Genomic DNA, 144,179 nt, shown 5'->3' on the forward strand with positions numbered 1-144,179 from the left:
ATTTTTATGCTGCTCATCCTTCTGCTGATGGCAAGTTCTTCTAACTTTTACCTTAAAAATAATTGAATTATGTGATTTTTAAAAAGCAACAACCTATTTCCAGTATTTTTACCTTCACCTACTACATGCTAAAGACTTAGAAGAAAAAGCAAAGCAAAACAAAACCCACCCCAAATTGAAACTATATGACAATTTCCACTCTTTTGTTTTTTGTGTATAACCTTTTTATTAAATAAATAACAATTTCCATCTAGCTGCCAATGGCTCTAATGAAGACAGGGGAGAAGTTGCAGATGAAGATAAGAGAATTATCACCGATGATGAGATAATAAGCTTATCCATTGAATTTTTTGACCAGAACAGGTAAGTTCCACTGGTGGGAAATCTGTTTTTGCTAGTTTGTTTCTTATTAGCTATATTATTTTAATTATCCTTATCTAATTTCCTTTCCTTAGATTGGATCGGAAAATAAACAAGGACAAAGAGAAATCTAAGGAGGAGGTATAATCTATGTTATATAAAAACTTGTGCAGAAGAAAAATTGTGACTTTTCTTAGACTTCATATGAGAGAGTCTGATTATTTTATCTTTGGATATTTTCAGTAGCATGTAATATCAAATAGAAAATTATTACTAATTGCAATTAATTACTTGAGGTTGATAATTAAGATTTATAATCTATTTTAGAGATAGTTTATGGATTTACAGAATTCTGTAACTCGTTTGATACATGCATGATCAAATAATTATAATTTGAGTTTCACTGACATTCTAAATACTGCAGTATTTCATACAAGGTTACCTATCAAGAAATTATTAAAAATTTGAATTGCATAATATTATTTGTTGCTACCTTTTTCTGTCTACATGCTCCAAATTAAACATTTTTAAAAGGTTATAGTCCTGGAAATGAAAAAAGTAACTTTCCTACATATACTCTCAGGTGAATGATAAAAGATATTTACGCTGCCCAGCAGCAATGACAGTGATGCATCTAAGAAAGTTTCTCAGAAGTAAAATGGACATACCTAATACTTTCCAGGTACTGATTTTCTTTACAACCTTTGTGTGCTTCATCTTCTGTTAACTTAAAGTCTGTTGGTGCCTTTTTTTTTTAGCTTGAATTCTGAACCAAGAGTAGAAACAGCTAAACATTCATAGTGCTTTAAATTTTTGATTATTGAGGTACTTTATAATACAAAATCAAAGATGCTCCTCCTAAATTTGTGACTAGCATGAAATCCTCATGAAAAAACCTTATTCTCCTTTTAAAAAGAAATATTTTCCCATGATATAAAGTTAGAAAAAAAATTCATGGTTCATTTTCAGAATAAATGTTCTTTGAAGTACTAATATTAGTTTGAGAATTTTTCTTGTGTGAAGAAAAATATATTTTCATTTTGTTATTATTTATTATAGTATTAACTGAATAATTTCTGTCTCAGATTGATGTAATGTATGAAGAGGAGCCTTTAAAGGATTATTATACACTAATGGATATTGCCTACATTTACACTTGGAGAAGGGTAAATATCTAATCAAATAATAAGAGACTGTGGTTGGCAATAATATTTAAAAGATTTATGGCTAACTTAATCTGTTTACTTTGTAGAATGGACCTCTTCCTTTGAAATACAGAGTTCGCCCTACTTGTAAAAGAATGAAGATCAGCCACCGGAGAGATGGCTTAAATAATAGTGGAGAACTGGAAAGTGACTCTGGGAGTGATAAGGCCAACAGCCCAGCAGGAGGTATTCCCTCCACCTCTTCATGTTTGCCTAGTCCCAGTACCCCAGTTCAGTCTCCTCATCCTCAGTTTCCACATATCTCCAGTACTATGAACGGAACCAGCAGCAGTCCTAGCAGTAACCACCAATCTTCTTTTGCTAACAGACCTCGGAAAACATCAGTAAATGGCTCTTCGGCAACTTCGTCTGGCTGACCCCTCGGACTGTCCAAAAAAAAAAAATGAAACCCTGATTTATATAGATATCTTCATGCCATTACAGCTTTATAGATGCTAATACATGTGACTATCGTCCAATTTGCTTTCTTTTGTAGTGACATCGAATTTGGCTATAAAAGATGGACTAGATGTGACATTCATATGGACGTTAATTGCAATGAAAGATTGTTCCTGTAAAGAATTGATTTCTGAGGAGGCAGGCAAGATTTTTTTTCTCTGTGCTAGGAAAGTTGTGAAATGGTTTTTTACAGCCTGTTGTGGGGACTTGGGAATCTTCTGCATTGGATGTAAGGATTGGGACATAGTTTGTTAATCTCCACTAACGCCTACATCACATTTTCTTCAATTGTTCTTGTTATGCTGTTTTGTGAATCTGTAGAAAACAAGTGCTTTTCATCTTGAAAATCAACAAAACGGAAAGAATATGCATAGAATGTTGCATTCTATGTAGCCATGTCACTGTGAATAACAATTTCTTACATATTAGCCATTTGGATTCTTATGTTTCATTTCTACTTCTCCATTGCTTTGCAGAACCGATCAAAGGAAAGTAAACTTCAGTTTTACAATCTGTATGCCTAAAGCGGGTACTACCGTTTATTTTACTGACTTGTTTAAATGATTCGCTTTTGTAAGAATCAGATGGCATTATGCTTGTTGTACAATGCCATATTGGTATATGACATAACAGGAAACAGTATTGTATGATATATTTATAAATACTATAAAGAAAATATTGTGTTTCATGCACTCAAATATGATTGTTAAATTTTCCAAACTGGTTCGACCCTTGCAGATATCCTATGTTTGAGCCTTGCTTATCAGCAGAGAACATTTTTAGTGTGGATATCAAATTCCAAATTCAGCTACTTTGAAAGCAATTGGCAAACTATTATGATGTTTGTTTTTCCAATAATATCAATTTTTACTTTTCAAACTATTGCAGTGAAGGAAAAAGAACTCAATAACCAAGGAATATGAAAATAATTTGTTCATTTTATTTCAATTTTATCATTGGGTGTGATGGAATTATCGTGTTTTTAAAGAAGCACATTGAATCAGTATAGATATAAACACATAGTAGAAATGTTAAGGAATTGACCAATTGCTGGATGAAGGCATTATACCTAAATTCATTTTAATATATGGTACAGTAGTAATTTCAAATTTAACAGGTACGTCACTTCCAAACAAAGACAAATGCCTTCTCTTTAAATATCTGTACATAGGAGTGACTTTTAAGCTCCTGAAGGTATTAATTTTAAGTAGAAAGAGCATGTTAAATTTAAAGTATGAACTGCCCCAATTGTTTTCAGTTTGTGCTTTGCTTTGGTCGAACTTTGTGTGTGTTCATCACCCATCAGTTACACATTTGTGAGGGTGTTTATTCTATATGGATATTGTTTCATGTTTGTATGGGAAAATTGTAGCTAAACATTTCATTGTCTCCAGTCTGCAAAAGAAGCACAATTCTATTGCTTTGTCTTGCTTATAGTCATTAAATCATTACTTTTGCATATAAATAGTTATTTTTGCTGCCTTCTTTAAAGTTTCAGTGACTAAAGAACTTCCAGGAAGTCACTAACTATATAGATTTTATTTTCACCTAACTTTATAATATGACTGATAATGATTACATTTCTGGTTGTAGAAATAGAAATGTCTTTCATTTATAACTGATTGGCAAAAAGAAGCCAATAAACAGATTATTCATTGAGAAACTAACAAAGTACTTCATTTAATAACACAATACATAAAAATAACGAACTGGTTCCTTTTCTGGAAACTTTGCAATGGATGAGAAGTGATTCAAAAACAAAATAGAGTGACTTTGTCTCTTGAAAAGTGGAACTTACAAGCAATGATTTTTTAAAAAGCAATTTTTTTAACCTAATCCATAGAATGTATGTGTCTATTCCACACGTAATTCTTGAGTTAAATTAACATTTTTATCCAGTTCTGATAGGAGCAGTTTTTTTTCTTGTCTCCCTTTGCTCTCCAAACTTTGTATGTTAACTATAACAACTAAAAAAAAGAGATGATAAATGTAGGTTTCAGTGATTTTTATGTTTCGGGTATTGATATTGTTAAAGAAACAAAAAATATATATTTTTTTCAAGAATCTAAATAGTGCCAGTTAATTACTGTCTTGACACAACTTCATTTGGTGTATATGAATCTGAATTAATATAAAAGACAGATTGGAACCCTAAACTTCAATTTACACATTAATGTACTAATTAAGATAGGTTTGGTAATTCTCTTCAGCATTTTTTGTTTGGAAGTCAGTTTAGAAATATAAAATCTAACTTTACTAATATTAATATTTACCCCATCTATGTGAATAACAAGAATGATGGAGAGAAATCTTCTATTCCTCCCTCTCCAAAATCCATGCTTAGTTACCCCTGAATCATGAAATTTGCTGAAATTTCAAAGGGCAATTTCAGTTAAACTTTCCATATTCTCAGTTACTTAATAAAATGAGGATAATATCCCTATGACTTGCCCTCCCCTAGAACCACGGGATTCTGGTTATGACTATTGTGATGTAAAACTTTTGATAAACTAGCTCAAAACAAAACAAAAAAGCCCCATGGAGATCCACATCAAAGATGATGCTAATTTCACATGGTGATCTTTGCAGACAAAATAGAAGATCCCTGAAAGGTTAGCTGGAAGGCTTGAGAGTTTTTCTTCTGAAAATATTCTAGCAATTCCATACCATAAAGCAAAATGTCGATTAAATTATTGGGTAGAAGGAGCCTATTTATGTTTACCTCATAGAAAAGGATTGAATGAAAGAAATGAGTTATTTTATAAACAATGAGACATCTAATCAGTTATACATTGGCATAGCACTTTACAAGTATTTTTAAAAATATTGACTATCCTACTACATAAAGTGAACTGTGTAGGGAGAAAAAACCCATTGATTTATCAGACCTGCCAATCTAGTGTTTGGGTCCATGTGGGTGCTTGAGAAAGTAAGAGGCTAGATTTACAAAAACAACAAAAAAAAAGAACAAGAAGGAAACCTAGTTTCAATGATGTCTTGAACATTCTTTCCCAGTGCCTGGAATTTTGGTAAATCAGCTACAACTTTCAATACACATCAATGTTTCCCATTTTTTTGGTACAGGCTAGGAAAAGTCATTTTTGATGTCTTTGAACCTTTTCTGTATGAAAGTGTCCATGGAAGTTGCCCCTGGCATCCTGGGGATCTGAAAAAAGTTTGATCTTTAAATTGGATTACCATAACTATTTGAGAGAATGTTTTTATTTTTAGAATGTATCTCAATATGGTAGCCAACCTTTGTTTTATTGAAATTTTAAGAAGAAAAAAAATATTGGACTTCATTAGAGGGCAGATTTTCTCTTCATACATTTAAAGAATGAACAATCCAATATTACATCTTTTTCCTTCCCCTGAATCTGAAATGAGAGGTGGGGAGTTTACTTTGGCTCATTAATTACAAGGAACAAAACTGCATTGCTCCGTAGTTTTGGTTGCCAAGGGTTGTTTTGGGTGAAAAATGCTATTAAAAGATAATTTTCCTGTCAAGGACTTTGAAATTTCACAAAACAGCTCATTTTCTTAGGATCGAGATTTTCCAGCATTTCACTATTCGCTCTCAAAAAAAAAAAATCACATGGAAGATGAAACAAGGTAAAGTGGAAAGCACACCTGTACTAAGAAACTTGAACCTTTAAATATTCTAGTCCAGATTTTCCCACTAACTACTTGTGTCACCTTTAACAAGAGTTTTAAACCTCTCTCTGCCTTGGTTTCTCACCTTAGCAGCTTGGACCAAATGATCTCTACAATCCTTACCAGTTATAAAACTTATTTGAATTCCTCTGACAAAATAAACTTTTGCAATTCCGAATTTTACCACTATAGATCCCAGTACAATTCTTGGATAGTCAGAAAGATGGGATTCTTTACAAAGAATGTAAGTTATCTCCATTTTCTCATGTTGAATGACATCCTGGGAAGATGAAAAGGAACATTTTAAGTAGACAATGACTCGTGCTCCACGCAATAACTTAATAACATCGCCTAGTTTTGACGATGAAATTCTCAGAAAAGGTTCACTCATTGAGTGTTTCCTGTTTCCGTTGCTAATATTTTAACGTTTTTTCTTCTACTTTTGGTTCTTGAAACGGATTTCCTTTTATTTTACTTGTACCAAATTTCCTTTCTTTAGTGTGCATTTTCAAGAGTATCCATGTGAGCGACTTCCCTGTCATTTTCTCCCTTCCTCGGGTCCTCCTCAGTCGCTGGAAGTCAAGAAAACCCAACAACCTCTGAATGGGTGGCAAAGAAGTACTCTGGAAGTTTTATGAAGAGGTCGAAATACAATTGGAGAATTGCTCCCCCCTCCGCCCCCCAGCACTCCCATAGTCCCTTCCCCTTTTTCTTGTGCTCTTCCAACTGCTTCACCCTCTGTTCCAGAGAAGAATCTATCAGTAATGAAAGCCCAAGCCTCAAGTGTCTCCTTGATCCTATTGACTATCAAGATCCAGTCTTTTGATAAAAAGTGATTTCGAAGACAATCCAAACTCTGTACTCTGGCAGGGAAAACGATTCTTCTATACCATTCTTCCTTGTAAAGTTGGGCAATGGTCCGACCAAGGAAGCCTTGACCCCCTAGCTGGTGAAGAGCCGCGGAGAGATAGGAAATACTTGCTGGGATGGAGCCTTATGGTGCTTAGGGAACCAAACGCACATTGAAACCAGGATTTCTTTCTGTACTTGACATTTCCAAAGGAGCGTGCCCGGCAGTGTACTTCAGATATCCAACTGTTTTCAAAAGTTGGAAAACACCTCAGTCCGTCCCTTGGGGGGCAGAGGAGGATTTAAGCAGTGTGGACTGGGGGGAATTAATTCGCTACGTGCACGAGAAGGAAGCCAGGGTCGGAGTGTCGAGAGCCTGGGGAAAGAAAAGAGCCCCGGGTGCGGTGGAAACGTTCCCATCTCCTGGGGGGTGGGGGCCGCGGAGCCGGGGAAGAGTGGAGGGAGGGAGCGAGGCAGGGGGTGCTCGTGGGCAGAAGAAATCTGGAAAGTGGACAGCGTCTGCCTTCTGGCCGAGGGCTCCTTGCCTAGCGAGGACCCTTGGGGCGAAAGCAGCCCCCCTTTGCCCTTGTCCTTCTGCCTTTCCTTTTCAAACTAGAGATCGTCCGCAGGAGCGCAGATGGAGGTTCGCTAGGGCCGCGCTGGCGGCCGCCTTGGGTTTCCGCTTGGGCTTCGCGGGGCTCTCGCTGCCCAGCGTTCAAGGCTGGGGGCTGAGCCTGCACAGACGTGCAGGAGGAGGCAGCAGCAGAGGCCATTTTGCGCGTGCGCTGCTCTACTCCCTGGTAGCCTTCGGAACTTCCGATTCGGGTCCCGCCAAATTTGAAAGGGAATCTACAAGGCTGCATCTGCTGCTGGAAGGTGGGAAAGCGAAGTCCTCCGGAAAAAGCCGGCGCTGGGACCAGCCCGAGACGCGGGGCACGAGGTTCTCCAAGGTGGAGGGCTTCGGCAAAGCGCTTCCCTCCGCCCGGCCTGGGAGCGCTCGCGACGTCGAAGGGGAGCTCAAGAAGAGCGCCCAGAAGAGCGCCCCTCCACACCCCTTCCCCTTGTTCCGTGCTGCTGCAGTCTTCTGGGTTTCCACGCGAAGATCTGCTCGCCGAGATGCACAGAAAAGAAAGAGCCCCGCTCGGGGAGCCCAGTGGGGCTGGCGGACCTCCTTCTTCCTAACCCCCAAAGGGCAGCGTGGGTTTGCAGGAGGTCCGGGCTGGGCGGGGACGGAAGGAGAAGGAAGGTCTTGTTATGGAAATAAGACTGCAAAATCTTGAGGGAAAGGAGGTTTGGACTGGCACCAGTGGTGCCACTGTCCCACCGCCCCAGTACATCATGTCGGAGCTCGTCAGAAAAAAACATCTTGCCTTTTTCCCGCAAAAGCAGGCTTTTCCTAGTTAAGAACTGAGAGTCTGACGATTTTTTCTGGAGCAGTGTAGAGGTGTAGATGATCAAGCTGGACCATTGTTATATTTCATCCTCTCCCTTCCCAATTCTCATATCTTCCCAATTCCCATCCCCTCCAATAACTATCTCCAGTCCTGATCTCTCATAACCTTTTTGCTAATTTTTTTTTTTTGTTGCCTCGATAGTTGGGCATTTGGAGTTTAGTTTCTTTCCTTCTTTTTTCTTTTTTGCTTGTTGGCGGTGTAAATGTGGAATAGTTGTTTATTTTTTTAAATGTTAACTGCCTTCCTGGTCCTTTTGTGGGACGGTGATGGGGGTAGTAGGAGAAGCAGTCTGCCCGAGGGCATGTTTCATTTAGCTGAGACTACTTGCCTGGAAACTGGCTCCTTAGGAGGGGAATGAGAGGCACTCAGAAGACGGATTCCCGAGGTTATGATAGGTGTGAGAAAGGTGCGAAGGGAGTGGGGAAGGGTATATTTAAACAGTTGGAATTTTAAATCTGGGGAAGACAAATGCTGGATTTATATCCTGGGCAAATGCAAATTGGCACTTCGAATAGGAAGATACTATATATCTCAAGTCTCAATCTCCCAAATTTTCCTTTTAATCTTCTATTTACCTCGGGTAGGAATTCCACTTCACAGCAAGTACTAGAAGCTCTGGATTTTCCTATGTCCGGATATACAGACGGAATTGGGGACGGGTGGAGATATAGAGAGGTCGAGGGAGGGAGAGACATCTTCAAAATTAACGTCGTCAAGTTCACGTTCAGACTAGACGACCAGATTAGATTGTAGGACGCTTGGGATGACCAGGTTCCCAAGAGCAGCAAGTCATCAACCTCACACCTACCTTGAAATCGCGAGCAGAAAGACTGGAAGGAGACAGAGGACAAAGGGAGAGGGAAAGCGGCCTAGAGTCTGCAAATGCTCAAAGGCTGCACACTTCTTTTTCCATGGCGCAGGCTACAGAAGCCGCCATTTGGTGGCTGATAGTTGGGCTGTTCATTATCACGCAGCTCAATGTCACATCTCATACACCGACGCACTGTTGTCTATTTTTTTAATGCTGTTTTTAAAAAAAATCAGATTTTCCTTTAACTTCTCTCTTCTGCAAACCCCGGTTCACCATAATTAATACGCAGCCACCGAGAGATGCTCCTTTTCCTTCCAGCCCCGCCCACCCTTGCCTACCTAGAGACTCCAGGGTCTGCAGCAGGATTTCACCTCTGGACTCAATAGTTCTGATAGAGAAACTAACGAATCAAACAGGACCTAATTGGTTACGAATGGGAGGGTGAAAGGGACGACCCCCGTTCTAGCCCCCATTCTCTAGTAGATGGATGCCAATTTTGGACCATAATTGGAATCACACGCTTCCAAAGAGCTATGTATTCTTTTACTTTTCCTCTGCTGGGAGGCACCAGAACTTACCTCTTTTCTGGTATCTCCCAACACTTCATTTCCTTAGGAGGGTCTATTGCTGCCTGTTATCTTTCCAAGAAATATTAAGAAATCAATCTCTCTCTCTCTCTCTCTCTCTCTCTCTCTCTCTCTCTCTCTCTCTCTCTCTCTCTCTCTCTCCCTCTCCCTACCCTTACTACTCTCACTTTGACCCTCCCTTCTAGTTCACCCCCCTCCAAACACCCCTTAATATTCTCCCCACAATTCTACCCTAGATTCGCGAAAAGAGCAACATAGCCAAAGAATCTCAAAGGAATTGTCAAAGAACAAGGCGTGAGCTTGCTGATTTGAGGGCTTTCATTTCTGCCCTGATGCAACCAAGATACTGGAGACCCGGATGGACCCCTTTCTGCACGGGGGTCGGGGGCCCTTCCCGTCTCTTCTCGTCTTTTTTGGGTTCCTTCCCTGACAGCACTTCCGGAGGTTCCCAACAAAATTCCTAAATGGTGAGAGTGAGGTGGGGGCAGGAAGCGGTGTGGAACCAAGAGCCGGGTCGGGACCTAAGTGAGTAATGCATTTGTTTCCAAAAGGTCTCAATCGAGGAGGATGAGGGTGGTAGAAGCTCAACCCAGGGGAGGAGGTTGGTTCTCTGGACGGGAGCAACTGGAGTGAGGCCTGAGAAGCAAATCCTTCCTTGGGCACGCAGAGCGGCCATGTTGCAGAGGCCGCCGACACCCATTATTTGACGCCTGAGGTGCATCTCACACCCCAGACCTTGGCCATTTTCTCTCCTCTGCAGCCGGAGGATCCTGGAGAAGACCTAGCCTGGGCCGGGGTACGCGGCGGCCCCTCCCAAAGCCTGCAAAGTGGTCGAGGAGGCGGCAGCCGCGGAGGCGCAGATCGCTCGTGCTTCTTCTCTAGCTCTCGGCGCGGCCACCTTCACGCTAGGTGCTGCAGGGTTGCAGGCTCTTCTGCTGATTTGTTGCCAATAGCAACCATGCGACGGCGATTTGTAGCCCGGGCTGCAGCCACTGCCGCCTCCTCTTGCAACACCTCGCAGTCGAAGTCTCTGACGCTTTTGGTGATGCGCATCCCCTCCTCTTTCCCTTCTGCCCCCACCCTATCCCCTTGCCCCCTCATCTCTGCGCAAAACCCAGCCCTACCGGCTCAGGCAAGGGAAAAACAGCAGACAAAGGAGCGGGCGAAGAGCTCTTAGAGCTGCGGCGCTGTGTGCGCCAGGCGAAGGGGCTGCGAGGTCCGAGACCCAAGGGTAATTTAGTCATCGCCACACACAGGGGTCTTTGCCCTTGCTACTCTGCCAACCGCGTTTCCTTTATAATTACCTACTATAGAGAGCGCAGATTTGGATATTCAACATAAAAAGGACAGCGGGGAAATGAGTCAATCAAAACGCCAACTCCCTTTTCATGGAGCATCGACACAAAAGGCAGAGCGATGTGTCTTCGAGTGCTCTGGGGAGCTGGGGCTATCTCCTGGTTTGGTGGCACCGGGACCGCACTTACGTACCCTCTTTCTCATTAATGGGGCTTTTTTGGTCTTCTTTCCACCTCTTTCTTCTCTCTCTCTCTCTGTTTCTCTCTCTCTGTCTTTCTGTATCTGTCTCTGTCTCCCTGCCTCAACCACACATTTGACCCAAAATGGAGAAGAGGACCCGACTGCCAGCAAGTACTTGTTTTGTCCCAAGCAAGCTGATTTTGACAAATCTCATTCATACTGAGCCCCGTGAACCGAGTGATTATGCCTTGAGTACAATGACTAACATTAACACTTAGGGAACTTCTTGCCTTTTCTATATCCTATGATGCCTTGAGTCATATAAAGGAGAAAGGCTCTATCTCTGTCCTTGTGTCAGAGAGCCCTGGTAGTATTATCATTAATTTTAGAAAAACTGATTTAAGCTACAGTTACACCCAAAGTCGGTGGGGTTTTACGAATTATTGATTATGACATTCATGTTACCTGGAAAGCAATGAAATTGATTGTTATCAGGGTGTCAGAGAAAGAGCAATTTGATTCCATATGGTTTAACAATCATTGTGAATATTTTACTTAAGAAATAACAGAATGTTCCATAAATGACACATACACATGACTAATGCCCTCTTATGGAACGTTTTCTCTTCATTTTAGAGTAATGACTAATAAAAACAGACATTCATATAGACACTGGAGGCTTCCAAAGCATTTTACATGCATTATCTCATTTGTCCCTCAAAACCACTCTGAGGTAGTCACCCTGATATTATTATCCTCATTTTACAGAATGAAGCAACTGAGGCTAACACAAGGTTCCATGGCAAATGCCAGCAGTAGGATGAGAACTAAGTTTGCCTCTCACTCCAAGCCCACCATTTTTTCTAAGATGCCTGCAGATTCCACACACTATCAGTTAGTGATATCTGATAAAATGATTTTAAAATCAAGCAATATGGTGCTTTGAGATCTTCAAGACCCCAGTGTAACTTGGGCTAAATCACTTCTCCCTCAGTATCATCTATCACAAGTATCTTCCTCCATACATAATTTCCATAAGTTTACATTTAAACTCAGTGTCTATGTTCAGTGTAACTGAAGCATGTCTGACAGATGACAGATGCTTTCAGAATCCTGAGTACAGAAATAAATGTTACAGAAAGACCAGCAACTTAGCAAAATTACCCTGCCTTTCCACAAAATAAGTGAACAAAGAGTTAAATCCTGGGCAATGATTTAAAATTTTAAGGTTATTTTTAGATTTCTATGAAACCCAACTATGAAGCAAACTGATTTGAAGTTTAATTAACAGGAGGAGTCTAGTCCTTAGTGCAGGACATTGCAAATCCATCACTTAGGAGTCACATGATACACTTTAAACATATTTTTAAAAATGTAATGAATCTTTAAAACTGGTTGAGAATGACTACTGTGGCTCTGTCATAGGTGGTGATGCATCCAAATGAACAATGACTCTTTAAATGGTCTGTTAATATAAAAAGTAAAGATCATACAATAAAGCACAATTTACTTCAAAGAAGAAAGTTATTACTATTGGCTTTATCTTACAGGGATACATAAACACCTTGTTGCATTATATCTCCCATGGACACATATAACAAGCAAAGCTTAAAAAATGGTTAGTTTTCTTCTCCCTTTTAGGAAAGAAAAAGAGAAAGAAAGTCTAAGAAGGAGAGAAATCTTAAACAACTTGTTTGTGACTGAGTTTAAAGGATTTTCTGACTGTCTTTCAAGGAATTGAAGATCAAAGTAGACTCATGTTCTAGTAAAGTATTACCATTGACTTGAATAATGGTTGATTGCATTGTTTTATTTTAAACTCTACAGCTTTTGAATCTACAGCCCTAAGGCTACAGATTTTCTATTCTATTTTGAGGACTCAAAAGCTAAGGAATTAGGTGTGACAAGCACTCCATATCTGTAGGTGAGTTTTTATTCCCTCAACTTTTATCAGAATCAGTTACATTTCTCTAGGTTCATATCATGATTTTTAAAAATCTCCCCTCAAGCCCCATCTTGGAATATCCTCTCTAAAATAAAACCTACCCTAGATTTAGACAACAGATTTTCAAAATATAGACAAATGAATTTTTCCAGTCAGGCTTGGTGACATTGAGAAAGCATTTTGGCCATTAATGAGCCAGGCTAACTTAGGTTGTGAGTAATTAGCTGATGAGGTATGTTTTTCTTTTAAGATGATTCATCACAGTGTGTTTTCTAAGGTAACTGAAGAACTCAGAGTAAGCTTGGGAAAATGTGTTTACCAGCTGCTTCTAGGTGGTAACTAGAATCTTGATAATTTTACCAAAATATTTTTCTTTAACAAGGATTCTCCTTCTCCACCTGGCTTGATGACTCCCATGGTTTTCTAAAGAGAAGATGCCACCAGCTTAAACATCTCTCTTCCTTAATTTAGCATTCATTTAACTTTAGATAGTCGACTTTTGGAGATGCTCAGTCATTTATGTGGTCCATCTTACTACTAAGAGAAGTATTACTATAAGCACAAGTTAAACTTATGAAGATTATGAAGATCAGTTAAATTTAGGCAAACTTTCAAACTTATGATTGAAGAAGTACATTTAATGAACTTTGAAGTTTTCTGTGAGCAACTGACGTTACTTATTCACTGAAGCCTGAACTTTAATGGTGTTCTAAGATAAATTTGTAAAATATCCTCTAATAAGAGCAAGGAATTTACTCTTAATTTCAATAGCCTGGTGCTATCTCTCCCTTGTCATACATTCATATCATGCTTAGTAATTATTAAATCAATTGAACAACATAAGGTTCCCTGAAAATGAAAAAGGTTCAAATTTGCATACTGCTATTATGTATCTTTAGTATTTTTGTTATACTCCTTCAGCACAAGCATGTATTCACTAGTCAATTTGTTTAGGATTAATAGCAAAAAGAAATGTTTCTTGCTATTAAGAAAATGCATTTCAGGGACTTCACTATTAAAACACATCTTAAGACCTTTAACCTTGGTTTCCCATTTTAAGCTACTATCTAACTAGAGCAAAGCATCCTTTGGTAGACGACAACTTCTAGACCCACAGTCCTTTCCTTCCACAAGAGCAAGCCAAAATCTGTGAAGTCAGTCATCACATTGACCTCTGAAAGCCTTTGTGCCATACAGTTATCAGTCTTTTCTTATATATTGTCCCAAAGAGAGATTACACATCTTCATTCTTTTTTAATACCTGGAATAACATTTTAAAAATTGAATTCCAGTTACAGGGCCGGGGGAAGTGTGGAGCAGTAATTAATCCACACATCATTTCTTTATCCAGTTTCCTTCCCTGTAGTGGCTAGAAATAAGAATAGTCGAGGAAGGAATTCATGTTTTGGAGATATCACAGCTTACCCAGTTAAGCATTACTTCTGCAAAAAAAAAATATTTAGAAAGAGACATGTCTGTTCTAGTAGACCTTAGTTTATCTTTAGAAATACTTGAACCGTGCCTATTTCGCGGAGGCAGGAGTGAAGGAAACGGCTGGTGTGGAAGGGAGGGAGAGGCGGAGAGTCATTGGTACCTGATGGTTTTTTTGACATTTTTGAAGATAGAATTAAGTAGAAAGCTCAGAAGTTTTCCCTTTGCACACTGGAGATAAGTTCTCCAGGAGACAGAGGAGGTAATCGATTATTCTTCACTAAGTAATAAAGTTTTCACTTGGGGCTCAACGTAGCAACGCACGTCCAAAAAAAAATTAAATATTGAAGATCCGCACATGCGCACTGAACAGCACTAGAATGCTCTTTCTTTCTTTTTCTTTACGAGCTGGCTCCTAGGCTCACCTCCCTTCCTCCCTCCCTCGGCCGCAGGCTCGAAGCTGTGAGCTATGTCCTTTGGAGAAGGACTGGGACTCCTCTCAAACAACTGGCTGGTTTTAAACAAGTGCACCTCTTGTTTTTCTAAGAGCAAGACACCCCGCAGCACCCCTTCTCTCCCCGCCCCCCGCCCCCCGGTCCCAAACCGAGATTTCTTCAGCTTTTGGGACAAGGTGCTTGAGGGGAAGGGGAGGGGGAGAGTAAGGGGAAGGGAAATCGGGCAGCAGGAGGGGCCGCTCGGGCTGGCACCTCGGTCAGCCTCCGGGGCAGCAAGCAGTGGCGGCTTCTGCTGGGTCCGCTCCTCGGGACCTCGGCTTCCGTTCGCCCAAACACTTCGGGAACACCCATCAGGGTCTGACTCGGAGTTTCCCGGGCCCGGGGAGGCACCTGCCCCGCGGGGAGCCTCCACCCCTCCCCTTTCCCCCGAGCGGCCCGGGGCTTTCCGGAGGCCGCCTTCGGAAGTGCCACGCTCAAGGTCTTTCTCCGCCCCAGGAGGGCGGCCTGAGCCTGAAGCGGAGGCCCGGGGTGGGGAAGCCGGGCCCTGGGCAAAGCTGTTTTCTCTTCCCCAATCCCCGCCTCCTCCAAAGGTTCGAAATAAAAGACGGCACATCCGGAGGGAAGGGGACCCCAAAGACCCCTCATCTCCCTGGACGGATGCCGCGTAACTCTTGTGCTTCTTTTTGGTCCTGGCCCGGTTCCCTCCTCCCCTCCCCTCAGTTCCGTGGGCCCCGCTAGACCTGCAGAGTTAGGAGGAAAGAGGAAAGTCACAGCTCCTCCCCAGCACGAACCCCCCAGAGCTGGGGGAGCTGCTGCCTCCCGGAGCCCAGCCAGCTGACAGCGGCCGGGCAGATCAAGCGGGAGCTGGCACTGACGCTGCCTGGCGGCCGCGGCCCGAACCCAGCCAGGTTGGCTTTCCCCCACGCCATCTAATCCATGCAGTTTTTTCCTTGGATGACCGCGATTTCCCTGCGCTGGGGAGCGGAGCCCTCTCCTCCCCACCCCCTACCTGGGCCCTACTTTGCTGCCCTTCCTGAAGGAGCCAAAGTCAGTCTCCAACAACGTAATCCTGGTCCTTCCTGCCCTTCGCCCTCCTTTCTCCGCTCGATTTTCTCCCTTCCCAGTCCTCGAAAAAATTTTCGTCTCTAGGGGAAAGTTAAGGACAGCGCAGAGGGAAAATAAGGTCTTCCTCCTCTTCCCCTGTTCTCCAAAGGACTAAGGGCCCGGGAGTAGAGTGTGAGGGAAAAGCTGGTCCGGGAAACTGCCCTCCTACAGCAAGAACTGCCCCAGCTGGCTGCCCCTGGGCTCGCAGAGCCGCCATCTACAAGGCTCCCCTCCTGCCCACTCCTGCCCAGAAGCACACGCATTCCCTTAGGTGGCCCCCTCCTTCTCCGGTGCGGGAAGTCCCCATCCCCAGCTGCCAGCGCACCCTCCCCAGGACGCAACTGGTTCTGCAGAGTGACCCTCTCTGGCCTCCAGCTAGGCGTGCAGCTACTGAAGTCTGGAGCCTCGGGGTTGGAAGGGGGTGGGGGGGTACGTGTGTGTGTGGAGAACGCTGTGTGGAGTGAGAAATTCTTACATAACTCTAGGCATAGACCAAAGCGCTTAGGAAAGCATTTGGAGATGGGCAAAAGAGGCCCGAACTGATTCTCTTTACTTGCAGGGAATCTGTTAGGGACTTCAGAACAATGGGGACTTGATGGGCTAGTAGCAGGGGTGGGGAACCTGCGGCCTCGAGGCCGCCTGTGGCCTTCTAGGTCCTCAAGTACGGCCCTTTAACGGAACCCCAACATCACATGAAGTCATAGGGTCGCACTTGAGGACCTAGAAGGCTACAGGCGGCCTCGAGGCCGCAGGTTCCTAGCCTCTGAGCTAGAGTTATATCAAATGCCCTGAGACATTTTTTGATCTGGTAATCTTCAGCTTTGGCTGTCTTTCTCTGTGCAGATAAACAGGTGGAAAAGGAAAGTGCCTACCAAGGAAGACATATTGAAACTTTTTGGAAAATTTTCCAACAGTCCCGAGGTTTTAAAGCTAGGCTTCTCCTCTGCTCTCCTCTCCTCTCGTCTCGCCTCCCCTCCCTTCTCTTCCTTCCTCTTCCCTTCCTTTTCTTCTCTTCCCTTCTTTCTTCTCTCTCTTCCCTGCTCACTCCCTAGCTAGCTCCGACACCCCCCTCACACACACACACACGCACACACACAGTCTTTCAGACACTCTTTATCTGTGCGTGTGTGTGCGTGTGTGTGTATATGTGTGTGTGTGTGTGTCTTCGAGGAAAGAGGCTGGAGTAGTGGTGGGATGAAGTTGGGGCAGGATGGAATGGTGTACAAGGGACCTCTTTTGGAAAGAAGTTTAAGATGACCTCAGTGTTTTCCGACCTGGTGATGCAAGGTTTGGGTTTAAGTTTTAACAGGAAGTTAAAACACTTTTTTGGAGGGCGACATTCGCATAAATACACGCTCGCATTTCGGAACACACTTTGGAAAAAATGAAACACGTGAGTTTTGGTAGTGTTTGCCTTTGTAGGGTGCAGAGCAAAGTTTCTGTTCCCTTTAGATATCACCACGTTTCATGCCGTCATCTGTGAATACACCTCAAGTACATTTCCACCAGTGATTAGTGCTAGAGAATGACTTTTGCAAGCGAAATCATTCGGGTTGGAGATAAATGTGAGAATAGACTTTTTTGGAGGTTGAAAAGAATGACTTCAATCCCGAGAGCCTGAAAGAAAAATCTGTACAGGTATATTCCTCTATCTGTTCATCCCTAGTTAGCTACATTTTTCCCCATCTAATGATCTGTTAACTGGGATTATTACACCTAACAAAAGAAAGTAAGCTTTATATTTTCAGTTTCTGCTTCTGTGTAAGAACTTTTGAACGATAAAGGACTAGGTCAAAAAAAAAGTCATTGACAAATCCACAGTTTGGGTGCCTGGAATCTTCTCAGATGAAATGTCTGAGCACCTTGACGTTTTAGGCTGCTGCTAAACTTCTATTACATCCAGTTTGGATCATGTTTAAATCACATGTTCACTCATCACTAATTGTGGCTTCACCACAGATACATTTTTGGGACCATTAATTTGACTGTTATACATGTATATTCTTAATTTGCTGATAATCTCTGCTATGACTTATGTGGGTCTTATCTTAAAAAATATTTGCCCTTCTTGGGAGGCAAACTAAATATTTCCTTACCATGACTTTAAATATTTACACATAACTATCAATTGCATGTCCATCTAAAAACTAAGATATTGTTTTACTTAGCTTTGCTTATTTAAAAAAATTTTAACCTGTGGATTAAAATTTTCACAGGCTCGACTTCAACTCAATTGATTTTTTCCTAAGTTGATTAAATAATTTGATCTTTTGAGAAATGTCACTGCCAAAACAGTATACACCATTTAAAATGTCATTTAAATTATGCACAAAGCTACATTCAAACAGTTGTATTTTAAAAATTGAAACTTTTAGTATATCAAGGTCCTTAGGTAATAATCTTTCCTAAGAACCCTAAAGAAAAAAAATCCCTTAATGTTAAAGCTACTACAATTTTCAATGGGATATATGCAGCACATAAGACAATAAGCCCAAAGACTTTTTTTTGGAACTCATTTTGAGAGTAAGAGACAGATGATTTATAATTGCTTGCTAGTTAAGTGAATAAGATTTTATGCTTTTATTTCCATCCTTCTTTTGCAAATAAAGGCAAATGAATTAAATGGAATAAAACAAACATGCCTGGCATGTTACAGTAAAGATCAGAATCCTTCAAAATCAAGTTTTCATGAAAATATTCCTTTTTGGGGAAAATTGGTTATTTAGTGTATGACATGTAGTATTTATTCAATTCATATTTTACATATGTACAACCAGTTGAATTTTACTCCATATATGGTACACACATATGAAACTACACATATGGAATAAAAATCAATTGATATAACAAGAATCAACTCATCAACAAGCAATTTATTCAACACCACTCTGTGTTAGGCACAGTCCTAGGTCCTGTGTTACAGTTCTTCCTAAGTCTTATGCAGGTGATAAAATGTGTAAACTACATTTTACTGTCAAAACTTTTTTTCTTTGGTATTAAAGTATTCCTATATTTACTGGGGGCTAATTGCTTTCCCTTCATTGTTGACTAAACTGTCAGTTGACATATGTATGTAAAGATATGCACAACATATATTTTTAGACAATTAAATATAATGGAAAGTAGTCAATTGAAAATCAAGAGGGTATATAACTTTTAGCAGTTAACTGGTTGTTGAATACACAGTCTTTCCTGACCATAAAAGTTCTCTACGTAAAATAGCTTTGTTTTACCTTTGCATTTGCCAGCATTTAAACTTTTAAACACATGGAGATCAATTCATATTGTAAAGTTTTTTTTAAATTAAACTTCATATCCCTTTTTTAAAGGTCAGAATAAACAGAAAAATTTAAGTGTTTTTGTATTTCCAATTTAAGTTAGATAGCCCATTAACACTATAATGCATTTTCCCTAGGGAAATAGTTTAATACATTGACATTTTTAAGTGTCATGCTTATAGTCTATAATAGAAACTTTAAAATATTAACAAGCTTTACTGTTTTCAACTTGAAAGTTCCAACTTTGTAGGACTTTTCCACTTAATACAGCCTATTTTTTTGAGGTATGGTTGTAATAGGAAGCATTTTAATTCCCAGAGTTTTAAATAACTTCAGGGATTTTTTAAGCAGAAGCTGCATATTTTCCCAAGCAAGTATTAAAAACAAAATGATACATTGAGCTAGCATAGTATTGGTTTAAGATCTGAAACCAAAGATGGAAAGTTTTAGTTTTAAAGAGGATATTTTTTTCTCTTTCAGAATGCAACAAGGAACTGAAAATAGGATTACAATAATGGTTGTTTTGTAACCTCAATTATTTTATTCATTGCTGTGCTTGTTTCCCTCCTACATCTCTATATGGAACCAGGAGCAATTTGATTTTTTTAGGGGCCTGTTCCCTTAGGGATGTTAAGAGCTTCATTGTGAAACATAAGCCTGGGAGCTGTTTAAACTAGTTATGCAGTATACCACTCTATTCTAAACTGGGGAAGCTAAAGAGGAGAGGAGTGCACCTGCTCTGGGGGGTGGCAGGTGCACAGCTGAACACATTTACCCCCTTCCCTGTTTTCTATTGCCAGTCCACTTACTGTGGTCTCTTGAGGTCTGCATGTAATCTCAGTGTTTCTTCAGGTCGGAGAAGAGATAGCAAAGATCTTCAAGATAGACTTATCCCAAATATAAAAGGTGAAAGAAAAAAAAAAGAACACTCCCTTTTTATAGCAAGAGAAATCTCAAGACTTCCTATACCCCATTACTTAAAGAGAGCTAAGGCTACACACAGACTTCATAGCAAGTAGAATTATCATTGGGAATATATGGTTTCTATAAAAACTATTTGCTTTAAGAATTCACCTTTTCAATAGAATATTTGCTAGATTGTTTTGAGGGTTAAGGCAACCTACAGGTGGTTGGATTAAGATCTTTTTCTTGTTAAAAAAAAATAAGAATTGAGATGATTTGAACTAAGGAAGTCTTACATAAGAATAACTTGGCCAAAAAAATTCAAGACATTCTTTAAAAAGGGGTTTAGATCTTTTCCTTCTTCCCCAACCCCTTTTATTTTTTCTTTTACAAAAAGTTATACAAAGTGAGGATTTAAAAGAAATATTAAAAATGAGGAAATAGTAAATTTCAACGTTAGTAGGAGCAAGTCATGGAAATGCAGGTATTTATTGAACTCCATTTTCTGGTCTTGTCTTTATTTTCTCTTGGAACGTACAAACACTTCAAAAGAAAAAAAGAAAAACCTTCCATGCCGTTTATAAAAGAATATAGACTGATTGCTTTGACCTTCAAGGAACTGGGCTTATTAAACTTGCTATTTTGAAAGGGATTCTGAACATTAAATTAGCATTTAAATTAGGAGAGATAACTTGACTTAAGAAGCCGACCTCAGAGTTATAATGACGTGGGTTCAAGTCCTATCTCTGACATATTGGCTGTAGGCTCTGGAACAAGTCACTTAAATTCTCAGCACCTCTACTCAACTTTCTAGGACTCTAAATTGAAGAATAAGTGTCAACTTGCATTGGTAGATGGAACTCCAAATTCTTAAAAAGCAATTGTCAAATAGCTTAGTGGCGTGTGTGAAAATCCCCTTGGTTCAGAGTGGAAAGACGACTGCATTCGCTCTAACTTTTATATTGAGCATAGTTGCTGTAGGTCACTTGTCACCTGCCTTCATATGTGTTTTCGGAGGCACAGGGGGCTTCTCCTCCTCCCAACAGGTTGGTTTAATGTAGATGTAGCAGTCAGGAAATCACCGCTAAATCTGACTATTTTGCAGGAAACTCTCTAACTGTAAGCAATCTTCAGTATCCACGCCCTTTTCTCAGTGCAGGGTGGGACACCCCTCAGTGACTGATTTCCTTCGGTCACTCTTTTGCCTAACTCATTCTAGCAGATTTGGGGGAAGTCCTTGTCTTTTAAGACGTGACTTGCTACGTAAAGGGTAGAGAGTGGAATTCCCCCTTGAATGAAGCTGATTTTCTTCCTAGTGACCAGGGTGGGGGGAGCAGATGCTTCTAGGATACTGAAATGGACGGAAGCTTCACTCCGAAAGTGGGTGGGCGAGCTCCTCACCTGTCACTTGCCGTGGGCGTGGTGGAGAACCAATGAAGGTCTCCGCTGTGACGCCAGAGCCCACACTGGCCCCGATTTGCCCTAGGACTCAACTCATTCCGTTTCCGGCGGGTTGCCCCGGAGACTGGGGTACACAAACTTGTCCACACAGTCTGGAGCTGAGTGGACAGAGCCTGGGGTCTCCGAGAAGAGGAGGTTGGCAGCCGTTGAACCCGAGGTTCCAGGCAGTGAAGAGAAGGAAAAGGCACCATGAGCCAGAGGCAGGTGCTCCAAGGTATGCCCCACCCTAGGGGGCTTCTATTTGGGGGACAGAAAAGAGCAGAGTCGGACACTGAGCGGGCGCGGGGGTGATGTTTCCTGGCATTCATGGCCTGTGCAATGCGTTCAGAGAAAAATAAGGGGTAAAGAAGGGGTGAGAGAAACAGAATGGAGAGGAGTTCGGGAGTAGGGCAAGAAAAAGTTTGGGGTTTTTTTCTTCGGGGAGAGACAGGGGAGGGAAAGTGTGAAGGGAGGGACTGATTGTACAGGAGAAAAAAAAGTTGAGGGAGAGACTCTGGAGATGGCAATAGGAAAAAGATTGGGGGGATGGAATTGGAGTGGAGATAGGGAAAATTTGAGGGAACGGACTGGAAACATGGATAATGTCGGGGAGGGGCTGGGACAGATATAGGGAAAAGTTGTGGTGAAGGACCGTGAGAGATTGAAAAAAGTTTGGAACGGCCTACGGAGGTATGGGGGAAAAGTAGAGGAGGTGGGGGAGGGGAGCTGGGGCAAGATACAAATCGGCGAAGAGGAAAAAGAGAGGGCTAGGCATCCCGTATTCAGGTACTCGTGTGCCCCTCTATGCTCAGCTCCTGGACTCTCTTCTCTTGCCCTCTTGCAGTGTTTGAACAGTACCAGAAAGCTCGGACTCAGTTCGTGCAGATGGTGGCAGAATTGGCGACCAGACCTCAAAACATCGAGACGCTGCAAAATGCGGGTCAGTTACTAACTATATCATAAAGTTCTCAAGCCTTCTCCCCTGATTACTATCTTGAGACTGGATCGGCCCCCATCTACCTGTTCTGCTTATTATCTCTACTTACTAATTACTGAATTTGCTCTCTCTCTCTCTCTGTCTCTGTCTCTGTGTCTCTGTCTGTCTGTCTGTCTGTCTGTCTCTCTCCCCCACCCCACCCCTCTCTCTCTCATCTCTCTTTCCCTCCCTCTTGCCTTCTGAACTCTGTGGTTGGAAAGTGGACTCTAACATTTCCCAATTCTTCTGCCCTACTAGGCTTAGGGAACTCCTAGTCCAAAAATCTGCACACACAGAGGCATTTGAGAGTTTTAAAATCGTTAGGTTGGGTAAAGGTGGAGAGGTGGAATTCACATTCAGACCTTCAAAATCACTTATTTCGGCCTTGGTGCATTAGGGAATTCTGCATGTTAATTCAAGGCCATAAGGACAGGGTGGAAGTCAATTTCAAGGAATAGCTGTTATCCAGATTAGATAGATACTTAGGACACATTTGGACTTATCAGTCTTTTTGCCTTTGATCATTTTTGACTTTCCACAGAAAAGATATTCCAAAGTACTTGACTTCTTGTTTATTTTCCTATTTTTATAGAAAAAAAAAGGGCACAGACAAGTGGACATTCACTCCAAAAAATTTCAAATATAAAAATGAATAAGTCTAGTGAGATTCTGGCTCTATTCCATCTTCCATTTCCTTACCCATATCCCCATTTTGAAACCCATATGCCCTCAATACTATAAACTATACAAGAGAATCTATAGGCTTCCCTTAAAAGTTTTGGTTATTGGGTATTGAAATTATGTGAGAACGTGGTGGTAGACAAGCTTGTCTTCTAGACTAAAGATAACCTCACTTGGCATTGCTTTGCTCTTCCAAAGTGAGGACTCTTCTAGTTTAAAAAAGATGCATATTTCTTGTAGGGATATTTCTAGTTAAAACACTCTCTTTTTTTCTGAAAAGAGGTTGAAGAAAAAATTGACAGTGTGAGAAGCTTTGGAAGTTTTATAGTCACCGTATATTTCTGAGGACAGGGATAATTACCATTCCCCTACCCTCTCTTAAATATCTTCCTTCTATCCCCAGGATTTTTGGGTTTTGTTCTCAATTGAGTTACCTGAAGGCAAGACTTGGAGAGTCCTGCATTAAAATCTTTTGTTCCCTGTCTTGTGTGTGTTCACTTTGTTTCTCCAACTATATTGTAAGCTGCTACGGGGTCTCAGGGCTGTGTGTGGGGAGTAACTTCTATTGCTTTTGTATCCTTCACTTTTCCAGGCTGCAAGTCTGAACAATAAATGATTGTTGACCTGATGGATTTAAATTTTTACAAGCACATGTTGCCTTATTTGAATGTAATTTAGTTTTCAGGCATTTTATTCAATGTTACCCCCAGAGCCCTTGGGTATGGCTACTTACTAATGAAGACTAATTTTGGAAATTGTAATATTCACTTCTTTTAGCATAATCTTATTTTGCAAACAACAAAGTGGTATCTAGTGGCTGAAGAAGAAAGTAATTGAACATTATGATTATAAATAAGGTTGGTAGTAATAAATACATAAACACCATTTGAGGTATGCTATAACTGCCTTTAAATGCTTCTCATATAGTAGAGGTAGATTGCCTTTGGCTATTACAGTCTCAAAAACATGTGAGGTAGGATGTCTAATAGCTTATTACAGAGTTTAATGAATCCAGATAGTTAGGCCAAGGAATTTACAGTGTATCTGTGACAAATATGACACCAAATAACTAAGTCAATTTTTACTTATTCAGGATGTTTATTGAATTTACTTATTCTGGTAGAGAAAAGGATAAAATTAATTTTAAAAATTACTGTTTAGAAATGAATGACTTGTGCTCTTCGTATTCCTTGAATGTACTCAGGTTTTCCTGAAATGTATCTTCTACAGATGGTTTTCAAGTGCCAAAGTTAATACTTTGAATTTAAAATTAGTGAAGAAAATATTCCATATTTATTTTCTTAATTAGTCTTTTTAAAAAAAAAACCCAAGCCTTTGTTATAGAAACTTTTATCATGATTAGTTGACAATGTTATTGAATTTATTACAATCTTTTTACTTAAGTAATATGGATTTAAACAATTTTCAAGTGTCACTTGAGTCTCAGAGTTATATAATTTTTTGGAGATACTAATAAAATTCATTTAAAACTATTTGAATGTTTTTAATTATTTTTACTAAATAGATCTACAGATTTGTTGAGATTTAAAAATAAAATTGATATAATTTAGAACTAAAATCTAAACAAGGAAAATAGTTATTAAATAATTCCTTACATATTTTCTACTGAGGTATCATGATAGAAGTGTTTTTTTCCTATTTTTTGACATTTTTCAATATGGCAGCTCTGATTGGAAATGCATAAAGAACATTGAACTTTCTGTAAGAGGCAATGGTATGTAGTAGAATACTTGCATACTACGCCAACTTCAAAACTTAATAAATGTATGACCTTGGGAAACCATTTCTCTAAGAAGGGGATAATGCTGTTTTCATGACCTTGAGAAACGCACTTTATAATCCAAAGTAATCATTATAATCATTATGCAAATATAAGAAGCTGCTATTAGTAATAAGTGTACTTTAATTGAGAAACATTGTGGAATATTGGAAAGTGTGATGGTTTAGGTATGAGGAAAATCTCGGTTCAAAGTTCTACTACTTTGTGTTTATTGGCTGTTTGACCCTGGGCAAGTCACTTGAGCTTTCTGAGGCTAGAAGTTTCAGAGAAGGTGTTGATCTACGTTGGTAGAGGAAATTTCCTCTATCAATGAAATAAAAAAATCTAGTCACTCTCCCTATAATTTAATTTAAATCCTTTATTGGATGACAATTAAATTGGAATTTTTGCTTTCTTTGTGACTTGGCTTTGTGCATGTAATGGGTCTCTTAATAATAATAATCCTGATAAGTCTGGAAGCCTTGATAATATATATTCAAAAATATTTGGATAAAGATAACTCCAGTGTCATTACTTAAAAGTTTGCAAAGCTGTCTTCCTTTATTACCATGTGAACAAACCTACTTTCTTAATTTTATATGTTTGTGAAGAATGAGTCTCTAGTATTTCTTTTACCATTTTTCTTTGAATTTTTTATTGTCATCTAATCCTAAAACTATTCCTCTCCAAATAATCGGTAACAGATAACCACTTCAGTCGAGATAACGTACTGTTATGTATGCGAGTTGTGGAATTTCTGAAACAAGGAGTAGTTAGTTGTTACAAAAAATGAAAAACAAGGCACGTGTTTCTTAGCATGTTGGCATACAAGGTGAATGTTTGGTGGTCCTTCCAGATTTGAACTTATAAAAACTTCAGGAGAATTCTTTTAAAACCACTTACTAACATGGAGTAAATGGTTGTGCACTTATTTATGGTCTTGTTAGAGGGAAAGTAAGGAATACCTTTAAAAATGATACTACACATTTTATGCATCAAACTTAACATAGTAAAATAATAAAGTGCATTGAAAACCAGATGTACACATTTTGTAGCAGAGGATGGGAATAAGGAAATATTATGACTTTTAAAGCTTGTGTTTACCTAAAGGTAACATGGTGCATTGAGGTAATACTTGGCTAATTCTGCCAAACAAACAAACAAACAAATGAATGAATGAATAAGTAAATAAAGGAAAATGAAGCTTGCTTTTAGGATAAAGTAATTTCATCCACCAGCCTAGTTTATATGGGTTGACTGTCCAAATAAATAAAACCAAATTAACAAATATTTATTAAATGTCTCTTTTGTATTCTAAGTACTGTAGGAGGAAGAAATAAAGAAATATCACAACTCTTCATTGTACTTGGCATAATAATTGTGAAACAGCTGATATTTATAGCATGCTTTTCTCATAACAGCCATGTGACATGGGATGTGCAAGGCTGTTACCCTCATTTTATAGATGAGAAAAATGAATCTTAGAGAGGAGGGACTTGTCTGAAGTCACAGAGATAATAAGTGATACCACAGTCAGAATCTGAACCTGAAATTCTGACTCTAAATAACTCAAATGCTAAAGAACTTTATTAGGATCTTAAAATTGGTTACTTTATTTGAACAGTAATGATGGAGCAGGACGTCATTCTTGGCTGTCCCTTGACTTTGAATCAATTACTTTTGAGTAAAAAATGAATAAAATAAAAATAATATGATTAAGAATATTGTGATGGGACAACTTTTTCCTAGTCATTTTCTTTCATACTCCTACCCTTTCTCACTTCCCTCAGTAAACTTTTATAGAGTGTTATTCAGATATACTGGCATCTGTTCTATATGGTATTAGCTACCTCAAAGACAATGAAACTTAAAAAAACCCCATTAATAAAGCAACGCCAGTAAAATCTAACCAATGTCATTTAATTTTTAATATTTATACTGATGAGTCCTGCAATTTGAAAATAACTAAGACAGTATTTTTACACGAAGTAGTAGGATTCTCAATCCTATAGTATCTTGAAAAAAAGCCAAGGAAAAGACATTAATATTTTGTGAAAACATGCAATACAAAACATTCCAAGTTGAATTGTTCAATCTGTGTCTTACTTTTTTCTGGGCCAAATTCACTTAACTTGGAAGGATTTCACTATTTGTCTATAAAGTATTTATTGGCTCTTGGAAAATGTTGTTTGCTTTATCAAAATAATGCAGTTTGATAGTCATCTAGATTGCCTACAGACTCTACAAAGCTATAGAAATGTATAAGCATAGATTAGAACTTTTCTTTACCTGGGTCAGGATTATTTATGGCAACAAATAGCATTTTAATTTTTGAACCTCATTTCCCCAGTTTAACATTCTATTCTTAGTGATGTTAGAAATATCACAAAAGTGTCTATCTTTTGCTTGCACGTTTGATCTTCTCTGTTTCACCAGGTCTTTAAAGGTTTGTTTTAAGCAGACCAGTCTTGCCTTGGTTTTACGTTAAACCTGATGTGGTCATTTGTTTTTGAAACTTTCAAACATTGAAATGTTCTTTAAAAAAATTCTCTCTCATACACACACCCTTGTCCAAACCTGTTTATTTAACAACCTATGATATTTTTACTGTTCAGAAAGTTTATTATTTTCTATGCAGTGATTTTTCCTATTTTGGAGAAAATTTTAAAAATATTTTAAGTCTTTTACATAAATAAAGGAAATAATTTTGATTATTCAAGTCATATTCTACAGATCTCCACAATACACAAAAAGGCCGACGAGGCAGAGGTATAGGGTGATGAAATTTTGTAAATAGATTAAGGAGGACAGAAAATTTGTAAATTGTGCTTTCAAAGTTCAACCGTTAATGGTTTTGGTTTTACTAAATATTTCAAGGAAATTGTACAACATATTGAATTTAATTTAATTGTATAAGATAAAGTTTTATAACATAATATATGAAATATATCAAACATTAAACAGTCCTTTTAGATGTTATAAATGTGGGGATGGGATAAAAAAGAAAGGTAATTGACATTTTTCTTTGTGATGGGGCTATTCAATAGGGATGTATTGAAAAGTGTTCCAGCATGATGTGCAGATTTTAGAATTCAATGTAATTTTGTTGAGTAGATATAATCTGTATTTGAATAAAATACAATATAAAACAAGAGGGTTTTATGGTTTTAAGTTCCAAACTTTTTTTAGAGTGGAAAGATCTTTAAAGAGTTCTATCACAAATGTTTGTCCTTTAATGCTGGCAGAACCATCACATTTAGATGCTGACATCATAGGCCACTTGTGAAACTTCATGAAGGAAAATAAATATGGCAAGAGCATCTGAACTAGATCAGTTATACAAAGAGGCAACACAATTTTGAAAGTGTTGAGGCTCAGTTTTCATAGTACCTGACAGTGGATATCAAAAGTTGGAAAAAAAAAACTCAGAAGTCAAAATTATGGAGAAAAGTTTACTAAAAAAATGCCAGTAACTACAAATCCGTATGCCTACTTTCCTATCTCTTATTTTTTTTTAAACAAGAGATGGCTGAAATTTGAGAAGGGAACAAAGGTTTTCAAAAAGGATATTTTACAGCAGACTAATCAGTCCACAGGGCAGCTAGATGGCGCCATAGTGCATAGAGTGCTAGGCCTGGAGTCTGGAAGACTTCCCTTTATGAGTTCAAATCTGACCTCAGACACTTTCTAGCTGTGAGACCTTGGGCAAATCACCTAACCCTGTTTGCCTCAGTTTCCTCATCTATAAAATGAGCTGAAGAAGGAAGTGGCAAACCAGTCTGGTATCTTTGCTAAGCAAACCTGAAATGGGGTTAAGAAGAGTCTTACAAGACTTAACAACAATGAATCAAGCTTACACACATTTATTGTTATATATATATGTATATATATATATACATATATATATATGTATATACATATATATATATATGCTCAGACTGCACATGCAAAAACAAAATAAATTAATCCTTTTTCTCAGTTATAGGAGTTATATACAGATACAGAGTAAATATAAGCGTATATGTAAATACAAAATATTTGCAAATAAAATACTAGATAATTTTGTTTTGTTGACTATCAAAAAGCAGGTGTTTTGGTAGAGCAAAATTCTATCTTGCATGCTCTCCTAAAAAGGGATCTTTCCTTATCTGTCAAAATCATACAAAGATGCAACAGTCACAGAGACAATATTTTCATTGACTCTGTTGTTAGTAATGTCAGGTGAAGTACAAAATAAGGAAATATATGGACACCAAATGTACTTGCACCCAGAGGGTGTCCTGTGTAGGTGGTGAACAGAAGAGGGAATCCCAATAAATGGTAAGGTCCTCCAGATGCTCCTCTTTCTGGGTATGCCATTCTGATCACATGTGAGGTCCAAGATGTTCCTGTTTGTGGGTGATATTGCATAATTGGCATCTAATCCAAAGATAGTGCAGAGCTTCCTAAGAGAGATTTATAATTACCCAAAAGAGTTTGACATAACTACATGGGGAAACCAAACAAAAAAAAACCCCAAGCAAATAAAAAAAATCCAGATTATGATTTGTAGTTTAATGGGCAACCTAAAGAATTGGCCCCATCAGTGAGCATATACTGCAAATAGACCATATTCTGGGACCCATAATTATACAGGAGGAAAGAGTACCGAGAGTTGCTTTCGGGAAATTGGACAGAACTTTCAGTGACCCTGAGCTTCTCCTTGAAAAACAAAGGCCCATATTTTAAATAAAAATATTACATATTGATGTTATTATATATTATTGTATAAAACATAATATTATATAGTGGTGCTACATGGTTGTGAATCATTGAATGCCATTATCTCAAAAAAATTAAAGTTGGAGATCCACCAGGTCAATGGAGAGACTTACTACGGACATGAGCGAGTAAATGACATTATCTTTATAGAATTTCACAGTAAGAGGAATGTAAAGTATTACCGCCACATAACAGATATGGGATGTGAGTCAGCTGGCTTAGGTTCAAGCTTAGGTGAGTTGGGAAATGATTATATTATTGGCAAAAATATGGTAGTTAAGGGGAGGAGCCAGAGTATGGGGTAAAACATGGCTTAGTTGTAGATGTGTTGAATTTGAGGCAACAGTTCCTGGATGAACTACATTAAAACCACCTTAGAAAGATAATTGACTTTTTGATTAAAGATTTCTAGAGCAGATCCTCCCTTGCTGTCAACATTAGGGTGACCTGTCAATAATAACACACGGGAAGGATTATTTCATTGTTTCCCAAACTCTAGAGTACCTAAGGACCATCTCCAGAGTTTGGATCAGCACTACCTAGGTGGGATAGGAAGAAGTCAGTTTAACTTCAGAAAACCTCTAAGCTGGCAGAAACCTTCTCTACCCAAGTCTATATATTCCTGACATTTGACTCATGGCATGGATCCAAATCAGACTGGGGATCTTCTAAAATGTCTTGTATGTATTGGTATATTGGGGGACATGTCAAAATGAGCCTATATTTTCAGGAATTTCTTGGACCCAAGGGCTGACTCTAAGAATGTCAGTTTTAGAGAGCACTTGGGAGACTTTAGAGTCATTTTTTAGCTACACTGGGTCTGAAGGCCTCACAGCTGTCTTGCAGTACCACTGGCCTTCTGAGACAGAACCAAGAGGCCTCAGTTACTGATCTGTCCTGTGGTTAAGAATCTCTTGCTGGCTTGGCCAGACACCTCCTGTGCTGGGCTGTGCTCCCCTTTTACTCAAGTGAGACGGACCTTTCTTGAAGTCCTCTGAAGTTATTTTGGGCTGGAAAATTGTTTCACCATGTTTTTGTGGGTTCTGTCACTCCAGAATTTGTTTAGAGGCTTAATTTAAAGTTGTTATGAGGGAAACAAGGGAGAGCTCAGACAACTTCCTGGCTTCTCTCTGCCATCTTGGCTCGATTCTTAGAGCCATTTTTTTTTTTTTTTTATCATCCACAGTGTGAAGTTCCTTTTCTCTATAAGGAGGATATAAACTCCTTGAAGGCAAGGTCTGCCATTCTTTTGTCTTGTCTCTAAAGGCTGGTACGGTGCCTTCCTTGCACATTTGCTAAGTTTAATAAATGTGAGTTGAATTGAAGTTAATGGGTCAGTGAGATGTTAGGACCTCTCAGGGGATGACATATTGACTTTTAAAAATTTAATATAGAATATCTTGCATATGAAAAGTGTTTGATGAATATTAATTGGTTGATTTGATATGGATACATTTATGTCTTCCTTATCTGTTTATTCTTTTTTCTGTTATTTAACCACACTTTAAAGATATCATTTTTTGAGCTGCTAGATCACCAAAATGTTTTTAGGGTATTTTAGACCATTCATATACATATTCCTTGTAGAATTCCTCAGATTTTTTAAATTCTCTTATTGTTGCCCTTTCATCCCAAGCCACGCTTGTTTAAGCAAAATTTTCTACTTCCCTCTGAGACCCCATCCCAGTGAGTGTTTGTTGCAGCAAATGTGTGTGTGTGTATGTGTGTGTGTGTGTGTGCTTGTGTACAATCAGGAGATCTATAGATCAATTGAGTTTTTGTACACTTCTTACACCCCTCCCCTCTGAACATTTGAATAAATTACAGGATGTAAGGGATCAAGTAATAGAGACAATGAGGTACTAAATTCTTAAAGAAAATGGCAAGCAGTATTTACATTAATTCAGGAGAAGTGACTACGTTCTTCAGTCAACTTTTTGCTGTCATTATAGGATAGAATGCCTAGTCACTGGTTGGCTGAAGGATCAACCAAGGCCATGGTGACCTTTAAAAAGCAAGATACTCTCTTAGGGAGTTAGCTGGGAGAAGACAGAAGGGAGGAAGAGAGAAAGAAGGAGAGAGAGACAGAGATCCAGAAAACGTGAGAATGTTCTGAGTTGACAATAGTCTATGGAAGATATGTTTTATTGATATCACATGTGTAATTTATACCAAATTGCCCACCATTTTAGGAAGAGGGGAGGGGAGGGGAGGGAGGGAGAAAAATTTGGAACTCAAAAATTTTGTTAAAAGGGATGCAAAAATTGTCTTGACATGCAATTGGGAAAAAATAAAATATTATTTTAAAAATAATCTATAGAAGAAGTACCCAGCTCTCAAAAAAGAATTATTCTATGACTTTTCCCTTGCATCAGCTCCAAGGCCTAGAAGGAGGAGATGATTTCTTTCTCTTCACCTGCAATGATGCCTTGTAAAGAAGTAAATTGTTTGGTAGGAGATGATGTGCCCGTCAGAATGCAGGACCAGAGAATCCACTGAGATTTCAGCTGGAGTTGAGAGTTAGCCTTGACAGTTAAGAGTTGAGTGGTGATGATTAGTAGGCCGGGGCAGTCCGTAGAGAGGATGCCCTCATAATGAAGGATGAAGAGGACATCATGAGAAAAGAAAGAACATCAGGACCCAGAAAGCACTGATGGTACGACTGGCGTTGGCTACCTATAGTTTCCCAAGTGTTTGCCTCTCTGCCATACTATACACAATGTGTCGTCCACTCTTTGCACTGATGGGTATATTGGGAAGAAATGCCCCTGGTTTATGATGTTTTGTTACTGTGATTCATGCTATGCATTTTGGTAACAATCTTTACTTTGAGCTAATTGTGCCAAATGATTGACAATTGAAGATAAGTCCACTGGTAGGAGCTTTTGGGTCACAGTTTTGGGAGTGTGGATCTATACAACAGAATAAACTTTAGGTTAGTCACCCACTATGGAACCTAACTTATAGGCTCAAACTATGGATATAGGTGCTGCTACATCAATAATAATATTATAAATAATATGGCTATTAATATTGATAATATGGGTATATTGCTACATCAGTACTAATATTATTAATAATTAACATTTATATAATTCTTTGAAGCTTGCTAAGGAATTTACAAATATTTTTCCATTTTGTGCAATATTTCACTGAGCCTAACCTGCTTTGTAGCAACTCTATAAGGTAGATGCTATTAATAATGAAAATAAAATAGTCGCAACAATAATGGCAGCCATCATTTCTACAGTTCTTTAAAGTCTGCAAAGTCTTTTGTGAATGTTGATCCTTCCAATGATCCTGTGAGATAGATAGGTACTATTATTATCCCCATTCTGCAGATGAGGAAATTAGGAAACAGAAATGAAGTGACTTGTTCAGAGACGCAGCTAGTTAAGTGTCTGAGACAAGATTCAAACCCAGGTCTTCAGGATTCCAAATCCCTATATCTATGAAATTTCACACCTGGCTGCCTCTTAGAGTGAACAAATTGAGGTTTTGTAGGCTTGGCTAGAGTCACACAGTTTGTTAGTATCTGAGTTAGGATTTGAAAATATTCCAGGTCTTTCAGACTCAAAGCCTAGTGTTCTACCCAATATACCACACTGCTTTCTGACCTAGGGATGCAGGACAGCTGTAAGATGGATTGGGTTTTTGCAGAGAGAGAAAAATAAGAAGTCAGCTGGGGCTAGACATTGACTCAAAAACTTCAAAAATAAAATACTACCAGTCATTTTTGCCACTCATTTGTGTTCTGGCCTATAGAAAAAGAAAATAAAAACCTAGATAATCTCTTTAGGTTAATAATTCTTAGAAAATAACAAGGGGGCTAGATATGCCTTCTATCTTAGAAGAAAAGCACTGTATATAGATAACTCATGTTATCAACTAAAAATTTAGATTGAAAAGGAAAGGATAAACTCTTTACCTATGTTAATTTTTTAAATTTTATTTTATTCAACTTTAAGAAACAGGACCATATGGACATTATTTCCATTAAAATCTAGTTTGATATTTTCCCCTATAATAATTACAAACATAATTTGTAGCCAGTTCTGGAGTGAAACATAACTTGAATGTCGAAATATCTCACTATTTAGCAAAGAAGTCCTATAACTACTGAAATATTTTTTGTAGTTATGAAAGTCTGCCCCTTACAAGACCATGTGGTTGAACTGACTTGTTCAAGAGATAGGGATAGAAGTAGATTTTAAAATTGTAATCTACCACAAAAAGAGCTGAAAATGATGATATCGAATAACTATATTAATAGTTACGGTGATGTGTAACACAGTTGACTATAGTAGATGCCAGAAACTTTTGGCACTAATGCTAAATATGTTGAGCTAATTTTCACTGGCAAGCAGGCAGTTGGCTACCCTCATGCTTTTCTCTCTCCTGCTTATGAGAACGTTTGACCATTCTCTGCAAGAGTTAACAACACTCTCCCAACCTATTCCCCAAGAAGAGTGTTTGGTGAATGCATGCCAAGTCTCTATCTACCACCGAATACGTTCTAACGATACTATTAACAAATGACATTTAGAAAGAACTTTATATCCATCATTTCACTTGCCTCTCTAAGCAGCTATCTAAGGCAAAAAGTAGAAGGATGATTAATGTGGTTTTGTAGATGAGGAAACAGAGGCACTTTGAGATGAGGTGACTTTCCCAAGGTCACACAGCCAGGTGGCAGAGTCAGTATTCAAGCCAGCCATCTAGCAACACATCCAGAGTTCTTGCCACTCTTCCACAATTCCCTCTTTGACCCGTTAGAAGGCAGAAAAATAAGATAGTTGGTGCATCTATTTTGAACCATTGCTGAGTTCTGGTCTATGGTACTATATCTCCTTGTCCTAAGACGAGTATAATACTTCATTATTCTTAATGTACATGATAACATATGGATTGCTCACATTTATATAGAATCCTACATTTTACAAAGTATACCTAAGCTTAATTCTCTAATGATATTAAATAACATCTAACTTGTGGCTTCTGAGAGAAATATAGAACATTGTCTATATACATAATAATTTTCTAGACTGTTGAAAAGCTGGAGAAGTCTTTGGCTTTTAATCGCTTTGTTATGCTGGACTTCAGGGCATCTATGTGACATCTCACAATCTCATCAGAACCCTGCGTGGTCCTACAAAGAACCTAAACTTTTGGGACCCTGTGAAATAAAGTCATTAGTGGACTGGACTTTTGGAACCCTGGAAGACTATAGGTCCATGGTTTTCTATATCCACCCTTATTGTAATACATTCTTACTGTAATTGTCGGCACCGTTAAACTGAGTTCTGAGATGGGGGGGGATGGGAACATCTACCGTCTGGCACTTCCCTGATTGGCTTGTATGTCTGATATAGAAATGCACCCAGTTTCCTGGAAATACTGTTAGCAGACTAAATGAATATTCAGTGATAGTTTGATTGAGTGATGCGTGACAGTGGAAATCACTTCCTGAACAGATGTCAAAGTAAGTGAAAACATATATTATTAAGGAATCTATTTTTAAGACAGGATTAAATAAATAACAAAAATAAGAAACAGAGAATGTTGTACATATGTGCTCGCAATGTCAACAGGCATATGTTTTTCAACAACCTGCTATATACAAAGGTACACTTTCTAAGTACTTATGTTAGGATGGTTAGTATGCTATCCCCAAATAGCTCCTACCATCCTACTATAATCATTTTAACCAGAAATTTATTAAATATTCCCATTATCTAGCATCTTGAAGTTTAGAGTTCTTTCTTTAATCCACTCCATGAGCATGGCAGTAGTGTTAAGTGATACTATATCCATTTTACAGATGAGGTTAACTATTATAAATTGCGATGAAAAATTGGAAGTAATTCTCACCTAAAACAAAACTCAAGAATACATATTATATTAATCCCATCAAATCAAGAAGAACAAAATTAATGGTTTGCTAAATTGGATTCATATGAGAATCTTGTGTAGAAAGGAGATGACTTGAAATTCTTTGCAGCTCTGATTTCAAACTATAAGATGATTCTCCTATATATGTAGGATAGAAACCATATGAGGCACTCTAGCAGCATGTGAGAGATTCATGTTGTAATTAGCACATCAGTGGGGAGTGGGAAATGGTTCCCTTTGAAAAAGGGGAAATATAACAAAAAGGTAATACTGGAATTTCTGATGACTTGAGCAAATGCAGCACTTGTAATCATAGTAATATCACCCCTGGGCACTGGAGAAAATCTGGCTATGGGCTAGAGGCTCTCTCCATCTGCTCTGAAAAAAAATCAAGAGAAGATACACAGTTCTGTAAAATGTCATCTTTTCACTTTAAAAAGGGAGCAGAAATAGTTCAGAAGGGTATATGGCTAAATTGTATCACTGTTACAAAACCATTTGCCATGTAATAAATGACATACATGGGCCACACAAACACAGGGGCAATGAGTTGCACTGACTTTGTCAGTATCTTCTCAAATAAATGACTTGACTTGGAATGACAGTTATTTAGTGACTGTTATGCACATACACCACACACATCTGGCGTGCTGGGTTATATTAATTAAATTTGAAGTAGAATAGATTTCCCTAGTCAAAGCATTTGTGTAAGTACTTAGTGTGTGTCCAACACTCGGCTAAGTTCTGTAGAGCTAAAGAGCATGGGATGTAATTAAATCTCTTCAGGACAATAAAATGTTATACGATTCTTATTTTCTTTTACTCAGTCCCTCAGTAGGAGCAGGGAAGTGGAGGGAGACTGTCCTTCTAGGATGAGAGTTTTTCAGTCTTCAAGACTATTTCAAGGATACATCATTTCATCTGTGTGGATGCTCCCTCTCCCTTTGCAGACTGCAGTTGTCTAAACTTTAGTAGATACACTATCATGGGCTTTAATCTTAGTATTTTTGTTGTCCTCAAGTCATTTCTCTGTTGTGTCTGATTCTTGGTGACCTCATTTGGAGTTTTCTTGACAGAGATACTGGAGTGGTTTGCCATTTCCTTCTCCAGCTCATTTTACAGATGAGGAAACTGAGGCAAATAGGGTGAAGTAACTTGCCCAGGGTCAAACAGCTAGAAAGTGTCAGAAGCCAAATTCAAACTCAGGGAAAATGAGTTTTGAGAGAGGGCAGTGCTCTATCCACTGCACCACCTGGATGCCTCTAGTATTTTAAGGGACCTCAACTAGAGGTCATTTAGGCCAACTCTTAACTTCAATAGGAATTCTCTTACCAAAAAAAAAAATGTAGGCAAGTGATTATTCAGCCTTTGTGAGAAGACTTCTAGGGACAGAAATTTATATTGTCTCAAGGCAGTATATTCCACTTTGGGGCAATTCTATAAGGAAATTTTTCCTTCCATAAAGCTAATGGCCGCCTAACTTTTCTTGTACCCATTGCTGCTGGCTCTTCCCTTTGGGGCAACACAGACCAGGTCTAATTCCTCTTGCTATGTCCTTTACCTAAGACTTCTCATCTCCAAATGAAATACGCCAGGTTCCTTCGATCAAATAAAAAAAAAAAGCACCTACTATGTACTAGAATGTGCTAGGTGCTGGGGCTAGCACCCAAAGATGCTAAAAATGAACGGTTCCTGCTCTCAAGGACCTTGATATTCTATTGTGCTCATATACTGTAGTTTCTAGAGAAACAGAGCAGAAAAAACACTGTACTCACATTCAGTAGACTTGTACTTATATTTTGTCACTAACATCATTTACTTTCTGTGGGAGCAGGGGTAAGCCAACCAGTCTTTGCAAGTTTCAGTTTCCTCAGCTTTATGATGGACATAATAATAGTTTCAGTGCCTACCTCCCTGGGTAGTGAGAAGAGTCCTTAAAGTACCAAATCCTTGCTTTGCATTTCATCACTTTGTCAATGTTCTTCTGAAAATAGGGCACTTGGACTGATGTGCTGATGCCCTGAAGGTGATGGTAGGCATCAAGACAGAATTATACAGAAGGCATAATACATAATAATCAGAAAATAAATAAACCTTGGGGGGAAAAACAGAAAACCACCTCAAAAGAATAGCTGAAGGAAGCCCTTATCAGCTAACACATTATTAGTAAACAACACCTTGACAGTCCTTATCAGCAAACATGTTATTAGCAAACAGCACCTTGCAGAAGATTAGTAGATAGCCAGCTGAGAACAAGAAAACAGAGGCTAGAAGATGTCTGGGGCTCTAGAGTGGGGTAAGGAGAACCTGGAAGGGAAAGGGGAGTGGTATTATCATCAGGAAGGAAAAGGAAGAAGGGGGTGTTTTTGTTAAGGGAGGTAGGAAAGTATGAAAGACAGATTTTCCCCTATTTTATAATTTTGTGTGAGGCTATGAACCTTTGGGGATAATGAACCCACAGCCCATGTAAACAGAGTGACACAGATTATAAATACTGTAAGGATTCAAAGAAGGGAATGGGTGTCAGCAGATATGAGAATAGAGGAGACCTTGACCAGCTGGACTTTGAAGGTTAGGGGTGGGGTTTGGATAGACGAGCAGATAAAGACAGACATTTCAGTCTGAGGGAACAGGCTTACAGGAGTTAATATCTGCTGTGTCTATGAATTCTTTGCAATGAGACAGAAATGAGGGAGTCAAGTGTTCAACTTAGGGAGGTTACAAGAATTGTGATGCCATTGAAATGAACAGAAAGAGGCAGGATGACTTAGTAGGGAAGGTCCAGGGGTTCAAATATCCCTTCCAAAACTTCTAGCTATTTGACCACCTCCCTCCCCAAGTCTCTTAATCTCTCTATATTTCTGTTTCCTTATCTGGAAAAGGAAGAAGTTGAACTCTGTGGTGTCCAGGTTCCTCTGAAATTGAGAAGGGAGACAGATTAGACACAATGAATAAAACACAGTGTCTCACAACAGGTCAATGTAGACAATTGGAAATGGAGAATTAGAGTGCAGGTGAATCCTCAGTTGTAGAAAAAGAGGAAATCATGAGGACCAAAGTAAGTAATTGAGTGATGGAGCTCAATTAGGATAAGGTTACTATAGAGGGAAGGCTATCAAAGGAAAGAAATGAGAGATGAAAAGAGTTCCAATCAGTAATATAAAATGTCAAAGAAAAGTAAGGAGCACGAGAACTAATAAGCTTTGGAAGGGGCTTGAGTTATTAGTGACCAAAAGAGTTTTGGAGGCAGAAATGGAATATTCTGCAGTAAGTTAAGAAGAAAGTGAATACAGAGAAATATTATGGATGTGTATTTGTTTAAGGAGTTTGAGTGAAAGCTGGGGGATAAATGAGAGGACAGGGATAGAGCACTGGGACTGGGAATCAGAATCTTCCTGAGTTCAAATCTCACCTCAGACACTTACTAGCTGTGTGACCTTAGGCAAGTCATGTAATGTTGCTTGCCTCAGCTTCCCCATATGTAAAAAGAGCTGGAGAAGGAAATGCAAACCACTCCAGTATCTTTGCCAAGAAAACCCCAAATGGGATCATGGAAAGTTATCAACAATGGTCAACAACAGTACAAAACCAAGGAGGACATGAGGTTAATGAAAATTTTGTCGTTTTTGAAGATAAGTGCAATAATCACATTTAAAAACAATGGAGAAGGAGAAATTTAAGATGTTGAAGAGAGGGGGGATAAGAGTGAAAGGGAGGTCTCTTTGGAAGCAGTGGGGTGTGGGAGTGGTTTCAAAACAAAAGAGAAAAAAAGTCTATTGGCTATGGATGGACAATTGAGTCAATAAGCATTTATTAAACACGTACTGTATGTCAGGCACTATGCTAGTGCTTGGGGATACAAGGAAAGGTACACACACATGCACACCCCCCCCCCCCCAAACCAGTGCCTTTTCTCTTAGACATCAAGGAATTACCTACAAGCTGCCACCTAAATTACCTTGGTGTGGTCCTTTTATGTCCCTGTAATGAGAACTGGGGAATAAAACCAAGAAAAACCTTCTATTTTAAAGTAGGATCAAGTGTTAGTTTAAGATAAATGGATGCAACTATGGGAGGCAGTGCAGGATAATGGAAAGGGTATAACATCTGGAAGTAGGAGTGACTGGATTTGGATCTGACCCCTAATACTTAATAGCTATATGATTTTATGTAGTCCATTTGAACTCTTTAACCTTCCATTTCCTCATCTGTATAATGGGTATAATAATATCTGACGTTATCAACCTCATAGAGTTGTTATGACAACTATGTGAGATCATGTATATAAATCTCAAAGTGCTTCATAAAGGTAGGCTATTATTGTTTATTTTTAAGTCTCTTTGTTATTGTTATTTTTAAATGTGTAATAAATGTGATAAATATGGTTAAAAATAGGGGCATTTTCAATAACCCTTGACTATGATCAAATCTATTAACTATTGACTATTAAATCTATAAATCTATTGGCAGTAAAACATTTCTTGAGCATCATTGAGCGTAGCATAAATGTTCATGGAATTGTTTTTGTCTGATAGAATTATTTTTAATTTTATGTCTTCATTAAGACATCAAATGAGTAGCCAGAGTTCTTGTCCTCCAGCAGGTTATAATATTTCCAAATGAGAAAAAGTAGCTAACTGATCAAAAGGAAAATAAGGTAAGAAATTTTATACTGTTGAATTGTCCATGTGTCTTCAATTTTTTCTTTTTGTCCTCTTTTGAGTGTAATAGATTCTTATTCACTGTGGGAGGCAGGCAGCTGTAGAATCTTACGAGAGTGAAAACCTCAGGCTGCTTGTGCTGATTAATCAGGTTAAAAGAATAATGCTATCTTCCTTCTATATAGAACTTTGAGTTTATGATGTACTTTCACATGCATTATCTCATTTGATCTTTATAAGGACACCATGGGCTAGGCAATGCAGGGATTATTATTACGGTCTTGTAAGAATAGTGTTTGTAGTGCTAAGTCTCAGAAGGAGGTGAGGCAGGAAAGGAAAACTAAGGATGATAGAGTTTTCTTTAACTGTTACAGAAAAAAGGAGAAGCAAAAAAGGAATAGGATCACTACCGAGGTGAATAGAAAAATGATACTTGACATCATAAGAAAGTTGCTCATGGGGATATTGCAATACAATTTACATAGATTTTAACTGAGCATTTGATAAAGTCTTTCATTCTCTTCCTGACCAAAGGGTGGCTAGAAATGGCCAAAATGAGTACAACAGGCTAGATTTAGAGCTAGTTGAGCAACTGGACCCAGGGAGGAATCATTAATTGTTCAAGGTCAACTTGGAAGAAAGTCTCCAATGAAGTGCCCCAAGAATCTCAGTTTGGCCCTCTTGGCTAGGCAACATAGTGGGAGAAAAAGAACCCAATTTAGCTTCAGAATACCTGAATCTGATTCTTTGTTATATTTGTGCTACCTTAGGCAAGTCATTTAATCTAGAGTTATTTAATGTTTCTAGGGCTTAATTACTTGTCTGTAAAATGAGAGCATTGGATTAGATGACCTCTAGGGTTCCTTCTAACTCTAGAACTATGATATTGTGATCTCATAGAGCCAAGATTCAAAAAGACCTTGACAATTCATATTGAACATCAGGCTAAACTGAACAAGATGAAAATTAAATGAGAAAAACATTAAAAGTCTTCCATTAAAAAAATAACTTTGTAAATTCAAAATGAGGAAGGTGTGGCTAGAAGGAGTTCATCTAAAAAAAGAGAAGAGCTCTGAGTTGTTTTTATTAAGTATAGTGGAAAACTCAATCTGAGTCAACAGTGTGACATTGGCAGTCAAAGAAACTGCAGTTATCCCTTCCACATCATGACTTTCCCCACTGAGATTTTGATATATCATGTGTTAATAAGAAGTTAAATAGGAATTTTGGGGGAGTTTTGCAGAATGACACAAAGGTCAGCAGATATAGAAAACATTTAGTAATTCAGAAATGCATAAAATATATGTGTAGTATTGTATAATATCAACATATTTTATCTCTTAATACCATAATAATTTGGACTTTTTCTCTTGTATGAAAGGAGGACCAAAACATTTTACTTAGATTTTCCAGATCAGGTGGGGGGGACACCATGCCCCTAATCCCCTCTATGTGGAATGGATAACTGTAATTCTACCCTAGGCTGAATTCTAAAAGCCAAAGCAACCAGCACAAAGGTGAGTACCTCGCTATTCTCTGCCATTGTCAGACCACCTCTGAAATATTCCAAAGTGTGTGTGTATGTGTGTGTGTGTATGTGTTCGTCCTTCATTGCTGAAGAAGACCATGCCATCAGAGAAGTGATGACATGACTTGCACTTGACTTTGTTTTGAGTGAGGGAGGGTTGTGCAGGTCTGAAATATTGTGTTCAGTTTGAAGCACCATATTTTAGGAAATAAATCAAGCCAGAGCATGGATAAGGGTCTCATGTTACATGAGAATCACTTGAAAGAACTAGGGATGTTAATTAAGCCTGCAGAAAAGCCATTTTGTGGTGGGGGTGGGATGGAGCATAATTGCTTTCTTCTAGTATTTGAAGGACCAAAGCCAGAAGAAAAAAAATTGAGTTCTGTTTAGACCCAGAGAGCAGAACTAGGAGCAATGAGTGGAAATTTCTTTTTTTTTTAAATTTTATTTATTTTTAATGTTCTACAATCAATGCCATAAAACTTAGATTTTTTTTCCCCTACCTATCCCACACCTCCCTCCTCCCTCCTCAAGATGGCGTACAATTTTATATAGGATCTACACATACATTCCTATTAAATACATTTTCACCATAGTCATGCCATGTAGAAGAACTAAAATGAATAAAATAAACATATAACAAACCCAAACATAAAACACACACACAAAAAAATGATCTGCTCCATTCTGTGATTGACTTCCATAGTTCTTTTTCTGAATGTGGAAGGCATTTGCCTTAGAAGACCATTGGGATTTTTTTTTTTAAGTCCTTGCATTGCTTTGAAGATCCAAGTCTACCAGAAAAACTCTCACACACTGTGGTCATTGCTGTGCACAAAGTTCTCCTGGTTCTGCTCTTTCTGCTGAGCATCAGATCATATAAGTCCTTCCAGACCTCTCTGAAGTCTTTCTGTTCATTTCTTATAGTGCAATAGCACTCTATTACATTCATATACCATAATTTACTCAGCCATTCCCCAAGTGATGGGCATCCCCTTGATTTCCAGTTTTTGGCCACCACAAAGAGAGCTGCTATACATATTTTTGTACATGTGGGACTCTCTCCCATTTTTATGATCTCTTGAGGATACAGTCCTAGAAGTGGTATTGCGGGGTCAAAGGGTATGCACATGTTTGTAGCCCTTTGGGCAGAGTTCCAAACTGCTCTCCAGAACGGTTGGATGAGCTCACAGCTCCAACAATGAATTAGTCGGAAATTTCATTGACACAAATTTAGGCTTGCTGTGTGGAAACATCTCCTAACAATTAGGGTTCTCCAAAAGTGGAAAAGGCTCCTTAGATAGTGGATTTCTTTTTATTGGAGGTCTTTGAGAAAGTATGGGTGACTGTTAGATTGTTGGAGAAGGAATTCATTTTAAGTCATGCCTTGGACTTGAGAGCCATAGCAACTCTGAAGTGCTATGAGATTTTTTAAAAAGTGATTCACCTAAATTATATAGGTATTAAGTGGCAGAGCCAGGATTAGAATTCAGGTCTAATGACTCCTCATTCCATGCCTTTTCTTCCATACCAGGGTTTTTGAACAGTAGAGGGTACATTGTTGGATTGGAAAAGGTAAGATGTTATAGAGCCTTGTGGGATGGCTTTTGGAAAGGTTCAGGGATGAGATCTATGAGCAGAGGCTGCTGCTGCTGCAAGGGGTTGCTTGGCTATTAAAAGAGACAAATAAATATGTAATAATAAAGTTTACTTCACATTTTGAGATCTTTGAATTTCTTTTTTTAAAAATAATTTTGTTGATGCTTTTTCCCCTTTAAATCATTAGCATTCATCTTCCCTTCGCCCATGCCCATTGAACCCTCCTCCATGACAAAGAATAGCAAATTAAAGAAAAATATCTGATACAAAAATCTTAGGTGACAGCATATACAATACTCCACTGCAAGGAAAGAAATATGTTTTCTTATTTCTTCTCCTGGACTTCATTGATTTTTCCATTACTTGGATTTCAGCTTTTTTCTTTTGGTGGTTCAGATAAACATCTTCATTTTATTATTATAAAACATTAGATGGAAATATCTGGATGTTATGTTTATTTCAAAGCTGTTTTATGATATGGAAATAGATGAAGACCAATCTTTTAGTTATTAAAAGAGCTGATTTGATCCTCTGCATAATAAGTTATTAAAAGTCATCTGATTCTAAATTTTTAAAAGCATTTCTGGAATAAGAAATAGAAAACAAAGGTGGGGGGGGGGGGAAGAAACATATTCAGTTGACATTCGGAGACTTTGCATACAAATCTTTCCATGATTTTTATTCTCTCCTATCTCTGCTTCTGATTTTTTGGACTATGCCTCAGGTACAATCTTATGCTAGAAATTCCCTCAACACCTGGGGCTTCCTCACCTTGGAACATCCTTCCACTATGCCAACCTCTTCTATTGGTGAGTTCTTTCTGGGGTCGTGGAGGGTCCCAGATCAGCTAACCTTAATTCCCTTCATGGTTCTGCTTCTGACTTTCTGGACTTTTTCACTAGGTCTCTATTGGTGGACTTTCCCTCCTACCTCCCACTTTTCAGCTCCCTTTTTTGTGTTATCTCCCACCTTTAGAATGTAAGCTCCTTGAGGGTAAGAATGATCTCTTTGCTTGTATTTGTATCCCCAGTGCTTAACATAATCAGTGCCTGGTACATATTAAGTGCTTAATAAATACTATTGCCTTGCAAATGCTTGTAGCCTTGCTTTCCCACTTCATTTTTATTTACGTCCAGTGCAATGGTATTCTACTACATTCATGAACTGAAGTTGGTGTAGCCATTCATGAATTGAGGGGCACCCGCTTTGTTTACATTTTTTGTTTGCCACCACACAAAATCTCACTTTTTTTTCCATTTAACCTAAAACTCATCAAACATAAATGCCTTGTATATGTAAGGAATTGGACTAGGTTCTAGGGATAAAAAGATTAAATAAGAAGTAGATTATGCCTTCAAAGAGTCTGCAATCTAGTAGGAGGGTTCAGATGTACAAAAATAACCTGATATGGCATAATATAGAAAATGTAAGAGAGAAGGACTGGTTAAGTGTAATAATAATAGTATTATGAGGGAGAGATCATTTTAGCAGAGAGGTGATCAGAGAAGGAAGGTTTCAATGGAAATGATGGCTCTGAAGAAAGGAAAGAGGAAGGGTTCTGACAGACAAAATAGTATGAAAAGATATAGACAGAAAGAAGTACCAAAAATGGGATATTGGAGAAAAATCAGGATATTTTAGGGAGTAGTGTAAAATAAGACTGGAAAAATTAGTTTTTGCTCTGGTGATTCATATTTTAAAATTGAAATAATGCAGAGCAGATTAGCATGGTTTCTCAGTAAGGATGTCAAGTTTTTGGAGTACCTCACACTTTTCTTTACAGAAATAATGGAAGACAGAAATAGTCATTGATTGTGCGTGGCCCATGCCAATATAAAAAAAATGATTGTACCTCCTGAAATAATTTACATATTTAATATTATATCAATCAAACTACTGGGCTTTTCCATACAGGATTAGACCAAAAAATAAGAAAATTTATCTTAAGATCAAAATATCTAGAATATCTAAAGAAATAATGAAAATGAGAGTAATACAAAATAACACCTTCAGATCTCAAATGATAAGATAGTAATCATCAAAGTTATTTAGCTTAAAAAGGAAAAGGAAAAGTAGATCAGTGAACAGACTAGGTAAGCAAGAGTCAGATATAAAATCTAAATCAGTAACAACAGTGTTCAATAAATCCGAGTGTTAACTCCTGGCAGAAAGCATTCCTTATTTGATAAGAATTAGAGCTTATTTTTGCAACAACAAAAAAATAGGCTTAGACCACAATATTACATCATTTACCACAATAAGTTCCAAGTGGAAAAATTATTTAAATAAGAAAGGTCATAGTATAAAACCAATTAGAGGAGCATAAGAAGAACTGTTCAGGAATTCTTAGCTAAATAATAGAGGTAATCATAACAGAGCAAATAGACAATTTTGACTATACAAAATTAAGACTTTTTTGCTTGAACAAAGTTAATGCAGCAAGTATAAAAAGAGAAATTTTCAAGTGAGAAAAATATTTGTACTGAATATATCTGATTAAAGTCTGGTATCCAAAATATATAGTGCATTAACACAAATATAGAGTGTTCCAGAAATCTTGGTGCAATTTTAATAATAACTAAGATTTTGGGGAATATCTGCAATATATAAGGGTAGAGATGAAAAACTCAATCAAAAGTATAAATGAAGTGGGAGTTTGTGTTTGATCATTGGATAAAATCAGATTATCTGACACAGGGGATTCTTTGAAATTCTTTGAATTCTTTGAAAACAAAAACAAAAGCAAAAACATATACACCTCTAGGCCTTTGTATATTCCAGTATTCTTCCAGGGCATGAATTGAGTGGTAGTGAAAGGAACCACCTTGGAATTGGGTTATCTCTCTCTCTCTCTCTCTCTCTCTCTCTCTCTCTCTCTCTCTCTCTCTCTCTCTCTCTCTCTCTCTCTCTCTCTCTCTCTCTCTCTCTCTCCTCTCTCACTAACAGTGTACCTTTAGCAGCATAACTGACAGCAGAGGCACATGCTGAGGACAAAAGGACAAAGTCAATCCACCTAGGGAAGGCAACTTAAGACATTGACTATCACGGCCCAGAAGAAAGCTACATCTAAGGGAAAAATGAGAGTTCCACAGGGGAAGAAAAGGATTTCTAATAAATGAGAACTGAGAGTCACCCCCTTGGACGTTTTCTTGTTATTCAGTCACATCCAAATATTCACTATCACATTTGGGATTTTCTTGTCAAAGATAATGGAGTGGTTTGCCATTTTCTTCTCCAGCTCATTTTACAGATGAGAAACTGATACAAACAAAGTTAAGTGACTTGCCCAGGGTCATCCAGCTCGTAAGTGTCTGAGGTCAGATTTTAACTCAGTAAGGTGAGTCTTCCAGACTTTATGGCCTGATACTCTATCCGCTGAGCCACCTAGCTGCCCAGTGTGGGTATAGGTGCTCTTTGAGCTTGAGTCTGCTTCCCCACCTGTGTGTAATTATTAGATAGTCTCCCAGACCTTAGAGAGATTGTTTTGTTCCAACTGTTTTTTTATTGCACCACTTTAATAAATACCAGTTTCTAGAAGTTAATCAACCCTGACTGGCTAAAATGATAATCACTGAGGAGCTCACAGATGGATATGAATGATAGTGTTAGAAAACTTATTAGGGTTATCTCATAGACCTCTGAGGGGAGAAATAGTTGACCCTTCCCAACCAGTTAATGTGAGTTTCCTCAAGTAGGAGTTCCCTGTATCAATTAGATCAAAGGTGCTGTCAATCTCTTATATTCTCTCTGTCCCTCTTTCTCTCCCTTTCCTTCTGTTTCTCCTTTCTCTTCATCTTTCTCCCTCTCATTCTCCAATGGAGAAATAAACAATATCATTAACTATGAAATTGATTGTAATCTCCCTGAGGGCATGAATTGTATTTCTATGCATCCTTGAATTTTTGGTGCCTGGAATCAGGCATTTTATAATTATTTGTTTAGATAAATTGGAAAGATGGTGGTGCTATCCATGGAAATAGAAAAGATAAAGGGGAGAGCCAAGTTTCAGAAAGAAGATGGCATTTGAGCAAAATGATGGCAGTATTCTTATTAACTATACAAATAATAACAGAAGCATGGAAGTTTTAGACCTAGAAGGCACCTTTTTGGTAGTCTGGTCATGTTATTGATGGGGAAATTGAAATTCATGCAGGTAGAATGATTTATTTATTGTGTTATTTATTCTAATCATATAGCTACAGGAACTGGATCTCATGTCACTCCCAGGACCATAGTACTCTACTTACTCCTCCCATACCCTAGTAGCTCATGGATTTTTGTAGTAAAGCCATTTAATTTTATCAGGACTTCATAGTGTCTGTCACAAGGCTTTTTGAACCATATGGCTAGTTGAACTTTAGTCAAAAGTGAATGCTGATTCTAACATATATATTTGTCTTTTATATTTTAAGATCTTTTGGGGGGATATATGTCAGTATTGCAAATTCAGCAATTACAAATAAAAACTTTTCACATGTTATAATCAGAAAAAGTTCCAAAGGATCCTGAATATATCCATATCTACCTATCTCAATATATACATACATATATACATATCTTTTGACTAGATACACACATATAAAATCTTAATTGCTATTGTGTTCCAACTATAGTCTTAGGACACTCAGGGGAATATTGTAAGAATGAACATTTATTTCAAGTTAGTTGCTTTTTCTCATAATAGCTTTGCTGTTTTCTTAGCTGACATTAGTTTGATGGGCAATAAACAGTTGTTATTTATAGTGTATTCAAAAAAATCACATACCCTGAAGAGCTAATATTATTTTAATTTTTCTGACTAGATTTCATGAACTTTAGAATTCTGTGTTGAAGATTTTATGGGCAGCTAGGTGGTGCAGTGGATAATCAGTTCAGATTGAATCTCAGATACTTATTAATTCTGTGATCCTGAGCAAATCACTTAACCTCAGTTTTCTCATTTGTAAAATGGGAATATTGGTAGTTATTTACACCCTAATGATGTTGTGAATATAAAAGAACAGTTGCAAAATGTTTGACATGTAGTGTTATATAAATGTTAGCTACCATTATTAATTAGTTGCCATTTATGATATATTTAAAAATATCAAATATCCTAAAGAATTAATATAGTTTTTATTTTTTGGATTAGATTTCATGAATTGTAGAATCCCAGGTCAAGATTTTTAATGATTATTTATGTTTATATTTTTATTAACATGTAATCTAATTACAATTGTCTATGTGTTATATAATGATAAAAGTAAATGAATGGTTTTGGGAGGGGTTATCTTAACTTTGAATTTCTCAACTTAGGGAGTTTCAAATCTTTAATGTAATTGGAAATAAGGTAACCATATAATGGTAAAGGTGGCCTTGAACTTATACCTGGGTTTGCATTCCAGTTCTGCTGTTAGCTCTTTTGTTGTGGACATGTCATTTCTTGTCCATGGACCTTAGTTTCCTTATTTGTAAAATGAAGGAATTATTCCTATACTACTAATTAGTTCATATGATATACAGACACACAGATCTAAAGTTATTTTTCTAAAGTTATTTTCAATTATGTAACAAATGTGCAACCCTTCATATATGAAAATGAAACCTATGTGTTTTGAGCTGATGTTCTAGAAGTGGAGATAGATTTACTTCAAACCGTCAGCATCCTTTTCCTTTGATCTCCTTGTGATTGTGCAACAGTCTGTGGAGAAGTCATTTTGAAAATGATGGCTACATTCACACCAGGATCTAAGTAATTGAGAGAAACAAGATATAAAAATCACATGTTAAGGATTAATTATATGAAATAGTGAAATAAGTAGAAATCATGAAAACAGTAGCTATGGGTTTCATCCATATAAACATGAATCTGAGATATAGCTGTCTTTAAAGTCTCTTGGAGTGTCCTGCATACATAGGATAATCTTGCTACCATCTCCTCTTGCTAAAACTTCTCTCTCCTTTAAGATTCTGATTTCCTCCATGAAACTTTGCCTGATCTATTTAGGTGGCAGTGACCTCTTCAGACTTTGCATAGCCTTTTGTTAGGACATTGTTTTAACTTCTGACGTCTGCATTGTGCTCGGATTATTCGGATTATTCGGAATGTGCCTAATTCTTACCCCACACCCAAATATATTGTAAACTTGAAGGGAGATTTGGTCATATTTCATTTTTGTATCTTAGGATCTAAGATAGTGCTTTGCATTCAGTAGATCTGATACAATAATTGAATCAGAGTGTAATGAACTTGTTGAGTTGAGAGGATGATGGTGTTATCAATGGAAATAGAATTCTTTATGAACAGAGATAATAGCAAGCTACTTTGCAAAAATGTTAAGAAGACAAGCTAATATATGTAGCTGAAAAATACTGTAATGATAAAATGTTAATTAATAATTTCCCAGTTTCCCTTCTCCCTCAAAGCAACATACATTGTTTCACACCAATCAAATATTTATTGAATGTACGTGCCCAGTATTATCTTAGGTGTTATGTGGAATACAAAATAAGTTAAGACCTGTTTTTCCCCCAGAAGGATATTAAAATCTGTTTAAAAACAAACAAACACACAAACAAACAAACACTAACAGACAAGACAATTAGAGTACAATGTAAGTAAGCATATAATTAGGATTTAATTGTGTGGTACAGACGATAAACGTTGTCGAAAATCAGAGAAGGTGCTGATCAGTGTGGGTTGGAGTACTGACTTCCATTTATACAGCTATTTAAGGTTTATAAAACCTTTCTCTAGAAACAGCATTGAAGTAGGTTATTATTACTATTTTACAGATAAGGAAACTGAGACTCAGGAAATGACTTGCCTATGATCATACAGCTAGTGGACAAAGTTTGTTCTTCATTGGGGAGGGGGAGTGAGGCCGAATTTGAGCTGGGCTTTTGAAAGACAGGAAAGACTTGGAAAGGGTGGGTTGGAAGGAGGTTTGGTTCCATTTCTCATTCTAAGAGGCTATAATTCTACTAAGTTAGTTAAAAGTTTGATAGCCATTGGTTTTCAGTGGACACACATCAATTTTATCCTTCAAACAAGAGGTGTCTATATTATAGGATAACATACAAAATTTTTTTTTTGCTGATGTTGTGAACTTTCATTCCCTTCTTTCCCAATGTAACTCAGGTGTAATGTCTTTGCTGAGGCCACTTCTCTTGGATGTTGTCCCAACTATTCAGCAGACTGCTGCCCTGGCTCTCGGGAGACTGGCTAATTATAACGATGACCTGGCAGAGGCTGTCGTAAAGGGAGACATTCTTCCACAGCTCGTTTATTCATTGGCTGAACAGAATGTAAGGACTGTTACTTTTATAATAAGCAATGTATATTTATGTTAAGGCCAGCAGGTATTTCATTATACAGATCCTGTTTACTGAGGGTCCAAGTGCATATGGAAAATGAGTTGATGAAAGTTGGAGGGTATTAAGAATTCTTAGGTCACCGCCACTTAGCCTTCTCTCCTCTGGACTGTCAGTAATTGTCTTTAAGCATTTGAAGGGTCATCAACTGGAGGATGGGGAGTCGTTTTTCTCCATTATTATTGAGTATTGTGAGGAAATGGTTTTAAATTGCTGTAGGAAGTTAGTGAAGTAGAACTTCCTGAGAATGAGCATTGAAAAAATGACTTTGACAATTCCAAGGGTATTGGAAGGCTTGGAGCAATCACATGATGTGCCTGGGGAACACGTAGTCTTATTAAAGTGGCCATCAGAGTCATAGAGGTAGGGAAAAAGAGGGAGGAAGATGGGAGGAAATATCATAGAATGGCAGCCACACGAGCAAAGAGTAGGTGAAGGGAGTGTCTGTTCATAGACAGGCAGCCTCCTTGCAGCCTACCATTCATTAGTAACAATGGCAGCTTTACTTGCTGATGGTGTAGAAGAGAGTCTTAGACCTAAAACAGAGGAATAGATGTCTGCCCTCTCTTTATTCCATATCTTCTCCCTGTGTGTCTCTGGATCACTATGAGTCCTAGCCTCCTGGTCTCCATAACAATGGAGGGTTTTCCCAAGCGTGAGGCTCTGATTTGTTAATCATGTTAAGAGTGATTATAGAGGCTAAGAAATAATTTTCTCCAGGTATCTTTAAGAGTTGATCCTCATTTGTCTGAAATGGTTTCAATGAAACATGCCTTCTAAATATAGATGAAAAGATCTCTGATGGGTATTTTTATACTCTCTTAATTTCCCCATTCATGGGAGAGGAAGGGATAACGAAGTTTAATTATTATACTGGTTCTCATTGTATCCCCTAAATTTGCTAAGCTAGAAGTAAGAGGAGAAAGATCAGAAAGAACTGAAAAACAGAAATGTCATCTATCACTGTCTTCCATTTGTCCAAACTGTGATATTTCTGAGGGACTCAGTTCTGTTTCCCCCAGTTCTATTTCAGAGGGAAATTCTGTGTAAAAGGGGCCAAAAAGGAAAAGGAAAGAAATGAATAGGGGGATGTGGCAGAATAGCTGTGTGGGCATTTGGGGTGTAATTATGTGCTCCTCTGTTCTGAAAATTGTCAGCTGCAAGATATAAACACTGAAACCAAGTGAACTGATGCTCATGCTATGAAATGTATCTTCAAGTCTCACTTTCCAAGTTGTTAGAAACTAAACAATGCTCTTCTATTTGAAGCTTTTTAAAAAAATGCCCTAAATATGCATTCCACTAAAGAACCAGTAAAATTTCTTCCACTTATACCAAGTAGATCTCAAATTTAACTTGTCATGCAATTAATATCATTAAATATAATCATCTAGGGAATTCATATGGAAAATCCAAATTATCAATATGAACACTCCATAAAACATCTCAAAACATTTTGGTTTACATATTTTTTTTGCTATCAAGAAAGGGTCACAGAGTTAAACATGACTGAAAAGTCACTGAACAACAAAAATCTCAACATACTTATGCACATTTCACATTTTTAATTTCATATCTAGAGTTTTCAGGTAAATTCAGCTTTAAGTAAGTGGCAATATTTTCATGTACTTTAACCTAGAAACATTTGGCCATATAGAAATTACAGAAACTTTGAATCTGAAATAAGGTTGCAATTCACCTTTATTCATAGGAAGGAAATAAAATACTATCATTATTATCTCTACTTTTGATGATACCAGGTATTGTTTGCTAATTAAATATTATCTTCTCTACCAATTTTCATTTTTAATGAAAAGATTTAAAAATGCATATTTTTCTAATTTTGTTCTAGTCTGTATTTCTCACTTGAAGGTACCTTTATTTATGAAAAGAAAATATTCATAGATATCAAGTCATAAAAGAAAAAGCAGGACAACTTTTAAAAAGAATTGCTTTAAGTCATTTGGATATCTCTTTCTTTGTAAAAAAAATACCCATTATTAGCAAAAGAAAATAATAGTTCTATCTCATTCTTTAAGCAATTTAATAGTAGAAGGTATAAAATGGAGTTTAAAGATTTAAACTGTGGTTGTAAAGTTCAAAGGATTACTGATTTAGAGCTGTGAAGATGTCATTGAGTCAAATTCCCTGATTTTACAGATGAGGGAACTGAGACTCAAAGGGCATAAGTGTCTTGTCCAAGGTCATTTAGATAGTAAATAACAGAGCCAAGATTCGAACTAGATTATCTGACTCCAAATATAGTGTTTGTTTCACTGTACTGCAATGTTTTGTCATAATTATTTGATTGTACATGTTGACAGTTCACCTGGAAGATGATTTTTTTTTTCAGATCATGTGGGAGCATCAGGAAGTTTACTGTGGTACCAAGGAAAGGCTTATTATCATACTCTGGGAGACTGAGGGCAAGCAAAGTGAACTCATTAGCATCAGTTAACAGTTTATCTGCACGTGCAAGCAATCTGTTAATTTCTTCTCGTATTCTTCAGAGAAATACAATCTCATTGTTTTACTGAAGTATTGGAAATAAGTTTTATGTCACAACCCATTTGCAAAGGGTAAAACACAAACTTAAAAAGTAATATGAAAAACTTACATTTTTCCCCTTCAGTTATTGACTGAGGCTAGTTTTAGTTGGACAACCTTATGTATAAACAAAATTATTTTGCATGCTACTTCTATTTGCAGCACTGAAAAGCAAATGCACTACATTATTTTTATATTTCCCAATAAGAAATTCTAATAAAAATATGTCTGTATTCTCTTAGCGTTTCTACAAGAAAGCAGCTGCATTTGTGTTAAGAGCAGTTGGCAAACATTCTCCTCAGTTAGCACAAGCAATAGTTGACTGTGGAGCATTGGATACATTGGTCATATGCTTGGAAGATTTTGATCCTGGAGTGAAGGAAGCAGCAGCCTGGGCACTTGGGTACATTGCAAGACATAATGGAGGTAATGAAAAACTTTTTTTTTAAGAAAAAAGATGATGTATAACTAGAATTGGTTTGGTTATTGTTGAGTCAACCAGATGATAATAGAAATGCTATTTTATTATTTATTCACACATCCACACAGGTATCATATGGGTTCAGCTAGATGGCACAAGGCATAGAATTCCAGGACTGGAGTTGGGAAGACCCGTATTTTTCAGTTCAAATCAGGTCTCAGACACTTAACCAGTTGTGTGAATCTGGGCTAGTCACTTAACCCTATTTGCCTCAATTTTCTCATCTGTAAAAAAAAATGGAGAAGAAAATCACGGTCCATTCCAGTATCTTTGCCAAGGAAACCCCAAAATGGGGTCACAAAGTCTGACATGACTAAAAATGACTGAACAATAAGGTATCATATAGTTATACCATGCATTCCAGTCCTTCTGTCAACACAAGTATTTTGGGGGAGGGGTAAGGGAAAAGGATGGGGAAGAAATAGAGATGCTATTCAAAAGTTGTTGATTTTTAGGATGGCTTATAATGAGGATTTTTTTCCTATTTGGCATGTCATAAGGAGCACTGAACTCTCAATCACACTTACTGTCTGCTGTAGAGAGGCACCCATTCATTACTCTTAATTGGTGGTTCTGAAAAATTCTAGAGGTTTAGACTGTAGACTGATGACTCCTATCATATGTCTAGCCTATAGTGAGAGAAGGATCACTTTGGTAATCACGTGAGCCTAAATGGGTTCTTTACAAACAATTCATTCCAGATTAATTTCATTTATTTCTTTGATAAGATTATTATCAGAAAAATGCTATGGAAATAATATGTTGGGAAAATTGATTCTTAATTGTGACCATGGAGAGAGAGGTGAATTTGGAGTTGGCTGACTAATACCAGTTACTTGGCTCAAGGGATCTAATATTATACACCGATCCTTTTTTCAGTGATTTGGAAGAGATGGATAAATTGAGTACCCATAGCATTTTCCAAGGACATTTAAATTAGTTCAATTTGACTAACATTTATTAGGTGACTGGGTATCAGCCACTGTGCTAAGTTATGGAGACAAACATGAAATCACCTGCCCTCAAGAAGCTTACATTTCTGTTGGAAGAGTACGACAACATTTGTATAGGCAAACAAATGCCAACTATGTACAAAGTGATTTTTAGGGGAAGGCAATGCTGATACCTGACAATGGGGTGGGAATCAGGAAGCCTCATCAATGGGGTAGCGCCTGATCTGTATTCTAAGGAAGCTCAAGATTGTAAGGAAGAAAGGTAAAGAAGGAACACATTCCAGACATAGGGATCACTTGTACATGGAGACCAAACATGGAATTTTGCAAATGAAAAACAGTTATCAGGTAAGTGACTGCAAGGCAGTCATGTTAAAGAATATTGGAAAAGTAGGTGGGACCAAATGATGGAAAGCTTTAAATGCTAGGCTAACTCATTTCTATTTTAGGATAAATGAGGAAACCATTGGAGATTTGGGGGCAAAAGGAGGGATGAATTGGTTAGATTTATATTTTAAGAATTTCACTTTGGGAGCAATGGGGAAGGAAGGCTATAGAGTGATGAGCCTGGAAGCCAGGAGAACATAGGAAGCTACTGCAGTAGTCCAGGTAAAGATGTGTGAATGGAGTCACAATGGAGACTGAGAAGCACTGTGGAATGAATGTTGAGTGAATGTAAGGGGTTAAGGATGGGAGAGAATCAAAGATGATCCTAAGGTTGTGAACCCAAATGAATGAAAGAGTGATGGAGCCATTGATAAAAATAAATCTTTTGAGCAGGAACGATGGATTTAGGGGGAAATATCAGTTCTGCTTTGGATGTTTTTGGGACAAGTGGGAGCAGTGCTGGAGATAGACTATTTTCTCATTGCCAACCTGAAGCATGGTCTGGGTTAGGGAAGGATGGTCCTAAAAGGAAATGACCTAAAAGGAAATAAAATTTTAGGATGACCTAAAAGGAAATAAAAGTCATTTGACTTATGGCTATCCTACCATTTGAGGGGTGGAGGAGTATCTTCTCCCTCACCTCCCCACAGAGGATAGCCATAGCCCACTCTTCTCCATAATGTCCGATTCCTTACTGATAATGCTATTACAATTGGAGGGAGCAGATTGTGTGGCTAGAACTTGATGAATCTTGAGCAGTGGACATGGAGCTGGGAAGGATATACTGAAAGATAAAATATACTGAATGACAATCTGGAATGACAATCACAATGACTTTGATGCCCAGAATAATAGGGCTGTATCCAATGGGGGACGTGTGAAATCCTGAATTTGTATATTTGCAACCAAATGTGCAAGTACAAATGAGAGAGATGTGGCTAGACAGTCATCTGTGTGAAAAAAGATCTAAGAGTCTTAGTGGACTGCAAGCTCAAACTAAGACAGCAATTTGATCAGCAGATCTTAGACTGTATTAGTCATAGTGAATAATCATCCAAGTACCTACTTTGTGCCAAGCACTGTGCTTAGCCTTGGGGATACAAAAAGAATCAAAAGATAGTCCATGCCCCCAGGGAACTCACAACCTAATGTATTAGTAGAATCATAGGTCCAGAAAGTGATTAAGGTTAGAAAACAGGCTAGAAATCTTAATAGGTTTTAAGCTCAGATTGAGCCAGCAGTTTATTACGGTAACCAAAAAAAAAAAAAAATGCAAATTTGAACGTGGGCTGGATTAGTTACAGTCCCATTGTACTCTGACCAGGTCTTATTCTTCCTGGGGTATTTCATCTAGTTCTGAGTGCCACATTTTAGAAAAGATATTGACAGGTTCAGAGGAAGGTAATGGGGAGAAAGCAGAAACTAAAAAAGTACCATGTTGTTCTTGTGTTAGTCCTTCATTTTCAAAGAAGACCATGACATCAGACAAATGATGACATGACTTGCACTTGGCTTTGTTTTGAGTGAGGGAGGGCTGTGCAAAGGTTGCCAGCCTCACTTTCTCCTCCTGAGCCATCTGGGTCCAGTGACTAGATATTCATCAGGATGACTGGCGCTGGCCCAGGATGCAATGGGAGACCTTGGTCTTTTTAGGCTGGGGCTTTTAGTAACTGGCCCAAGCAACCAGTATAGTTCCAATTTCCACACTGCTTAGAAAAGCTAAATCTTGAATCAATCAAATTCAAAAGAATTTAGTAAGTACCTTAAATGTACCAGATGCTATGAAAGGACCATGTGAAGACTGGTTGAAGGAATTGAGGATATTTAGCTCAGAGAAAAGACTGGGAGTGGGGTAGGGGAATAAAACATGTTTTAGGTTTTATCTTTGACAAGTGATTTGACTTATTCAGCTTGACACCCCAGAAGGCAGAACTAAAGCTAATGGGTGGAAAGTACTAAGGAGATTAATCTTTGCTCAGCACACAGTGAAGTGCCCTAATAGTAAGACCTTCCAAAAAAAAAAAAAATCCCAAAATGCAATGTGACTTTCATGGAGAAGGAATTTCCTATCACTGCATGGTTTCCAGCAGAGCTGCACAACCACTTGTTGCTTATTTAGATCAAATAAATTGAGGGATCTCGACAGGGGTTACATGTTAAGGTTGTGGTTAAGGCAGCTCAAAACAACATGGACTATTCTAGGGTGTGTTTTATATTTATGTGCCTATGGATGTTATCCCAAGGAGAGAGTAGAATTAAGTGTTTCAAAGTGTGCCAGAGAGCTTTGAGGGAAAGTAATGTCTATAGTGTATAGTCAGAACACACAGATGCACCTTCAGGCAGCCACCCACCAGATAGAACCCTTCGATTTCTCCCTCTGTTGAGGTCTGGGGCTAAATGATTACAGCTCATAAATAGGTTCTGTCTTAGAGATCCCATTCCAATTTCCTACTATAATCTGGCGCCCACATGGAATTCCCACTGTAATTTCAATATTTCACAGTAGTTAGGGGTCTGGGACCCAGAAGCTCCCAGAAGAGATTACTGCATAGATTTTTCAGAAGGCAAGGAAATTGTTATTCAGTAAGATAAAACGGGGACATCATTCACATTCACCCCAGCATGGATAGAGGATTTGCCTCCAAATAATCTGATTTCCTTCTTAATGGCTTCTTAAAAAGCAAGGGGGTGTGCATGGGGCTCTGTGAAGGGATATTTTATGCAGACCTTTCCGCTTACTCATTAATAATAGCAGGAAGATGCTTGGATCCACAGCTGTAAACACCACAGATAGGGAAGGGGAGTGCTGGCCAAATAAAGCTCATACCTACAGAAAATGAAGAATTAATGTTTATTGAAATGAATTGAGTGGAAAGACATAGGAAACAGTAATAGAATAGGTAGACGTTAAGCAGGGAAGTGGAATAATAAGTGTTATCTAAAAGCCTTTCCCTTGACGTTTGAAAAAACAAATATTGTTACAGTGACTTCTTTTTATGGGTCTCAAAGCATCTTACAAATAATGAATGGTAACCAAAAGCTTGAAAACCAGAAATTCTGCATTTTATTTCCAGCATTGTACGATATGTGCAAGTCATTAAATTTTTAGGATTGAGTCACCAACTGTCAAGTGATATAATGTAAAATTTGTAAAAAATGTGTAAAAATATTCTGAAGATTTATCAGTCATTCTTTTTAAGCTTACACCAACTCCCTGAGAAGCAAGCACAGGTGATTAGTATCTCTGCAGAGTGGGTGCTTCTTGTACCCATGTGCTATCTTCTCCCACGATCCAGTAGTTTTCCAGTCTCCTTTTATTCTCCCAATCAATGGCCAAACTCCTTTTGATTTCTATCAGTATTTCTGCTTTAGAGAGAAGATGCCAGAGTGAGTGGATTGTGTTGGTCAGAATTGAACGTGGGATAAGGGAAGTGTAAGAAATAATGAAGCTCTAGCTTTATAATTCTGGTTATAGCTGCTCTAGCCTTTTTTGGGGATGGGAGCACCAGAGGGACTGTGTTATGAAACTTCCTTGGCTTCTCTGGTGCTTCTGTCTTGGCAACTTCTCCACTCTCTGGGTACTATTTATAGGCACAGCAGCGTTTGAGGGGGAGGGGAACTACACGGAACACTTCATATGTTCCTCTGTAGACTCTGGCAGCGGCTAGAGATGGAATTAGAAACAGGGATGAGAAGAATGGCTTGGCCAGAGATGTGTGAAAAGATGGAGGACAATCAAAAAATTTTGATGTGAATCAAATTGCTTTGAAAGACAGCCCGATCCACAGGAAGGCTGGAGTTGTGGTGGTTATCCCCTGGGATATATTTATATTTGTATAATATTTCTTTACTCTGGGGCCAATTTTGCTAATGGATGTCATTGTCATATTATAGAGAAGAAAACTGAAATAAAGTGATGTGTTCTGGGTCACACAACAACATATAATGAAACTATTGGGCAGGTTTTCAAGCCTTCCAAGAGACTCTGTGTTTCCTTCCTAGGGTGCAAAGGAATATCTGTAGTATTTGCTGATGCGCTCTCTCTTTTCTTTCTTTTTTTTTTTAACTGTTCTGAGTATCTGAAAATCCTGCTGAGTAACACTGTTTCTAATTCCTGATGGTTGGTTTCCCCATGTGAGAACACTCCTCACCTTATAGACAGATTTCGAAACACACTAAAGTCCCATGAGGTCTTAGAGATCCAATGGAAAATTACCATGTCAGCCAAATAAGAGTCAATAAAATTGGGAGATAACATTGGTATTTGCTGAGTGTGGAGGGGAACAGTAGTGGAATGTTTTGAATATTTCTCATTGACTACATTCTGTGCTCTTGGAATGGGGAAAGAAAGGGAGGAACTACCTCTGCTCCGTGGTTACCGAGAGAAAAACCAGCATAGTATAATGAAAACACTGAATTTGGCATCCAAGGAGCTGGGTTTTAATCCTAGTTCCGGCGACTTGCTAACTACGTGACCTTGGGCAATTCACTTACCCTTTCTGAACATTGTACTCTTTGTGAAATGAGGAGTTTAGATTATCTATAATGATTTTTATAGCTCTGAAATTCTATAATTCTTGGAGATCAAGCACAATAGAATAGTTTGTAAAAGAAGAGTAACTTGAATCTCTGACCATCTCCTAGAACAGGGGTGGGGAACCTGTGGCCCTCTAGGTCCTCAAGTGGGGCCCTTTGAATCCAAACTTCTTAGAACAAATCCCCTTGATAAAAGGATTTGTTCTATAAAACTTGGACTCAGTCAAAAGGCTGCACCCAAGGACCTCTAGATGGCCTCAGGTCACACCTATCCTAGAATGATGCACAAAGGAGAATGGAACCCCTCAAAATATTTATAAACCCTTTTTGTTACATATACACATTCAAATACCAAAGGCTTACATCAGATGGAAGAGGAAAGTGACGAGAAAAGGAAATGGAATTTTTTTCAAGTCTTAAGGTCAGTTGTTTTTGTTTTTGGAAAGCGCCAATGAAATCACAGGGTGATGCCTTGACTCATGAGTGAATTGGATTGAGGTGAGGCAGAATTGCACAAAGCTGTCAGCCTCCCTCTCTTCCAGAGTTATTGAAGTCCAGTGGCAAGGCAAAAGTCGAGATGACTGGCCGTGGCCTGGGATGCAATGGATGACCTTGACATCTTCGACGTCTGACCAAGCTCTAAGGGCTCCACAGCACCTGCTTCAGCCAGCTTCACGGCTCTTGGCACATGTTCTCATTTGTCCATTCCACCAGGGGAAATCTTCACATGCTCAGAATACACACCCTTCTAATTCGACGAGGGGTTGGAGATCTGTTGGTTATCCTCAACCTGGTATAGCCTGTCTGCTGAGACAGTTTACCAGCATGACTGCTGTGCATGCTACAGCTTCTTGGAGCCACAGGTAAGAGCTGGGTGGACACCAAAGGTGGATGAGCAGCCCTGAAAGGGCTCAGCAAGTCCTCACACCAGAGGTGCTAGTCCTCTGAACATCCCATTTCTTAGGAACACAGGAATAAAAGTCTGGGCATGGATTTAACTAAGTTGGTAGAAAGGGAACGGTAGCAGCTATCTCTATGTAGTGCCTGCTTGTGCAGACGCTGCTAAGTGTGTTACAGATATGTTCTCATTTGATACTCTGGCATGTAGATACGTACTATCATTATCCCCATTTCACCTTTGAGGAAGCTGAGGCAGAGATTAAGTGGCTTTTCTAGGACTGGAGTAGGCAATGAGAAAGGTAGAATAAGAGACTGTGATCAGTGGGAGAAAGGGGAGACTTCAGAGTTCAAGATCTTAGAGTTGGAATAGTTTCTGGTGATGGAGGATTCTAAGATATGACCATCCCCTATGATTGCATCAGATGTTATGGATATAGGGGTAATAGTAGTATCTGAGGCTGGATCTGAGCTCAGGTCTTTCTGATTCCAGGCCCAGTGAGTTTGGAAATTACCATTTTTCAGAAAGAACTAGGGGTACTTGTCTAGAATTTTTATTTTTTCTGCCCCCTTAAATATTATTAATCTAAGGAATGGTGTTTTTCAGATTCAAGGTAAACTTCTGATTACTGTTTATTTATTGGGGAAAAGTACAAGGAAGTATATTGTTGTTTTCTTTTACCTTTAGGCACACAGAAATATGATTTTCTTTTTTTTTTAAACTTGAGGCATATATAAATGAAATTGCCTACATATGTATGTATGTATGATTATACATAACATCACTATATTATAAAATTTTAAACCCAACCAAAGCTAACCCTTGACTTAGTTCATCTCATCCGTGCTTTTAGTTTTCCTTTTCCTTTTCTTTTCCTTCTTCTAATCTAGGTATTGATGACCAAGGGTAAGTAAAATGGAAACAAATTGTACTTCCTAGTCATCTTTTGGTGCTGGGACAGAATTTACTGAGCTGAATGAGGTTTAAGTTCAATAGTAATTAAATAGAACATTTGGTGATGCACAGTGACATGGCTCTAGGTGATTGTCAGCATTGTAAATGTACATATAATAGGTTGTTGTGAATTTTTGGAATTTTCGGTATACTTTTGTTAGAAGTACCTCAATGAGATCTAGTCTGAAAGGTTTACATTTGGAAGAATACTGCATCAAAATCACTTTATTGCAGATTTTTTGATAGGAATATTTGTCAATAATATCTCATAGATTCACACTTACAGAAAGTTAAGAACTGAGGAACACTGTGGATCATCTACTTTAAAAAAAACCAACAACAACGACAGAGGAAACCCTTCCCAGAGCAGCAACTTGTAAAAACAAAACTTTGGCCTAGCTTTCTCCCCCTCCCCAGTGGATTTTCTCACTTGTTCGCTTGAAGGACTTTCTGCCATACTTTTGCCCTATAGCAGTTGCTGTCCCTATACCTTGCCTTGGTGTTCTCCAGAGGTGTGTACAACTGCTCCCATAGGATTCTCTGGTGGACAGGCTGCCTTTTTCCCATGACTGCTTCCACACTTGGTATGACTATCTTCTGAACTACCCCCCAACCCTGTTAGATTATCCTCTACCCAAATAAATTTGTCTCAAGCGGCCTTCCAACAAGAAAATGATGGCTTTGAGGGCCAGGGGCAATTAGGTGGCATAGTACATAAAGTCCTGAGCTTGGAGTCAGGAAAACACATCTCTGAGTTCAAATCTGGTCTCAGACATTTACTAGCTATATGATCCTGGGCAAGTCACTTAACCCTATTTGCTTTGGTTTCCTCATTTGTAAAATGAGTTGGAGAAGGAAATGACAAAACACTCCAGTATCTCTGCAAAGAAGACTCTAAATGGGATCACAAAAAGTCAGACATGACTGAAAATGACTGAAGAAAACATATAGTGAGGGCTGTCTTCTACGTGTGGCATAAAGGTGTCACAGTGTTCCTCAAATGGGGGCAGAATAGACATCACTAGCTTTTTCTCCCTTCATCCTTCTCCGAAGGAGACTTCATTTCCTGCCAGGATGGGAAGCAGGAGTTTGCAACCAGAAACTTGACCATTCGACTCTGTTCAGAGAGGGGTGGGGTACTGGGTTAGAATTTTATTTTTCTGCCACCTTAAATATTGTTAATCTAGGGAATACGTTTTTCAGATTCAAGCTAAACTTCTGATTGCTGTTTATATATTGGGAAAAGGCGAAGACCCCTAGCTTCTGGTACCAAGGCTTTACTCCCTTCGGACCAAGTATCAGTTCCACGATGAACAAAGTGAGGAAACCCATTTATTCGAGTTGACAGCGAAACAGAAATCAGAGGAAACACACATGGGAGATGTGCACAAGTGACACAGAATGAAGAAAACTCTCCCACTGGGAGTAAGGGGGGATGAGAGAGAGAGAGAGAGAGAGAGAGAGAGAGAGAGAGAGGAGAGAGAGAGAGAGAGAGAGAGAGAGAGAGAGAGAGGGAGGGAGGGAGGGAGAGGGAGGGAGGGAGAGAGAGAGAGAGAGAGAGAGAGAGAGAGAGAGAGAGAGAGAGAGAGAGAGAGAGAGAGAGAGGAGAGAGAGAGAGAGAGAGAGAGAGAGAGAGGAGAGAGAGAGAGAGAGAGACAGAGAGAGAGAGGAGAGAGAGAGAGGATGAGAGAGAGAGGAGAGGAGAGGAGAGGAGAGGAGAGAGAGAGAGAGAGAGGAGAGAGACAGAGACCAGAGACAGAGAGAGACAGAGAGAGAAGAGAGAGAGGAGAGAGAGAGACGAGAGAGAGAGAGAGAGAGAGAGAGAGAGAGAGAGAGAGAGAGAGAGGAGAGGAGAGAGAGGAGAGAGAAGAAAGAGAGCTCTTGCAATGCACGACATTGATCTCTATTAATGAAGAAAGAGTCCCATACCAATGGACTTTGGGACTTATGTCACGTTATATGATTCCTAATGTAGTAATGTAGTGATTCCTTCCATCTCTGGGAAACTCATCACTGTGTGAAAACCATTAAGGTAGCCTTATTCATTATAGAACATAAATACAGATGCAATGCTTATAAAACTATCTTTGGTGGAAATTGAGAAGTAAGAAGTAATACTATAACAATGAGAAAGTCAGTTTTTAAAATTATTACCCTTGATTAAATGGTTATTATGAAGAACCTTTCAAAAAATAACTGAAGCTTTTAATTTAAGGGCTCCATTTGGTCACCAGACTTGGTGATTAGCATTCACTCCTCAAATGAAAGATTTATGATGACAGTGGAAGGACTATTGGATTTGGAGTTAGAAACTTGGCCCTGCTACTTGTTTGTCTTCTTGACTTGGACTTAACACCTCTTGTCCACAATTTCCATTTCTGTAAGAATAGGGGTTCGACTTGAATGCCTATAAGGTCCCTTCCAGCTCAGTTATGTCCAAAAGAGAATCCATTATCAATCCTTCAAAACTCAACCCCTTCCCAAACAACCCTATTTTTTTTGATGTTGTCATCACAACCTTCTAGTCATCCAGGTTCAAAACCTTGAAGCCGTCTTTTCTCACCCCATGCCCCAATATACTATTATTTCCCACATAATTTTGATTCTATATTTTTCTCAATAGCTCACATCCATCCCCTTTTTTCCACTTGTATGATTACCAGTGTTGTCCAAAGCCTTATCACCTGCAACTACTCTCCTAATTGACTGCCTGCTTCCAGTCTCCCCCTTCTTTAATCTTCTCCATAGCTGCCAAAATGATCCTTAGAAAGTACAAGTCTGGCAAGTCTTTGCCCTCTTCAAAAGTAGGCCCCCTATTGCTTCCAGGATAAGGTACAAACTACTTAGCTTCTGAAGCTTTAGCCTTTCCCAATCTTGCTCCAGTTTATTTTTCGAAAGTCTTATTTTGCAGTCTTCCCTTTTGAAATACTTTAACCAAACTGACCACCTTTCTATTCCTTGAACCTTAAACCTTTCCTGGAATGCACCCCCTCCCTTCCCTGACTCTTTGAATGCCTAGTTTCATTCAAGCTTCCAGTCACACACCCCCTTTTATGGAAAGCCCTTCATGAGCCTCCTGTTGTGTACATTCTCTCAGATGAGCTGGTGTGTGACTTTTAGGATTTACTTCTTCGCTTATTCATTCCAGTGGATTGAATGTAAGCTTCCTGCAGACAAGGAGTGTTATTTGTCTTGCAATCAGGAGCCACTTAATACAAGGCTTATTGAAAGTGTTAGTCACTTCCTTTTCAATTTGTGCTATTCTGATTCTGTTACAATCTCTAATAAATAGCAAATGATTAATAAGCATTCACATGATACATGAGTTTTGTAGACAAGAATATCACTGTTACGTTACCTTTTAAAAAGAACCTGGGGAACATACGTACAGTGTTTCTAAAAGAATGTAACATGCAAAATGTAAAGGAGATAAAAAGGCGCACATAATGGTAAACTGATCTTACTAATTCATGGGTCTGACCTTGTCTCTCGCTATCAGCAAATATCAGTGTTCCCTATTACCTCCAGGATCAAATATAAAATTCTCTGTCTGGCATTCAGAACTTCCTCTTACCCTTCGACTCTTCTTGTACATTCATTACCCACTGTCCTCCATCCCCACCTCGTGTAGTTTGCAATCAAGTGTCACTGTGCTATTCCTGAAAGAAGACACTCCATCTCCTGACCCTGCATTTTTACTGGACCCCATGTTTGGATTTTATTCCTCATCTCAGTTTCCTGGGCTCCTTCCTTTAAGTTCAAGCTAAAATTCCACCTTCTGTAAGAAGTCTTTCGCTATTCTCCCTCATTAATACCTAGTGCCTTCCCTTTACCGATGGCCTGCAGTTTATCCTCTCTATATGTTTATACATCAATATTTGTATGTTTTCGCCATTAGACTGTGGGTTCCTTGAAAGCAGAAGCTGCTTTTTGTTTTTCTTTGTAACTTCTTGCTTAGCATAATACCTTGCACATAGCAGGCACTTATTGAAAACTTTTTGACTTGATAATAGTATTTACTAAACTTTGAATTACCTGATTGACTGTTTTCAATGAACAGTCTAATAAGCCAAGTTTTCAGTAAGGTGGTCAATTTTAACAAATATCTGATGGTCACTTCAGTAGCAGATGAAGCACGTAGTTCACAGCTGATAGATTGTGAAATGAGCAAGTTTCCAGTATCTGCTTGCCTACAGTTATCACTTTTTCCTTTGAGCAGCCCCCAGCACAGCTTTGGGAAACATTGGTTTTTATTCTATTTAATTCTGTACTACCCAGGATTATCGTATAGTTATGACTATATTGTACAGAGCTATCGAAAAGGCACGTTTAGTAATAAATAGAATTGAATCAAATACAGATTTTGAGGAAGAGTTAGTCTAGGATGAGATCCTTCACCTTCTAGGAAATACAAAAATCCTTGAACTGATTATTTCCATACATACACATGCTATATGAAGACTTTCCTCAATTTTTTGTTTCAATTGAGCATATTTGGCTAATGCTCAGCAATCTTTATCTATTTAGCTACTTTTATCTGCTTCCTAGTGAGAAGTCCCACTGTGGGCCTCATTTTGGGAAAATTCCATAGAGAATTATACCTAGAAGAAAAATGCTCTTTTGGATCAAACAGAGATTATGTCTCTAATTAAAATAAGACTGTAAGGTAGATACCTTTTTACATCATTTATACAGGCAGATTAGGTATGTCTGAGGCATTCCAGACCGTAAGAGTAAGTATTCACTTTCTATCTCTTACATACATTATTTTTACTTTTGTCATCACTGGAGGGTTGAGGTTTTAGAGGTATTTATTTTCTGTGTCTACTTTTTGGGGGCTGTGTTAAAGTGGAGCCTAATGCTAAATACGAAATTAGCATTTCTTGTTATTTGCTTTTAAGTTCTCCCGCCTTAAGAACCAGACTAGGTATGATCTCAGCTTCTTTCCTTTCCCTTTGAGCAGTTCCAGGCTGTTTTATAAAGGAATGGGGGTAGAGGGAGTGGTTTATAATGTTATTGCATTTGCCCCAAGTGATCCTAATTTCTCACTCAGCTGTGATTTATCGAGATGAATGTGATAGCATTTTACCAACCTCTTTTAAAGGAACTGGGGCATCTTGCCATCAAACCAATCATCTCGAACAAAGTTAAATCCCTGAAAAAGAAAGGTTAAGTAAATGCAAAGCAAATTTTTTCATAATCTCAACTGTGTCTAAATATCAAACAAGAGGCTGGTATGTTCAAGCTACGGTGAATTATGTAAATTTTGATTTAGTTATCACTATGCATTGTTAAATCAAAATATGATAGCTTTCATTTTGGAAGTGATGGAAAAACAATAAGATTAGTGTTTTTTTAGGGATTATAAAGATTGAAGCTATATCTTTAAAAAATCAAATACATTTTGCTCATCACAGAAAGTATCAGGCAGAACAGTGACTGAAATTTCTGGTTTTAAGTGGTGACCAGATTTTTAGATGTCTATACATGTTAAGGCCATATGCAAAAACTGGCCCATCTTTTAATTGGCAGATGTAAGCTACCCAAGTACAAAGAAAAGCTTGACTCATGAATGGAAAAACACCAAAATTAGACATAACTTTAGAAGGATTTAGAAACAGAGAGTTTTTCTTTTTAAAGCAATATGATTTAACAATAAAAAGCAATGATAATAATAAAAGTTTTTTCAAATCTGTCCGTAACTATTACTTTAAAACTACAGTCACTTGTTGTGTTTCCTAAATTAGAACTTTTGTCTTTAGAATGATCCTTTCCATGAATTCTGGCCTTGGCTCACTTATCTGTTTCTTTCCTAACCTCTTTTCTTGTGGTTACGGAGGTGCAAGATTTAAGCAAATTAAGCTTCTCCCTTTGCTTTTTCAGGCCAATTTTTAGGTTTCCATCTTTTCCTTTAATACTTATTAGTGTTCATAAAACATTAATGTGCTTCCAGAACCTTATTTTAATATTTGTTCTTCTCCCATTCACAAATGCTGATTCTGCTTGCTGGTTCTAGAAGGCTGACTCCTCATCTGACCTGATGCTACAGAAACATGACTCTGAGAGTTGGAGGTGGAGAGAGGATTCTAGACCAAGTCACCACAACCAGGATTGAAGGGCAAGGTTGAGGCCATTATGAAGACACTTAAGGCAAAACCTCTTTTTTAAAATAATTGCCTTGTTTCCTCAATTATACCCTTTAAAGGCATTACTTTTTCCTTTTCATTCAACATGAGGTCAGTCCCTTTCCAATGACCCTAGCATGCAATTTGTTAGAATGTGTGACTGACGAATTAGTATTTATGCCTCTAATCATCATAAAAGTCATTTTTCATCTCTAGTTTGAGTGTCATTTCTGTCTTCCTTCCTTTTAACTCTCTAGCTATACTATTTTTTTTGTTTTATCACAAGGGTACCATGAATCAATTTTCTGCTAGTAAAGAAATATTTGGAATCTGAACCTGAGCCAATATGGTCTCTTTTTCTCTTTTTCATTTATATTTTAAATTATGGCCAACCAAAGAATAATTTCAAGGCATTCTAGTGAATTCTGGGGGAGGAGAAGAGGGTGGATACAAAATGCAGAAATGAATTGGAATTGCCCTCAATGAGTTTATTTTCTATTGAGCTTTTGAACTTAAAAAAAAGTTAATCTATGGAGCTCTAACGAACTCCCCAGAAATTCTAAAAGATCAATACAACCCTTCTGGTGTTAAAGAAAACAGTTCTAGACAGCAACTATATTGGAAGGGAAGGGAAGGGAAAGGAAGGGAAGGGAAGGGAAGGGAAAATACTCAAGACATAAGTTTTTCTATTGTTCATATTCAAAGAGCTGTATCTGCATGAGTTTCATCACACATTTTCTAGAGGAATTATAGATGTTACCAAAAGGATTAAAAAAAAGGTGAGGGAAACAAAAGAGGAGTGTGATTAGCTGATCTTTGTTTCTGATGTCACCATCCCATGGAGGAGGCTGGCTCAGTTTCACTGTTCAACAATGAGCCATTCATGGGGCAGAAAGGCACCAGTTATTCCTTTACTGATATGGTCTAGTATCAAATCTGCACACTGTACATTCACTTGTCTGCAAGCAGGCAATGAGCAGCTTTTATATTTCCTATCCTTTCTGGGTAAATGAGATGCCATTCAAATAACTTGCCTTTATTACTGAAAATGTACAATTATTAAGATAAGTTAGTTAAAAATTTTTTTAAAGATAATAAATACCCTCAAAGGTAGCCTTAAAAACCACAGTAATATAGTAAGGATATGATTTAAGAGAATGAGGGAAAGGATAAAAAACTAAAGAGAAAGACTACTTCTGCTTTATATCAAGTAATAGATTAGCTGAAAATGACTAATCAGGCCTTCTCTACTGTTTTGTCCATACAGGAGATGCAATTTTTCTTGATTGTTTTTTAAAAAAAGAAATAGCCAAATGTCACTGATCTCATATGCTATGAAAATGTTTTTCTTGATAGAATAAAATTTAATATTCCTACTCCTTTCCTTATTTCTGTAATCATCTTCAAGTCTATCATAACAACATTTTACGTTTATAGAATTCTTTGTGCTTCATGTACGTTAACATATTTAAACCTTCAAGTGACACTGTAAATGTAGGATACCTCTTTTACATAAAGAGTAACTAAAGTTCAAAGGTGAATTGAGTTTCCTAAATGAGTGGAACCTCAAAGTGGGCCTCACCAGGGAGGTGAGTCTGGATGCTCTGATGACATGTCCAGGACTCTTTCTACTACATCTTGCTGCTTTTCATTTTGAAGAACAAAAGGTACATTTTGAAAGGGAATAATTTGGTGGTTCACCTATAATTTAAAATAACAAATGTCTTAACATCTTTACCAACATTATTCATGAGTTCATCATTTACTGCTTTTTTCCCTAAGGCATCCAAACTTGAACATGCTTGAAAATCAAGAATGACTCTTTTCTCTTAAAAGTCTGAGTCAGATAGGAAGCCGATGAAATATTATGTGGTTTTCTAACCTTCATTTGATCACCTTTCATAAAGGGATCTTCCCTACCTCACAAGGCAACCCTTTCTACTTTCAGACCAATCTCATTATTAGGAATAATTACCATCACATTTACATAGCATGTTGTTTGCAAAGAGTTTTCCTACATAGTTTCCTAAATAGTTACATAGTTACATCCTGACATAACTCAAGAATTATCATGGCCACTTTACAAATAGGGAAGCTGAAATCTGAGGGTAAATTAAGTGTCCATGGACATGTAACCATACAAGTATCAGACCTGACACTTGAACTCAGGGTGTCGACTCCAAATTCAACACTCTTACTGCTAGGATCCAGTGATGTATAATACAATACAAAAGAATTTTGTTTTGTGGATTCAAATTTATAATTTGATCAGTTTAAGGAATTTCTAATTTGGAAAATCTTTCCTGTAGACAGGAAGCTTATCTATAACCTACAGTTTTAGAGAGTTGCCTGGAGAACTGAGAGGTTAAATGATTTGCTCGTGGTCAATCAATTAACGAACATTTAATAAGCACTTACTGGGTGGCAAGCATTATGCTAGACATACAAAAGTCAGATAGTCCCTTTCCTTGAGGCTAGCTGGGAGAGGTGACATGTATATGTAATATATACGTAAAACATATATATTACATATACACACACAATAGAGTTAATTTTGGGAAGATGAAAAGATTTGGCAACTGATTAGACATAGGAGGTGAGTGAAGGTGAAGTTGACACACAAAGTCACAGATATTGGTAACTGTCTAATATGTAATAGGGGCAAAGACTTGGGTCTGGCTCTTGCTGACTCCAAGGCTGGCCTTCTGTCTATGACACAATACTGCCTCTACCAATAAATTTTACACACGCAAGAAACAGAATGGTGTAGGGCAGAGATTTTCAAAGTGTAGTTCAGGGACCCTAGGGATCTCTGAGGCTCTCTCAGGGGGTCAATAAGGTCAAAACTACTTTCATTATAATGTACTATGTTTTAATACTGGTAGAGATAATCCAAATAAAGAAAAGTTCTTTTGGAGGGAGAGTTTCTTAATTTTTAAGAATATAAAAGGGTCTTGAGATCAAAAAGTCTGAGGATTGCCAGAAGAGTGGACAGAGATTAGCCTTACAAGTCAAGAAGATTTAGTCTCCATTTCCATTTCTGACTCCCATTGGCCTCATGATTCGGAAAATCATATAACCTCATAAGGCCTTTGGCATGTTCTCTAAGGATAGAAATTAGAGATGAGATGCTTTTTTTCATCAGTAAAAGAATTTCTCATGCCTAGAATTTCCCAACCAGTGAAACTGAGTCTAAACAATAAACACGAAATCAATTGATAGAAGTAGATATATAATACCGTCTATTTAATACTAAGTCCTTCCTGATATGAAATTGAAAATTGTCTCCTTTTAATGTCTACACATTATTCCTAGCTATGTCCTCTGCATCTCTACAGACTTAAGTCTAATCTCACTACTCTAGGATAGTTCTCCAAATATTTAAAGACAACTTGAAGACTCTACCTCCCATGTTTAGCTTCCTTTTGCATTACTATATGCATGTCAAGTGTGCTCCACAGGGTGACAGAGTGAGTTGAGTGCTTAAAAACAGTCAGAAGAATTCAATTTAAAAACATTTTAATATTTACAACATATATTATTTAATAACACTTTTAATAACTTAATGTGAGAAGATTGGAAGATAACAAGACAAGATTCCTGCCTTCACAGAACTTACAGTCATGTAACAGAGTTTGATTTGAACTTTGTAGTATTTGGGGAAGGAGTACATGTAAGCCTGATGATTTTGCCATGGAAGAAAATGTACATATGGGCATTGTGAGAATGGTCAATAAAATATAAATATAATCTGAAAGGAGAAACATGAGCTGATAGAGTAATTTGGGGGCTCCCTTGAAGCAAATGAGTTCAGTTCATTGTACGTGTATGTTTATTATAATATATGTAACATAATTTATAATAAATGTTAAGTTTTAATGTGACCTAGCTAAATATATATGTGTGTATATGTGTATGTGTATGTATATATACACACACATATACATATGACAAATAATAAGACATCATTTGAATTGCATATATAGTGAAAACATTAAGTTACTCAATGGAACAGAGACAGAAACAGTTCAACCTTCAATGTAGTTCTCTTGCTCTCATGCTTTACAAAAGGTGATTATTGGGAAAGGACACAATAAGCTATCTTTCCAGCCCGGTGATAGTATCACCTGTCTGTTCATCAGTCTTCAGACACTTGCTGTAACACTTTTGAAGCTGTCTCAGAGGGATCTGTTTTATTGTTAAGTTGATACTCCAGTAGTCTGTCGTTGCCTTTGTCTTCTATCTTTATTTTTCTTTTACTTGCTTTTAGTTTCGGAGAAAATTACATGCTAACATCCCTTCATGTTCAGCAACCGATGCATTTCTAAGTGAGGCAATTAAAAAAAAAAAACACCGTTGAGTTCTTCATTTGTCATGTAGGTAATGCATAAGCCATAACTTAGTTCCTACAGCCTGTCTAAATTGCAAATATCACATGATAGAGACTAAGTGCTTCTGTGCTCTTAAAATAATTTAGAGAAAACCACAAAGTTGGGGCAAGCGGCAGCTGCCTAGTGGTGTTTTCTGTAATCTCTATATTTCTGAAAAAGTCAGGTTTTACTAGCAGCACATCATCTCCCTTTTTCAAATAAAAGAATTAAGCCCATCTTTTTAAATGAAAGATATTGACTAAAAAGCTCAATGAAAAGCCACTTCACTGAAAAGTAATAGTTTTAAGTTGTAGTGTCACTATAAAAACTAGGGAAATGAGAGGCGCCACTTTGGAAAGAAGGCTATAACACTTTTTTAAAAAGGAAATTTTATTTTATCATTAAAAAAAATTAACAGACATTTAAAAATTTAGTTATATATCGACGTTGACGTGAACAATATCTAATGATACTTTAACTCTGAGGTACTTTTCAAAGTTTTATGACATGGATTGTGTGGGTCTTTCTCCACTTATTCAATATTTTAAAGCTGGCGTTTCTGTAACTGTTGTTATTGAATATGCACATTAATTAGTATATCATATAGTGAGACATTCACTTAATTGCTTAATTAATTAATGAATTACTTAAAATATTGCCCGGATTCCTGGTCTTCACCATGGCCAAGATTAACTGATTAAACAGTAACATTAATTAAATGTTTAGCATTTAGATACATCATAGAACATGGTTTTTAAATAGGAAATCATGTTTTCGAAGTTCTTAAATATGTAGTGTAACTAGATATTTGTGTTGCATTATAAAGCAAAAATCATGTTTGATAAGTGATCCGAAAGGAATGGAATTAAAAAAACCCCTTTCTTACTGAATTGACACATGATCCATGTTAATGTTTGCTTACATAAATAGGACAAATACTGCCTAATTAGGATGGTTGGTCAAATTTTGGTACTTTAATTTTCTCTGTTATTGTAAACCATGCATAAAATGCTTGCCTATTGATAAACGCAAAATAGTCAAGGCTTAAACAGCTGACATCTGCTTACTCTCTCTCTCTCTTTAAAAAAAAAAAAATGCAGAATAACAAGCCATTTCAGCCTAATCTACCTCAAATGTGTGCATGTAAATGGAGGTCCATCGATTGACCTGTATTCTTTTCAGCTCAGGATTGGTCCACATGGTTTATGAAAACCAGGAGGGCTGATTTGAAATGCAGATGTCGAGACAGCGTAGCTCACCCTCCCCTTTTTTTCTTTGCTGTATCTGTCAGGGTGAAAAATGGCTTGCACAAGGGTCAGTCACCCATACTCACTTAATTACTTTTCTTGGACCCACAGAACTGTCGCAAGCTGTGGTGGATGCGGGAGCAGTTCCCCTTTTAGTACTCTGTATCCAGGAGCCAGAAATTGCTTTGAAAAGGATTGCTGCCTCAGCTCTCAGCGATATTTCAAAGCATTCTCCAGAGTTAGCCCAGACAGTGGTGGATGCAGGAGCTATTGCTCACTTAGCACAGATGATCCTGAACCTTGATGCTAAACTGAAGGTACTTTAAAAATGTGTTTTAAAACCCCCCCAAAGTATCCATTATTAATATTAGGAAACAAAAATGTCTATGAATTGAATTGTTAAAATTTCAAAAGTATCACTCAATTTTCATGGGGAACAGATATTACCCTGCCATAGGTCTTCTGATGTGTAAAAACAATCCATTAAAATATATTTTTAGAAATACAATCACAATTAGGAAAATCGCTCTGTGACTATGAAATATTGCAAGAAACACAAAGGCATCCATGTTAGTAGTATCAACAATTAAAACATTCCCAGTAACACAAATTCTTGTTTTATGTAGAACATCATAGTGCCATGTTAATAACATTGTTTTTTGTTTATAGTTTATTACTTTTTAAATGTGATTTTTTATTAATATGAATGTTACACTTTATACAGTGTCTTAAAAAATCGTAGTGTTAAAAGTCAGGGTAAGACTTTTGTGACATCTTGTATATATTATACATTTTGAATAATATCTTGTTTTTCCCAATTACATATAAAAACAATTTTAACATTTCATTTTTTAAAATTTTGAGTTCCAATCTCCTCCCTCCCTCCTTTTCCCCTCTCCCTAAGGCAATAAGCAATTTTATGTAGATTATACATGCACAATGACATCTTGTATGTTTTTAAATGTTTAAAAATATTAATATTTACCTTACAGTAAAAGTAGGATTCTTTGAGATGGTATCAAGAATTATGGCAAAATTAAAATCTTCGGCCTCTAAGGTCAGTTTTTAGCATCGGTAACCTAAATATGCCATACGTTTCTGTTTTGGATGCTGCGTAATTATGGAATTTTGTTAAGTTGAAAGTAATTTTATTTGATCATCTACTGTTCTATGAAACTTTAGTAGAGTAAATGGAAAAAAAGACCTTTTCCTTTAGAGACCAGTGAGCATTCTTAAAATATATGGATATGAATGAAACACATGAATATATGCTTATGTTTTTCTTTATGCCCAAAACTGTGAAAGTCTATTCAGAAAAGTTTATAAAAGAAAAGGCTGTGAAGTCATGAAAGTGAAAAAAAATTGTTTAGAAACCCTCTCTAATAGAGTCTAAATAATTATTCTTATTCAATAGCGTCAAGTGCTTTCTGCTCTTAGTCAGATAGCAAAGCATTCGGTGGACCTGGCAGAAATGGTTGTCGAAGCAGAAATTTTCCCTGTGGTTCTTACGTGCCTAAAGGACAAAGATGAATATGTCAAGAAAAATGCTTCAACTCTAATTAGAGAAATAGCAAAACATACACCTGAGGTAAAATGTAAACCAAAAATATCTCTACAAATGTCTTGTAAGTAAAATAGCACATTAGCTTCAGGATTGTGGCACCCATTGCATGCTTGGTTGGTTAGATTGATGGACTTGGAGTCAGAAGTTTCAAGTTCTTCCCTTCATAGACTCTCTATTAAAATGACTTTGGGCAAGTCATTTCAATTGTCTTGTCCTTGGTTTCTCCATTTCCAGAGTGAGGAGAATACTAGTCATTACTACATTTTTGATCTTTTCTCAGGCAGATATGCAGAGTTTTTCAGAATCTCTTGAGATCCTTGCATAATAGACACTGTATTTGTATAAAGGTTACACAGAGTGACACTATTTCCTTCCTGGTGCCTTCTTTGTGAATAGAAAATATGAAATAATAAGATGCAGAGACTGAACAGGCTCTGAAGTTGTTTCCAGTTTTCTTTATGTTTATTTATAGCAATAGCTACATTCTTTGTATTCTTCACTCTTCATTCCTTTAAGGTATATATTTTTCATCTTGCCAAACATCTTAACTTGACCTAGAGTCTTCATGATTGAAATAAAATCACTTAGAAATCATTACTAGCAAAGGAAGGATAATTAGATTAGAATATTTCCTATGTGACATTGTATTTTCTACTCAATGATTAATCATCCTTATACCCACACATTATGATTGTTAGTTTCAATAGCTAGCTAGTTATGAGCTAGCCCTAGGCTCAGAGTCTAGGTGAGGAATTTTGACACCCATTATAATAGGGATAAAAGTTGTGCCATCAATGAATGAAAAATTAAACCACAGAATGAGCTACACAGTATGTATATATTGTTGCACTGAAGCAGCAGGAATGTTACATTTAGATATTTTCTTCAGTAAACATAGGAAATTCATGAAATTTTTTTTCATAGATTAAATTTTACTTTCGTCAGAAGTAAGCCATGCTAATAAACTTACATTTTCTAAAGAAGCATACTTTTTGGATCCTAAATAACCAATGATTGGGGGTACCATACGAATGAATCCAGATAGACTGACCATGCTGCCTTCTGCCTGATATTTCTAGATCGGTCCTTTTCTTTCAGCTTTCCCAACTAATAGTTAATGCGGGAGGAGTTGCTGCTGTGATCGATTGTATTGGTTCCTGCAGAGGGAATATAAGGCTTCCTGGCATCATGATGCTTGGCTATGTAGCTGCACATTCTGAGAATCTTGCCATGGCAGTGATCATCTCCAAGGTCAGTTCTTCATATATTCCTATTATAATTACAATGGGATTCCAAGAAGATGTATAGACCGAATAGTGCTCCTCATAGCATAAAATATGTAAAATGGTTTATTGGGTAACCAGAATAAAAGAATGCCTGAATATACATCTTTTATTAGCCCTGTATTCAGATAACTTTTTTAAGGTGTGGGCCAAGATAAGGCTTCCATTTCAATGAGCTTAAATAAAGTGTTTCCTTAGTTACAGTAAAATGTCCATTCATTTGAATAATTTTTATTAACTGTAAATATCAAGTATATTTGAAATCCTTTGTTTTGGGTATTTTGTCTTGTATGGATTCACTAATGAGCTCCTGGAATGACCAGGGAGCTTTTTAAGTGGGCTTTTAAAAATGCAATTAGTACATTTCTCTACGTTAGCAACTTACACTATTCATGTTCAAAGTTAAAATCATTATTATTTTTCAAGTTTAGAATTTCCTACCTTGATCAGGAGTTGGGGAAGGGGATGGCAAAGGAGTTCATTCAGGTAGCCTTCATCTGTCTTTCCTTCTCCTCCAAATAAATTGACTTGACAGAAGGGAGGCAGTAGGGAAAGTAAAGCATATTATAGACCTATTTTGCCCCTTCAGTTGTTTGGTTTTTTTTTTTGCATTGTCTGGATTCACTATTGTTCCTATTGACCTTTTAAAGGAAGAAAATGTTAGTTAAATAGTCATGGTGGCTATGAGGACCCCTAAGGTGTGGGCTTCTTATCAGTGTAGAAAACCTGCTTCTCTGCTTGAACAGAAATGTGGATTTTTCAATCCCTTGCTAATCCTCGGAACATTCTCTATATCCACCATCTATCCTCATCTGCCATCTAGTTCATGATTCCCTTTTGCTCCATTTCCTTTTTTTTGTCCATTTCTTATCTTTTACTGCTCCTATTAATTACATTTTAAAAAGCCCACATTTTACCCTCCTGTTCCATTTCCCAGAGATGGACCTGAAAGATGTCATGGGAAGTTGAGAAAGTTAGTTTAAGCCTCTGGTCATACATAGTGTTGTCTCTGCTGATGGTGGTAGTGATGGTGGTGAGGATTATGTCTGGGCCAATAGGATTAATGTTTCATGGCTTTGCCTGTTTCCTAGGTAACCAGAAGGCATAAACATAGGAAGAGTGGGAAAGGGGAAGATTGCCTTTGACCTGTACTTTTCCCTTCTCAGACTTACAAGGTGACCTTACCCTTTTCTAGCCTATGTCTAGGTTGTCTGAGAGCAAACCCAACCACAGCAACAGACAATGCTGTAGCTACCGCTGTCTCTCCTACCTCCTTCTTGGTGAAGTGAACTGATAATAAAGCAACACCTCACATTTTTGTCTTGTTTTTACAGTTTCCAAAGCACTTTTCACACACGTGTACACACACACACACACACACACACACACACACAGAGCTATATCTTGTTCAAAACTCACTACAATCCTGTAAGATAGTCAGAGCAACAAAATCCACAGGATTTGGAGTTGATTCCAAGAATTGCTGACATTTTTCCTTCTTGCTTCCTTATAACACTCTCAACTAACCCCTGAAATGTGGGCACCCTGGGTAGAGGTCTCACTCTGAGGACTAGTGTGACCTTTTATACTGGCAGTCATATCTTTAATTTTTAGAAAAGAAACCAATTAAATGGCTTGGCAGGTTTTTTTTTAAACTAAATTAATTCCAATGGGTAAGCTAAAGGGCTAGGACCAAAAGGAATTTCAACTTCCACTCCAATAGCATCAGTGTCTAAGAATAGGTTCCTGTGCTAATAAGTTTAAGATGATCATAATTACAGCTATGAAATGGCTTGAAAATAAGATTTCATGAGAATCCTAGTAGGACAATTTGTGTCTTCTTCAGAAGTGTAAACTAATGAATATATTGAGTCTTCCAGCTTTCTGCTATGAACAGAAAGATTAATTGAAGGCTCAAAGTAAAATATTTAAGTATACATCAGATGTACAGCAATTATTTATATTTTTAAGAGTTAACACGCTGGTTTAAATAGTACAAGATTGTATTAAAAATTGATCCTATTCATGGAATAATTTTTTTTTTTTTTACCACAAAACAAACCTTGTTATGAACAACTTAGATTACCTTGTAGGATTCCAGCTAATGTGGTTAGCTACATTATCACTCCGGAGTATAGACACCCTCAAATTTATTTTATTTTGTGAAAAATGACAGCTTATTTAAATTAAAGGTAGCAAAGTGGTTATTTAAAACAAAGGAAAGCTAGAGGTTTTGAAATCCTAAGTATTTTCAGGCTTCATCACCCTAAAAGCTTTTTATTTCATCCATATTCTGGTCTGTGGTGCCTGTTGTTTGATGAAATGAATGCTGATTTGAAGAATCTAGCTGAGTTATTCTCCATTTAGTTGGATTGTTACAGATAATTAAAGTAAATTAGTTCTAGCCATTTTATTGACTCCAGAATGACAGCCCCTGTGATATGCTCATCTAGTGAGCCATTTAGTGGGAAAAGGATCAAGACTGAAGTAATTTCTTCTAATGTTTCAGAGCCAAAGAAGGCTCTTTAATCCTGCTCGAGATTCATGACACTTGCTCTTTTGATCCACACGGCAGGGAGTGCCTCAGTTGGCAGTCTGCTTGTCAGAAGAATCAGAAGATCATATTAAGGCGGCTGCTGCTTGGGCCTTAGGACAGATTGGAAGACACACTCCTGAGCATGCACGTGCTGTGGCTATGACAAATGCCTTGCCGATTCTACTTAGTCTCTACATGTCGCAAGACAGTTCAGAAGATCTTCAAATAAAAGTAAGCATGGTCAATTTCTCTCGTGGTGCCTTAACAATTTGTGATTGTGGTTGGAGGAAGATTGGTTAACTACAGTTGCTTAGAAATAGGTAATTTTAAAATGTTGACATTTTTTATATGAATGCTATGTATAGTTAATGAACAGTTTGCATAATTAAGTGTTTCTAATTGAAAGTTAAAAGCTAAATGGACATGATTTTAGAAATATTATTCACTGGCTAGGTGAAGACATTCTGAAGCTTATCCAAAGTAGGCTAGGGACTGGCTAATTTTGCACGTTGCCAGGAAAGTAAAAATGATTCACAACGTTGTGTTAACTTTTAAAATTGTAAGTAATCTTGTCTTTACCTGAATTATTTCATGATTTTATATTCCAAAATACCTACGGTCTGGCACAAATCTGCTAAATTCATCAGACATACAAAATACTGATACCATTGTTAAAAACTGGGAACTCGTTTACTTGATACTGCTTGGTTCACATTTAAATTTTCTAATTTAACTAAGACCCTGTTCATCCTGTGTTTATTTGAAAGTTCTTATTTTGACAGTACTTCCTCTTTGAAATTCAACATAAATGGTAAACATATGAACAATCATTATTCATAATCTTTCCTAATGTCCCAGATTACCATGATAGATCTAATGTCTTCTAAAAATTTTTTTTATCATTGTGGAACTTAAATGAAAGGGGCCTGATAAATATGTTGTATAAAGTTTGACAGAAAGAATAAAACTTCACTCTGTTCTATAGGCTAAAAGATTTGTATTCTGTCAGCCTAATGAAAGAAGTTCAGCTTAGGGTCCCTTCAATGAAAATCCATTACTTTCTGCATTTAAAAGTAAAAATAAGAAAAAAAGCAGTGAGCAAATTCAATGCATATACAACTCAGTTTACATGTTAGATATATTTCTGAAAAATCACTTGCAAAGTTGTGCATTATCTTCCTATTAACTAGCATTATAAAATAAATATTCATCTAGAAAGTTTTGTCCACCAAATGTAACAAATCATGGTTAAAAATACAGTAGATGTTGCTCATGTTTAAACTATATCAGATTGCTTACTGTCTCAGAAAGGGGAGGGAAAGACAGAATGTGGCACTCCAAACTTAAAAAAACAAATGTTAAAAATTATTTTTACATGCAATTGGGGGGATGAAATATTTTTCTGGATGAAATATTCTTTAAAATGCAGTAAACCTATGTTAATCATTTATTTTAAAAGCAAATTGTAATATTCTACTGAAATATCACCAAAATTAAAATTTGTCATAATGGGAATGTAAAATGGTCAAACTTGTTTTTGCATTTGCTTTAGTAGTTTAAAAGTTCCCTATTGAACAGACCATTTGCTCGATGTTCAATAAGTATTTATTAAAAGTCTAATATGTGTGAGGACTATGCTTAGCAAGAAGACGTTTTAAAAAACAATGCGGCCCTTGCCCTCAGGAACCTTGGATTCCACCAGTAGGCACTGAAGTGATCTCGACCAGCTAGAATGCTGGACTGAGTCTACCAAAATGAAATGTAATAGGAAAAATATAAAACCTTAATATGGCTTCAAAAATTAATTTTTAAAGTATAAGACATGAATAGAATGCTATTCTGAAATAAATCTCTTGGTTTTAATGGACTGAAGCCCAATGTTTTGACAGTGTGACATGGCAGCTAAAAAAAAAGCTACCAACCGATGTCGTCATATGCTGTATTAAAAGAGGGATAATGTTTAGGACTACGGGAACTATCATTGTAACCATTCTTTGCCCTTCTTAGACCACACCTGGTATATTATATTTCTTTTGGGGCACTACATTTTTTTAAGGAGACTGATAAGGAAGTGAGCATTCAGAGGAAGGCAGCCGTAATGGTGAAGGTTCTTGAGACCAGTGATATATGAGGAGTGATTATTCAGAAGAGAAAGTTGGAGGAGATATTATAGCTGTCTTTTAGGTACTTGAAAGACTGTCATGTGCTCTGTTTCTGCCTGGCCTCGGAGGGCAGAACTAGGAAGGATAAATGAAAGTCACAGAGTGGAAGATTTTGGCTTGATGGAGAGATAAACTTCCTAACCATAAGCACTATCTGTAAGTGGAATGATTGCCATTGGAGGAGGAGACTCCTCATGGAAAATTTTCACATAAAAGCTGAATGAACAACTTGTGAGATTTTGTGATACTGTGAAATATTCTGATCCCTCTCATTGGACAGATGAGAAAGTCAAGACCTAACTAGGGATGTTAAGTGACTTGTCCATTTCACACATCTAGGTATCTAGTTCTCCTCACTCCTGAATCAGGAGTAGAATCACTTTGTAGTATTCCAAGTATGAGGCAGAACTGAAATGTTTTCCCCCTTTTCCAATCCATTTCCCACTTAGCTTCCAAAATAACTGGCATAAGATATATGTCACATTTCTGCTAACAAAACTTTCAGTGGTTTCCTACTACCTCTAGGATAAAATATAAACTCTTTAACTGGGCATTTAATGTCCTCTCCCAGCTCCCCACTCTGACTCTAACCTACCTTTCTAGTCTCATTTCTCTCTTTGTCTCTTATTCTGTCTTTCTCTCTGACTCTTGTCTCTGTCTCTCCCTGTCTAATTCATTCTCTCTCTCTCTCTCTCTCTCTCTCTCTCTCTCTCTCTCTCTCTCTCTCTCTCTCTCTCTCAAATTAGATTATATTCATTTACCTAAGTACTTATTGTAGACCCCAGCAGAATGTAAACTCTTTGAGGCCTAAGCTCTCAGGGGGCCAGATCACTCCTTGTTTTTGCTTTGTATCTCTAGCACCAAGCCCAGCTCCTGGTACATACCAGGCCTTTCATAAATACCTGTTAAAATGCATTGATTTATTGGCTTTTAACAGGCTTTTTCACTCATTTTGCTTCAGAAATAAAATGATGACAAGTATGGGGATGAGGAGGAAGGAGAATCAAGATAGATAAATCATCTTTAGGAGATGACAGTAACTTTATATTTTTCAAAATTCTTGTATACAACCCACCAAGATAGTGCTACGCCACATATTAAACTCTTTATAAAAGAAGTATCTTCATTAGTCATTCATCCTGCCAATAGTCTTCCTAAGGCAACAAGCCCAGTGAAGTATTTTTATTATATCACTAATTTGTTTTCTTTTTTTAAAGGCCCTTGGGCTCTATCAGGAGTTGTTTTAAACATCTTAAAATGCCCACTCAAGTCAGTTTGATTTGACATCAGCTCAGCCTGGAAAATTGTTATCTAGGAGAGTTGTGAACTGTCTAACTGTGCTCCTCATTTGCTAATCTTTGGCAGGTTTCAAATTATAAGGGCAAGCTGTGGTTCATTCTGTCCCCAAGGCATGTCAACTTCTGTAACCATTTTCTAATTGATTTTGATCCTAGAAGAGTTATCAGGCAGTGTCTTAGAATTTGTATATTTTCAAGCAGTCTTACTCTTGGTCTTCTATCTATTTCACACCAAATAACCTGGATGCAAACTAAAGAATACTGTCTATTAGCCACAAACTTCATCTGTGACATAAGATCTACATTGCTGGAAATACTTGGATGGCTATGATTTCCATTTTTTTAAAATCTGAATTTTGAGCATGACAACCCATTTGGACAGAATCACTTCTTTCAGGCTACCAGTTTACTTCTGCAGCATTTTTTGGGTCTGCTAATCCACTGTTGGATTGAAGAATTTAAAGGCCAGAGCACGCCTTACTTAGACTAGGTTGACCTCAGAGCCAGTAGAAATTTTCTGACAGAAGCATTTTTTCCCACTTTCAAGTATTTTACAGGAAATTAATGAGAACAGCAATTAATAACTTTGTTATTCCCCACCCTTCTTGTGATGAAAAAAAATCTCACCAAAGCCAAAAACATCTGAAGTGGTAACAAGTGCTAATTAAATGTTGATAATTTAATGTTGATCATTTATACTTGCTGAAGTTATTAATTGCCGCTCTTATCATGTAGGTTGTTTAAAAGTAAAAACAGGGCTTCTAAATATATAGCACATGCTCATTCCAAGTTTTGACAGAAAAGGTTCAGTGTTCTTTTCACTACTGCAATTTGTTATGGCAACAGAAGGTATCCCTCAATATAGGTATTATAAGAAGATAATATAATGGCTGAATCCATAACTCTGCCATGAAACTCAAGCATTTTATTTTACTTAGTGCTACTAATTGCCTCAAATAATGGAAAAATACCTTACTTCAGATCAATAAGTGATTCAATTTTATAATAGGAATGAATTAAAATAATGAATTGATTACTCAATTATTTTTTCTGATGCCTACATTAAGAGAGTCTGTTGGTGGTGGTTATTTTTGTTGAGATTTATGTAAATATCTCTAGAGATATTTGCCTAATATATTATCTTCCAAAAGAAAGACAAAGAAACCTTTCTGAAAACCCACATGGATATTTGATGTCTAGTAGATAAAATTTCTGGATAAGAGATTAGCATTTCCCTCAAATGTCGTCAAAATTCTTGTTGGGAGACGTTCCGTGTACTGGTATAGATACCAGTAGATGGACAGGGATTGTGTTTAGGCATGGACAGCAGGCAAACAAAACTGCAAGCAACATGGAACATGAATATAGATTATTCCTGCTGAGGACAGTTTTGATTCCTCTAATCTTGATTTCTTAGTTCTGGTTTCTTAGTCTTATTTTCTGGATTCACCTTACATAGGGCATTCTGACTTAGCCATTTGCTTTTCCTCTGAATGTATTTCCAGGCTGTCAGTAAGATAATCCTAGTTTGACTGGCTGGTGCCCTTCTAGTTACTCTGCTGCCCAGACGGACCACAGTTCTGTTCACACTAATCTGTAACACCTGAGTTGACTACTTAACAACTGCACAGGCCTTACCCTGTGAGAATTACAGTGAAGGGTATAGCTGATGCAGTAAGTGTGATCTTTGATTTAAAATCAGTAGATAGAGTCTCAATTAGTTGATGTAGTGGATAGAGCAAGTGAATCTGGAGTTAGGAAAATCTGAGTTCAAATATGGCCTGAGACACTTACTAGCTGTGTGACTATCAGTAAATTATTTAACCTTTGTCATGAAACTGACATGCAATATTGATGAACTTCTCCAGGCAACCAAATTTTGACATAATTTTCCATAAGCCCTCACAACTAACAGCGTCAAAAGTCTTGATCAGATCCACAAATGTTGCATACAGACCTCTGTTCTGCTCCTGGCATTTCTCCTGGAGTTGTTGGGCAGCAAACACCATATCAACTCTTCCTCAACCCTTTCTGAAGCCACACTCGCTCTCAGGTAATATGCCCATCTTCCAGGGGAAGGATCAGCCTATTAAGGAGGACTCTAGCAAGAATTTCACCAGCACTGACTAAGAAAGAGATCCCCTTGTGATTGTCGCAGGACAATCTATTCGCTTTACCTTTATAGAGATGGACAGTGGAGGCATCTTTGAACTCCTGGGGGATAACCTCCTCTTGCCATATAACCTGGAAAATTTCAGTCAGCTTTTATATGAGCAATGGTTCCCCCACCTTGTAAATCTCAGCTGGAATAGAATCAGCATGTGCTTTGCCACATGAAAGAAGCCTAATGGCCATCAAAACCTCTTCTTCAGTTGGAAGTTCAGCTAAGGAGGGATTGACTTCAATCTGAGGTAAATAGTCAATGGCCTCAGCATTGATTGATGATAGTCTGTTGATAACACTATGGGAAGTGTTCAACCCATCTCTTTAGGATCATGTCCTTATCACTAATCAATGTGGTTCCATCAGCACTGAATAGTTGTGAAGCACCATAAGTTTTTGGTCCATAAGTTGCTTTCAGGGAATCATAAAAGCACTTGGGATTGTAACTATCAGCATAAAACTGAATTTCATCTGTCTTCTTACTGAGCCAGGAATCCTGTATCTCTCTAAGCTTTGCTTGTACTTTGCTTTTGATGGAATTAAATGCTGCCTTCTTAGAGGTGGATGAACTATCCTGTTGGTAAATCCTGTGGAGATCACATTTTTCATTTAGCAGCTTCTGAATTTCCCCATCATTTTCATCAAACCAGTCTTGGTGTTTGTGAGTGTTCTGACCCAGATGAGCAAATGCAGTACTGTACACCAAATCTCTGGGAGCTGCTCACTTTTCTGTTCCATTGTTGCCAACTGTACGTTGGCTCAACTTTCCCTCCAAGTCAGCAACAAACTGTTCCTACTCAGAGAAGAGCTCTAATTTGTTGACATTAATTCTTCTGGTAGTCATTTTGCCTTGGGGGTGGCGCTTTTGATGAATGCGAATATTTACGTTGGAAAGGATAAGTCTATGATCAGTCCAGCACTCTGCACCACACATTGCCTTTGTCACTCTCACATCTTGTCTGTCTTTTCTCCTTACAATCACATAATCTATTAGATGCCAGTGTTTACTGTGAGGGTGCATCCATGAAGTTTTATTGTATTTAGGTAAACAGAAGACAGTGTTGGTGATGAGAAGGTCATGTGATGCACAAGTCTTCAGCAGTAAATGACCATTACTGTTGCTGTTTCCAACTCCATTCCTCCCTAGAACTCCCTGCCAAGTCTGGTAGTCTGAGCCTATTCTAGCATTAAAGTCACACAGAATTATAATCTTGTCCTCTTTTGGCACATTGACGATAAAGGTCTCTAGGTCTTCATAAAATTTTTCTTAACTCCTCTCATCCTAGATATCCTTATCTTTATCCCATCTAGCTTCTCAAAATTCAAATCTGCTTTCCAAGCTGTTGACTCTTCTTTTATAATTTTCTTACATCACTCTCATTTCTTTTTCCATTTTTCTTCTACCTCTTTTATATGAATTTTAAGCTCTTTTTTGAGCTCTTACATGAGTTCTTTCTGGGCCTGGGACCACTTCCCATTTTTCTTTGGGGTTTTGCCCGTAGGTATTATGACATTGCTGTCCTCTTCTGAGTTTGTGTCTTGGCCTTCCCTGTTACTATAATAACTTTCTATGGGCAGATTCTTTTGTTGTTGGTTTTTGCTCATCTTTTATTTTTTTTTTTTAAATTTTGACCTTTTTCCTTTCTCCATCCAGGGTGGAAGGGGCACTGTCTCAGGCTTCTTGTGAAGCCATTGACTGTAGGTCCTGGCTGTTTACCTGGTGCAGTGCTGATGTTGTCCTGGGGTCCCTAGGGGACCCTCATGTCTAATGTGGTGTTGAGGGGAGGCTGCTGACGCTGCTAGAAGTCGTAGGGGTCTGGCAGTTTTCTTGGTGCTGAGCTGGAATCTGATAGTGGTGTTTAGTGTGTGCTAAGACATGGTGGGGTGTTTCTGTGTTTCTCTGGGGCCACACTGAAGCTTGTGGAGGTCCAGCCACTGGAGGAGACTTGTCTACCTGGGGCTATGCTGAAGTTCCTGGTGGTTCTCAGAGCTGGAGGCTGCTGGTTCCCCTGGCTATATAGGCTAAGTAAGGCACATGGCAAGGTGGGGGAGGTTTGCTGTAGGTGTTTGTCAGCTCTACCACATTGGGGCTTAGGATCTCCTGCTCAACTGATAATACTCTTGTTCTGTGGAATTTAAGTTACTATTTTCTCATATCCTTCACCTTGTCAGGGATATGGTTGATTGCTTTCTATTTTGTTTTTAGCATAGAAAAACCTTATAATTTAGAAATGTTTGCAGGGGAGTGATCATTTGGGCAAGTCACTTGTAATTCACAGGTTTCTTTCTTTACAGATATTTTGAGCTCACTGTGATATAGAGCTTAAAATTTAACAAGAAAGAAATTATTCAGATGATTCATGTTAAATTAATGCAACATAGCTCATACTTCTCTCTACATTTTTTTTTTTTAATGAAACACAACTCCAGGTTAGACCAGGAAATTGATTTCACTTTCAAATTCCCGGAATATAAGACATGAATTCTTGTGAAGATTTCATTGATTGTTTACTGTCTACGTTTTACTTTCTACCTTAACAGAGCAAAAAAGCTATTAAAAATATTCTCCAAAAATGCACGTATCTACCAGCCCTTGAACCATTCCTGTATGATGCTCCTCCAAACATTTTGAAACATGTGGTTGGACAGTTCAGTAAGGTAAGCAAAGTCTCTTCTTGCTTGCACTTGGAAGCCAAAAAGGATTCAGTGTGTTAACTTGCTTCCTTGGCTGGATTAATATTAATTTTCATAAGCTGAGGGATTTTTTTTAAAATTAGTAACCTGTCAAATATGTGTCATGTGCAACACAAGGATAGAAGAGAAAAGTGAAACTGATATCTGATCACTAAATTAATCTTTAGTCTTTGCTATGCTTTTCACCAGAGCTACTGTAACATTTTCTAGGTCTACCAGGGAATTGAGTACACACACAAACAACATAAGCTTTCCTTCTTTTCCTATGTTCCAGGCACTATGCTCAGTGTTGGGGATATAGAGTCACAAATGAAAACAATTCCTGCCCTCAATGCCCTTACATTCCTTTGGGGTGGGGAGGGAAGACAAGATGTACACATACATATACAAAGTAAGTAGCTTTTTACAATACACACACACACACACAATACAAGGCAACTTATCATCTGGTGCCATTAGAGTGGAGCTTTGAGAGAGTTGAGTGAATCTATGATGAGAGGCATAAGGAAAGAGTGAGAGAATGCTAGACATGATAAACAGCCTCTGCAAAGGCAAGGAGATGGAATTTTACGTGTGAAAAATAGCAAGAAGATCCGAAGAGTGCATGAAGGGGAATATATAATAGATTATATAAAATACATAAATATAATTTAAATATAAATAAATAATATATAATATAAAATATGAATAATGTAAAGGGGAATACATAATAAGACGAGGAAAGTAGATTGGGGCCACCTTGTAAAGGACTTGAAATACCAAAGAGAGGACTTTGTACTTGATCCTAGAAATAATAGGGATCTATCAGGGTTTATTGAGCATGGAAGTGATAAAACAGAGTTGTGCTTTAAGAATATCATTTTGGCAAGTATGTGAGAGATGAATTAGAAAGGCAAGAGACAAACCAGGGAAACCAATTGGGATAAGATAGTATTTCAAGGAATCATTTATATAGGTAGGGGAGGGAACCAGCATTTATTAATTTCTACATGGCCGGAACTGTGCTTAGTGTTTTACAAATATCTTATCCGATCCTCACAACAACCCTGGGAAGGTGGTGGTGTTATGATCCCCATTTTATAGTTGAAGAAGATGAGGCAAACAGAGATGAAGTGACTTGCTCAGGATCAAACAGCTGGTAGGTGTCTGAGGCTGGATCTCAATGACAAGTTATCCTGAACTCATCTATTTCATGACATAGAGGAGTATGGCTGAAAGGATATCACAACAAAGGCTTTTCTAATTACCCAGATAGTGAGGGTTATGGCCACATGCGTGGGGAAAAGAGGATGAATATGAGAGAAGTTGTAGGCATATAAAATTGACAAGCTTGGTTGATTGGGTGTCTCGGGTAAAGGATAGTGAGGAGTTGAAAATGATTCTGAGACTTTGAACCTGCACAATAGAAGGATGGTGGTATTGACAGAAAAAGGGAAGCTTACAATAGGGGTAGATTTTGAATGAAAAATAATGAGGTTATTTTTTTTAGACATGTTGAGTGGAAGATGTGTAAAGGATATCTCTTTTGTAATAAGGAATCCAATAAGGATATGGTGATGTGGTGATGGTGCTGTTGACATCATAGACATATTGGATTTCAGAATAGAAACTAGGTTTAGATATGGATTGAGAGTATATTGAGAGATGTAGATATATAGATTATATGTATAGACATGATTATTTAACCACTTGGAGAAAGAGAAGGAAAGAGAATGAGAGAGAGAGAGAGAGAGACAGAGAGAGAGAGAGAGAGAGGAAGAGACAGAGATAGAGACAGAGAGAGGGAGGGAAGGAGACAAATTCTAGCACAAGCTAGATAGACTGACACAGAGTTGATAGAGACAAAGAATTTACAGAAGGCCCAGAATAGTGTCTTAGAGCATATTTGCAGTATGGACAAGGGATTTGGCCAATGATTCATCAAAAGAGACTGGAAAAGAACAATAAGACAGGTAAGAAGAGAGCCAAGAATCACAAAAGATCCAGCATAGTCTTCTGTCCTTGAAGGCCTTCAGTGCTTGGGAACTCAGTACCTCCCAAAGCAGCCAACTTGATCCCTAGTTCAATATTTAGAACATTTCCCTCACATTGAATGGAAACGTACATCCTTCTGAATCCTACGCGTTGTTCTCATTTCTGCCTTCTGAGATCAACCAGAATGAGTCTAATTGCACATTTATCGCTCAACATGGTAGTCCTCCAAATATTTCAAGAAAGCAATCAGTTCCTAAGGTTTTCTTTTTTTTCCTCTAGGCTAAACATGCCCAATGACTTTACCTTTTTCTTATATGGTGTTGTCTTGAATCCCCTCATCATCTTGATTAAGTAACTCTAGTCTTATTCATGTGTGGTTCCCAAACCTGATTGCAGAGCTCCAAATGTGATCTGACTGGGGCAATGTAGTACAATAGTCATCTCCCTTGTTCTGGATGCTCTCCTCATTTCCTCTTTTAGGACAGGACAGTCTTGGCCTTGTTGGCTTCCACATGACAGTTGATGCTGATTGTTCTTTATGGTTGTGATCTGTCAAACCCACCCAATCCATAGAGTCTGACATACTTAAAATGTGTAACTGATTTTTGAACTGGGAACATGGGTCATATTAATTAGGGAAAGTGAGATAAGAGAAAGGATAGAATAGTAGATATTGGTAGGGAAGCTGCTTTGCAGTAGAGAAATCAAAGCAAGACTCCTAACCACTAGGTGTGGTGATATGATCCACTGCTGTCCATTCAACTAGTTGTAGAGACTTGAAGCAAGGTAAGTAAAAAAGCAGTCAGATGTGTCCATGGTGTATACATGAACAAAGTCAAGGACAGTTCTGAGTCAAACATGACTTTGTGGTTTTTTGCTTGGTAGGGTTGTGGAAGGAAGATGGGTAGTTTTGCATAATGAGTCACTGATGAAGCACTCTGTTCAAGAGACTCGGGGTAAAAAGCACATAGATGGATACATATATCCGTGCACTGCCTGCACACCATAGGAACAGACATCTTCATCCCAGGGCTAGATTTTCATTCAGACAATCAAGAATAGGTGAATTTACAAGAAACTGGTAAATAGGCACAAAAATATTGTATTTGATTCCTTCTGCAGAGTTGGAGTTATATGACTTTTTTTCAGGAGCAATTTGCTGTTGGCCTGAAAAAGGCAGTGCTCCCAGACTCCTTTTCTGTTTATTTGTTTTTAAGGAGAAACTTCTAAAAATCGTATCAGTGAGGGGTGCCCATCAATTGGGGAATGACTGAACAAGTTGTGGTATATGATTGTGATGACATACTATTGTGCTATAAGAAATGATGAGCAGGGTAGTTTCAGAAAAACCTGGGAAGACTTACATGAATTGATGCAGAGTGAACCAGGAAACCATTGCGTACATAGTAACAGCAACACTGTACAATGATCAGCTGTGAATGACTTAGCTATTTTCAGAAATACAATGATCTAAGACACTCCCAAAGGACTCAAGAGGAAAATTGCTATCTGCCTCCAGAGAAAGAAAGAATGGAATCTAAATGCAGATCAGAGTATACTATGGTTTTTAAAACTTTCTTTGGTTTGTTTTCTTCCACAAAATGACTAATATGGAAATATGTTTTGCATGATTACACATGTATAACTTATATCAGATTGCCTACTGTCTCAGGAAGGGAGAAGGGGAGAAAATTTGGAACTCAAAGTTTTTTTTAAATTAATGTTAAAATTGTTTTTACATGTAACAGGGAGAAATATTTTAAAATCTTATCAACAAAATATGGAAATATGTTTTATATCACTTCATATGTATAACCAATATATTGTCTTCTCAAGGGGTGAGGGAGGGAGGAAGGAGAGAATTTGGAACTGAAAAATTTTTTTAAATTGAATGTTAATTTTTTAAACGTGGGAAATATTTAATGAAATATAAATATTTTTAAAAAAGAAAAATCTTATCAGTAAGATTGGTCTCATTATGCCAAAGGTATCTTGGTTCTAGCTTTATTTTTACTACCTTCTGAACATTGTGAATAGTAATGACCTAATAGTGCTTAAGGGTCCTGTAAAAGAAGAGCTGTGGTTTTAACTTTATCCCTTCATTTTTTTAGGTGCTGCCCCATGATAGCAAAGCACGGCGACTTTTTGTTACAAGTGGTGGTCTTAAAAAGGTTCAAGAGATAAAGGCAGAACCTGGATCCCTTCTGCAAGAATACATCAACAATATTAACAATTGTTACCCAGAAGAAATAGTGAGGTGGGAAAGATGGACCACTAGTTATTCACAATGGCAAAGTTGTTATGCTCTTTTCACACTTATATTTTCTATTTACTGCTTCCACCTGGAGAATCTGATATGCTGCATGAGATCTGTATATGAATCTCTTTCCTCCTTTACCCCTTCTTTACTTTGTCAAAAATGTTTTCGTTAAAAATTATTCACAAGTCTATGTGAATGTGTGTCTATTGAAATAGTCCTTTGCTCTTTTAGCATGCATTCCATAAACCATATCCCGGACACATCGAGCAAATTAAATTAATAAAGTACATGGTAGGTTCAATTTAAACTGCTTTAAGTTGTGATTGTCTGGTTGCAACAGGCCCATGATAATTTAAATTCATTTTCCTCTTTGCCCTGTATATCTACTTTTTGCACAATGCTCATACTGACTTCAAAGGGAGCATTGCAAGTAGCAAAGAGATGTTGAACGTAAGAAAGAACACACCATTTGTTAAGGTACCAAGCAATTAAATAATGCTGTTGTTTATATGCAGGATGCCTAGAGTTGTATAGCAGAGAATTTTTTCTACATTAATGTAAATGTAATATAACATTAGTCACACTTCCCGTTTATTGTTATTGATAATTATCTTCAGTTAGCTTAGCTTAGGATAACATTGATTTTAATAGCACCAAAAACTATCCTCGATATCTGCACCATCATACCTTGCTAGTCATTCCCAAAAAGCAAATTATGGATTTTGGAGGCTTCCATTGAGTAGAGGCCTATTAAATGTGTGGAGGAATGCTTTGAACTCAGACCAAGGAAGTAAATGAGCAATAAAAATACCTATTGGCCACAGGAAAATGAGGAAAAGGAGATTGATAGATGAGAATTATGCCTGAGCATTAGTAGTGAATATTTTTTCTTTTTGAAGCTGAAGAGGAATCAATGAATATGAAATAAATAAGAACAAAGATATAGAAATTTATGAATTTATGATCATGAAAAGTATTATGCATCAAAAACCTTTGTTTTCAGTCCAAACTTATAATTTGATCAATATAGGAACTTGTTCTATGGAAACTCCCTCCATCAATTTGTGCTGGAAATTCCTCTGTGATGTATTGTCTTGGGGATTGCCTGGGCCACTGGAAAACTGAGCTACCCATAGCAGAGGGAAGACTATCATGTGCCTGACAGACGTTTAATAAAGGCTATTGATTGGTTAATTGACTTGAAACCAGGTCCTTTTAACTTCAAGCTTTACCTCCTACATTTTCTTTTATCAAAATTCATACAGAATAAAACCTTGCCAGGATATTTTTTTGATCCAGAACTATGATTTCATTAGTGCAGAGAACTCTTTCTTGAGGAAATTCATTTTACTACTCTATATCGGCAACTATTCTAAAATTTTTAGTCTTAAGAGTATTTGAGGCACTGAGAAATTAAATGGCTTGTCCAAAGTCACCAGATTCTGTCTTTGCTGATGGTGAAACTAACCAAAATAACTGACATATATATTTGTGGCAGAGGAGAGTCAGGATAACGTAATGGAAGTGGAGCTGGCCTCAGATTTAGGAGGGCCTAGGTTCCAGTCCCTCCAAAACTTGAAATTTGCTGTGCCATCACATTTTGTTAGTATAATTCTTAAAGAGCAAATTATGAATTTTGGAAGGTTCCATTGAGTAGGATCCTGGATAGTGTGTGAAGGAGTGCTCTGAAGTCTTTCCAAGTTGAAGAGCAGGCATCAATCTGCACTGGTAGGGAGAATTCCCACATCAGCAATTCTCTAAACCAATGGAATCCCAGGTCTGATAAAAACCAATCTTCAATAACAAACATGGTCTGTTAAGATTATCATAGGATCATAAACTGAAAGCTTGAAGGGACCTTAGAGGAAATCTAGTCCAACCTCCTTTTTCTAATGAGGAAATGAGACAAAGAAAGGTTTTGCAATTCACACTAGGTCATATGAGTAGTAAAATGGGACAGCCAGTCTATGAACCCAAGACAATGCTCTGAGCACAGGGCCATGATTGCAAGGATCTTTCTCTGGGTTTTTCTGAGTACCAACCCAGAGAATGAGTTCAGTTACCTTAAATCACAGGAGCAAGTAAGAAAATGTAAAACGTCTGTTGAAGAGGAAAATTAAGAAGTTGTTCTTATTTTCTAGTAAGAACTGTACGTTTCTGAAGCCCTCAGAAATGCTGCTGCCGTGCAAAGTGAAACCAAAAGCAATAGCTCACTGCTAAATCCCTTGTTCTCCAATGCAGCTTACTACTAGTAAAACCACTACTACTGATGCTACCACGGTTACTGCTGCTGCTACTACTACTACATTAACGTAGTGCCTACTCTGTGTTGCCGTACTAAGTACTTTACAATTATTATTTTATTTGATCTTTATCACAACTCTGGGAGGTAGACGGTGTTATTATTTCCATTTTAGAGGTGAGGAAACTAAGGCAAATGGAAGTTAAGTGACTTATCCAGGGTCATACAGCTAAGTGTCTGAGGCATCATTGGAAGTCATGTCCTCCTGACTGTAGGTCCAGCACTCTATGCACCACACCACCTAGATGTATACATACACACACACATATTCACACACAGATACATATATCTATATATACATATGTATACAAGCATATATTATATATATATACACACATATGTATATGTGTGTATGTATGTATATGTGTGTAAATATTGATATAATTTCTGGGAAAAGATAAATGAACATTAAAGAAATGGAGAAGTCTCTTTACAATACTAATATGGTAAGAAAGATTTTAATTGAACCTTAGTAGAAAAATGACAGTTCCAGCACGGCAGAATTTAATCTAGAACTTTTTGGCACTGGACCATTATATATCACTGATGTCTCCCATGCTATGAGCTAGGTTGATTTCTGGATATTTACTTATTTGCTATCAGTTAACTAATTGGTGATCATCCATTCTTTTTCAGAATCTGAAGTCAAACATAAAAATTTACCAAAATGCCACTTATAGATATGCTATATAGATATATTATTAAACAAAGAGACCAAATCAGAAAAATCCAACATTCTTATATGCTTGAGAATTATTTGGCACCAGAAACAAGTTTGAAAGAATAAGATATTTAAAGAGTTAAGATGCTTATTAAGCTAAAAAACTTAGAAATCAACAATGAACTCTACATGATACGTTATAGACAAATGCAATTTCTCAACTATGATTGATTAAAATTATTTCTATTCCACACACTTGTCCTTCAAACAGACTAAAAACTGATGAACAGGACCCTAAGTAAAGCTATGAGAAGGGATTATTCACTAACATTTCCTCCCTCTTTTATAAATTTATTTTGTTCTGAATGAACAAATACCTCACCAAAACCAACATTGACTTAAACAAATTAGAACATCAAAAGTAGATTTGTATATGAAATTATGATTCCTTTTCCATACAACTTGGTGTTTCTTGAAAATGTAAAAAACAATCATTACTTTCAAAAATTGTCCTGCTTGTCTTTGCTTCCTTTTGAACTTACTCCTATTCTCTATTGCGTGTTTAAATATTTTAATGGCCCTCTTTCATTCCTTTTTTCTTCTGGTGTCATCATTGCTAACTTTTCACCCTTTCTCATCTTTCCCCCATTAAAAAATAAAACAAACTAAAACTCTTGTAACAAATATACACAATCAAGGAAAAATCCACACAGTGGCCATATCTAGAAAACGTACATCTCATCTGGAATCTTGAGCTCATTACCTCTCATCAGGAGGTAGAGAGAATGCTTTTTCATCATTCTTCTCTAGTTGTGATTGACTATTGCTTTGATCAGGTTCTGAAGTCATTCAAAGTTCTTTTTCTTTACAATATTGTCAATGAGGCAACTAGGTGGATAGGGTACAGGACTTGGAGTCAGGACGACCTGAGTTAAAAGCCAGCTTCAAGATACTTACTGGTTGTGTGACATTGGGCAAATCACTTAACCTCTGTGTGCCTCTGTTTCCTCATCTGTAAAATGAGGATAACAACAGTACTTACCTTTCAAGGTGCTGCAAATATAAAATGAGGTAACAGTTATAAAGTACTTTGTAAACCTTAAAGTGTTATATAAATACTGGCGATTAAATTGTTCTCTTTCCAGTTACTCTGGTATGCATCTCTTCCTGCAAGTCTTCTGAGGATTCTCCGAAACTATCCCTTTCATCATTTTGTAAGATTTTGCAAAGTATCTTAAGATAATGCAAAAGTGCTGCATTTCATTCACATACCATAATTTGTTTAATCATTATCTAATTAATGGCCAACCCCTAGTTCTTTGCTACAATAAAAAAAAAAAAAGGACTGCTAAAATATTCTTGTACATAAGGGTCCTTTTTCTTTTTTTCTTTGATTTCTTTGGAGTATATGTATAGTTGTGCTAATGCTAGCTCAAAGGGTATGCCAAATTTGATGATTTGGGGGATATTTCAAATTTCTTTCCAGGATGGCTAGACCAATTTCTAATTCCCTCAACAGTGCCTATCTGCCCTCAAACTCTTCAACAATTGTGAATTTTAATTTTTTGCAACATTTCCATTCTTATTTGGTTCAGATAAGAGGAAAATTCATCTAATGCCTGCCGTCCCTGGCCCTTATTCCAAGTTTGCATATTATTCTTCTCATGAACCCTAATTATGTAAAATAGCAAGTTCTACCCTCTTCTTCATCCTCTCTACAATAGTAATTTCCTTTTATTCTCCTTTTTCTTTTCTCTCTTAAAACCATCAGAAAAGAACCCCTATATGATTCCCCCAATGCCCTTTGAAGACATGGATCTGAAGGGTCACATTTCTTCTGTTAGTATTAGAATGTTAGCATTTCCCCATTGTATAGTCACTCCAAATTGTTCAAATAAGTTTACCTTTCTGGTCCTTTTGACTCATTTGTGTTTCAAAGTGTCTACTCACTTTATATGACTCTGGAGGAGAGAGTGAGGCTGGTTACTTTGCACAGCCCTCCTTCACTTAAATCCAATTCACTTACAAGTCATGGTATCACCTTCCTGATGCCATGTTCCTCTTCAAGGACAAAGGACAACAACTCACTTGATAGTTGTTTTCTGGTCAGGAATGCTTAAAGGTCCATTTTTCTTCCTCAGGATTATACTGAACTCTACAGAATAAGTTATTCCTTCTTATAAGCCTTTATCTTTTGTTTTTTGTAGTATTGTATTCCAAGAGCTTTCACAATTGTAAAAGTAGCTGCCAGGTTTTGTGTGATCCTGACTTTACTTCCTTGTTGGAGTTATTTCTTTCTGGTTGCTTGTAATATTTTTTTCTTTGACCTGGAAACTCTGGATATAGTTTATGACATTCCTGAAACTTTTCCTTTGGGGCATTCTTTCTATTTTTACTTGTCCGCTGATTCAAATAGGCAGTTTTTATTTTTTTCATTTCTTGAAATATAATGTCCAGGGAACCTTCGAGGGGTGGAATAAAAGCAGGGACTTGCTAGAACTCTCTCCCCAAACCCAGCCAAATACCTGTAAAAAAAATCACTCTAAACAAATTCTGGAGCTGCAGAACCCATAGAATGATAGAGTGAAGCAAATCTCCAGCCCAAAACATCCTGGAAGGATGCATCTATCATTCTGGGCTGGGAGCAGATCACAGTCCAGTGTGGGCCATACTGGCACAGATGGAACATGAGCAGGCCTTGGGGGGACTGAATCATTAGCACCTGGGTGGTTTCCAGACTTCATGACCCCAAAATGCCAAGGAGAAATTAGAAGGTCAGCGGAAAAAACCTGTTGGACCTGTGTGAGAGAGTCGAATGGTCCGGCCCTAGCCCCAGGGCAGTGGAGGAAGTGGAGGAACCTGCAGCAGCTGCAGCTGCAGGGGCAACAGCAGAGGCACCTGTTTCTGGAGCTCTAGACCCACAGATTGTGGGGGGAATCTAGCGGCTGACAGTCATGCCACCAACCCCCACTAGAAGCAGAGAACTACCTTGACAAAGAGCTCAAAAGTCAAATAATTGGCTGGGGAAATGAGCAAAACTAGGAAAAAAACTCAGACTACATAATCTTATAAGGAAGATCAAAATATACAACCAGAAGGAGACAACAAAGTCAAAGCTCCCACATCCCCAACTTCCAAGAAAAATGTGAATTGGTCTCAGGCCATGGAAGAGTTCAAAAGGATTTTGAAAATCAAGTAAGGGAAGTAGGGGAAAACTTGGGAAGAGAAATGAGAGTGAGGCAAGAAAACCATGAAAAGTAAGTAACTGCTTGCTAAAGGGGATCCAAAAAATGCTGAAGAAAATAATACCTTAAAAAATAGACTAACCCAAATGGCAAAAGAGAACCAAAAACCCACTGAGGGGAAGAATACCTTTAAAAGTAGAATTGGCCAAGTGGAAAAGGAGGTCTAAAAGCTCACTGAAGAAAATAACTCCTTACATCAATTGGGGAATGGCTGAACAAGTTGTGGTGTATGACTGTAATGGAATACTATTGCACTATGAGAAATGATGAACAGGAAGACTTCAGAGAGGCCTGGAAAAACTTATATGAACTGATGCTGAGTGAAAGGAGCACAACCAGGAGAACTTTGTACACAGTAATAACCACAGTGTGTGAGGTAGACTTAGTCCTTCACAGCAATGCAAGGACCTAAAAAATTACCAATGGATTTGAGGCAAAATGCCTTCCACATCCAGAGAAAGAACTATGGAATTGGATTGCAGAATGAAGCAGACCATTTTCTTTTGTATTATGTTTTGTTTTGTTTTATGGTTTCTCCCATTCATTTTAATTCTTTTATGCAATATGACTAAGGTGAAAATGTAAAAAAAGAAAAAAAAAGCAAAGAAAAAGGAAAATAATTCCTTAAAAATTAGAATAGAGCAGATGGAAGTTAATGACTTTATGAAAAATCAAGAAATTATAAAACAAAACAAAAAGGATGAAAAAATAGAAGACAATGTGAAATATCTCATTGGGAAAATAACTGACCTGGAAAATAGATCCAGGAGAGACAATTTAAAAATTACTGGACTACCTGAAAGCCATGATCAAAAAAAAAAAGAGCCTAGACATCATGTTTCAAGAAATAATCAAGGAAAACTGCTCTGATATTCTAGAACCAGAGGTAAAATAGGTATTGAAAGAATCCACCTATCACCTCCTGAAAGAGATTCCAAAAGGAAAACTCCTGGGAATATTGCAGCCAAATCCCAGAGCTCCCAGGTCAAGGAGAAAATATTGCAAACAGCCAGAAAGAAACAATTTGATTACTGTGAAAACACAATCAGGATAACACAAGATCTAGCAGCTTCTACATTAAGAGATCGAGGGGCTTGGAATATGATATTCCAGAGATCAAAAGAGCTACGATTAAAACCAAGAATCACCTACCCAGAAAAATTGAGTATAATACTTCAGGGGGAAAAATAATCATTTAATGAAATAGAAGACTTTCAAGCATTTTTGATGACCAGAGCTGAATAGAAAATTTGACTTTCAAATACAAGAATTGAGAAGCATAGAAGCATCGTAAACAGGGAAGAGAAATTATAAGAGACTTACTAAAGTTGAACTGTTTACATCACTTTTCTCAGAATTAGAGTAGTTGGAGGAATTATATGTATATAGACAGAGGGCAGTTGAATATAAAGGGATGAAATCTTAAAAAATAAAATTAAGGGGCAAAAGAAAAATATATTGGGAGAAAAATGGGAGAAAAAGAATGGGGTAAATTATCTCTCATGTAAAAGAGGCAGGAAAAAGCTTTTTCAATGGAGGAGAAGAGGGGGGAGATAAGAGGGAAAGAACCTTACTCATTGGATTTGGCTTAAGGAGGAAATAACATGTGCACTCAATTTGGTATGAAAATTTATCTTACCCTACAGAAAAGAAGGGAATAGGGGATAAATGAAGGGTGAGGGATGATAGAAAGGAGGGGAAATGGGCAGAGGTAATTAGAAGTAAACATTTTTGAGGAGGAACAGGGTCAAAAGAGAGAATAGAATAAATGGGAAACAGGATCAGATGGATGGAAATATAGTTATAGTTAGTCTTTCATAACATGACTGTTGTAGAAGTGTTTTGCATGACTACCTATATTGAATTGCTTGTCTTCTCAATGGGGGTGGCTGAGGAGGGAGGAAAGGAGAGAAGTTGAAACTCAAAATTTTAAAAAAGAATATTAAAAATTATTTTTACATACAACTGGGAAATAAGACAAATGCAATGGAGTATAGAAATCTATCTTGCCCTATAAGAAAGTAGGGGGGAAGGAGATAAGAGAAGGGAGGGGTGTGATAGAAAGGAGGAGAGATTGGGGGGAAGTGGTAATCAGAATGCATGCTGTCTTGGAGCCAGTGGAGGGGAGAGATGGGGAGAAAATTTGGAACTCAAAAGCTTGTGGAAGTGAATGTTGAAAACTAAAAATAAATTAATTAGCAAAAAATACAATATCCAGAATTTAAGAGAAGTAATGGTTTCAGGGTATCTGACGATTCTTAAATTATTTCTATTTTACCCATTTTCCAATTTCATTTTGATAGCCAAGGTTTTATATTTTCTTCTATTTTTTTCGATCTTTTGATTTTGTTCTACTATTTTTTGCTAGCATAGATTTGTTGATTTCTGTTTGTCCTATTCTCATTTTCAGAGAGTCCTTTACTTGGACAAGGTTTATCACTTCATGTTCTAAGATCTTTATTCTCCTTCCAAGTCTTCCTTTCAGAGCTTTTATTTTATAATTTTATTTCACTTCCCTTATTCTGGATATTTTATTTTATAATTTTATTTCACTTCCCTTATTCTAGATATTCTTGTGGACCTTGCGGAAAATTCATTTTTTTCCTTGGAATCTCTGCTTCCAGTCATTATGTTGTCATTTACTTTGTCTAGGTTAAATATTTGCGTATATATGTATCTATAGTAATTCTTTAAATCATCAGTGTCTTTTTCTGCTTACTCTTATCTCCATGCCTAGTTCTCCCTGATGGTATTAAATGGGTGTTTGATCCTGCTTGGCCTCAACCTGGGCCACCTTGTTCTATGCACTCAATTACCAGGGAATGTCTTTGCTACAAGTGCAGGTAGATTTTAGGTCCCCCTGAATACTTGGAGAATAAGATCTTCGGGATCTTCTATGGTTTCTTGGAGTTCCTTGGGCCTGAGGTGCCTTGGTCTGAGCACGGCAGAATGGGGCTGATGCTTCCATTCCCAATCTCACTGGGTTTCTCATAACCCTATGGTTTTCTCAGGGAAACTTCTATGGAGTCTTGGAGGCTATAGGTGTCTGTGGTTACATTGGGAGGATTTCACCTTATTTATTTGTATTGTTGTCTTTTCTCATGTGGCCCTTTTCTTAGTGCTCATGGGCTTCTTGTTGACTTTTTCTTCAGGTCTGGGATGGATAAAGTCATTTACTCTAGTTTTTCAATGGATTTCTTTTTTTAAATTATTTTTATTTCTTTTATTAAATATTTCCCAATTACATGTACAATTTTTTTAAACAATCATTTAAACTTTTTGGAATTCTAAATTCTCTCCCCCAACCTTGAAAAAACAAGCACTTTGATTTCAGTCATGGATCATGCATATAATATGCATGATTATGCATATTAGCCATGTTGCAAAAATAAAATGTAAAAACACAAACAGAATAAAATAATGAAAATAAAGAACATTTAAAAAGTATGCTTCAATCTTTATTCAGAGTTCATCAATTCTCTCTGTGGAAGTGGATATCATTTTAATCATGGGTCTTTTGGGATGTCTTGGACCATTGCCTTGATCAGAGAAGCTAAGTTATCATTCACAATTGATCATCTTTTCAATATTGCTGTTACTGGGCACAATGTTCTTCTAGTTCTACTCACTTCATTTTGCATGAGATCATGGAAGTCTTCTAAGGCTTTTCTGAAACCTTCCTGCTTGTCATTTATTATAGCACAACAGTATTCCCTTACAATTATATATTCAGACTTGTTCAGCCATTCCCCAATTGCGAGTTATTCCCTCAATTTCTAATTCTTTGCCACCAGAAAAGGAACTGCTAAAAATATTTTTGTACAAATAGATCCTTTTCCATTTTCTTTGATCTCTTTGGGATATACCCTAGAAGTGGTATTACTGGGTCAACAGATATGCACAGTTTTATAGCCCTTTGGGCACAGTTCCAAATTGTTCTCCAGGGTGGATGAACTAATTGACAACTCCACCAACAGTGCATTAGTGTGCCAATTTTTCCATATTCCCTCCAGCATTTATCATTTTCCTTTTCTGTCATGTTAGACAATCAGATAGGTGTGAGGTAGTATCTCAGAATTATTTTAATTTGCATTTCTCTAATCAGAAGAGATTTAGATTTTCATAAGATCATAGATAGCCTTGATTTCTTCCTCTGAAAACTGCCTGTTTGTACTCTTTGACCATTTGTCAACCAGAGAATGGCTCTTACTTTTTTTTTTATAAATTTGGCTCAATTCCCTATATATCTGAGAAATGAGACCTTTATCAGAGAAACTTGTTGCTTCCAGTTTCCTATTTTCCTTCTAAATTTGGATGCATTAGTTTTGTTTGTGCAAAAGTCTTTTAATTGCATGTAATCAAAATTATCTATTTTACTTCCCATAATCCTATCTATATCTTGTTTCATCATAAACTTTTTCCTTATCCATATATCTAATAGTTACATTTTCCCATGCTCTCCTAATTCACTTTTGATATCACCTTTTATGTATTTATTTATCCATTATGTATTATGTATTTATCCATTTTGACCTTATCTTTGTGTAAGGTATGAGATGTTGGTCTCTGCCTTTGTTGTTGTTCAGTTGTGTCCAACTTTATGTAAATAACCCCATGGGTCCATAGGGTTTTCTTGGCAAAGATATGGGAATGTTTTTCCATTTCTTTCTCCAATATGTCCCCATTTTACAGATGAGGAACTGAGGTAAATAGGAGTTAAGTGGCTTGTCCTGGGCACCACAGTTTGTAAGTGTTTGAGGCTGTAGTTGAACTCAGATCTTCTTGACTCCAGGTCTGGTGCTCTATACACTGCTCCACCTAGCTGCCCCTTCAGCCTATGCCCAGGTCCTGCCAAATTGCTTTCTAGTTTTCCCAGCAATTTTTGTCAAATGTTGAGTTCATGCTTCAAAAACTTAGATCTTTGGGTTATCAAACACAGATTATTATAGGTATTTACTACTGTGTATTGTACACATAATCTGTTCTACTGATTCACCACTTTACTTTTTAGCCAGTACCAGATAGTTGTGATAATTACCACTTTGTAATATCGTTTGAAATCTGGAACTGCTAAGCTACCTTTCTTATTTTTCCATTGATTCCCTTGGTATTCTTGTTCTTTTATTCTCCCAGATGATTTTTGTCACTATTTTTCTAGCTCTATAAAATAATTCTTTGTTAGTTTGATTAGGAGGACACCGAATAAGTAAGTTAACAGGCAGATTTGTCATTTTTATTATATTGGCTCAGCCTACCTATGAACAATGAATATCTCTCCAATTGTTTAGATCTTTCTTTATTTGAATGAAAAGTGTTTTGTAATTGTGTTCACACAATCCCTAGGTTAGTCTTGGGAAGTAGACTCCCAAGTATTTTATATTGTCTGCAGTTGTTTTAAATGGAATTACTCTTTCTATCTTTTCTTGCTGGGTTTTGTTGGTAGAACATAGAAATGCTGATGACTTCTATGGGTTTATTTTATATCCTGCAACTTTGTTGAAGTTGTTAATTATTTTAATGAGTTTTTGAACTGATACTCTAGGGTTCTATAAGTATGCTGTTTGTCTTTCATTTTTGGAGGGGACTAATGACATCATAGGTGTTGTCTTGCATGTGATTGGATTTAAGTGAGGTAGAGTTGCACGAAGTCATCAATTTATTTCTCTCTTCCTAAGTTATTGAAGTCCAGCAGCAAGACAAAAATTAAGATGCCTGGTGTCCTGTGATGTAGTGGATGACCATGGCATCTTCAATGTCTGACTAAGCTCTAAGTGCTGTCCACAGTGCCTGCTTCAGCCACCCTTATGTCTGTTGAAACAGATTATTCTCATGTGCCTGTTCTACTGGGGGAAGTCTTCACATGCTTGGTGTAGACATCCTTCTAACCCAGTTTGAGGTTGCCCTCAGCATGGCTCAGCCCAACTCCTGAGAAAGTTTGCCTGGGTGTGATCATTGCACATAGTATCACCTCTCAGAGTCACAGATAAGAGTTGGGTAAATCTGATGGACACCAAAAGTGGATGAACAGCACTAAACATGGTTTTTCGTACCCTCATACCAAAGGTGCTATCCTCCTGACTACTTCATGCACCCATCATATCATCTGCAAAGGATTGTTTTCTCATTGCCTATTTTTGTTCCTGTATTTATTCCTATAATATTCAATATACAATATCAACAGTTGTGATAATGGACATATGTGCCTCACTCCTGATCTTATTAGAAAAGCTTAAATTTTATCCACATCACAGATAATACTGGGTATTTTTTTAGATAGATTTTTGTTATTTTGTTGTTTCAGTCACATCCAGCTCTTGACTCCATAGACCTCATACATGGAGTTTTCTTGGCAAGATACTGGAGTGATTTGCCACTACCTTCTCTAGTGGAAAATAGAGGTTAAGCGACTTGCCCAAAGTTACACAGTTAGAAAGTTTCTGAGGCTGGATTTGAATTCAGGGCTTCCTGATTCCAAACTCACTGCTCTAATTACTGCAACACTATCTAGTTGATAGCTAGATAGAGACTACTCATCATTTTAAGAAAGGTTCCATTGATTTCTATGCTTTCTAGTGGTGACAGTGTTTTGTTTTTTTTTAATAAGAAAGGGCATTGTATTTTGTCAAAGGCTTTTTCTACATCTATTCATATAATCATATGATTTTTGTTGTAATTGTTATTGATATTGTCAATTATGCTGATAGTTTTTTAAAATTTTGAATCAGCCCTGAATTCCATCTTAACCACCATCTGCCATCATGCCCTGATGGAGACAATGCAGTTCACTAAATTGAAGAGCTTTTGAATCATAATGTTTCCAGACTGTAGTGTCAAATGGTATAACATCAGAAACTTCTATTATTGTATTAGTGGAAATGACATTTAGAGAAGCATTGCCATCTGTTTAGCTTCTGTACCCTAAGGATCATGGGACCTTTCCATTTGACTTGCAGCTGAAACCTTCCATATGTGTTATCCCCCTCAGTAGAATGTAAATTCCTTGAGAACATGTACTCTCTTACTTTTTCTATTTGTATCTCTAGCACTTAACACAATCCTTTGCACATAGTAAGTGATTAACAAATTCTTCATTCATTCATTCCAATTTTCCTGACATCTTAAAAGGATATAGCTGCTTTGGGAATGGTGGGAATGGCAGTGATAGAGGAAAAAAAACTTTTAAAAAATGGGCCTCAGTACATTCCCCCTCATTTTTCCTTCTACTCAAGGATCTAATATCTATGAGAGTATTCTTTACTAAAGTCCTGCTCACATGACTACTTAGGATGTGGAGCCAATCTTGGTTTCTCAAAGTCCATGTTGGTGGAGTATAAAGTTTGACAGATTCTACCAAACCAGAAAGGTCTGTGTTAAAGGACCAGTAAAGGACTTTTGTCTGCCATTGACTCAAGCCAGCCTAGTGAAATACAGAGCTCATTACCTTGAGATTGGTCACTTTGGAAGGAACTTATGAAGATCAACTCCTTGAGGTGGTGGGGGGTTAATTCCCAATCTTCACTGGTGAAAAGTGTGACTATCCATGGATGAAATCTTTGCTTTAAAAATAAAAGCATTAACATACGTGGGAATATCACATTTGAAGGCCACATTATATTGGTGGAATAATCAAATGGTATGACTCAAATATTCATGGTCTTCCTTTTGGCTTTATTTTTTGGATAAGAACCTATCATGTTTAACATATACTTGTCTATATGAATATAAATCTTTCTTTCTTTAAGATGGCTTTTGTTAGATTTGGATTTTTTTCTTGTTTTAAAAGCAGAGGCTCCTATCTTTTCCGGGTAGGCTAATTTTGATTTCCTCAAAGTTCTTGACATGATGGTTTGAAGTCCGAAGTAATGTTGATAGTATAGTCTGACCACTGAAGTGAGAAAGAAGTCTGCCAGCCACACTTTTCTTCCTACTATGGATTCTTGAGACTCGCTGGGGCACATGAACAGTGAATGGCAGACCGCTTGAGGATACATGGGACATGTTTTCAAAATTGAACAATAGATTGTGGTTACATATTGGGAATTCTTAATGTTAAAGAGATCTTTTCCCCCCACCATCTCCTCCCCTCTTCATTAAAAAAAAAATCTATTGGAATTTTTCCATTGATCTTACTCCTGACAGACACATGGGGTGTAGGAGGTGGGAGTGTATTTTAAATGCAGTTCCCAGTGTAAGGAGAGAGTAGTCAGATATAAGCTATAAATTTCTCAGTGTAAATACTTCAAAGGGGACTAGTGCTGAAGGAAATTCTTCAAGGATTGAAAGATTTTAAGGCTACATTTCCCAGGGGAGACCTTTTTACAATGAATGCCTCCAGGCATTCTATTGAGAAAATGTAGTGATGTTTTTGTTAACCTTATCTTGAAAAATTGTAAAAAAAAAAAAAATAGTAGTCAAATGTAAATTATGTGACTTTTTTAATGGATCAAACATCTGAGGATGGAGAAAGGTAAAAAGAGAACAAAACATAACCACTCTGCTTAGGTTTTGTCTAGGGAAAATAACTTAGTAAGACTTGCCTTTTTTGGATTGCGGTTATTTTCAAGGGGGTATTGAATAACTAGCTACTTTTTGCAATCTCTCACTGTCCATATTCCTCCGTCTCCTGCTTCTTGGATAAGATGGTGAGTGGACAGAGTGGAGGTTTGGAGGCTAAGAAAACCTGAGTTCAAAGCCAGCATCTGACACTTACTAGCTAAAAGACTGTCTTTCCCAGTTTCCTCATTCTAGGATGCAGTCAGGTGTGGAAGTTTATAGAATAGAGGACTTGGAATCAAGAAGACCTGCTTCAGAGTTTGAATCCTGCCTCAGACACTTACAAGCTGTGTTACTTTGGGCAAGTCATTTGATTTTTGTCTGCCTCAGTTTCCTCATCTGCAATATGGGGCTTACAATAGCACCTACCTAGAAGGGCTGTTGTGAAGATCAAAGAAGACAATATTAATAAAGCTCTCAGTATAACGCTTGGTGCATAATGGTACTTAATAAATGCTTGTTTAAAAAAAATACATACCTATCATAGATTTATCTTCTAATTAGTCTGCAAAGTTTTATTTACCACTGTTTTCTGTGCATATATATATATATTTTCATGTCATCTAAAGCCATTTTATCACAAACAAAATGTCAGACTGCTCCCTGATACATTAATTTTTAAAAAATCATGCTGTTATAAGATTAGCTCTAGGAAGGCATAAATTCATAGTGCTCTAGATTCATTCAAGAACTGCCTAACAGAGATGATATATTTTGTAGGGTTTATGAGATGAACAATTTGCAAACTGGTTGTTTATTATAGTCCTTTCATCTGAGAACATTTGTACATGACAACTATTTATTAATGAAAAATTTTAAAATGAGTTCAGTTAATTCCAAAGCAGCTTCTTACAAGTAAAGTATACTCCCAGAAATATTTGAGTTTTAGGGGTGAACTGCTCTCTAATTTATTAAAGTGTGGTTTGGGAATTATTTTGTAAGCTAATCAGAATGGCCAAGTTGATAAGCTATAGTACACAGGACCATCTCTCTTATGAAAAGAAATCCACTAGATAAAATGATTAAAGTCACATCTGTCATTTGGTATAAGAGAAATAAAACACTGCCATTGGATAGAAAGTCTCTTGCTTTGCAAATATCCTCCTTGCTGTGACATTTATTTCTTAAATATTTTGCTATTTATCTGGTAGGAGTTGGCCATTGTTCTGAGACAGTATTCTGTTCGTTGATATCCTCTTAAGTTATGCATAAAGCATTACTGGAGAATAATTATGCAGAATTCTCGAGGGTATATTTGAGGTTTGACTCAAGGAATCATTTCAGATAAATACACCTGATATGGCTGAATCTCTTTCTACCTAGCACATTGGATGCATTCACAGGAATCTAATAGGAAATTTTCTTTTTTCAGGTACTACTCCCCTGGATATTCAGAGACACTTCTCCAGAGGGTGGACAGCTATCAACCTCTTATATAAGCAGGATCATATTGATAGAATTTCCATTTACAGGAGAACTTTTATGGATTATAAATGTTAAAGCTCTTGTTAAATGATTGAAATAAGTACATCCTCAATTTATTCCTTTGAAATTTGTAGTCACTAGAATTAATTTTTTCCTGTTTTTCTAGTCATAGAATACCGCTCAAATGGAATTACTATGTGATACAATATTCACAGTCATTTATATGTACAAGATTTGCCTCTAAAGCAAAATAAAAAGGCATTAGAAGGTCTCAAAGTGTCTGTTAATATCGCAATGAAAATAAAACTCTCAGGCTGTTGGGTGGGCAGGGGTTTAAATTCAGATTCAGAACATGTGGGCAGAGTTTTAGAGATTGCCCTATGGGTTCTCTAAAGTGACCTGGACAGAGGTTAATAATCCTGGAGGGAGGGGTAGATGTGGAGGAGGGTTATGTAAAATAATCCTCTAACCTTGGGAAGACAAGGAAACATGCATTTATGTAGCACCTGCCGTGTATAGGCACATTTTATAAATCTGATCCTCATAATAACCCTGTGAGATATATGCTGTTATTCGTCATTTTGTAGCTGAAAAAACTGAGTCAAACAGAGGTTAACTGACTTGCCCAGGGTCACATAACTAGCAAATATCTGGGACTGGATTTGAACTCAGGTCTTTTGGACACTAGGCCCAGCACTCTCTCCACTAAGCCACCCCTGGAGGCCTCAGTTTCCTTATCTGCAAAATAAGAGGCAAACTATATCATGGATTCTTAACTTTTTGTGTGTTATAGACTCCTTTGAAAAAAGTCTATTAAAGACTATGGATAGATCCCTTCCTATAATAATGCTTTTGAATGTATCAAATAAAATGTACAGGACAAGGAAACTGATCATTTTTAAATACAGCTTTAAAAATGAAATCAAATCACAAATACCTCAATCTCAGATATCACAAATCTTTGATATTGTTCATAGACCTTTGGAAATCTATTCACAAAGTCCTTGGGTAGTGTGCTGGTCAGTGATGATGTATTTGAGAATCACACTTGAAAATGACCTCTCGTCAGCTTTTAAGAAGGTGCAGCTCACTTAGCAATGAGAGATGTATCTTCAAGTGCAGTGTACACTTCCTGGTTTCAGTAAAGCAAAATCACCTCTGCCCCATTTGCCTCCCTCTTTTCTGTCTAGTCGATTACTCAACAGTATTTATTGAGCAGCTACAATGGGTTAAAGCTACTCACTCTGCTCCTGGGAAACAGGGTAGGGTAGGAGAATTCAGGATTGGAAATTGTGTCAGTGACCAGAAGCTTTCTATTATTTCTTCTCTGTCTGCTCTGGTTATGTAGCATGTAGTATGTGGACACACTTATTTTAGAACTATAGAATCTCATAAAGGGAATGACCTCAGAAACCATCTGCATGAACACCTTTCCTAATGCGTACATCCCTTCTACAGAAGACCTGATAGGTAATCTTCCAGCTTCTTCTTGGATAGCTTGAGGAAAGAAAAGCTCATTACTTCCCAAGGCAGCTCAATTCAGTCTTTGACAGTTCTGGTTGTTAGAAGGTTCATATGTAGGATTATATATATGATTCTATATATCCATATTCATTCCTATTCATTCACATATATACAAACATATGTTACATAGATATAGTTAATACAGAAATATATATGGATATCTAGCTATACACATGCATGTGTGTATGTATATGTATATATACATGTTTGTGCATATAAAAGTACATACATACACACATATATATCTGAAATTTGCCTCCTTGTGACTTCAATCCATTGCTCCCAGTTCTCTTCTCGGTAGGTATTCATGATAAAATCAAATTCCTCTTACATGCAACAGTCTTTCAAATAATGGCAGAGAGTTTTGAAGATTTTCCCAAGTCTACTAAATCGGTAAATAAACATTAAGTGCCTACTGTATGCCTGCCACTGTGCTAAGTACTGAGGATTCAAAAAACAAAAAACCCATTCCTGCCCTCAAGAAGTTCAAGGTCTAATGAAAGAAAAAATAAACAAGATCTCTAAAGGATAAATTGGGGATAATCTCAGAAGGAAGGCACTAGCAATAAAGGGACTTTTTTGGGGAAAAACTTCCTGTGGAAGAGGAAATTTAAGCATCTTCTTAAACAGCCTCAGTTCCATCAGCTCATTCTGAGATACTATGGTATGGAATTCTTCAACCTGGTCACATTAGGATCTATCCTAGTTTATCAAGGCTCCTCTTAAAACATGGTATCCACAGTTCAGCATGTCAGCTTCGGATATGTTCTGACTAAGAGCCACAAGGGCAGGGTCCACATTATTCCTAAACTTTGCATGAACTTAATTTATTGAATTGACCAGCATGCGGAGTCTTGTACTAGGGGCACAGCACAGTGAGAGGTATGGCAAACAGGCAGCAGAAGGAAGAGACAGGAAATGACTAATTTTAAATATATCTGCTGATTATGACAACCGAAAGTAGTTGTTGAAAATTTCAGCGGGTAGTTTCTATTTTCCTAAGTTATAGAAATTTAAGTTTCTAAGCATGTTAGGGATTAGGTTAAAAAGTAACCCTACTCTGCGATTATGTTGGAAGGTAGGAGGAAAGTGAAAATGGAGCGGGCTCAGAATCCATAATGATTTTTTTCCCTATAGGGACAAAGTGATGCACTAGGCATATTTTATATACAAAGAAACTGAAGGGATGCCATATTATGTGACAAGATCCAACTTTTGGGAAAAGCCTCTAGTTGACAAGAAAAGAAGCCATATCATTGTTCCTGCTGCTGATGGTGGCAGTAGTAAAATAACAGTAAAAAGATCTTTTCATGAAAACCTTAGTCTTCTGGGAATTTAATCCCTTTATTGAAAGAGCCATTTCCTATCTTTTCCTTTTCCCTACATCCCTAAAGGCATAAAGGAGAAAAGTGGTACAGATATATTGATGAATCAGCCAGTCCACTTTGTGCCACCCACTTGAGGAAAGTTTCCTTAGAGGAATGATCTGAGTGATGATACTTTACATGTGAGTTCCCAAAACATTTTTCACAAAATCTAAAAACCTGGCATTTCCTGGTAAAGAGTCAGCTGACAAAAGAAATTTGGAAAGAGAATTCATGTTTATCTGAGTTAAATAGCAGAAATACTTATAGAGCCACTCATCTATAAGAAGGTGGTGATGGTAGTCAATATATTAATGTGAGTCCTTGGGGTTTGAAAGAAATGATTTTATGGCAAAGAATTTTGGTAAAGGTATTCAATAGAACAGAATTAGGATTGTCCTTCCCTACCCCTCAAACACACAGTGATGAACATATTGCCCTCTGACACGTCGCTGACACCAGGGAACTCGGGTGGGCTGGAAGCTTTTCCACCTATGTGAAAGGCCAGATTGGATGGCGTGTTTGTTAGTGTATTGATTTGGTTTTGTGGGCAGCGTGCATGGAGATGGATGTCTTGCTTCACATTCAGAGGTGACACCAACTACCATGATCTCTATCAGCTGTGGCTGAAAAGATGGCAAGGTGATTCACTCTCCTTGGCACGGGAGCCCAAGGATCATGCGGTGTCCTCAGCCCCACTATGTCAGGCCTGATGCTATTTCCAGCTCCGACTCTTAGACTCTGGGATTCTCTGTGCATCCGGCCTGGTCTTTCTGTCCTTACCATCAGGGGTTCTGGCTTCTCAGCAGCAGTTTCCTTTCCAGCTTCTTTTGAAACTGGGCCTCGGGGTATCTTTTGAGCTGTCTCTTTTGCTCACTTGTGGTTACCTCTACTTCCTTTCCCCACACAGCAAATACGCAATTTAAATGGTTCATTTCTTTCTTGTACTGCTTTGGCATTCCCCGTCAGCAAACATCCATTCTCTGACCCATTGCTTAGGGAAGAATCTGGTAAATACACTAGGAATAGGGCGGCCGCTTGTTCTTCGGTCTTTGGGCCATGGGTAAGTATGGTCCAAATAAAATAAAGGCGTTGGAAAGGAAAACTAGGCCTTGCCTGAATGTTTCAATGGCATGGCCCAGAACTATTTGACTTTTTAATAGATAAATAGTTATTATTTTATTCACATTTATATAAATAAATCATATTTTTAATTTAATAAATTAAGGCAATGATTTGTCTGAATAATTCACCTTTATTTGTGATTAGCAGTTTATAAAGGGCTTCCTTCACCACTGTTCTGGGATGGTAGTTCAAATAGCATGACCTGTATTTCCATTACAGGAGTCTGAGGCTTGGGAGAGGGCTCAGTGATTTGTCTATCCTTCCAAAGTAAGGGGCAGAGTTGAGAGTCCAGGCCAGGTCTTCTGGTCTAATCTCTTCACTCCAAATCTCTCTCGATAAACTCATTTTCTGTTGGAGAGTGGCTTGGTAGTGATGCAGTCAATATATTTAAGTTCTTAGAGGTAAGAAGGAAATTTGTTTTGGTTCAGACCTATGATTTCATTGGCATAGGAACTCCCAGGTGAGGAAATCTTTCTCTCAATGCCAACTGTCACTTCTGCAATTTACTGTCTTAGTAATCAGGAAGATATAGAGTCATTCCATAATTATTTAAGCTCCTGCTATGTGCCAGGAACTGTGCTGAGTGATGAAGACACCAAAGGCAAAAACCAGACCTTGCTCTCAATGACCTCACAGTCTTATTAAACAAAAATGCAAACTATATACGTATATAGTGTGATATTTATGGTGATGTTTTAGTTGGGACTTGAAGAAAGCCAGGAGACAAAGATGGGGAGAGAGAGAATTATAGGCACGGAAGTAAAGGGAGTGAAATTTCAGGGAGTCAGGAAATGGAAGTGTCTTGTGTGAGAAACGGTAGAGACCAGTGTCACTAGATTGTAGAGTACACGGAGGGGAGAAAGGTATAAAAAACTTGGGAAAGCATGTGTAGGGAGGGGAGGGGGATGGCAGGTAAGTTATAGAGGATTTTATATTTGATCATGGAGGTTTATTTTGATCCACTGAGTCTGTTGAGTAAGGAGGTGGCGTGATCATATCTTTGTTTTATCCATCATGTTGGCAGCTGAGCGAAGGAGGGACTTTAGTGAGGAGAGGGTTCTGGTAGGAAGACCAGTCAAATCCAGGCATGAGATAATGAGGCTGCCACCAGGCTGGTGGTAATGACTTGCCAGGCTGATGACAGAGGTTTATTAACTTGACTAAGATGAGGTACAAACAGAGGTGTCAGAGGTGGAACCCAAACCTGAATCTTCCTTCGTTTGTGGCCAACTCTCTGTCTGATAGACCAAGCTGCCCTGCTAAGAAGGAAGATGAGAAAAGAAAAAGGCAAACCACTTTATAGATAGTGGAGACTGGCAGGTTAATTAGCTCATTTCCTGTTATATATTCCCTGTTCTCGATCCTTGTGTTTACAAAATTTTTCATATCACAAGCCATTCTTTCATCCAATAACAATAAATTAATTTTTATGCAGGAGTGTTTCTGGAAGTAATGAATTATTCCCTGGTGTCTGAAGGGTTGTTGTTATGTTGAGAATCTGTGATTGGGAAAATATATGCGTGGAAGCTTCCTACTTGATATGAAATACTTAGTGAAATGAAATTTATTTTGCATTTTAAAAACCTAACAAATAAAATTAAAGAAGAAAATCTCCTGAATTTGTTCTTGCAGCAAGACAACATTCCTACATGGTGGTAAACAATATAAAGGAAATATTTTCTGATATATCTTCCGCTAATGGCAGTATGGGATTGTGGATAGTGAGCTGGCCTTGAAATCAGGGTAGTCTTGGATCACATCCTGCCTGATCCATACTGTGATCTAGGCAGCTCTTTAAGATTATAGATTGTATTAAAGGTTCCAACATGCATTTGTAGAGGATTTTTCCTCATCTGGAAGTTTCCAAACCAAAGAAATCACAGATCCAGATCCTATCCTCATTGGCTTGAATTATGTCATTTCCCTTGAGCTGATGAAATTCACAAATATTGGTGGGACTTTAAAATTAACTCAAGTAAAAGTGGACTTATTTTAGGAAATCAGTTTAGGAATGGAATTAGTTGCATGCAACAGAATTCATGCCAAAAGAATATGGTGATACATTTTAGATGGGTTAATTACTGTTCATCTGCAAATTTTACTGATACTGGTAATACGGCACTTAAAATTGAATGTCTGTGGACATTAACATGGTGTATGAATTTGATTGAATTATTTTAATTAAATATGCATGCAATGCTATGTTAAGTACTTTGGGGGCATATAAAATAACATTCAATCCCTACCTTCAAAGCAATCTGGCTAGGGAGACAAATCATTCACATATGCCATATTTAAATGGCAATAGAATCAATATCGGTTCCTCTAAGAGTTTGCCCCTCCAGTCAATTTTCAATCTTTCTCTCCAGTCTTCAGTCTTTCAACCTTCTCTCCAATTCTCCATCTTTTTCCTCTAGCTTTTTCCCTACTGTTTTCAAACCGGCTAAGGTCTTCTTCAAATTTAAAAACTCTTCACTGATTTATTTCTTCAAGCTACCTTAGTTGCCTTTCTCCTCAGCTTCACAGCCAAACTTCTGTGAATAACTATCTAGACTCTGTCTCTATTTTCTCATCTCACACTCCTTCCAGAGGTTAATCAATACATATTTATTTAGCACCTGCTGTGTACCAGACCCTGTGGGCATGTTCTGTAAAATTTGTCCTAAACACATCTCCACCTCAGTATGTTCAAAACAGAACTTATCTTTCCCCAGTTCCCCAAGTGCTTCTATTTCCATTGAAGACACTATTATCCCTAAGTCTCCCAAATTTGTGACCTCAGAGTCATCAGGTAAAAAGACTTCAGTGGCTGAGTATTCAGCTCAGCCTATACATTATGACTGCAGCCTACTTTTTTTCTTTTGGAGGCAATGGGGTTAAGTGACTTACCCAAGATCATATAACTAGTCTGCATCCGAGATGAGATTTGAATTCAAGTCCTCCTGACTCCAGGGTCGGTTGTTTTATCCACTATGGTACCTAGTTGCCCCTCTAGTCTACTTTTCCAGACATTTCACCTTGCTTCCCTTTACATACTCAATCTTCTGGTCAAACTGACCTATTTACTGCTCCCCAAGCTTTGCATTTTATCATCTGCTTCTGTTCCTTTCCATTGGCTATGCCCCATGCCCTTTCTCATCACTGCCTATTAGAAACCCACTACTCCCTATGGGAAACCTTTCTGCTCCCCTACCCCACCCCAGAATTCTCTTTCTCCTCCAAGTGATCATGCATATTCTTACTATTTTCCAAGTTACATTCTCCAATAGAATTGAAGCTCCTTCAGGGTAGGAACTGACTGTATTCTCCAGGTCCTGTATGTACAGTGCCTTGTACATAGTAACTGCTTACTGAATGCTTGTTGCTTTGAAAGTAATGGATGTGTCAAAACAAAATATTTCAAAACAAAAATTTTGAAAAGAAAAAGAAAATAATCTGTAGGACATAAAGCTGATTTTAGTAAAAAATATATGTGAAATTTGTCTTTTGTGACCTGTCACCTCTCCTTCTACCTAGTGCTACCTACTATCACTTTGGTAAAGCTTGCGCCATAGGCATCTCAAACACAAAATGTCCCAAACAGGGCTCATTTATCTTCCTTTCCTCCTCCTAACTCCCCTGTTGCTTTTGAGGGCATCACCATCCTTCAGCATCCTGGTTTCAAAACTTAGGAATCATGCTCAACTCTTCCATTATCCTGTGAACTGCTAAGTGTTGTTGCATCTACCCCCAGAATGTCTCTTGAATTTTATTCCTTTTTCTAAACTCAGCTAGCTACCTCCCTAAGCCTCAGTTTTCTTGCTTGTAAAATGGGGCAAATAATGCTTGAATAATCTCAGCTTGATCTCAGTTCTTTTTCACAGAGAGGTTGTGAGAAAAGGATTTTATAAACCAAAAGGTAGCAAATAAATAGGAGCCATTATTAACGGAAATATCTAGCAGGTATAGCTAGCTAGCTAGTTACATAGAGATAGAGAGGCAGACAGATAGATAGATGGGTAGGCAGATAGGCAGACAGACAGGCAGACAGACAGACAGATAGATAGACAGATAGATAGAGTAAATACTTATTAATCACTTACTATATGTTGGTCCTTAGAGATATAAATACAGTAAAGCAACATATACACCATTTTCAAGGAACTAACATTGTCATAGGAATATTCTTATAGTAGAGTAGGTGGGAAGATGTCTTAAGGTGATAAAACACAAGCCTCTCTTCTGGTTCCTAATACCAGAAACCCTCCTCTTCATTTTTCACTTTTATTCCCCTACTTTTTCCAGATCTCAGCTTGACCTTCGTTGAGGAGAAACCTCAATGTCTTTTGTCTTTGCCAAAGAGTGGCAATTCTCCCATTGCCATTTTCAGCTCTTGGACCCCTTCATTTCACCCTAATCTCTCTAGTTTCTTTTCATAGCTACTTACCCCATGTCTCTTTTTCATACTCTTCCCTCAGCTCTTTTCTTATTTTTCATCTTATCCTGTCCGTGACAATTGCTATCTGTTAATAGACACTATGGGTCATAGGCTTATTTAGAAGGGGCTTTAGAAGTCATCAAGTTCAATTCCCTTGTTTTACCTATAAGGATACTGAGAGATTAAATAACTTACTCAAGGTCATACACCCCCAAAATATCTGAAGCAGGATTAGAACCACTGTACCACCCAGCTAGATGTATAAGGATAACCCTAAAAGACTAACCATCTCCCTATGGATCTTGTCTGTAAATCAAGTAGCTGCCACCAGGTGAGTGTGGACATATTGAGTTATGATTGCATGAGCCAGTTATTTTAGTCTTTCTTCAATTATAAATAATTGAGAAGAAACGTTATTGTTCAGTCATGTCCAAATCTTTGTGATCCCATTTTGGAGTTTTCTTGGCAAAGATAATGGCATGCTTTGGCCTTTCTTTCTCTAGCTTGTTTTACAGATAAGAAAACTGAGGCAAACAAGGTTAAATGACTTGCCTAGGGTCACACAATTAGTAAGGGTCTGAGGTCAGATTTGAACTCATGAAAATGAGACTTCTGGACTTTAAGCCTAGTGCTCTATCCACTGCACCACATAGCTGCCTCAGAAAAGAAAAATAGAAACTTCCAATCTCATGGAACAATTATTTAGCCAATTCTTTTCCTCTTTAAGATATCTTAAATACTTAGATAAAGCTCATTATAGTGGAGGGCAAACTGGCCTCCATGCCAGCAAGATCTGGCTTCTTGTCCTTCTACACAGAAAATCACAGATTTAGAGCTAGAAGCAACCTTACAACCTTACAACCTTACAACTCAATGAGCCTGATTTTACAAATGGGGAAATAGTCACAGAGCAGTTAAGTGACTTAGCCCAGGTCGCATAGCTAGTATCTGAGGCAGGTTTTGAACCCAGATCTTTGTGACTCCAAGTCTAACACTAGACTTACTATACCCTGTTGCTTTATATGGGCAGTCTAGGCAACCCTCTAAGACTTTGAACTGTAGAGATGATGTTGACCTGCTTTTGTAAGACTTTCCTTTTTTGGGAATCCCTTATTCCAGTGAAATCACAGGTCCAGTAACCACCCTTATCTTTCTCTACCCCTAAATATTTAACCACTTGTGATATGAAATGTTTAGGTAAGTGACAGCTACCTCAGAGTAAGCTTTTTACATAAACATTAATTTTTATATAAATATATTAAATTTTATTATATTAAAATTTTAAATCAAAATACTAAATTTTATATAAACACCTACTAAATCTTATTTGCATTATTAGTCATTGTTTAACTTAAATATGGTCCTCTTCACTTTTTCTACAAGGGCAACTTTAGATTTTTTTCTCATTTATGCTGTTTTGGTTATATAAAATACCAAAAACAACAAAAAAAAGTAGGTCTTATTTAAGGATTTGTTTCTGTAGTATTTCATCTGCTTACCTGGCTTCAAGGAATAGTCATTAGCAGGTGGATTAAGAATCATCATCTTAATGAATTTCCAATATTATGTAGGTTTATACTGAATTGGATGTCATAAAGGGAGGTTCATAGTCACACATGATGGGTCCATAAGCGGTAACTTTACATCAGAGATAGAGAAGACTACTGAGCATTTAATGCTAGGAAGTTCCCAAATACACTCATATGAACAATAGCAGCACTTTTTGTAATAGGGAAAAACTAGAAACAAAATAAGCCATGGATTGGGAGAAGGATTGAATACACCAAGGCACAATGTATAAATATCACTGAATTTTATTGTGCTGTAAGAAATGATGAATATTGGAAATTCAGAGACATGTGGTAAGACCTGTAGAAACAGATGGAGATTGAAATAAACTAAAGGAGGAGAATTATAGGTACATTGATTACAGTCACAGAAGAAAGCTATGCTAAAAGGAAGCCAAATTCCAATTATTTAGAATGATTAATCTTGGTCCTAAAGAATAGATGAGGAAAAAGCTGGGGACTATTGGTGTGGAATGTTAGATACGTTATCAGAGAGAGGTGGGGGGTTTTGCTTGTTGGAGGGTTAAGGGGAATCATACTACAAAATGACTACAAAGTAAAAGAAGACAATAAATTTTTAAAAAGAGTTTAGGGAGGCAAATAGGAAATCAATCTTGAAGAAAAAATCTGCAGCTGCTTATGCTAGGTACAACCTCATCAAATGGGACGATGTGAACCATGGGACTAAGTCACAATCATGGATTCATTTTGTATTACTTGGGGCTATAAAAGTTAAGTCATTTAAGTCAGGGTTAAAGGTTAGATAACTTCTGTCACTCAATAATGTTAATGATACTGAAAACTTTAGTTAGGAAGAAAAAAAAGTCTTCTATCTCTTCTATATGTCAGCTGAGTGTGCTAAACACATGCTCCACCATCTTGTCTACCTCTTCCCTTAAAGAAAAAGACAAGAAAGAAAGAAATTTAGCTTAAAAAAAAAAGAAAAGTGGGTTTGATGTTTTGCCTGATTGCTCTGACCTTAAATTCCTGAGTGGCTTTATCTCCAATCTCAGATGTCAAGTTTAGAGTCTTACCTTGAAAGAATGAAAGATTTTTCTGTGTTATTTTCAAATGGTCAATACTGATTAAGATAAATTTGGGCAAAAGTTGGGGCTTGAGGGTTATAGATTATACTGCCTATAAAGGTCACCATATCTTATTTGGAAAATTATTTATTTATGGCTGGTCTCTTTGCTGTTGTCCTGTTCAAATCAATGGAAATACGAATCATAATTATATGCAACTGGTGATGTAACTAAGAAGTCAAAGGAAAGGCTGCAATTTCAAAACTGAATTTGGTCCTCTACCTAGCAATAGGCATATCTGAACTATTTTGGTTTTTTAATTGTCAAAGGGTATGTACATGCTAAGAGATGTGTTAAGATTTAATTCTAAGTCTATTTATCAGCAAGTCAGTTCCTTTATGATGGATAATAGTGTTTTCCAGGGGTGAGTTTTGCTCTTTTAAAAAGTAAGGAGATATTTGGTTGTCATGCTCTGGTCCAGAGAATTCAATATTTCAGGTTGATGTAGAAGCTCATTTTGTAATCTTGTCATTTCTTCCTCTCCAGCATTTCTCATGTGTGTCCCCTTTCTCCACTGCCACATCTGCCACTCTATAGCATGTCTTCATCTCCTCTCACCAGGGCTATTGAAATAGGTAGATCTCTTCCCATTCTAATCTATCCTACTTAGCTGCCAAAAGAAATTTTCTTTTTCCCTTTTAAATAGTGTTTTATTTTTTCCAATTACATGCAAATCCAATTTGACAATTTTCATTTTTTAAATTCAATTTTGAGTTAAATTTTCTCCTTTCTTCCCCATTCTCCTTAAGATGGTAAGCAATTTGATACGAGCTACACAGATACAGTCATGTAAAACATATTTCCATATTAGTCATATTGTGAAAGAAGAAACACAACAAAAGGAAAAAAAACTATAAAAAGAAAAAGAAAGTGAAAATAGTATGCTTTGATCTGCATTCAGACTCTATAAGTCTTCCTCTGGATTTGGTTTGTATTTTCCATTATGAGTCTTTTGGAATTGTCTTGAATCACTGTATCGCTGAAAAGAGCTGTCAGTCATAGTTGATCATTGCGCAATGTTGCTGTTACTATGTACAATGTTTTCCTGGTTCTGCTTACTTCACTTTGTATCAGTTCATGTGAGTCAAAGGGAATTTTCTAAAGTTCAAGTCTGACCACGTCACCCATATACTCAATAAATCCTGGTACCTTCTCGTTACCTCCAGGATCAAATATAAATTTTATAAAATATAAGTAATAAATGTAAGTATAAAATCTTCTGTTTGACTTTTAAATCGTCATTCCCCACCATGCACTCTATAATCCAACAACACTGGTAGTCTTGTTGTTCCTTGGACATGACACTCCATCTCTAGAAGAAATGTCTATTTACTGTGTGTCCTTCCTGAGTCTGGAATATTCTTCTTCCTCATCTCTACCTCCTGATTTTACTGGCATTCAATGCTAGGTTCAAATTTTCCCTTCTCTATACCCATCCTTCTTTCCTGGTGCCTTCCTTGTGAGATTACTTTCCATTTACAGCGTTTATACTTTGTATGTTCCTAATTATTTATGTTGTCTCTCCATTAGAACACGAGCTCTCTTTGAATCCTTTGCTCTTAGTACCGTGACTGACATACAGTAAATGCTTATAGATGCTTGTTAACTGATTGACTCATAGATTTAGATCAGGAAGGGATCTCAGATATGCTCTGAGTTCAATCCCCTCATTTTACAGATAAGAAACCTGGAGCCCTTGAGATGTAAAGTGACTTTCCAGAGGTCACAAAAGTAACAAATGGTAAGTTGGGATTTGAACCCAGGACTTCTTTAAGGAAATCAATTCATAAAAATGAAGATGCCATATTTTTGTTTTGAAGAAATCCTTGTTGCATTTTGTGCTGATGCCTGAAAATATTCCTAGGGTTAGCAACTCTATATCCTTCCTCTTACCAAGGATGTTCTAGAATCAAACCTACATAAGGGCTGTAGTCCACCTTCACCATGCTATTACTGACATGTTTGGATACACACAATCAACAAGCATTTATTAAGCACCTACTATATGTCAGGCACTGTACTAGATGTTGGGGATATGAAGACAAAAATAATACCAAAGATTAAATCAATTGATCCACTAATAAAGGTTTTTTAAGGGTCTGCCATGTGCCAGGTACTGGGGATACACAAGAGGCAAAAGCTGGTCCCTGCTCTCACAATCTAATGGGAGACACAACATACAAAGAAATATACATAGACAGAATAAATAAGAAGTAATCAACAGGAAGAAGAAACTAGAATGAAGAACAACTGGGGAATACTTCCGGTAAAAGAAGGTATTTTAGTTGGAACTTGAAGACAGGAGGATCAGTAGGTAGAATAGAAGATTGAGAGCATTCTAAGCACGTGGCACAGCCAGAGAAAATGCCCAAAGCCAAGAGATTGAATGTCTTGCTCACGGAATGGCCAAGAGGCCACTGTCACTGGATTGGAGGGTACATGTCAGAAAGTATTGTGTGAGAAGACTGGAAATGTAGGAGGGGACTAGGTTATGAAGGGGCTTTGAATATCAAACAGAGAGGCAATAGGGAGCCCTTGGAGTTTATGGAATAGGGGGAGCGACATGAATGGGCTTGTATTTTAGATTTATAGATGAATGGAGGATGGATTGTGGGGAGAGACTTGAGGCAAGAAGACCCACCATCAGGTTATTGCAATAGTACAGGTGTAAGGTGATGGGAGCCAGTACTAGAGTAGCAGAAGTGACAGAGGAGAGAAGGGGGCATATTTAAGAGATGTTGCAAAGGTGTGATCAACAGCCTTGCTTAACAGCTTGGATATGAGAAGTGATGGATAGTGAGGTATCTAGATGACTCCTAGATTATGAGCCTGAGGGACTAGCAGGATGGTGTTGACCTTTACAGAAATAGGAAAGGTAGGAGGGTGTGGAGGGAACAAAATGAGTTCTGTTTTAGACATGTTGTGTTTAAGCTACCTACTGGACATCTAGTTCCAGATGTCTGGAAGACAACTGGAAATTTGAGAATTATGTGGAGCAGTGGATAGAGTGCCAGGCCTGGAGTCAGGCAGACCTGAGTTCAAATGCAGTCTTAGACATTTACTAACTGTGACTCTGGCAAGTCACTTAACACTGCCTCAGTTTCCTTATCTGTCAAATGAGCTGGAAAAGCAAATGGCAAACCACTGCAGTATCTTTGCCAAAAAATAATCCCAGAAGGGGTCATGAAGAATCAGATAGGATTTAGCAACAACAGCACAGAGATGGTAATTAAATTCATGGGAGTTGATGAGATCACCAAGTGATGTAACAAAGGCATTCCTCATTTTATTGAGCTTTCACTATATTGCATTTTTTTTTTTTTTTTACAAATTAAGGATTGGTGACAGCCCTTCATCAAGCAAGTTTATCACTGCCATTTTCCTAATGGCACATGTTCCCATTGTGTCTCTGTTACATTTTGGTAACTCTCACAATATTTCAAACTTTTTCATTATTCTTATATCTGTTATGGTGATCTGTGATGAATGATCTTCATTTTACTATTACAACTGTTTTAGGTCACCACACACATTACCTATATAAGACAGTGAACTTGATCAATAATTGCATATGTTCTGATTGCTTCAACCGAACTGCCATTCCCTATCTCTCTCCCTCTCTTTAGGCTTCCCCATTCCCTGAAACACAGTATTGAAATTAGGCCAATTAATGATGTACGATGACCTCTACACGTTCAAGTGAAAAGAAGTTAATGCAAGTGGCAAACTTCATTGTTGTCTTATTTAAAGAGATTTCCACATCCATCCCAATCTTCAGCCACCATCACCCTGATCAGTCAGCAGCCACCAGCATCAAATTGAGGCAAGACCCTCCACCAGCAAAAAGATTACTACTTGCTGAATGTTCAGATGATGGTTAGGTTTGTTTTTTTTTTTTTTTAGCAATAAAGTATTTTTAAATTAAGGTATGTACATTGTTTTTTAGGCATAATTCCAGTGCACTCTTAATAGACTAATGTAGTAATACACATAGTATAAACATAACTTTTATATGCATTGGGAAACCAATCTAATAAAAGAGAAAACATACAAACAAATCTATACAAAGCAAGTTACATACAAGACAAACAGAAAATACTTGACAGAGAAAAGGCCCTGGAATTAAGAGGAATTGGATAAAACTTCTTGTGAAAGATGGGATTTTTAATGGGACTTACAGGAAGCCCAGAAAGTCATCTGGTGGAGTTGAGGAGAGAGAACATTCCAGGCATAGGGGGTAGCCAGAGAAAAGAGAAGTGGGATTTTACTGTAGGTATCTCCTGCCTCCATGTCCAAAAATCTTTTTATTAGATTTCTGGAAAATGAGGAACAAAATGCTGAAGCCAAAAATACTTTGATCCACTACAGAATACAGGTCACCAAGCTTGCAGGCAAATTTCTTCTCTGGGCATAAGGTTTTGGTTGAAGTAGAGGATGACAGCACCCTATTCTACATACAAGGAATATGCCTTCCTAATTGTAGTTTCCTGGAGGCATCTGGCTGTGTTGATTTGCCTTCTTCAGCAAGTAGGGGCCTAAAATATCCCCCCATTAGTGAATCAGGCCTCAAGATGTCTGAAGTGTACAAGAGTCACCACCCTGGGACTTGCCTGTTTCATTTGCATAGAGAGATGAGGAAGGTCAGGTCTCTAAAAGGTAGATATCCTTATTTCACATCCTTGTTATGTTAGGGCTCAATAAACATCCTTTCATCAACTGTTCAGTGACCTAAGGTGCCTCATTTCATCCCATTATCAAACTTGAGCCAACAAGTTCCTGGAGTCAGGCTTGCCCCTAATTCTTTTCTCCCCAATAAACTCCAGTACCTTCTTCTTGTCAAGTATAAAATCCTTTGCCTGGCTTTTAAAACCCTAAATTATCTGATCCCTCTCTACCTTTCTAGTCTATTTACACCTCACTTCCATATCCCTCCTTCCTCATACTCCATGATCTGGTGACGTTGGCTTTCTTCAACTCCCAGTTTCCTCCACTTTCCTTAACAATCCTCCATATCTTGAATTCTCTCCCTCCTCATCTCTACCTCCTGGTTTCCTTCAAGTCTCAACTAAAGTCTCTTTCTGCAAGAAGCCGCCAGTGCCCAGCCTCTAAGAGTGTTCTGTATACATTTGGTTTGTACATTATTGTTTACATGTGGTTTACCCTACTATTTGTGCCCGGCCTGTGGCAGAGCATTCTGAGCTCATACTGGTCTGACAAGCCACAGTCAGACCCACTGTAACTCAGTCTCAAGAGGGTGATGTCATTTTGGTCCTCTTTGAGAATGAAGGACAACAACCAACTCCATTCAGATGGAGTTCCTTGACCACAGGAACTTTTTTTTGCCTTTCTTTGTATCCCCAGCGCTTAGTATAGTGCCCAATACGTAATAGGTGCTTCATAAATTGGCTGATTCACATAAACATCCTTTTTGTCTTCCTTTGATCTGTTTGGAGATATAGACCTAGTGGTAGTATCTCTAGCTCAATTGCTATGTACAGTTTCATAACAATGGGGCTCAGTTCCAAATTATACTGCAAATGTTCTTAACTTGGGGTCAATGACTTGGTTTTAAAAAATGCTTTGATGATTGTATTTCAACATAATTCATGGTTTCATTGCATTTCCAATTAATTTCATTATATTTCAACATAATTCACGGTTTTCTTTGTACATGATGTTAAAAACACGATGTGGAGAAAGACTCAATAACCTTCACCAGATTGACTGCCCAAAGGGTCCATAACACACAAAGAAGTTAAGAACTGTTCTTTTCACTAATTTTGATGCCAGAGAAGGGCAGGTCTCCTGGATTCCAATTTTTCCAACTAACACTCATCAAATAACTTCAATTTCCACAGAGTTCTCTGCTAGGACCATATGTTTGATTTTTCAACATTGGTTTGGAGATGTTGGCTACTAATGTATGAGATAATGTTAAAAAAATTCTATTTAAACCATAAAGTATCATATAAGTGTTAGCTCTCACTGTAATTGATATTTAATTACTAAGTTTCATTACTTAATTAATTTCATTAACTAGCAGGATGGCGTGTCTATAAGCCAGGATTTGCTGGTGCGTTTTTTTAAGCATTATCAATCAAACTCTCTCTGTCTTTATCTCTCTTTTTCTGTCTCTCTGTCTGTCTCTGTCTCTGTCTCTGTGTCTCTCTGTCTGTCTCTCTGACTCTCTCTGTCTCTCTCTTCTGTGTCTGTGTACAAGGCTCTGGGCTGCCTCATCCGAACTCTTTCTGTTGCTCCTTTAGGTTCTCCTCCACAAGGCCATCTGCTCCAACAGTCATAGGGTGAGACAGATTTCCTTGAAAGCAGATGTGATCACTCCAGCAGCAGCACTCATACCAACCAATAATTCTGTGGATGAGCTGCCAAGTTACTTATGGGTTCCCAGAGTTCTGTTACCTCTTCCTGTAGTACTAAAATTCTATTGCCTAATGCAGTAAAATGACAGGCTGGAAGCTCATTCATTTATTCATTGATTCATTCAAGTATAGATTCAGTGCCTGCTATATAACAAAAGGTAAAAGACACGAAGAATGGGACTTAATTCCTTTCCCTGTGGATTCTAAGCTTATTATTCTCTCACAATGAGAAGGAGCAAAGCCTAGTGGATAAAGGGATGGTCTTGGAATCAAGAAACCTGGATTTGGGTCCTGCCTTTGCAGCACTAGCTGTGTGACCCTGGACAAAGCTCTCAATGGCCTCTGGCAATTTTCTATGATGATAAATAATCGCTGGCATTTTTGTGGCACTTTAACAGTACAAATGTCTCATTTGATTCTTATAGCAACCCTATGAAGTAGAAACAAAGGAAGGAAAGAAATATTTACTAAGAGCTTTCTATATACCAGGCACTGTGTCAAGTGCTTTACAAGTATTATTCCATTTGATCTTCAAAACAATCATGGGGTTAGGTGCTATTGTTATCCCATTTTACAGATGAGGAAACTGAGGCAAACATGTTAAGCAGCTTGGCCAGGGTCACAGACCTACTAAGTGTCTAAGGCTAGACTCCATCTTAGGCCTTCCTACTCCAAGTCCAGCACTAAAGGTCTAAATCCTTGCAGGTTTGCATTATTAGATAGGGAATTTATAGTTCTTAACACTGATAAAATTGTAGGCCTTGACAATAAATAATAGGTATGTCAACACTCCTTATTCTTCTTTTCTATCTCTCCAAGGTAAACTCAGCATATGTTCCAAACCAAAGAGGAGAAAAGAAAAAAGCCTTTACCGACACCCTGTTAGGGCAAGAGGCTCTCTATTTCCCCATACATCCTTCTGCCCCAGTCTTGGCTTGTTACCTGGTTTGGGGGAAGCAGGCCCAATATTATTATAACCCTATAGACTGATGTCAACCTAGGAAAGCAGTGGAGGTTGGTTCCTGGGCTTTCCCAGCCTACACATCCTCTCACTGGGACCACTTCAATTTGCCCCAGAACCACTTCTCCTTGGGCTGGGGGATGGGGGGAAAGATGGGATAAAGACAGGAGGCAGGGGCCCAACAAACAAGATGGCACTGCCTGGTGGAGCCATAACAAAGCTGTTCCACCGAAATCTCCCCTTCGTGGAAATTCCTTTATAACTTTCACAACCACAGCTGGCTCTGCTTTCCTGTCTAGAACTGCCTGATGCTTTTCCTTTTGTCCCTCCACTACGAGTTTGCATTTGGCATTTCTTTCTCATATCCACTCTTGGTGTGTGTTATAGCCTTTGACAACTGTATTACATTAATAGCTGTACTTAGCATTTAAAAGTAAATCCTGTGTCAGATGAGATATTTGTAAAGCACTTATCACAAGGCCTGGTGTATAATAGGTGTTTAATAAATACTTGTTTCTTCCTTCCCTCCCTCCTCCCTTCCTTCCTTCCTTCTCTCCCTTATTCCTTCCCTTTTTCATTTCTTTCCTTCCCTCCTTCCTTCCTTCCTTCTTTCCTTCCTTCCTTCCTTCCTTCTTTCCTTCCTTCTTTCCTTCCTTCCTTCCTTCCTTCTTTCCTTCCTTCCTTCCTTCCTTCCTTCCTTCCTTCCTTCCTTCCTTCCTTCCTTCCTTCCTTCCTTCCTTCCTTCCCTCCTCCCTCCCTTCCTTCCTTCTCTTTCTTTCTTCCTTCCCTCTTTCATTTCTTTCCTTCCCTCCCTCCTTCCTTCCTTCCTTCCTTCCTTCCTTCCTTCCTTCCTTCCTTCCTTCCTTCCTTCCTTCCTTCCTTCCTTTCTCTACGTCATAGACCCCTTTGACAGTCTGGTGAAGCCCACAGACCTCTTCTCAGAATAATATTTTTAAATGCATAAAATCAAATACATAGGGTTAAAAAAAGGAAACTAGTTATATTAAAATAAAGATGTAATTTTTTCTCTCCAAGTTCACAGCCCCCTCCAAATCCATCTGTGGACCTCTAAGGGCTTAAGAATGCAGGTTAAGTGCCCTTTTTATAGGGAAAAGGGACTGTTTTAATCAGCTCCCATAAAATTAATGACAATTGTGGTTCTGGAACTCAGATTTTCTTGATTCCTAGAGGCAGCCAGGTATTGCAGCAAAAAAAGCTCTGGGCCTGGAGTCAGAAAGACCTGAGTTCAAATCCAGCCTCAGATACTCCCTATCTGTATGACCCTGAGCAATTTACTTAACCTCCATCTACCTCAGTTTCCTCAATGGTAAAATAGGAATCATAATAGTAGCACCTCACAGGATTGATGTGAGGATCCATAAAATATTTAGCACATAGTAGGAGCTTAATAAATGCTTATTTTCTTCCCTCCTAGTCCAGCACTTTCTGAGCTACCTGGTCAATCTTTTATTAAGCACCTGCTATGTGGTATTCATTGTGCTAGGTGATAAGGTTACAAAAGCAAAAATGAAAGTCCTTTCTCGTATGTGGTTTATATTATCTCCTAGAGAAGGGACTGTACATACACACATACATATATACACATAACTTGCTCTCTCTCTGTATATATGTATATATATAATATACATATATGAATATATATACACACATAAATAAACATATAGAGAGTTAATTTCTTCTCCCCTCCTCCTACTGACCTTCCCCCTCCCCCCACCTAAAATAAATGAATGACCTCTGAATTTGGAATCACCTCCATGGTGAAGGGGAGACTGGGAGCTCAGGGTTCAGGCAGGGAGACCACTGTTCACACTGAGCTTGCTTTGAAGAGACAACTGAACTGGCTCCACAAACATGTCCATAGTTTCCCCTGTGACCATGTCTCCTCTCTTCCTCCCTCCTCCCAGCCTCACTGGGTGCATATGTTGTGTGATTTGAACTAAGTGGAAAATGTTGCTGATTCAGATCATCGGACGGGTTAACCTCAGTGGATACATTCATGGTTGACTCATTCACCTAAAATGTCACAATTCTCCAGTCATTTCCTGTTCATCTGTTTACAGATCAAAGAGAATAGAAACATCTATAAATCTTCAGTCCTGCCCCAGTCAGGCTGAAGGAAGGAAAAAAAAGTTTCAGCTTACCAGACCTAGAGGAGGGGAATCTGTCAAGTGGTTTTCGTATCACTGGCAAGGCCGAAGGGCTTTGGGAAAGGCAGTCCTACCCTGAACGCAGCAAGGCTCCCTGGGTATTAATTCCAAAATATAACAAGACACAACCTAATCTGGTCAGAGGAAGCATCCCTGCCTCCCTTTGGCCCCTCAAGCTGAGGTCCTGCCCTGTTCACCCTCCTCCTGGATTGATGTGGCTCAGTCTCCTCCCCATTTCTGGTATTTCTTTTGACCCTTTCCCTCCACCTTTTATTATCTGAATTTTTTCTGTCAGCCACTAACTCCTACTCAGCCTACATTACACTTCCTTCCTTCAGATCATGCTTTAAAAACCTTTGGGATACAATTGTTTCCAATTTCTTCCCTTTCTAACCTATCCTCCACACAGCTGCCAACTAAATTTCCTAAAACATAGTTCTAACCATGCTACTCCCCTCCTCAAATATCTTCTGTGGCTCCCCATTGACTCTAGAATAAAATACATACTACTCAGCCTGGCATTTGAAGCCCCTCTCCCACAATCCAGCTCCCACTGACTTTTCCGGATTTATTTCCCATGGCCCCTATTCATCTTATCTACATTCTAGCCAAGCTGGCCTCCTAGTCATTCTCTGACCTTGACATTCCATTTTCCATCTCCATGCTTTCATACAGGTTTTCTCCTATGTCTGGGATTCACTTCCTCTTCCTTAATTTCCTTTTAGAATTTCCTTTAGGATCCTCAGCTGCTTTCCAAATTCTGCTCAGTTCTCCTATGGGAAGTCCTTCCCAATACTCTCTAACCCATCCCAGTTGTTTATGCTCTGTCCCTACTCAAGTTATGCATATACATATACATATATATGTGTGTGTCTGTATGCACTCATATGTATATGTATGTATGCATGTATGAGTTATTGTTTCTTATTTTTGTACACATTGTGTTCCCCTTTCCACCCCCAGAAGAATGTAATTTCCCAGGGGCATGGGTTAGTCCACTCTTTGGCTTTGCTTCCAAGTGCCTACAATATTGCTTCATGCTTATCAGTCCTTAATAAATATCAAATAATTGTAGAGGGCATCATATTTTTGTAAAGTCGATTCTTTCTGCTCAAGGGTAAGGCTTCACATTTACCTCCATTAAATATCCTCTAAAGATCTTTTGGAATTATGAATCACATATTTGATCTCTCTAAGCTTCATCTCATTTATAAACTGGTAAAAAAAATTCCATATGTTATTTTGCTCAAGTCTTTGATTTAAAAACCAAAAACCAAACAATTTATGTAACACAGGGCCCGAAATAGATTCCTGAAGTACTCCACTAGAGACTTCCTTCAAGTTGACATTGACAGACTCAGGACTAGCTTGTAGATTGATTATTTGATTAGTTCTGAATTCACCTAATTGCACTGTTGTCTAGCCTGTATATCTTGGTCTTGTCTCCATGGAGAGCATGAGGGACTTTGTCAAATGCTTTGCTGTCATCTAGGTATGCCATGTCCATAGCATTCCACTCATCTGCTTGTCCAGTGGTTCTCAGAGTATGGTCCATGGACCCTCAGAGGTCCTTTTGGGGGGATTCATTAAGCCAAAGTTATTTTAATAACAATACCAAGATGTTTTAATTTCTAATATGGTAAATATTAACATAATAATGTTTGGTACAATTAATGAATAGTATAATTAATATGACATGATAAATATTTTATATTGAAGTGTTATGCTATACTATATAATAGGATACAAGTATATGCAATACATATTATATACACTATAATCTATATTACTATTATTATATAATATATATGTTAATATATCACTATATCTATATTATATATGCTATATTATACATACACTATATGTTATATATACTATATATAACCATATTGTAAAATAGGTAATGTATTTCTATATACAATCCACATAAAAGTTCTAGGGCAGGGCTTCTCAATAATTTTTAAGAGTATGAAGATGTCCTGAGATCAAAACTTTTGAGAACCTCTACACTGTTTTAGTAACTCTGGAAGGAAATAGAAATAAAATTAATATTGCATGGCCTGTTTTTCGATGAAGACATGCTGGCTCAGAGTCATCAGGGCTCCCTCTGAGGCAGTTAGATGGTGCAGGGTGTAGAGCACAGCACCTGGAATCAGGGAAACTTAAGTTCTTCAAACCTGACCTCGGACACTCGCAAGGTAGCTAAAGGTTTTGTAAGCCTTAAAGAGTCATACAGATGCTAGCAATTACTGCTCTTATCCCTTCTGAATCATTGCCGACAATGTCTTTAATGTTAATTTCACTGGCCAATGGTTGGTAGATGCCACAATCTTCCTTTTTGCAATTGATCAAGTGACATTTATATGTTTATATTTACAGAGTTATCTGATAAAAATGGAGAAGGGAAAGTCTAGAGACCCAGGAAGGGAAAGTCAGTTAGGAATCTCATGAGACTGTCTGGGGAAAGTTTGGATTATGGTAGGAGCATTGTAAATGGAAAGAAAGAATCAATAATTTTTCTTGCTATTCTTTTAAAATTCTTTTCTATTTTGTACACAAACACCAGAAGCAGGCATCTCAATATACAAAGTAGAACAGAAGAAAGAATTGTATGTGAAGCTACGAATCTTTATTACTTTCAGCTTGCTTTTCTTTTTAAGGACATAATAAATTCAACATGTTATTTTCAAAACTGACCTGCTTGTTTGTTTCCTACTGACTTTCGGTTCTCTTCTTTACATTTTAAATGCTTTAATGACTATCCTTTCTTACTTTTCTTCTTTTTTTTTCATTTTGGTGATCCTATCAAATAACTCACTCCAATTCCTGCCTCCTCCAAAAAATGGAAAAAAAGGAAAAAAACCCTCTCTATATCAAATATGCATATTCAAAAAAATCAGAGCACTGACCATATCTAAAAATGTATGCTTTATTCTGCACCTTGAATCTATCACCACTCTCTGTCAGAAGGTAGATAATATGCTTCAGCTAGGTGGCACAGTGGACAGAGCACTAGGCCTGGACTCAGGAAGACCTGAGTTCAAATCCAGCCTCTAACACTCTTGGGGAAATCACTTTAACCCTGTTTGCCTCAGGTTACTTATCAGTAAAATGAGCTAGGGAAGGAAACGCAAACCACTTCACTATCTTTGCCAAGAAAATCCCAGATGGGATCACCAAAAGTCAAACTTGATTGAATAACAACACTGGCGCTAGGGAATTTTGGCTGGTTGTTGTGTTGGTCAGAGTTCTTCTGTCCTTAAGGTGTTGGTGGTTTTTTTAAATAAAGTTATCATCTACATTGTTCTCAAGGTTCTGCTCATTTCACTCTGTATCATTTCATACAAGCAAAAGGGACCCAATCAAGAAATATTGTGGAAGTAAAATAAATGAGACTTGTAACTCACTGGATATGGACAGCGTAGCACAGGAGGGAGTAAGGTAACTCTTGACATGAGGGTGTCATTAACAGAAAAAAAAGGAAGAAAAAAGGAGGATGAATGGGGGGAAGGGAAGATGATGAATACTACTCTATACATGTTTAGTTCAAGATGTTGGCAGGACATCCTGGCAGAGATGTCCACTGGAGCAGTAAACTAATTCCGTTCTGTTCCAGAAATATTTTTAAGCACTTAATGATATGCAAGGAACTGTGATCAGCACTGGGGATCCAAAGATTAAAGAAGACACTGTTTTTGTCCTCAAGAATCTAACAGCTGAACAGGGGAATGAGACACATGCGCACATGCACACACACACACACACACACACACACACACACACACACACAAATGGAAGTCAGTCTACCAAAGGGTGTCTGGAAGACAAATGAGGTGTAAGAGATGGGAAGAGGGACAGGGCACTTCCAACTGGAGGCATTAGAGGAGGATTCATGGAGAAATGAGTACTTAACAGGATACAGAATGAAGAGGATGTCATCTGGTGCAGATGTGGAGGGAGCGCAAACCGGTGACACAAATGCATGGCAAATTTAGGGAATAGATAGTAGCCCAATTTGTTAGAAACAGAATGCATGCAGAGAAATATGTGAAAGAAGACTGGAAGGAGGGGTTAAAGCCATATTATGGACTCCTTGGAATGGTGTGATAGAAATTTGTATTTTATTCCATAAGCAATTGAAGAATATTAAGTATGGGAGTGACATTAGAAGTCATTTATGTTAGAAACATTACTTTGGTGTTAGAGAGAAGGGTGGATTAAAGAAGAGATAGAATGGAGGACACCAGTTGTGAGGCTTCATAGGATCATAAACTTAGAACTAGAGAGGACCTTAGAGGCCATCCAGTGCAAGCCCACCATGTTCTAACACAGGAAGCTGAAGCTCAAAGACATCAAGCTATTTGCCTAAGGTCACACAGGTAGTGAGTACCAGAGTCAAGAATAGAACCCAAGTTCCCAGCCTCCAAATCCAGCCCTTTTCCCACTATGTCACATTGCCTCCCAGTGGACAGCAGTCCAGGTGAGAAGCATTGAGACTGAGCTGGGAGGATGGTAGAGGAATTGGAAAAGAGGGAATGGATACAAGAGAAATTGTGGAAGAATGAATAGGGCTTGCCAAATCAATTTAGATATGTAATTCAGTGTGAGAGTGAGGTAAGAGTAAGAGAGCAGGAATGTTCAAAGATGACTAACATTTCAAGGTTGGATGACTTGAAGAATGAATGTGTCACCACCAGAAACAGGCAAGTTAGAAAGAGAGCAGGTTTTGGAGAAAGATAAGTTCTGTTTTTCACATGTGTTTGAGATACTAGAACATCTAAGTGGAGGTATTTAAAAAGCAGATGGATACTAAGGATTGAAACTTTAGAGAAAAAGATTAAGGCGAGAGAAGTAGATTTGGAATCTTCCCCACAGAAACAACAACTGAAGCCTTGGAAATGGATGAATGATCTAAAATAAGAGGCTGGGAGAGAAGAGGAAAACTGGAAGAGTCATTGGGAATGCACAAGAGGGAAGGAGAAGTGAAGGGGACCCAGGAGGATCAGTCAGAGAAATTGGCGGAACACCGAGAGAAAGGAGTGTCATGGAGGTCAAGGGAGGAGGAAGGCATCTATTGAGAATAGACTGATGGACAGTGCCAAATGATGCAGCAAAAGGTAAAGGGACCAAAGACTGAGTAGACTTTATTGTATGGGAGGCTCTTGGATTTGACAAGCAGGAAGCACAATGATTTCAATAGAGTGTGTGTGGGAGGGGGACGGGACAGAAGGCAGAGTGTAGAGAATTGATGGAGAAAAGGAATGAGTATAGCATCTTTCTAGAAGTTTGACAGGAAAGGAAAAGAAAATGATGGAGTTGAAGGGGTTTCTGGGTGAAAAGGATTTTTATTTGTTTTGAGGATGGAAGAAACCTGAGCACATTTCTATGCAGAGAGAGATGATGAGAATAGGGAAGCAAGGGAGAGGGCAAGATTGATGGTGAGATAGAGGAGATGTTTGATGAAACAAGGTCCCGGCAGAGACAGTTGAGGGGTTGAGATCAGAGGTTCAGTGAAGGGTTAGCTTTGGCAAGGAAGAAGATCACCTGCCTCTGGGACTATGGGGGAGGAAGAAAGCATTTGGAATGACATAGGGAGCTTTTGAAGGTCTGAGGATGTGGTGAGGGGATTCCCTTTGGATGGACTTAATTTTCTCAATAGAACAGACAAGGTTATTTACTGGGAGAACTGAGGGTTAAATGTGTGGTTAGAGACTTACGGAGGAAGGCAAGCTGGAACAATATAAGTGGGGAATCAGCAGGAGATTAATAAAAGTATCACTGTGCAGCAATGAGGATCTAGCTAAATGAGAAAGCATTCGTTTGTAGGGAGACACATTAACACGGTGTGTGACTTCCTCTAGCAAAAATGCTTTGCTCAGGAATGAGGCTCAATAAGAGATTATTGCAATAATCTAGGAGTTAGGTAATAAGGACCTAGGCTTGAGTGGTGACAGCAGGGACTGATGACAGACTGGATACAGGCAACTTGTGATCAGGAAGACCTTGGTTTGAATTCTGCATAAGTTACTAGGCAAATCACCACTGACCTTTCTGAGTCTGTTTCCTTATCTGTAAACCCAGCAATAGCACTACTAGGTCTGCATCCCAAAAAGATAAAGGGCAAAAAGGCAGAGGATCTATATGTACAAAAATATTTATAGCAACTCTTTGTGGTGGCAAAGAACTGGAAATCGGGGATGCCTGTCAATTGGGGAATGGCTAAACAAATTGTGGTATATGACTGTGACAGAGTACTACTGTGCCCTAAGAAATAATGAGCTTGTTGATTTTAGAAAAAGATGGATAGCTTTGTATGAAATAATGAAGAGTAAAATGAGAAGAACCAAAACAAAGTTGTATACAATAATAGCAATATTGTTTTAAGAATAATTTTGAGCAACTAAGTCATTTTGACAATTATAAATACTCCAAATTAGCTATAGAAAATCTGTGAAGGAAGATGTTATGTACAATCAGAGAAAGAACTGATAGATAGGTGTATAGAATGATTTCATATATATATTATGTGTATCTATAGATATAGATATACCTGTTTGTGGTTAATGGTAGCCATGCCTGGGGCAGGGGTGGGGGGAGGGAAGAGATAATAATTTACAGGTAATTTACTTACATGATAATTTACTACATATTTAAAAGAAATAGCAAGTTGTGCATAATGGATTTGAAGTTTCATGTGTAATCATCTCTTTTATTCTACTGTGTTATGAAAATGCTTATTTTATTTCATAAATTAAAAATAAAATAAAATTTAAAAAATAAATGGATAAATTGGTGGTAGACTTGGTGGAAGTGTTATACTAAGCAAATTGCTTTGTATTTTTTTCTTACTAAATTCTTTGTTACAGGGGATCAATAATGGAAGGACCCCCCCTCATATTTTCATATTTGAAAATGAAGGTGATGTAGAAAGCAAAAGATAACGATGATTTTTTAAAAAGGGAATGGATTTGTGTCATAGAATCATAGATTCAGAGCTGAAGGGAACATTAGAGGCCGTTGAATCCAATCCTTTTATTTTACAAATGTCTGGGTCCCGTTGAAGTTCGGCATTTGGATCCTTGATGATCTTGCAAGACAGAGACCTCAGACAGAGCTCAAGTTCAAACAAAAGTCTTCTTACTAAAAACACATCCCAAAGTCTTCAGGTAGAAGTAATTCTTCTGTGGTTAAAAGCTCTCAGGAGTTCAGAACCCAAGTCCTAAAATCTTCTTTATACTTTTCTTAACGAAAGGGGTCCCAGCTAGGTCCCAGATCAATACATCCAGGAGGCAAAGTTAACCCAAACTACCCTAGATCTGCACCACAACTTCCTTCCTCAAAACAGTCCTGGTTGGCATTGGTGGGAGGTTGTATGGGATGCGGGGGGGAGGGTTAGGTAGGAGAGGTGTAGTGGGGGGAAGAGGGGTATTACCTCATACCTCCCCACTTCCATCAGTCTCCTGACCCACAATAACAGACTAAGAGATTCACTCTAAACTCATAAACACAGAGTAAGTGGCAGAGAAGTGAGAAGGGATATGCATATCAGGACAGGGAAGGGCAGAGGCTAAAGAAGGGCCCCAATACAGACTTGACTTAAAATTATGACCAGTACCAGCTCTGATAGGTACACCATTGGTAAAGAGCTGAACTGCCACACTCAATTCAGTTGGTTTTTAAGCATGGCAGCTATCAATCTCTCTCGTTTTCAATCCCCCCCTCTCTATTGTCTCCTTTCCCTCTGCCTATAAACATGCTGTTTCAGTTATCCTTAAAAAAAGATACCAGAGTAAATAATGGGGAAAAACATAGACTTTGTATCTTTTCCTAGAGAATGTCCCTGTATGTAGAAATGCAATCAAATATAGGCCAATGACTGGGCTCTGCATCTCAGAATGTCCCCAACAATCAGCAGAGAGCTTCTCTCCTTCCCTTCCTGCTGAGGGATTCCTGCCATACAACCAACCCCAAAGCAATAATGAGGTGTCAGCTTTGCCTAGTTTTATCCACAGATGGGCTTGAGCATCCTGTCCTGAACTTAGAGCTCCCCCTCCCCCTTCTCTCCCCTGGGTCTTTGCATGAGGCCAAGTGAAGACAGAGAGTTCTCAGCCTTCCTCTGGATCATCTCAACACAACCCAGCAAGTCCAGATCTCTCCTTCCCCAGGTACTGCTCAAGTCATCCTCTGGGAACAGTTCTTGGCTAGAGTGAACATAGCTGAGAAAGACACTGGGGAAGATGATCAGGACCAAGGCTAGGGGTAAAGTCACAAGGTCTTCACTTTTCCCTTTATGAATTCTAGCTTGACATTTGGAAAGACACTGGATGCTAGAGAATGCCCACTGTGATTCATCAGTCAAGCATCAATATACTTTGAGTTCCTCCTGACTGCTTTATCTTCAAGCAGCCAGAAAGGGCTGTCCAAAGCCTGAAACTTTAGTTCCTACAACCAAGAATGGAGGATGCCTTTTTTGCTGCTGCTGCTGCTGCTATTTAGTCATTTTCAGTTGTGCCCAACTCTTTGTGATCTTTTTGGGGGATTTTTTGGCAAAGAAAACTAGAGTGCTTTGCCATTTCCTTCTCTACTAATTTTACAGATGAGGAAACTGAGGCAAACAGACTTAAGTGATGCCCAGAGTCACACAACTAGTAAGTGTCTGAGGCTGGATTTGAACTCAGGTCCTCCTGATTCTAGGGCTGCTCGCTATCTACTGCACCACCTAGCTGCTCCCATGATTTCTATATCTTTTTTTTAAATTAAGAAAGAAGTGTTGTTAGCCTAATTTGCATAGAGTGAGGGGTTAGGATACTACTTTTACCACTTCCCTGTTTGGCTAGATGGCACAAGAAACAGGCTAGAAGGGGTATGAGATACATAGCATCAAACTTTGCCATACTGGGTTGGGGAGAAGGAAGCAGAGAAGCAAGTAAGGTGTGCTCTTGTTTAGGGGTGGGTATGATAGAGCCATACAGTTTAATCACTGGCCTATGGCACCATTAACATATATGGAGCCATTCTTGGGGAAAGCTGTGAAGTTTACATTTTAGTCACCCTCCTCCTCCCCCCACCTCATCCCCTCTTGTTTATTCTCCTTCCCACACTCCTAGCAAGTGCCTGTCTGAGTTTGCCTTTCCTGGCCTAGAGCCCTCAAAGCATTCAGACTCACCATCCTGCACTTCCTTCTGGGCATATCAGCTTCTTTGACTAGCAAGGTGCCAACTAGCTAATCTAATAGACTAATCCACACTAGGAGGAAAGGGCTAGAGGGTTGTCTGTTGATTGCAGGTAATAAGTCTTTAAGCATTGCTACTACTCCTTGTTGGTTAGCCCAAGGGGATGACTCAATAAGGTAGGAATTTCAGGCCAGGAAAGGGTGAGTGCTATAATAAATCTATGGGTGGGAGTAGGATTATTTTATTTTACAGCAAGCAGGGCTTCATGGTAGCCTCTTAAATGACACCAAAGACATGGCTAACCATTCTACCAATGTCACAGGATCATAAAACTCAGCTTGGAAGGAACCTCAGAGATCATCTAGTCTAGTAGCCCTTTAGATGTGTGTGTGTGTGTGTGTGTGTGTGTGTGTGTGTGTGTGTGTGTGTGTGTGTGTGAAAGAAAGAAGGAGAACTAGAGAGAGGAAAGAAAGAGAGAGGAGAGAGAAAGAAAGAGAGAGAGAGAGAAAGATGGATCATTTTGGAAGTCTGGTGAAGCATATGGATGAACCCCTTCTCAGAATGGTTTTTAAATGCATAAAGTAAAATACATGAAATGCTCAATTTCTGTTACAAGTTAATGAAAATGAACAAGTTATTTTTTCCCATACAAGTTCACAGACTTGTAAAATCTGCTCATATATTCCTATTAGGAATGTGCAGTTTAGCCCAATCCTTTAATTTTACAGAAGAATATGAAGGCTAAAGAGGTTATGTCAGTCAATCCACATTTATGAAGCCCTACTATGTTCCAGGCATATCAGAATATGTTATGAGAATAAAAACTCTAAAATGAAATAGCCTCAGATATTGAGAAGGTTTGAGGGTCAGAAAGGTCTCATGTAAGAGGTGCCTTTGAGAGGTACTCTGAAGGACATTAGGGATACCAAGCAGTGGAGGGGAGAAAGAAGTGCCTTCCAGGCACGGGGGACAGTCATTGGAAAGGTGTGGAGGTGGAAATGTCAAGTGTGAGGAAGGTTACATGGGTAGTAAAGATTAAAGTTGGGTTTGAACCTAAGCATTCTGATGTCAACCCTCTTTTGAAATCTCTCTCTCTCTCTCTCTCTCTCTCTCTCTCTCTCTCTCTCTCTCTCTCTGTCTATTTCTCTAGGTATATACATGTATATAATTATATATGTATACACATGAGGGCAACCAGGTGGTGCAGTGGATAGAAAGCTGGACTTGGAGTTTTTTCAAATTTGATTTCAGACACTTCCTAACTGTATGACACTGAGCAAGTCACTTCAGCTCTGTTGCCTCAATTTCCCTCACCTGTAAAATGAGCTGGAGAAGGAAATGTCAAACCACTCCAGTACTTCTGCCAAGAAAACCTCAAATGGGATCATGAACAGTTGGACACAACAGAAAACCACTCAACAACAATATTGTTTGCTGTTTGTCCTTTGTTCTCAAAGAAGACCATGACATCGGAGACATGATGCTGTAATATGCAAGTGAAATGGATTTAACTGAGGGAGGGCTGTGCAAAGTCACCAGCCTCACTTTCTCCTCTGGAGCCATCTGGGTCCAGTGGCCAGATATGTATTAGGACCACTAGAGATGGTTCAGAATGCAGTGGGGGACTTTGCCCTTGACCTTGCCCTAGTTTTCTAGGTCTTTAACCCTGTCTCCATTTGCCTGAGGCACTTAAAAAAGAGGCAAAGTATGACCTCTTTAAAAAAAATTAGGTCTGGGAGGGGAAGACCCTCAAGGTTTCTGGCCAAAACAGAAACAATTGTTGTTTACATTGGTTCTGAGCCAATCAGGGCCCAAGCAGTGACCAAGTAGGGCTTGGTCAGGGACCAGAGTGATTTGGGGTTAAGGCTGGTCTTTAAGAGAAAAAAACAAAACAAAAAATAGTTTCAGACACTATATATGTATACATACCTATTTGTATACGTATACATATATACAAATACATATGTTCATATACAATAAAAATGGAGATATGTCTCTACATTCATGTAAATATATATACACACATACACATATGTCTATGTGTGTTTTAAGCTATTAAAGCTTAAAACTACACCGCATATATAGATATTAAATAGATAAACATATATTACATACACAATTTTATCTCCTTATCCATCTTCTTCATATTGCTAGAAGTTAGTCAGTAAACATTTATTAACTGCCAGGCCGTGTGCTAAATACTGTGGATACAAAAACAGGCAAAACAGCCCCTACCCTTAAGAAGCTCCCAGTCTAACGGGTGAGACAACAGAGTAGAAATAAGATAGCTTAAAACTACACTGGGACTTTGTAGATATACTGAACACACGGTAACTTAGAGATAATCAGCCTGGGGAAGGAGTTCATCTCTCCATGGCTCTCTTGAAGTGCCAAGTGGAGCTTGGCTAGACATTGGACCAAGACCTTTCTTCTGTTTCTCTCTGTGTGTCTGGATGAGTGTAGGAAACAGCGAGGGAAGTGATGTAAATAGGAAAAGAAAGCTATAATTAAAAAAAAAAAACTACACAAAATGCATGTGGGAGGGAGGAAGGGAAGGGAGAGGAAGGAAGGAATTGGGAGTGCACCTTACTGACAGTTAAATGCTGGAGTTTCTTCTGTTTGATGCTGGGGGCAGGGGACAGGAATTACTTAATTACATTCATGGCTAGGGATGCTAAGTAGCTCCGTGTCCAAAATAATTGCTTCTCTGCCGGTCTGAAGCGAAGCTTGGATTGATTTTCCCCTGACTGATAGCTCCCCTTTCTCAGTCATGAATGTCATCTTAAGCTCACGTAACTTGAGCTCTGTATTTGATCCCTATTTAGTCATACACTTCGCTAAACAGATGTCTGGCTAATTAAAATCCCACATGGGTACAATCTTTGGGGAGTTACATCTTTTTAGTAATTCAGTCGCCAAATTTTTCACCCTTTGCCTTTCTTTTATCTTGGAGTCATGTGGTTCTGGCTTTCAGTATCTTGAGACTTGGCCCTCCGCATTGGGTTACAGATGCCTCCTCCATCCTCAGATGGCACCCTTTTATTCTCTATGCCCGATGACTCCAGTCAACATCTCTGTGACTTCCTAGAGCAAAGCATGCCTCCCAGGCCACTACTGTCTTATATATGCTATCTTCTCCTATTTGAATCCAAGTTCCTTGAGGGTGGCATTGTTTTTCTTTTCATACTGATATCTCTAGTGTTCAGTATAGCATCTAACATGAAGTAAGCACTAATAAAGACTTCTTCATTCATTCACTCTCTAACAAAATTTCCCTTTCTGGTCTTTACTTCTTTTCCTCTTCCTCCTCACCTTTCTTTTATGTACCAATTAATATCACTGGGGTTAAAATAGTCTTTGTTTCAACATCCCTGTATTTTATTCACACAATAACCACATAATTTAAATGTTAGAAGGGATCTCCATGACCATTTAGTACAACCAATATCCAAAAAGGAATCTCTGGTATAAAGCACCCAGCAATTGGTCTTCAGTCTTTGAAAATCCCCAAGGAGGGTCAGTGATCCTCTAGCCAAGGCACTCCCATAGTTAGGAAGTTCCTGATATCAGACCTAAATGAGTCTCATTGCCCCTGGTTCTGCCCTATGGGACCAGATACAGTAAGATGAATCTCTGTTCCATAAGACAACCCTTTAGATAGAGTTGTAATGATCCCTTTCAATCTTGTCTTCTGTAGACTAAACATGCCAGATCCTTCCACCAGTACTCCCATGATATAGATTCAAAGACCTTTCACCATTCTGAATGCCTTCCTCTGTAAACTCTTGAGATTACTAATGTCCTTCAGAAATTCAGGAATCTGGAACTGAAGAGACTATTCTGGATGGTGTCTGACCATAAGGCATAATAAAACAGGATCAGTGATACAGAAAAAAAAATCAGAATGCTATTATAATCAAGGAATATAAACGCTTTTTCACTTTTTTTCTGGGCCAAGACCAGATATTTTTGTTCGAACAATCTTTTTGGGGAGGGCGTGCAAAAACTAGAAATTTATCTCCAGTGGGCTTCACTGGCAAATGATTTTGGGTTGAAAAAGTTCTGGGTGTGAAAATCAAGATGCAGTAACAGCCTTTTACCTGAAACTTGTTCACTTTCTTGAAAAAATTGTTATAGATATCCTTTGGTCTTCTGTCACCTTCGTTTTCTTCCCCAGAGCATCAAGCCTTGTAAAGGAACAAAATTGTAAAAAGAGAAGGAAAAAAAAACCAATTCAGCAAAACTAACCAAGAGGTCAGCCCAAGCTGATGATGTATGATAGTACCCCACCTCTGCCAGAGAAGACAAGGAGGGCATCTATTCACTTTCTTTTGAAAAAGTCATTCCTATGTATTCATTTTTTTGTTATTTGCAGCTTGGTAAAAATCTATGAACATGAGTATATGCTTATATAGAGAACAGAAAAAGAGGACTACATAGCAATTCCTCATCTCTGTTACAAACAGCCTGCATTTCTCTTCAAGATGAGATCATCAATTCCACAGTTTCAAAGCTGTCTTTCTTGTCTGTGTCTCTTTCTAGACCAATTCTAAGCTTCACTGGCTCCCTACTGGTGTGTCTATCTTCTCATAGACCCTCTAACAATGGTCATTTTCCGTTTTTGTCATCTTAATCAATTTGATGGGATGTGAGGTGAAATTTTAGAGTAGTTTTAATGTGTTTCTCAGGTTATTAGTGATTTGGAGACTTCTTCATACAGCTGTTGAATGCTTGAATCTTTTTCCTTGAGAATTGCCTGTTAATATCCTTTGACTGTCAAGCAAGGGAAAGGTGGAAGGAAGGAAGGAAGGAAGGAAGGAAGGAAGGAAGGAAGGAAGGAAGGAAAGAAGGATTTCCTTGTGTATGGTTCTCACTACCTTCAGTAACTAGATGCCCACCGCCCTTCACTTTCTGATATTTTCCCACAACTTTATTATTATATAATTTATTTATTTTCAGTTTTCAACATTCAATTCCACAAGATTTTGAATTCCAAATTTTCTCCCCAACTTTCCCCTCCCCCCACCCCAGGAAAGTGTGCACCCAAACTACCCCTTCCCCCAGTCTGCCCTCCCTTCTGTCAACCCTCCCTTCTTCAGTAAGATACATGCAGTGAGAAACCAGTCACTTATAACCACATCCCATACCTTTGGTTTTAAATCTGCTTATATGCGAATACAGGCTTTAGGTAAATTAAATGACAAGTTCTATAATGATCCATGTGTTTGATTCATAAACATATGAACTCATGTTTATACGGTACGTAGTATACATTAGCTCAATTGATCCTCACAGCAACCCTGTGGAATAGCTGGTATTATGTTCTTCATTCTACAGGTGAAGAAACTGAAGGTTACAGAGTTTTGCCCATAAGCACACAGCTGCAAATTGTCAAAGGAAAGATTTGAACTGAGTTCTTCCTGATGTCAAATTTGGTGCTCTATCTACTATGCCATGATATTTTTTTGGTATTTTTTCCTACTGGAATAACCGTGTATCCTTCAGTTGCAGCATCCCTTATTTCTGGACAACGTAATTTAATTAGTATTAAAGATGAAATTTTTTATACACAGCATTAAAAGTCATCCGTGATGAGTTGATGGAGTTAATTTCATTTGGCATTAGCTACCATATAAGCAAAATTCTTTGAAATGACTCAAAACTCAGTTTACTAGCAATGCAAAGAAAGGAAAGTATTTTAAATGCCCTAATAAGTCATAATGAAGAATAAGACAAACAAGGTCATCATAATGTTGCTCCAGTGTCAGCAGGATGGAAGGCTTGCAGGTGTAACCTTTGGCATGTTGTATTGAAGCCATTTTTTTGAGTTCATCAGACCCATGTGTTGATAGTGGTTATGTAAGAAGTTTTTTTAAGTGACCGGGAAAGGAAGGATTTTGGTGGTCAAAAAGAGTGTAAATGTGCTATTCAACATGTGACCTGTGACCAGTCACAGCTAACATTACTGTTGATGAAGTCACAGATGGCTAGACAGGAGATGTAGGAGGAAGGCACAGAACATACCTCCAGTAACCTGTGTTGATAGGACTGAGTAGTAGAACAAGTGCCTTCTGTCATGAGATGCATAAATCATTGCTTTCCAGATTTAATGAAGTTTTGGAGGTGAAAATGATTCAAGGGAAAAATATGCCTAGGTCTATCATTTAGGGGTATAACTGAACAAATTGTGGTATATAAATGTGACAGCAAAATGAGGTATATGAATGTAATATTATTGTGAAAATTTCCCACTCCAACTTTGACCATCTTTCTCATGGTGCCCTCTGGAATTCCCATTCCATAGTGAACAAACTTCTTTTTGTCCAATAGTTCTTTTTCTAACATTTCTTCCATCTATTAACATTGAGATCTCATTCTCTCCCTGGTGTTACTACGTCCCTGACCCTCCTCTCCCCTATTACACTTTTATCTTACTCTCCAACACACTGTTCCCAAAAGAGAAGTAAGACTATTCCTTAATCTCTACTGCTACTTCTAGACTCTCCTTTTATCACCATCACTCAGTAGCCTCTACTTCTTTGAAGTTCACACTATAACAATTTTTCACCTGATCTAGATTATGGTAGATGTTATATGTCCTGATCTATATCTTGCCACTGGACCCAGAGGGCTCTGGAGGAGAAAGTGAGGCTGATCACCTTGCATAGCCCTTCCTCACTGTAATCCAATTCACTTGCAAGTCATGGCATCACCTACCTGATGACATGGTCCTCTTTAAGAATGATGGACAAACAGCAACAATGCTTTACTGCTTGCAATACATTCTATGGCCAAGCCTATTTGCTCTTCCCCAAACTTAAGACTCCATCTCCAGACGTATGGTTTTCTCCATTGCCTGGAGCATTCTTCCTTTTACCTCCTGGCTCCCCTGGCTTCTTTCAAGACTCTACTTCCAAAACACTTTTCCTAGTACTAACCCCCATCCCCCATTGCTAGCTAGTCCCCTTCCTCTGAGATTGTCTTCCATTTATATATCTTACATATACTTAGGCATTTAGATATTGGTTCCCTATCAGAATGTGAACCATTTCAAAGCAGGGACTGTGCTTTGGCCGTTTTTTTTCTAAATGCTTTACGCAGTTCCTGGTACATATCTCATTTGATCATTTCAGTCATTTCTGACTCTTTGTGATTCC

General features: G+C 37.9%; 2 protein-coding genes and 1 non-coding gene across 8 annotated transcripts in view; all 3 read left to right on the forward strand.

Annotated features, from left to right (window-relative positions):
- BMI1 (BMI1 proto-oncogene, polycomb ring finger) overlaps positions 1-3,489 on the forward strand; it is a 10,468-nt gene extending 6,979 nt beyond the window's left edge. For both annotated transcript variants that reach the window (XM_072651692.1, XM_072651693.1), the window contains exons 5-10: positions 1-30; positions 255-363; positions 456-501; positions 944-1,042; positions 1,446-1,526; positions 1,613-3,489. The exon at positions 1-30 is cut by the window's left edge and continues 21 nt beyond it. In XM_072651692.1, coding sequence (XP_072507793.1) covers positions 1-30; positions 255-363; positions 456-501; positions 944-1,042; positions 1,446-1,526; positions 1,613-1,942 — 695 coding nt within the window. In that variant the 3' untranslated portion in view covers positions 1,943-3,489. The remainder of the gene's footprint in view (positions 31-254; positions 364-455; positions 502-943; positions 1,043-1,445; positions 1,527-1,612) is intronic.
- Positions 3,490-21,477: 17,988 nt separating this feature from the next.
- On the forward strand, positions 21,478-107,531 carry SPAG6 (sperm associated antigen 6). Of its 5 annotated transcripts, none has more exons than XM_072651695.1 (11): positions 21,478-21,646; positions 22,256-22,351; positions 50,410-50,576; positions 53,432-53,615; positions 73,252-73,457; positions 74,555-74,728; positions 75,803-75,955; positions 78,563-78,754; positions 86,688-86,804; positions 90,926-91,071; positions 107,208-107,531. In XM_072651695.1, exons 1-11 carry the CDS (start codon positions 21,622-21,624, stop codon positions 107,272-107,274), a joined length of 1,527 nt encoding a protein of 508 aa, XP_072507796.1. In that variant the 5' UTR covers positions 21,478-21,621; the 3' UTR covers positions 107,275-107,531. The 5 variants fall into 5 exon arrangements, with proteins under 5 accessions (XP_072507796.1, XP_072507800.1, XP_072507801.1 ...); XM_072651699.1 differs by lacking the exons at positions 21,478-21,646; positions 22,256-22,351 and adding exons at positions 40,209-41,679; positions 44,014-44,098; XM_072651698.1 differs by lacking the exons at positions 21,478-21,646; positions 22,256-22,351 and adding exons at positions 43,249-43,265; positions 44,014-44,098.
- On the forward strand, positions 44,962-45,067 carry LOC140497908 (U6 spliceosomal RNA). Its single transcript, XR_011964913.1, has one exon. It is a non-coding gene; the product is annotated as a U6 spliceosomal RNA (small nuclear RNA).
- Positions 107,532-144,179: the final 36,648 nt, after the last annotated feature.

Source organism: Notamacropus eugenii, chromosome 3 (assembly GCF_028372415.1).
Source record: "Notamacropus eugenii isolate mMacEug1 chromosome 3, mMacEug1.pri_v2, whole genome shotgun sequence".
Lineage (NCBI taxonomy): Eukaryota > Metazoa > Chordata > Mammalia > Diprotodontia > Macropodidae > Notamacropus > Notamacropus eugenii.

Bases quoted from the DNA above. Each gene is read 5' to 3' on its own strand.
- SPAG6 (XM_072651695.1), top strand. From the start codon at position 21,622: ATGAGCCAGAGGCAGGTGCTCCAAG. The intron at 73,458-74,554 runs GTACTTTAAAAA...CTTATTCAATAG, and splicing joins ACCTTGATGCTAAACTGAAG to CGTCAAGTGCTTTCTGCTCT. The intron at 74,729-75,802 runs GTAAAATGTAAA...CTTTTCTTTCAG, and splicing joins TAGCAAAACATACACCTGAG to CTTTCCCAACTAATAGTTAA.